General features: G+C 41.7%; 1 protein-coding gene and 2 pseudogenes across 6 annotated transcripts; 2 read left to right on the forward strand and 1 right to left on the reverse strand.

Moving 5' to 3' along the window:
• Window positions 1–6,364: 6,364 nt before the first annotated feature.
• On the forward strand, window positions 6,365–117,023 carry DCAF5 (DDB1 and CUL4 associated factor 5). 6 transcript variants are annotated; one of them, XM_030930203.1, is made up of 9 exons: window positions 6,365–6,797; window positions 40,607–40,750; window positions 43,669–43,705; window positions 44,926–45,065; window positions 46,707–46,836; window positions 71,755–71,968; window positions 88,188–88,254; window positions 104,349–104,476; window positions 112,303–117,023. In XM_030930203.1, exons 1-9 carry the CDS (start codon window positions 6,584–6,586, stop codon window positions 114,055–114,057), a joined length of 2,829 nt encoding a protein of 942 aa, XP_030786063.1. In that variant the 5' UTR covers window positions 6,365–6,583; the 3' UTR covers window positions 114,058–117,023. The 6 variants fall into 6 exon arrangements, with proteins under 6 accessions (XP_030786063.1, XP_030786064.1, XP_030786068.1 ...); XM_030930204.1 differs by having other exon boundaries at window positions 44,929–45,065; XM_030930206.1 differs by having other exon boundaries at window positions 6,519–6,618.
• Window positions 13,502–14,886, forward strand: LOC104659632 (annotated as a pseudogene).
• Window positions 78,248–80,282, reverse strand: LOC104659634 (annotated as a pseudogene).
• Window positions 117,024–144,179: the final 27,156 nt, after the last annotated feature.

The raw sequence follows: 144,179 nt of genomic DNA on the forward strand, positions 1-144,179 counted from the left end.
TAAAAAAATTGACCATGGATTAGGCATATGACACCACAAGCACAAGTGACAAAATAAAACAACAGATAACTGGAGCTTATCAAAATTAAAAACTTTTGTGCTTCAATGAATACAATCAACAAAGCGAAAAGACAACCCAAAGAATGGGAAAAAAGTATTTGCAAATCAATTATCTGATAAAGGACTTACATCTAGAATATGTAAAAAACTCTTACAACTCAGCAATAAAAAGACAATTCAATTTTTAACGTGGGCAAAAGGTCTAAAGAGACATTTCTCCAAAGAAGATACACAAATGGCAATAAGGCTGGGCTTGGTGGCTCACACCTGTAATCCAGCACTGTGGGAAGCCAAGGCAAGTGGATCACTTGAGCTTAAGAGTTCAAAACCAGCCTGGGCAACATAGTGAAACCCCATCTCTACTAAAAATATAAAAAATAGCCGAGTGTGGTGGGACACACCTATAATTCCAACTACTTGGGAGGCTGAGGCACAAGAATCGCTTGAACCCAGGAGATGGAGGTTGCAGCGAGCCAAGATCGCACCACTGCACTCTAGCCTGGGCGACAGAGCGAGACTCCGACTCAAACAAACAAACAAAAACAAATGGCCAATAAGCATAAGATAAGATGCTCAACATCAATAGACATCAGGGAATTGCAAATCAAAACAATAATAAGAAACTACTTCACCTACTAGTATGGTTAAAATTTAAAAAGTTGGACAATAACCATAATTGGCAACAATGTAAAAACACTGGAACCCTCGGCCAGGCATGGTAGCTCACGCCTATACTCCCAACACTTTGAGAGGCTGAAGCAGGGGGATCACAAGGTCAGGAGTTCAAGACCAGCCTGACCAACATGGTGAAACCCCATCTCTACTAAAAATACACAAATTAGCCGGACGTGGTGGCATGCGCCTGTAATCCCAGCCACTCAGGAGGCTGAGGCAGGAGGATAGCTTGAACCCAGGAGGCGGAGGTTGCAGTGAGCCGAGATTGCACCACTGCACTCTAGCCTGGGCAACAGGGTGAGACTCTGTCTCAAAAAAAAAAAAATTAGAACCCTCATACAGCCTGTGGAATGTAAAATGGTCAGCTGATACGCAAAATAGTTTGGCACTTCCTCACAAAGTTAAACATAAAGTTACCATATAACCCCAAAATTGTCCTACTACATAAAATACCCAAGAGAAATAAAAACATATGCCCACAAAAAAGTTGTACACACATGTTAATAGTTGTATTATTATTCATAATAGCCAAAAATTGGAAGCAGCCTAAAAGCCCATCAACTAATGAACAGATAAACAAAATGTGGTATATCCATATAGTGGAATATTATTTGGTATAAAAAAATAATGGAGTACCTTGAAAATATTATGCAGGCTGGGCACGGTGGCTCAAGCCTGTAATCCCAGCACTTTGGGAGGCTGAGACCGGCGGATCACGAGGTCAGGAGATCGAGACCATCCTGGCTAACATGGTGAAACCCTGTCTCTACTAAAAAATACAAAAAAAAAAAAAAAAAAACTAGCTGGGCGAGGTGGCAGGCGCCTGTAGTCTCAGCTACTCAGGAGGCTGAGGCAGGAGAATGGTGTAAACCCCGGAGGCGTAGCTTGCAGTGAGCTGAGATCCGGCCACTGCACTCCAGCCCAGGCGACAGAGCGAGACTCCGTCTCAAAAAAAAAAAAAAAAAAGAAAATATTATGCTAAGTGAAAGAAGCCAGATACAAAGACCACATATATTGTATGATTTCACTCCTATGAAATATGCAGAATATGCCAGGCGTGGTGGCCCATGCCTGTAATCCCAGCACTTTGGGAGGCTGAGGCAAGTAGATCACTTGAGGTCAGGAGTTTGAGACCACCCTAACTAATGTGGTGAAACCCCATTTCTACCAAAAATATAAAAAAATTAGCTGGGTGTCAGTGCACGCCTGTAATCCCAGCTACTGGGGAGGCTGAGGCAGAAGAATTGCTTGAACCTGGGAGGCGGAGGTTGCACTGAGCTGAGAGCATGCCACTGCACTCCAGCCTGGGCTACAGAGCCAGACTCTGTCTCAAAAAAAGAAAAAAAAAAAGAAAAAAAAAGAAAAGCAGAATAGGCAAATCCATCGAGATAGCAATTAGATTAGAGGTTGTCAGCAGCTGAGCGGGGGGAGGAATGGTGAGCGACTGCTAACGTATATGGGGTTTCTTTTTTGGAGCGGTGAAATGTTCTGGAATTAGATGGTGATGGTTATACCACTTTGTGCATATATTAACAACCACTGAATTGTACACTTTAAAAGGGTGAATTTTATGATATGTCAATTGTATCTCAATAAAGTTATTAAAAAATGAAAAGATATATGTCCTATGGATTTTGTTGGAAGAATACAAATGTAAGTAAATCAGTTTCTTTTCTCCCCAACATTAAAAGTGACCGTTGTCTATTTGAGATGATCAATAAATAATTTACCTTTTAAAATTTAAATGTTGGCAGGCTGAGGTGACTCATGCCTGTAGTCACAGCACTTTGGGAGGACAAGGAGGATAGCTTGAAGCCAGGAGTTCAAGATCAGCCTGGGCGACAAAATGGTAAAACATTTTTTAAAAAATTAGCCAGGCATGGTGGCATAAACGTGTAGTCCCAACTACTCAGGAGGCTGAGGTGGGAGGATCACTTGAGTCCAGGAGTTCCATGCTGCTGTGAGCTATGATTGCACCACTGTACTCCAGGCTGGGCAACAGAGAGACCGTGTCTTTAAAAAGTTAAAAATAAATGTTACAGTTAAATTATATGTATATTTGAGGCATTGATCTCTGCATGAATTAACATCTCGTATTATGAATAGTTATTTTAAAGTTGAAAATATTTTGAATAAAAAATTTCTGAGCATATTAGTGTCCATATGTAATACTTAATATGCTAAGATTTAATAAAAGTTTCAGAAGGGCTTAATATTTTCTCAGATAAAAAAAAAATAAACAAAAAAACAGCCAGGCTAGGTGGCTTATGCCTATAATCCCCATACTTTGGTAAGTGAAGGCTGGAGGATCATTTGAGCCCAGGAGTTTGAGAGTAGCGTGGGCAACATGGAGAAACCCCATCTACAAAAAATATAGAAATTAGCTGAGTATGGCGGTGTGAGCCTGTAGTTCCAGCTACTCAGGAGGCTGAGGTAGGAGAATCACTGGAGCCTGGGAGGTCAAGGCTGCAATGAGCAAAGATCACACCACTGCACTCCAGCCTGGGTGACAGAGCCAGACCCTGTTTCTAAATAAATATTAAAAACACAGTTTCTAATGTTTGAGCATTTCCTTAGCATTCAATCAGTTTTTAAATATTCCTTACTCTTTCTTCAGCAATATTGGAGTCAAACAAAATAGAAGTCAAACACATTTCTGGGAATTCTACATTTGACCAGTATTCAACCCATGGTGAAGCAATTAAGAGTTCTTGGGTTAAGCAATTTCCCTATCTTTGTTTTTCCAGAATGAATTTCCAAATCAGTGTTTCAAGGATTCCTGAGAATGAACGTTAATACACATAAGTTTCTGGGTTTAGGTAAGAAAAATATGAGTTTTTCACTCTTCTCCCTCTTCCTTCACACATTCTCTGCAGTGGTTCAATTTACTCAGAAGTAATTTCATTTGCTATTTTAAAGCTAAGTACACTGGCCTTTTCACAATAAATGCCTATATGAAAAAGACAAAGCTCATGTGGTCATCAAAGATGATTAAATGTTTGTGGTATTACAGTTTTGTTACAGGTGTGGTGGGAAAAAAAAGTTTGTGGTATGTAGTTATGTACAATATTATTAGTTTGCAATAAATGACACAAGGGACTATGTTAAATTCTTAATAAAAGCAAATTGATATCATGGAGTTTGATCTTTTGAAGTTGGTTATAAGTAGGTGGCCAGATTGAGCAAATAAAAAATTCAGGATGCCCAATTCAAGTTTCAAATAAACAATAATTAGTATATCTCAAATATTTCATGGGGTATAAACATTCATTGTTTATCTAAAATTCATACCAAATTGGGTATCCTCCATTTTATCCGACAACTCTAATTATAGGAACAGGAAGATATTTCATTCAGGCTTATAAAAAGCTGGCCAGACTAGCAGTAGGATATAAACAGACTAGGTGGTCCTACCTTTCTGTCACGGTTGGTCACCCAACAGTTAAGGAAGTTTCCAGCAAAGTCCTAGATTTGGGCTGGCATGTGACCAGACACTGGTCTATTTTTATGCTGAGGTAAATGGGACAATTTTTCCAGGAATTCAGTAAAAACTGTAGAGAAGGGGGTATGTGCTTAAGAGGGCAGAAGAGGGTACATATTATATACTGCCACAGTAAAGGCCACTTCAAACAAACCTCCCCCACTCCAGGCAAATAGTGTAGGTATAAATGATGGCCTATTAACTGGAAGAAGTCAGACAGGGTTTTGAATGTGTGGACTGAGGATGCTAAGCAAAGGAACAGTGAGCAGGGAAAGTGGCCTTGGAACGAGTGGATCCCATTGGAATGAAACAAGTCAAACTCAACATATCCAAACCCGAAAGCACGACCTTTCCCTCCAAACTCCTCCCCACTCCCTAAGTTCATTCATGAATTCAGCAAGTATTAAAGTGGCCACTAGTGCCAGCAAGTGCTGGCTCCAGGCATACACCCTTGAGCAGACGTGGTCCCTGCTCCCGGAGAACTTATAGCAGAGTGGGGGAGACTCGTATCGTCACAAAAATAAATGATTAATTACACATTTTGACATTTCTATGACAAAAGGATGTTTGGTGCTATACATCTTTAATAAAGCTGGTATACTGCTACTAATTTTCAGGTGGTTATAATGAATAAACACAAAGGATTATTAGAAGACATCCTACATAGTTTCCTGTTTAGGGGAACAATATTCCGTTAAAATTCACATTTTAGGAATTTGATTTTTCTTTAAAAAATGTATTTTTTTGCCCTTTTCCACAAATTCTGATGGAATTTGGTTTCTGTTTAGTAATATTTGCTAGAATATGTACTTTTATATGAAACACTTGCATATTTGTTATTAGTACGATTAATCTTATTGTCACTGAACAAAAAGTAGAAGTTAATTTTGCTTGACGGGTAAACCTCTTCCATGTTCAGCCGATCTTTTTTTTTTTTAAATTATTATCATCTTCCCCAGATCAGAGATGTACAGCCCATCGTTCAATGATGATTCTACTCAACAGCTCCTGTGCCACCTCTGGTCCAGAGGATATAATTCCTGCTAACTTGAAAGGGCAAAACTGACAAGTGCCTATTTCAGTAGCTTATTACCACTTAATGACAGAGGATAGCTTCCAGGAAAAGTACTATAATACATCGAAAAGGGGACTTTTAACTGTATCTGGTAGAATTCCAAAGCACTTAACACCCACTAGGGTCAACGCGGTGACTCCTATCCTACTGAAGTGCAGCCACTTCTGGCTTGGAGCGCAGCTGCTGGTTAACAGCTGTCCAACCTCAGCGCTCCCGACTGGAGACCTTTAAGAGGAGCTCACCGCACCCAATTAAATAACATATATCGTTAGTTTCAAATCACGCTTCTTGTGTCTTGCAAATTTATCTGGAACGGAGAGAAGTACCTCGTGCTTCTCGGGACTTCAACAACTCGGTTTTGGCAATTTTCTTCCTACTTCTTTATCCCTTTCTCCCTTTCTCTTTCCCCCCATGTACCACTCTATTTAATCTGCCAGACGGAACAATTTAGCCTTTTTCAACTCAAGGACCGGAGGAAGACAGAGAACTGGACTTGGGATGGAGCGGTGGTGTTAAACATTTACCGGGAGAGAGGAAGGGGCGGGTGCGCGAACAAAACCCCCAGGCAACCTTCCTCCAAGTGTGCGGCCCTAACTCCCGGTTCCCCCGCCTTGGGCAGGGCCGGACTGCCCAAGGCACAGGCCAGCAGAGGAAGGAGGACCGGAGCCCCCATTCGCACCTTCCCCCACTCCACTCCAGCCGCATTTTCCCCGAACTTGCACGGGCGCTGGCCTCCGGGCAGCAGCCGGCCCGCGGATCCCCGCGGGAGGAGGGCGAGCCGAAGCCCGGCGGCCACCCGGATTGTTACGCGCATTCAACTCCGCGGAGTGCGAGGCGCTGGGGTGCAGCGGTGTCTCTGCCCGACGCCACCCGGATCCCCGCGTGGGAAGCGGCTCAACGGCTACGGCAGCAGGCGCCCGTGGTCTCCCGGCCGGCGGCCAGCGTTCTTCCGGCCAGCCCCCCGCAAGGGGGAGGGGCGCCGACGCCGCGTTCTCGGGGCCCCGCGGCCGGCGGAAGGGCCGCGCATCGCGGAAGCGCGGCGGCAGCTGAAGATCAGCTGCTGGAGGAGGCGGAGAGGCAGAGGGAGGAGCCTCGGGGGGAAGGAGAGGGAGGGGACCGTCAGGAAGCCGCGAACGCCGCCGAGTGTCTGCACACCTCGCTCTGCCTGCCATGGCTGGTTAAAGAACCATCCGGATCGCAGCGCGGGGGGAGGGCCGGGTGGGGGGAGAGGCGGCCGCGCGTGAGGCCGAGGGAGGGGCGGCGGCGCGAGCGGCGGCGGCGGCGGTTCCAGCATGAAGAGGAGAACTGGCCTGGGGGGCAGCATGAGGTCAGTGGTGGGCTTCTTGTCCCAGCGGGGCTTGCATGGGGACCCCCTGCTCACTCAGGACTTTCAGAGGAGACGCCTGCGGGGCTGCAGAAACCTCTACAAGAAGGACCTCCTCGGCCACTTCGGCTGTGTCAATGCCATTGAATTCTCCAACAATGGAGGCCAGTGGCTGGTCTCAGGTAAATCAACCCCCTTCCCCTCCCCGCACCCTCCCAGCCTCCCCCTCTCGCTCTCCCCCGTCACCCTCCTCCTGCCCTCTGTCCCCACCCCCTCCCTTTCTCAACCCCCTTCTGCGGTAGGAAGGTTTGGTGTCAAATTAAAACCATTGCAGGGGGAGGGGAAGGAGAGGATGTCTTCTATAAAAAAGACCTAAAATGGTTGACAGCTCCTTAATTCGCTTTATCCCAAGTGCAAAGTGATCTCTCCTGATACCTGCCCTGAAAGTGTGGGTCGGTGAGGGGGGCGAGGTTACCGCTCGACAAAGTTTGACGGCAAACTCTTCCTCCGCGTACTTTAAAAGGTGCTGGGGGCATTTTGGGGATGTGGAGGGGGAGGAGGCCGAGGAGCGCCGGAGGCAAGGGGGAGCTGCAGCCCCTGTCGCCGGCGTCAAGGAAAAGGGGTCTTGGGGCTGGGAAGCGGGCGGTGACAGACCCGGACGCCGAGGGGCCGGGGGCTGCGACGCGGGGGCTGGCGGGGTCTGCAGAAGGGAGGTGACTGGCGGCGGTAGGGCCGCGGCGGGACGCCCCCCTTGGCGCTCTTAGGGGCCCAGCACCATCGCCTTTCGTTCGGTTGTGGCCTCTTCTGCGTCTTGTTTTTAATACGGTTTGGAGAGTGGCGAGGGCTGTGGAGGCTAAAGGGCACCAGCCTGAACTTAAATGCGCAACTTATGAGGCAGGGGGTAGGGTGGGGGACCCCCGGGAGACTTGTTGGCGGGAGTCCGGCGCCCCACACCCTGTTTCCCGCGGCTGCTGTTGCAAGTGGTCTCTGCTTCTCCTCCCTGTCGCCCAGACCGGCCTGGTTGCCCCCGGGCTCTCCCTCTGGTTTGGGGAAAGTGGCGAAATCGAGGCCGGGGCTCCGGCCGGGCGGTGTAGGCCTCGCTCTCCCGGGGCTCCTAGCGACAGGCAGCTGAATCGATAGCCTATTGCTCCCGGGGAGGCCCGGGCCCCGCGGGCCGCGGCGACAGCTGCCCCCGGGGAGGTGCGCCTGCTGCCGGTGGGGGCGCTCGCCGCCGTTGTCCCCTCCTCCCTGGGGTCGCGGGCCCAGGGCAGGAGCGGGTGGGAATGGGCCTACGTGAGGGCTAGGGGGCGGCTCCCCGAAACCTGGCTCAGGGGAGGGGGGTGAAGACGACTGACTGGGCGTTCCTGCTTGGCTGCTGCCCTCTTCTGTCCCTTTTCCTATATTGGGAGGGATGAAGGGGGAGCCCAGCCCTGGACGTGGCGCTTAGCTTCACCCAGGTCGGTCCCCGAGTGGCTTTCTAATTTATGTCAGCAGCTCGTCAGAAACTTCTGGGATCATGGCAAAGCATCCGTCTTCGCGAGTAACCGTCGGAAGTGACACGGGGCGTACAGTCCAATTTGGGGGTAGCAAAGAGAAAGATCTTCTGTGATCATTTTATGATAAACCTTCTGGGGTCTGTCCAGAACTGACTTGACTTTTGTACCCCAGATCGTTTTCTCTTTGACTAGGTAGATTTTGGCCCTAGATCATCCGCTGAAGAAATCTGATCTTTCAGACGAAAGCTTCCTTTCCCCAACCACCATATAAAATTTAATCAAATAAATTTCAAGAGCGTAAGTGAGGGAAGACCTCTTCTTTAAAGACCTGGCTCCCAGTATCCCCGCTACTGTTTTTTATGTATTCATAAAACTCCTGATGTATTCCAACAGAGAAGTTCCTAGACATAAGTAAACTTTACCTACTGAGTGAGGGAATTTGGGGGTACTCTTTTGGAGATAACTGAACTAATCATGTTAATGGAATTGTGAGTAGTCACACGTTGCCCAGCTTGACACGCCTTTATTTATGTATTTATTTGAGACAGGGCCTCACTCTGTTGCCCAGGCTGGAGTGCAGTAGGCTATCGCTGCTCACTGCAGCCTTGACCTCCCAGGCTCAAGCTAACCTCCCACCTCAGCCTCCCAAGTAGCTGGGACTACAGGCAGGTGCCATCATGCCCGGCTAATTTTTAAATTTTTTTTTTTGTAAAGGTGGAGTCTCCCTATGTTGCCCAGGCTAGTCTTGAACTCTTGGCCTCAAGTAATCCTCCTGTCTCACCCTATAAAGTGCTGAGATTATAAGCGTGAGCCACCATGCCTAGCTCAAACTTTTTAAAAAATAACAAATTTATTGAGATAATTTCCCTGCCATATAATTTATCTATTTGAAGTTACATTTTGAAAAGCACTAAAAAGTTCCCTCCATTTGCTACCAGTTATTATTCGTTTTATCCTTGGGCAGGACGCTCCCCTATATCTTAAATGAACTCTATTTTCTCTAGTCTTGGCCAGGTCATTTCCTTTATCTTAATTTTAGCTTGTAAAAGAGGAGAGTCCTTTCCACAAGGGAGGCTCTGGCAGACCTTTCGATTCTGGGTATTTATTTCCTTACTTTTCTAGGCTTGTGGTGCCCATCTCCATCAGTACTTCCTGGGTTCCAGCCTTCTTTGCCCCTTGCTCCTCCTCCTTCCCCCCATACTCCCTCTAGCTCAGTTCTTCCTGTTTCCTCTTTATCTACTCCTGTTCCTGTTCTTAATCCTATCAGCAGGCTATTCCACCGCTCCTCCAGCTTGGCTAAGATACACCCAGCTTTTCCTATTTGTTCCTTGAACATAGAGTTTTTGTTTAAAGCCTTTTTAGCTATTTACCTTCCATTATGAGTATACAGCTGTGTTAACAGAAAGTTCCTCCTGTTTGCTTCAGATAAGGAAGCCCCCTTTGGGAGTCCTAATATACCTTAACTTGTTAAAGCTAATCACATTTTGTTCTGGGAAGTCCTTCGATAATTTTTCCAAGTTTAAAACTAGTGTCATGTTTATATTTTTTTTCTTACCTATCTTTGTCTCTTATTAGCAGTCAACACCCGAGGGGGGGAGCACGGTATTCTGAGGCTAATGCTATGCATCCCCAATGTTGTAATGTGGTGGGATGCCAGACTCTGGGATGGTAATGAGATTACTTTTATGCATTTTGTTGTTCTTGTGTCTTGTCTGGATTGGAAAGCCCTTAGAGAGTTGTGATTAAAATGATAGATTGTTCATTGTTTTCATTTCATAATTGTTTGGGCAGGCTCACATTTCTGGTAACTGACACATACTACTTGATAGAATTAACTTAGACCCAGAGCAGAAATAATATTTGCATGATTCCTGTGGCTGGGTAAAGTACTATTAGTTAATAATACGTCACTTTTCTGTTCCAACAGCTATCCCCTTTTCCAGGGCACAGTGAGGCCAGCAGATATTGAGTAAACCAGAGAAAATCAGGAAGAAGAAAAGGTGCTGTGCTTGGAAGTGAAATTATGACAGCAACAAGTGGAGAAATGGTTATTTGACACGTTAAGATATTTTAACCTAAAAAGTACTTGATTTTTCTTGTTGATGACCAGAAAAAGGCATCGCTGTGATACTATGTTAGGCAGTGTGGTATAGCAGACGTGGCTAACATCATCGCTGTGTCGTTTGTTTATTCTGTGACCTTAGTCAAGTTTCTAAGCCTCTCTGAATGTGTTTTCTGAGGTATAGAGTTGGAATATCGGCACCTACCTGAGGGGCTTGTGAGAACTGTGTTAGTCAAGGTATAGGTTGGGTGCTGAACAGAGTGCCAGGCCTGTCAGAGAAAATACTGAGTTTGTTTTGTTTCTCTTTTGTATTCGTAACACTTGGGGTCATTAATAACAGACATTTGTTCTTACAGTATTGGTAATAGACCAGTGCAGATTAGGCAGACAGGATAGTTTTGTGACTTTTTGATGTGGAATGAGGAGGCGCAATGTGGTGTGGAAAGTGCTTGGGATTTGATGTCATGTGATTTGAGTTGGAGGCTCCACCAGTCACAAAGTGTTTGAATTTAGGTAAGTCCCTTCACTACTCATCTGTAAAATGAGGATAACTGGTAGATGAATGGAGGTAGTGAATGGTCAATGAAATGTTATATGTGAAGGTGCTTCATGAACTTGGTTTTGAGTGAACATTACTTTTTTTTTTTTCTTTTTGAGATGGAGTCTTGCTCTGTCGCCCAGGCTGGAGTGCAGTGGCACGATCTTGGCTCACTGCAACCTCCGCCTCCTGGGTTCAAGCAATTCTCCTGCCTCAGCCTCCCGAGTAGCTGGGATTATAGGTGTGTGCCACCACACCCGGCTAATTTTTGTATTTTTAGTAGAGACGGGGTTTCACCATGTTGACCAGGCTGGTCTCAAACTCCTGACCTCGTGATTCACCCACCTCGGCCTCCCAAAGTGCTGGGATTACAGGTGTGAGCCACCCCACCCGGCCCGTGAACATTACTTTTTATAAAGACTAGCTTATACTTGATGATTGTAGTCTCTTCTTAGAATATTTATGTGTGTTAGTCCTTTGAGGGATGGGGAACAACATTGTATGTTGAAGTGACACAAGAGATCCTAACAACATCAATGAGGTTACAGTAGTACACATATTTAGGGTATATCTCGGGTTTACCTTTTGGGTCTTTGGTTGCATCTAGTACTCTAAATTGCTCTCATTGCCTCCTCTTATGCTTTTCCTTTTTCCTAGAATGGGATCCTTTATATGTTTGTTTAAAGTTTTTTTTTTTTTTTTTTTTTTTTTTTTTTTTTTGCGCGAGAAAATGAACATCTTTTAGAGCTCTGATTGGATGACCAATCAGAATGTATCTCTATGTGCATTCGACTTGGATTGTTACTCCGCCTTTTTATATGTTGTAAAGGGTTTGTGCAGATCATCTTAGCAGTAAACAAAAACATTTGGCTCTTTGGAATGAGAGTGGCTATAATATTATTTCCCCTGAATCGAGATTTAAGGAATTGGAACTTGTAGAACTAGCAGAATAACCCGTAAGTATGAAGTTTTGAGTTATAGTGAGAGATTATTATCTTTTTTGTGTGCTTATGACTAAATATAGGAAAAGTGCCTTCAGAAGTTTTTCAAATAGCATGAGCAATTATGATGTTTCAAAGTATTAATTATGTAGGAGTTGTGAATGGGGAGAGGCATTTAGTTGCTTGGTCATAATACTTATAAATGGGGATAACTATTTAGCCTATTTCTAGTTCAAATGGGTCTCTGACCATATTGATCATTTTAAGGATCCATAATATATAGAGAGAGATTTTGGAGTATGAACCCTGAAGTCAGACTGCCTGGGGTGAATACCAACCCAACTACTTGGTCACTTATCCTCTCTTGTCTGTTTCCTCACCCATGTAATAAGGATAATAATACCCTACAGGGTTGTAGTAAGGATTGAATGAAATATAACATTTGTAAAGTTCTTAGCACAAGGGCCTAACCCATGCTGTTGCTGCTGCTGCTGCAACAACTGTTGTTTCCCTTGAATGTCAGGAAAGGCTTTTAGGAGATTGATACTTTCAACATCTAACATATACTGCACATGGCACAGTACACCATGAAAAATTGAGAAAGATCTCCATGAGGTGAACTGTTCAAAATACTTTGTCAATAAGCTTAACCAGTACTGTTATCAAAGAGTATTTTTAAGCATTGAATAATAGCTATGATTATACCTATATGCTTAATTTGAACCTGTTAATTAATGGTCATTTCCTGTTTCCCAATCACTAGTTTATATCATGTTTTATGAAATCAGTTTTTTGTAAATAAATTAGTCTAAAAGCACATTATCTGCAGGTAAGGTGTTTGGCTTTAGCCAGTTAAATAAAGCCTGACTTTATTAAAGCTGTTCATTTAATTAGAATGATTTTCTTGGTTCTGTGGTTACATATCAGGAGAAATATGGCCAGTGGTAGAGCAGGTTTCTGACTTTGAAAAGCTTTCGTAGTATAGACATTTTAACAAGGTAATTGAGGAATCAATTTTCAAATTTTCTTCTGGCCTTTTCTATTTACTGATAATTCATTGCTGTGAAGGTATTAAATTTTATTATTTGGTCTATTTATTAGTTCAACAAATAGTTTTTGAGTGCATACTATTTGTAAGACAGGAGCTATGAGAGCAGGAATGATGAATCAGATATAAATCAGGTTTTCCTTTTTTTTTTTTTTTTGAGATGGAGTCTCACTCTGTCAAGGTCAGGAGATCGAGACCATCCTGGCTAACACGGTGAAACCCCATCTCTACTAAAAAAAATATATATATATATATACAAAAAAAGCCGGGCGAGGTGGCGGGCGCCTGTAGTCCCAGCTACTCGGGAGGCTGAGGCAGGAGAACGTAAACCCGGAAGGCGGAGCTTGCAGTGAGCTGAGATCCAGCCACTGCACTCCAGTCTGGTTTTCAGAAAGCTGGTGTTTTAGGAGTGTTCAGTTCTCATTTGTAACCTTTCATGACCTTTTAAAATGTATCCCCTCTACCTTATTATACTTTAATAGATATTTGTTTTTTCTCTGATTTGCTATACTTAATACAGCAAAAATGCCCATGCCTGTGAGATTTGATGGGAAAGAAAGAAGGCCTGTAGAGATGGCCCTGAGGAACTTTGCTATGAAAAATTGTAAGGATCATGTCATAAGGATAAAGTAATGCGAATATTTATAGATATACATTATTTGTCCTACTTGTTCTTTAGTCAGCTAATTGATACCTATCAAAGGTTGGCAAATTTAGATTTATGCCTGGGTTTGTTACTTCTGCTTTAAAATAACCTAGTGAGGTTTAGCTGATGATCATTAGTCACATTAGACATTATTATTAACACATCAAAAAGTTGTCCTTGTGTTCAGTATTGTTCAAAGGATCATTTTTAATTTGATTTATACCAATGTGTTTTTGATTGCTAAACTTTCCTAAAGACTCAATGTTCAGCCTGCTTCCGGACGGGCGAGGAGACTGGTGGTCTGGTTCTTGGACTTCCCTAACAGCATGGCCCCTAAACGCCAGTCTCCACTCCTGCCTCAAAAGAAGAAACTAAGACCACCACGTGCTCTGGGACCGGAGGAGACATCGGCCTCTGCAGGCTTGCCGAAGAAGGGAGAAATAGAACAGCAAGAGCAATTGAACACATTGATGAAGTACAAAATGAAATAGACAGACTTAATGAACAAGCCAGTGAGATTTTGAAAGTAGAACAGAAATGTAACAAAGTCCGTCAACCATTTTTTCAGAAGAGGTCAGAATTGATCGCCAAAATCCTAAATTTTTGGGTAACATTTGTCAACCATCCACAAGTGTCTGCACTGCTTGGGGAGGAAGACGAAGAGGCACTGCATTATTTGACCACAGTTGAAGTGACAGAATTTGAAGATATTAAATAAGGTTACAGAACAGATTTTTATTTTGATGAAAATCCTTACTTTGAAAATAAAGTTCTCTCCAAAGAATTTCATCGGAATGAGAGTGGTGGTCCATCTTCATAGTCCACTGAAATCAAATGGAAATCTGGAAAGGATCTGATGAAAAGTTCAAGTCAAATGCAGAATAAAGCCAGCAGGAAGAGGCAGCATGAGGAACCAGAGAGCTTCTTTACTTGGTTTACTGACCATTCTGATGCAGGTGCTGATGAGTTAGGAGAGGTCTTCAAAGATGATATTTGGCCAAACCCATTACAATACTACTTGGTTCCTGATATGGATGATGAAGAAGGAGAAGAAGATGATGATGATGATGAAGAGGAGGAAGGATTAGAAGATATTGATGAAGAAGGGGATGAGGATGAAGGTGAAGAAGATGAAGATGATGATGAAGGGGAGGAAGGAGAGGAGGATGAAGGCGAAGATGACTAATAGAAAACTGATGGATTCCAACCGTCCTTTTTTTAAATTTTCTCCAGTCCCTGGGAGCAAGTTGCAGTCTTTTTTTTTTTTTTTTTCCTCTTGTGCTCAGTCGCCCTGTTCTTGAGGTCTCTTTTCTGTACTCCATGGTTCTCAACTTATTTGGGGGGAAATACCTTGAGCAGAATACAATGGGAAAAGAGTCTCTACCTCTTTCTGTTCAAAGTTCATTTTTATCCCTTCCTGTCTGAACAAAAACTGTACGGAATCAACACCACCGAGCTCTGTGGGAAAAAAGAAAACCCTGCTGCCTTCGTTCTGCTGGAAGCTGGAGGGTGCTAGGCCCCTGTGTAGTAGGGCATAGAATTCTAGCTTTTTGGCCGGGCGCGGTGGCTCACGCCTGTAATCCCAGCACTTTGGGAGGCCAAGGCAGGTGGATCACAAGGTCGGGAGATCGAGACCATCCTGGCAAACACGGTGAAACGCTGTTTCTACCAAAAATACAAAAAATTAGCCAGGCGCAGTGGCGGGCCCCTGTAGTCCCAGCTACTCAAGAGGCTGAGGCGGGAGAATGGTGTGAACCCGGTAGGCGGAGGTTGCAGCGAGCCGAGATCGCGCCACACTGCACTCCAGCCTGGGCGACAGAGCCAGACTGTCTCAAAACAAAAAAAAAAATTCTAGCTTTTTTCCTCCTTTCTCTGTATGTTGGGCTCAGAGAGTACACTGTGTCTCTATGTGAATGTGGACAGTTAGCATTTACCAACATGTATGTGTCTACTTTCTCTTGTTTAAAAAAAGAAAAAAAAAACTTTAAAAAATGGGGTTATAGAACGTCAGCAAAGGGTGGATTTGAGATGTTTGGGTGGGTCAAGTGGGCATTTTGACAACATGGCTTCTCCTTTGGCATGTTTAATTGTAATATTTGACAGACATCCTTGTAGTTTAAGATGACATTTTTAAAAATAAATTCTCTCCTTATGATGACTTGAGCCCTGCCACTCAGTGGGAGAATCAGCAGAACCTATAGGATCTTATTTGGAATTGACATTCTCTATTGTAATTTTGTTCCTGTTTATTTTTAAATTTTTGTTTCACTGGAAAGGAAAGATGATGCTCAGTTTTAAACCTTCAAAGTGTACAAGTTGCTTTGTTACAATAAAACTAAATGTGTACACACACACACACACACACACACACACACAGACAAAAAGATTTCCTAAAGAGAGCAGTAGTCCTCAGTTACATATTCTGGCCACAACATTGAAAGGACGTGTCAGCCCAGGTACAAGTATGTGCTTATTCACTGATTATTGATGGATTTGGTTGTAAAGTACAGTTGGAGTCATTTAGATCAGGGAAACTTTATTGACTAGTAAAACTTGTCACACAAATGCCTACTGCTTTCTGAATTCCAAGTTAAGAAGTAGGTACATTTATTTTCTCATGCATTGATCAAGGCAAAGAGAGCATAAGTTTATAAGAGCACTTCCATTGCTAATAAACGTGGCACTTAATTTTGATCTCTGTTTTCTTTTTATGGTCTTAAGAAAGAAGAAACTAATTGCTTTTCTTATTTTAATCTGAATTTAGATACTCAGGGGTGGAATGAAAGTCTTTTAAAGTTAAAGGAAATAAAATCCTAATTCAGATGAAGATTACCTAGGTTAAGAAGGAATCAGTTCTGTTTTCAATTTTTGTTGCCTCACATTATTTAAAAAATATTCTTACGTATAAAATAACTGAATATTAATTTGTTTGAATTAACCCTTACATTATTGTGGGAATATGAAATTTTATTTCTTTTCTACTCAATTCTCTGTCCTTTAAATTTTTTGATTTTCTTATGTTGCTATAGTATGGGAAATTAAAAATTTTTTTAATTTTCAGTTATAAAAATTAGGTTACCATTTGCCAAAGTTTGGGTATGTTAGATGAATTTAGGTAATCTTTGAGTGAATATTTAAAGTTTGGTAATTTATCTTTAGACACATTAGAAAAATTAACTAAAACCATAAAATATTTTTAACGGTTTTATTACTTAAAGTGAGGTTAAATTTTTAAGTAAATTAAGACCAGGTGCAGTAGCTCACACCTGTAATCCCAGCACTTTGGGAGGCAGAGGCAGGAGGATCACTTGAGCCCAGGACTTTGAGATCAGCCTGGTCAACATAGCGAGACCCTATCTCTACCAAAAATTTTAAAACTAGCTGGGTATGGTGGCGTGCGCCTTTAGTCCCAGCTATGCTGGAGGCTGAGGTGGGAGGATTGCTTGAGCCCGGAAGGTCAAGGCTGCAGTGAGCCATCATTATGCAAGTCAATTTAAAGAAAAACAATAAAGGTGTTATGTGGATATGGCAAAAATGAAAAGATGATCAAGATTGAAGTTTGTGAAATACTGCATTAGGTAACCCTTTTATATCTTCTCTTTTCTGCATGGAATCAGAGAAATGGAAGGGTTTTCATTTTACGGGAAAGGGAGCTGACATCTGGACAGGTGACTTGCCCAGAGCTGTCTGCATTGTCTCTGGCTCTCAGGACTCTTAAGTAGGACTCATTGCTCCCAGGCAGGTGCTGTTTCTCTCTTTTCCCTCTGTAGGCAGGGCACATTTTCTGGATCTGTCCTAAAGAATTGAAAGCTGAATGTTAGCAATTTCTGGAGCACATGTACAACTCTGGTTGCTTCTCTTAAATGATAAATTATATCTCTGTGTTTTGCTGTAAATAAGGTTAACTTGTTTTACTTATGTTTATTTACTCATTAAAATATTTATTGAGTACCCATTTTGTGCCCCTTTAATCTCTTTTTTTGTTTTTTGTTTTTGTTTGTTTGTTTGTTTTGAGACGGAGTCTCGCTCTGTCGCCCAGTCTGGATGAAGTGCAGTGGCGCCGTGAGATCTCGGCTCACTGCAAGCTCCACGTCCTGGGTTCACGCCATTCTTCTGCCTCAGCCTCCCAAGTAGCTGGGACTACAGGCACCCACCACCATGCCTGGCTAATTTTTTGTATTTTTAGTAGAGACGGGGTTTCACCGTGTTAGCCAGAATGGTCTCAATCTCCTGACGTCGTGATCTACCTGCCTCGGCCTCCCAAAGTGTTGGGATTACAGGCGTAAGCCACCGAGCCCGGCCTTGTGCCCCTGTAATCTTAATAACAATGAAAATCATTATTTAACTTTTAGGTTGTAACATATGCCAGGCCTTCTGCTAAGCACTTTACATGTCTCGTTTGCCACTTGGAAAATAGCCAGTGTTACCTGTAGTGTAGAAAGGCAGGGAGATTTGAAGGTTTTGTATTAATTGTCATAAGTGAGTGCTAAAGAATCAAGAAAGGACATTGATAAATTACTGCTGAGAGTTCTATAATCCAGAGAACAGGCAATGCATTAGTGGAAAAATAGATATTAGAATTCATTATTTGTGGTTAAAATGAAGTGAAATATGGCCAGTCCGAATGCAATGGTGCTTACAGCTAATTGATCACAACCAGTTACAGATTTCTTTGTTCCTTCTCCACTCCTATTCCTTCACTTGACTAGTCGTAAAAAAATGAAGTGAAATGTAATTCTAGGGGTGAAAAAATGATTTTTTTATTACCATGATCCATTACTTTATAGAAAATTTGGTTCCTGTAACTGCTTTTCAAGTTTTTGTTTTTCAGTTTTAGTTCTTATTAGTCGCCACTGCCATTATAATATAAGCTTCCCAAAATGTAACTAATTGTTTCACATCCCCTGCTGATCTGCAGCACTCCCCATTGCCTACCAAATTAAGGAATGCCTCGCCCAATGTTCAACTGAGACATTGCTGTTTGTAAAAAAAAAACAAACAAAAAAAATTTTTTAACAGATTTTCTAAATAGCTAATATTTGATGTCATTTATTTATCAAATGTTATTTGGGGGCATTTCATGTGCCAGGCATATGTAACACTTAAAAGAATCTTTCGTAAGTTAGGGTAGTATTATTATCCTTATATTAAATATGAGGGAACTGAGGCTTACAGAAGTTAGGTAACTTATGAAAGTTCCCCTTTATGGTGGAGCTAGATTTCCAGGCTGGGTCTGAATATTTTCTGAGACATGCTAACTGCTTTGAAATTTTTACAATGTTATATACATTTTTAAAGGATCTGATTTTTTTCTCCTTCATTCTCCTCTCTTGATGTTATCACTCTTATATTTTGCTCTCTGCAGTTTTTCGCTTGTATGTGTAAATGGAGGAAGATGGGTGGGATTGCGAAGATGGGAGTGGGCTTGGAGCCACTAAGCAGGATTCTCATCACAGCCACAGTACTTACTCCTCAAGCAGATCTCTCTTGGTGCTAGCACTCACCCCACCTATATTCTGATGTTTGCAGTCATCTAAAGTCTCCTTCTCCCTCACACTCTGTGTATTCCATACATAAACCATGTGAGTAACTCCCACTGGGTTTAACTCCCTACTTTAGTCTAATTAGGAGTAGGTATACTCTAGTTATCAAGTTGGTTTCTCTTGTCTGTTAGCCCAACTAAAAGTAAAAACAATATATATGTATTTACTGAGCCTGTAATTTGAGTTTAATATCTGTCCAAGACATGCTGAATGATTACATTTGCCTGAATTTCAGTCAACAAATAGGTGTCTTTTCTCATATAGTTATACATGGGGAAAAAATACCTGTCTGGGGCACAGATGAATACTGTGCTTCAGGAGAAAGTGCTTTTTGGAAGAAAGTGTAAACCTAATATGGACTGATTTGCCCAGAGAGCGCTAGTGTGGAAGCACTTTTTCACACACACAGTATCATAAAGGGAGGTGTAACTGCTAGACCAGATGATAAGCCTGTTTAATCCTTAATGAGCTTGAAGCATAGTGTTTTTGTAAGTAAAATATACTTCTGTCACCACAGCTTCACTCTGCTTTTGTGGAAAAGAAGGCATTTCACTTTCATGGTCATTCACTGAATGGGTGAAAAGGAAGGTTGCTGCATTGGTTCTGGTCTTGGACTCAGTTTGCTCTTCCTGTCAGTTTTCTTAAATCGGAGATTTAGGGAAAGACTGGACAATAGTCATTTGTCACTTTAGTTACCTGATCTTCCCATGCCTTCATGTTCACTTTCCCTGCCACTTTATTCATTCCTTGCAGTGTTGAATACCAGATATTTTTTCTTTTCTTTTCTTTTTCTTTTTCTTTTTTCTTTTTTTTTTTTTTTTGAGACAAGATCATGCTCTGTTGCTCAGACCAGAGTGCAATGGCAGTTATGGCTTACTGCAACTTCGACCTTCCATGCTTAAGTGATCTTCCCACCTCAGCCTCCCAAGTAGCTGGGACTGCTGGCATGCACCATCGAGCCCAGCTAATTTTTAAATTTTTCTGTAGAGACAGGGTCTCACTATGTTGCCCAGGCTGGTCTTGAATTACTGGGCCCAAGTGATCCTCCTGCCTTGGCCTTCCAAGGTGCTGGGATTACAGATGTGAGCCACCATGCCTGGCCAGAATACCAGAAATTCTATCATATACCTCTCGGGATGCAGAGTTGATAATTCATAGATCAAGTCCATGTGCTCTAGTACTGTTTTCCTATTAGGGCCAGTTTAAAAAATGAAAGTTATATTCCAGAGGGCTGGGATTATGTAGGAGTCATTGAGAAAATGGCATCTGAGGAAATTGACAGGTTTATAATGGATCCACGTAGCAAAGATAATGTTGGCAGGAGGACTGATTCCCATATTCCCTTCTGCCTCTGCTGGGGCTTCTGCCAGTTGATAAGATGAGGTAAGATTACCTTATAAGGTTCATTAGGTAACTCTACGTCCCCTGCCTGCCTTGTTGACTGTTGGGATCCTTCATAACCAAGCCGATCATATATCCTGATTTATTTGGGATCATCTGAAACTCCCCCATTGTCCCAGTGTAATTATTAGTGTTCCTTTCATTCTTAAAAAGGTCCTAGTTTAAAGGATAAGTTATATGGTCACCTACTTACAATCATTGAACTGTCTGGTGTGCAAGTAAAACCAAAGCCCCAGTCTCTTAGTTCCTCACTTTCACCATGGGATGCCTCTAGGAGAAAAGCCTTTAATCATCCATTCTCCCTACTTCATGTCTTTCAGCTTCCACTTTTTTTTTTTTTTTTTTAGGCGGAGTCTCGCTCTGTCGCCCAGACTGGAGTGCAGTGGCGCAATCTCGGCTCACTGCAAGCTCCACCTCCCGGGTTCACGCCATTCTCCTGCCTCAGCCTCCCGAGTAGCTGGGACTACAGGCGCCCGCCACCTCGCCCGGCTAGTTTTTTTTTTTTTTTTTTTTTTTTTTTTTTTGTATTTTTAGTAGAGATGGGGTTTCACCATGTTAGCCAGGATGGTCTCGATCTCCTGACCTCGTGATCCGCCCGTCTCGGCCTCCCAAAGTGCTGGGATTACAGGCTTGAGCCACCGCGCCCGGCCTTTTTTTTTTTTAATTTGAGATGGAATCTCGCTCTGTGGCCCAGGCTGGAGTGCAGTAGCGTGATCTCAGCTCACTGCAACCTTCACTTCCTGGGTTCAAGTGATTCTCCTGCCTCCACGCCTGGCTAATTTTTGTACTTTTAGTAAAGACAGGGTTTCCCCATGTTGGCCAGGCTGGTCTTTGACGGAGTTCAGTCCTTAGGCGGGGGTGATCCGCCCGCCTTGGCCTCTCAAAGTTCTGGGATTACAGGCGTGAACCACCGCTCCTGGCCTCAGTTGCCACTTTTAAGGTACCAGATAGAGGCTGAGAAGCAAAGTGGTTAGTCACTTGCCTTTTTATTAGAAAGGAGACAAAAAAGGTCAAAACCATTATGAACATGCCAGGTCCAGAGCCTTATGTTACTCCATCCTTTCTATATACATCATCTTATAGTTCTTATTATACTGTTTACTTGTACTTTTTTTTTTTTAACAGTCTTCCAATGGGTTGTTGTTCTTTGTAGAGTTGATTTTGAGAAAGGTATTTTGAGGAATGATTCTGCACTGAATTGAAGTTTTTTCTGAGGAGTGTTTAAAAGTAGTGTGATATTGATATTAAAACCATGTTACAATTATCTATAAAATATGAATGATAAAAAATAAGAACTAAGTAAGCAAGAGAAAAATGTTATAGTCTTAATTTTTTGGGATAGCTGTCCAGCACCAGAGTATATTTGGAGTAAAAGTTGGTGCCCTCAAGTGGCCTTGAGAAGAATTTTCAGGAATTGTAGTTTTTCAGGTATATGGCTGTGGAATGTCTTTCTCTGTCCTCTCTCTCTCTCTCTCTTTTTTTTTTTTTTTAAGACAGAGTCTCATTCTGTCACCCTTGCTGGAGTGCAGTGATGCTCTCTTGACTCACTGCAACCTCCGCCTCCCAAGTTCAAGCGATTCTGGTGCCTCAGCTTCCCAAGTAGCTGAGATTATAGGTGTCCACCACCATGCCCAGCTAATTTGTTGTAGTTTTAGTAGAGATGGGGTTTCTCTACATTGCCCAGGCTGGTCTCAAACCCCTGAGCTCGGCCTCCCAATGTGCTGGGATTACAGGCGTGAGCCACTGCACCCGGCCTCTCTGCCTGCCTGCCTGCCTGCCTGCCTGCCTGCCTGCCTTCCTTCCTTCCTTCCCTCCTTCCTTCCCTCCCTCCCTCCCTCCCTCCCTCCTTCCCTTTTTCGCCCTCCCTCCCTTCTTTCCTACCTTCTCTTTCTCCTTTGTTTCCCTTTCCCTCGCTCCCTCCTCCTTCCCTTCCTTCTTCTTTTCTCTTCTCTCTCTTTTTTTTTGAGACAGGGTCTTATTCACTCTGTCAGTGGTGCTGACAGGCTGTAGTGCAGTGGCGTGATCTCAGCTCACTGCAACCTCCACCTCCTGGGTTCAAGCCATTCTCCAGCTAATTTTTTAGTGTTTTTAGTAGAGACAGGGTTTCACCATTTTGGTCAGGCTGGTCTTGAACCCCTGGCCTCAAGTGATTCACCTGCCTCAGCCTCCCAGAGTACTGGGATTACAGACATGAGGCACTGTGCCCAAGCCGGCTTTTCTTTTTTTCTTTTCTTTCTTGTGAGACAGAGTCTTGCTTTGTTGTTCAGGATAAAGTGCAGTGGCATGATCATAGCTAACTGAAGCTTCGACCTCCTAGGCTTCATTGATTCTCCTGCCTCAGCCTCCCAAGTAGCTAGGACTATAGATGTGCATCACCACGTCCAGCTAATTTTAATCTCTATGTTGCCCAGGCTGGTCTTGAACTCCTGGCCTCAAGCGATCTTCCCACCCTGCCTCCCAAAGTGTTGGGATTACAAGTGTGAACCACTGCACCTGGACAGAACGTCTTTCTTGTTTTCTTCTTTCTCTCTCTCTCTATTTCTGTTTCTTTCCTTTTTTGAGACAGGATTATGCTCTGTTGCCCAGGCTGGGGTGCAGTGGTGTGATCACAGCTCACTGCAGCCTCCACCTCCTTGGCTCAAGTGATCCTCCCACCTCAACCTCTGGAGTAGCTGGGACTACAAGCATGTGCCACCACACCTGACTAATTTTTTAAGTTTATTTTTTCTAAAGATGGGGGTCTCACCACGTTGCACAGGCTGATTATTTTGAACTCTTGAACTCAAACAATCCACCCACCTCAGCCACCAGAGTGCTGGGATTACAGGCATGAACCACTGTGGCTGGCCCTAGAATGTCTTTCATGTTGTGAAATGTTTAAGTGATCTAGTTGGAATCCTGTTTTCACCACTCTTATTTGTGATCTTATGCTTCTGATGTCTCTGTAGAATCATAGAATTTTGTTGCTGGAAAGGACTAATAATCATCTAATAGAAGTCTTTAATTTGACATATAAGTAAACAAAGGAGCAAAGAGGTAAAGTGATTTGCTCAGTAGGTTACAGCTGGTGAGTAGTACAATCAGGATTAAACTCTGGGTCTTCTGACCTTTTCCCTCAAAAGGGAAAGTTACAAGGTTCTGCATTTATAAAGGACTTGCTCAAGTAAAGTGTTAAACTCCTAAGTGGCTTACTCTGCCAGTACATTCTATCTGCAGTTTCATTGCCTGTGAACATGGTTTTGATTAAATTGGTGATGCCCTATTATTTTACAGATGAGTAGGTAGAGATTTTTCAGGGTGGAGGCCAACTGTCACTCTGGTTGAGTCTCCAGTTTTAATTCTTAGCCTGCTGAGCTATAGTTCCTTACTTTGGAAAGTCTTTGTTTCCTTCCAAGAACATTACTCAGAAGGAGGAATTCTTTGCAAATCCAGATGCCTGTCAAAATCATGTTACACAACTTCCCCCATTCTGAATTTCCATTCAAGTCTTGTATCTAAATTCCAGTTGTATCTTGGTGTTACAAGTTAAAGCTAAGTGACTAATTGGAACCTTTGAGGATTGCTATGTTCCTTTTTTTTTTTTTAATAGGTGTCTTGACTATGTTGATGGCTTAGCACAGATACCTCATTTATATCACTTGCTGCCACAGATGACTCAAGTGTGTGCTTTGCCTTAGACGTACAGTAGTCCCTCCTCATCTGTGGGGGATGAGTTTCAAGCCCCACTATGGATGCCTGCAACTGCAGATGGTACTGAACCCTATGTATACTATGTTTTTTCTTATGTACACATACCTATGATAAAATTTAATTTGTAAATTAGGCACAGTAATACATTAACAACAATAGTAATAAAGTAGAACATTTACAATGTTATACTGTAATAAAAGTTATATGAATGTAGTGTCTCTCTCTCAAAATATCTTGACTGTAATATTTTCAGACCCTGGTTGACTTCCGGTAACTGAAACTAGAGAGTGAAATCATGGGCAAAGGGGGTTACTGTACTGGCGAGAAACAAGTGATGTTTGAGTGTTTGGCAGCTAGCCCCTGATTTAGTCTCAGAGTTGACTACTTTGTTTAAATCTGCTGGTGGGTGGCTGGGTGTAGTGTGCATTCCTAGAAGTGTTAGGGCCTTCGCTGATTTAGTCTTTTTGGAATTGCCAAAAAATAGACAAGAAAGCTTTATTATGTTGTTAATTTTGTGTATACAAGGAATTTTGCAAAAGTCCAGGCAGGAAGTGTTCTTATGTACAAAACTAAAAAAGGAATAATCAGAAATTGCTCATAGAATGGATGAAGAGTATTTGATATAATCAGGAGAGCGTAATGTCCAGGTTAGTCCTCTATGGCAGAAGAGATACGACTGGAGATGAAGACAATCTGTGATCTGGAAGTACCTGGCAATGCATTGTCCACTAACTTAATAACTTTCCTTCCTGGTGTTGAGGGCCTAAGAACCCGTTTTTAGTATCACCCAGCTCTATTTGAGGAACTTTTATTCTTGGACATGTCACTAGTTCCATCCTTTACTATGGAGAATTGCCTGTTGAAATCATACAAGTCATCAGCATATGGTACTTATAAGATAGGCCTCCCACCCATTCCTAATTTAAACAACCGTTATGTATTAACTATAGGAAATTTGGAAAATAGATATTTAAAGGAAAAAAGTAATTCCACTTAGGAAGACCATTGTTAATATTTGGAACATGTTATAGCCTTTTTGATACACATTTAGTATACATATATTAGACATATAATTGAAAGTAGGCCACCTCTGTTATTTTGTAATATTAAGATTAATATTTTAAGGCCGGGCGCGGTGGATCAAGCCTGTAATCCCAGCACTTTGGGAGGCCGAGACGGGTGGATCACGAGGTCAGGAGATCGAGACCATCCTGGTCTACACGGTGAAACCCCGTCTCTACTAAAAAATACAAAAAAAAAAAACTAGCTGGGCGAGATGGCGGGCGCCTGTAGTCCCAGCTACTCGGGAGGCTGAGGCAGGAGAATGGCGTAAACCCGGGAGGCGGAGCTTGCAGCGAGCTGAGATTGCGCCACTGCACTCCAGCCTGGGCGACAGAGCTAGACTCCGTCTCAAAAAAAAAAAAAGATTAATATTTTAAAACAATATTTTTTCATATATCGTTGCATATTCTTTTAAAGCAGGGTTTCTCAACATGAACATTACTGACATTTTGGGCTGGATAAGTCTTTGTTATGAGGAGCTGTCCTGTGCACTATATAGGATATTTAGTAACATTCCTGGCCTCTACCCAGTATATGCCATTAGCATCTTTCCAGTTGTGACAACCAAAAATGTCACATATTGTCAAGGATGATTTTCCCTGGGGGGAAAAATCACCTGGGTTGAAAACCAGTGTCCTAAAGTAACAGTTCCCAAACTGAAAAAATACTAGTTTTCATAAGTGAAAAAACATTAAATAGTAAAAACAGTATATTTTCCAAAATTTAAAAAATAGCGAGAGTGTCATTGTTACATTTTCCCAAATCTCTGTGTATCTGTCATAATAAAAGGCATTCACATTTAATCTGTTGCAAAATATTGCTTTAGCTGAAGTATATAAAGAAAATTATAGGCTGGGTGCTGTGCCTCATGCCTGTAATCCTAGCAGTTTGGGAGGCTGAGGCGGGAGGATTTCTCTAGTCCAGGAGTTCGAGACCAGCTTGAGCAACATAGCAAGACTATCTCTACAAAAAAGAAAAAAATTAGCCAGGCATGGTGATGTGTACCTGTAGTCTCTCAACTACTCTGGAGGCTGAGGTAGGAGGATCACTTAAGCCTGGGAGGTTGAGGCTGCAGTGAGCTATGATAGCCCCAGTGCACTCCAGCCTGGGTGACAGAGTGGGACCCTGTATCCAAAAAGAAAAAGCTTTATACATCAGTATTTATAAAAGGGAAGAGCATGTTAATGACTTAGATAGCTGTGTATTCTTCATTAATACCGTATCAAAACTCAACAAGTGGAAGTTTCTTAAAGATTAGTTGCAATGTAGAATATAAAACCGTATCAAATAATTTGTCATAGCCTGTTACATTGTTACATTAAAATCCATTAATCTGTCTTAAACTTTAGGTCTTTCCTCCCATGCATCGTTTTATAACATCATACATTGATCATTTTGGAAAATACTGGTTCACTGAGTTTTTCAGATTTTCCAAATCTTGACACATTTCATTGTATATTTTAAAAAGTCACATCTGTTGACATTACCACCAGTCTCATCAGAAAAGCCTCTATGTATTGGGAAGTAGTTATGTTCACCATGGTGAATACAATTTTTCCAAAATTTTTATTTTTACTTGAAAGCTTGAATTTTATCATTGGCCTCAAATACTGCCAATTATTTTTCTTGAAGTGACAGGCTCGTCTTACTCATTTTTGAGAAAATATTACCAGATACCCAAGTCTGAATAACCATAGTTTTTCAGTAATTTCAAGTAAAATGTTATTCGTGAAAAAAGCAGTCAGTTCAGCTCACAATGCAAACTATCTCATACATACTTTTTCACAGAATAGGTATTGTTTTTCAGTGTGCAGTAGAAGTGTTTTATGTGTACTTTCCATTTTGTCATACAAAATATTTAGATGTGTACTCTGGTTGAAATTTGATACAATTATTTTTACTGCTTCATCAAGGCACTCCTCAGTGAATGTGGCATTTGTGTCTTATTGTGAATGAGTGGCAGTTAAAGAATACACTGATGAATAGTACAATTTGCTGTCACTGCCCTAGTGCCAAGGCACCAGTGGTTTTACCCACCATTGCTTTTGCATTGTCAGTACAGTTTCAACACAGTGAAAAAGGCAGATAACATTGTAGTGTTATTGCAAAAAGAGTTTTGACTTTGCAGACCTTCTGGGGTCCATGGAACACACTTTGAGAACAACTGTTCTGAAGCATGATATTGTGACATCGTATCCTTTCAAGTGTCTATATCAGAATTTAACCAATTCTGTCTTGTTTCTTCTATTTATTTTTTAGCTTTTATCACAATCCTTGTAGCTAAATTCAAGAGCAAAAATATTTTCCCTTAGAATAATATCTTTAGAAGTGGAATTCTGAGTCAATGGGTATGAATATTTTTTATATTTTTAAGATACATTTGATATATATCACCCAATCACCCAATTGTCTTCCAAGATGGTTAAACCAACTTGTTTACACTTGTACCAATGTATTATGAGACTGCATCGTGGCTAGAGATGGGCATTATTTTATCTTAACCAATTCAGTCAGAATACTGGCATCATCTAAAAAGTGTATTATAACTTCTCATACAACTGGCCTTGATTACTAGTGAGTCTGAATATTTTAAAGTTTTGGCCATTTTGTAGTCTTCCTTTAGACTGATTACAGTGCAACTGCTTAGGTTGTAACTTTCTTTGTTAAAACAGTCACATTCTCCTAATTCCTTTTGAGATTATTCCCTAGTTAACCCTATTTGCATTTGGATGTATATCAAATTGCAGCCTCTGATTTAGAGTCCCTCTCTTAAGGAGGTCGTAAATGTGCCTTTCTCTAAATTTCAGAAGTTTGAGCCCCACGTTTTTGACTTTTGTTATATTTAAGGAGTATCACCTGTGCTATTAACATTTTTTTCTAAGTTGATTTTTCTTATAAACAGTATTTGAAAGGAAACTTGATATTACTATAAAGTCTACTAAGTCACGGGTTTTATGTGCTAGTTGTTTTTTTCTAGTACACCTTAAAATATGTAATTATTAAAATCATTTCTGTCTAAAATTATCCAGTGGCCTTTGTTTACCACACTTTAGGAAGAGCAGGGGCTTTGGACTCAAACATCTTGGATTTGAATCCCACTCTGCTTGTAACTAGTAGTGTGCTCTTGGATAGGTGAGTCTAACCTCTTTGTGCTTCAGTTTCCTCACTGGCAAAATGGGGATGTTCAAAGATGAACTCTTAGGTGCCTTACATCTCTACTCTGTGATTCTGGTATAAGAAGAAAGGGATATTTGAATATTTGTGGATTTCTTTCTCTGTTTCTGATCAGGAATTAGAGACATTGTCTAGGGTTAATATTTTAAAACCCTAACTTGATTAAATTCTACTGCTGTTAGTCATCTGATTTTGGAGAAACCATTTCATTTTATGGGGCTCTAACTGTCTAGTTAGGATATTACTGCTGCTTTAATACTTCCTATTTAATGTAAAGTACTTCTAGCTAGGAGCTAAGGCAAGCCAGGACCTCACTTTTAACATGTTTAAAATGGGGACAATGTTTCTGTTCTACTTACCTCATTAGAGACATGGAAAAATGAGATAATAGGTAGATAAGTGGACACAGCTTTTAGCAGAAGGGTACTAGGTAAAGACAGGGTGTCAGCAAAAGTAATGCCTGTAGATGTTATCCCTTCTATAGATACTTCTGTAGTGAAGAGCAACATACGTGTGACACCACCTCTCCTATCTCTCCAGACCTGCCTGTACCCCTCCCTCTTCCCTGCCTACTGGTTTCGATTTGGGAAGTGCCATTGAACAGCAGTTTTGTGACCTTGGGCAAATCACTCAACCTTAACTATCCGTGGGCCAAAAATTGGGAGATCTGACAACCTTGAGTCTGTATTTCTCTATGGCAACAACTGGCTAGAGCTGAATGGTGGCTTATCTTTTAAAAATACAGATGTATTCTTCAGTCTGTCACTTAATCTGGCAAGTCTGATTCATTTACTTTGCTGCCTGGCCTCTTTGCGAGGCTGGATTGTATCATGGTAAGGAGCATGGTTTCTGGAGCCACATTACCTAGATTCAGATCCCAACAATGACTCTTGGTAGCTGTGTACCCCTTCATATTATGTAGCTTTTCTGTAGTTTCATGTGAATTCCTACTTCATAGGGTTGTTTAAAGGATTGGAAGAGCCACTACATATAAGACCCTTAGGATAGTCCCTGACCCAGAGTAAACTTAACTGATGTTAGTTGTTGTTTGAGTTCAAATAGCATAATAATTAGCTGACATTTATCTAGCTCTTAATATGTATCAGGCACTGGTCCAAGTCTTTCACACAGATCTATCTCATTAATCCTAAAGGTAATACTGTGAAATAGGTAGTGTTGTTTTCTCAGTTTTACAGATGGAAGGACTATAATTTAGAGAAGTTAAGTAGCCTATCTAAAGGCACACAGCTAGTAGGTGCCGGCAACATTGAGAGTTGAACCTGTGTTTGTGTATCCTAATCCTGTGGGTTTTTTCTTATTATTCTTTCCTGTGTCTTACTACGTGGAGACTAAGCCTATGGGTTTGAATGCTGTGCTGTGCTATGCTGCCCCACATTATATCCACCTCTAAAATAGGTCTAATCACAGAAGTGGCTGACTTGAGTAAATAGAGCTTAGTGCTCTTAATGTTTTTGTAAGTGATTTGAGGAGAGAATGAATATAAAATTTCCAAAATTTATATATGATGTTAGTTCCTTCAGGCAGTGAAATGCAAAACAATAGGAGATAAATAAACTACAGAAAACTTTTTTGGGGTGGATGGGGTGAGTGAATAGAAAAATGGTAACTGAATTTCATGGTAGGTTCTCATGAAGAAAGATAAACTGTTTGTAGAATCATGTGCTCCGAGATATTTAGTAAGGACTTGAGAGTTATTTTAGGCTATTATTTGAAGGTTAAAAAGGCCAGCAAACATTTCACACCCATTAGGATGACTGTTATCCAAAAAAGCAAAGAATAAAAAGAGTTGGCAAGGATATGGAGAAATTGGAACTGTTGTACATTGTTGATGAGAATATAAAATGGGACAACCACTGTGGAAAACAGTATGGCAGTTCCTCAAAAAGTTAAAAACAGAATTACCATATGGATCCAGCAATTTCACTTCTGGTTATATACCCAAAAGAATTTAAAGTAGGGGCTCAAACAGATATTTGTACACTAATGTTCAGAGTGGCATTATTCACAATAACTGAAAGGTAGAAGCAACCCAAGGGTCCATCAGTGGATGAATAGATAAACGAAGTGTAGTCTATACATGCAATGAAATATTATTATTCAGCCTTACAAAGGAATGAAATTGACACACACTACAATGTGGATAAACCTTGAAGACATTGTGCTAAGTGAATGGTGTCTAGAGGGAGAATGGCAGTTGTCAGTGGGAAGGGGTAGTTCTGGAAATAAAGTGTGGTGATGGTTGCACAACAATGTGAAAATGTGAATGTAGTTAATGCCACAAAACTCTATACTTAAAAACAGGTAAAATCATTAAAATGAAAAAAAAAAAGACTGGAAAGTGCTTTTCTTCCTTGTGTAAAGCTCCAGAACGTTCCTTATTTGGAATGCTAGGTGCTGTTCTGTCCTCTGCATGTTGGTGGAATGGATACAACTTAGTTTTAGGCTCCAGGCCCAGCTCTTTGGATTATTAGCAAGTCATTTTATAATCTCTGATATGTGTCTAGAAAAAGGGCCCACATAATCCTTACCTCACAAGCAAGGATAAAATGGATATGTGTGTGATTGAATTTCTATACAAATGTCAATTATTTTCAACTTTGGAAAAATAACAAAACAGACTTATTTTCCATCCACTGACGTAGCTGGGCTGTGTGTCACACAGACTGTGCCTCTGTAATGCGCTGCAGCTTCTTGGAGCTTAGGAGAGGTATAGTTAACACAAAAGGAGGTTTGGTCTTACACAGTACACTCACTGAAGAGGAATAAATGGGCTGAGAAGAAAGCCAGGCTGAATGATTTTCCTTTGGTCTTTACAGTTAAAAAAAGAAAAAAAGAAAAAACTTCAGCAATATAAAAGGGTATTAAGTAAAATTGCTATCTGCAAGAGATGACCTCTGCTAACCATTTTGCATCTGTCTTTGTATGTATAAATTTGTGTATGTTTTTGTGTAATTGTATCATACTATTCATATTCTTAATGCTACCTAAAACAAGGTTTGAAAAATTAGGACAAATTCATGGGTGATACTTTAGGGACACAACGACATTTTGAGAGCTGTGTGCACCTAATGTATATCACACTAGGCTAAATGCTTTTACAGACATTATCTCACAATACACAACAAGCCTGGGAAATATTTGGTATTTTCTCCATTTTACAATAAAAAAAATTAGGGTAGAGGAGTAGAATAACCAGGACACATAAATGGTGAAACCAAGATTTGAATCAGGTACTTTTATTCCAGAGCTTGCACTTCCTGTATCCTTCTATAGCACCATCTTTGCTGCCTCTCAAAGATGAAACCCCAAGCTCTGTATCTAATCCCATTGTGTTACTTGTTAAAAGAATGTTTTGAACAATTAATACAGTCACTAATACTTTATATTTTAGAAATTGTTCCATGTGAGTATAAACAGAGCTGCCTCATGCTTTTATTTATTTATTTAGGCTGCATTGTACATATATAAATAGTAAACTTTCTTGCATTTTTTTATTGTGAAATATATACAACATAAAATTTACCATTTTAACCATTTTTAAGTGTACTTACTGTTCGGTGGTATTAATTACATTCATGTTGTGCAACCATCACCACATCCATCTTTAGAATTTTTCATTTTGCACAACAGAAACTACCCATTAAACTATTAACTCCCCATTCCTCTTTTCCCCCAGCCCCGGCCACTGCCGTTCTACTTTGTCTCTGATTTGAGTATTCCTTATATAAGTGGAATCATACAATATTTGTCCTTTTGTGTCTGGCTTATTTTATTAAACAATAATTTTAACCAGACTTCTATGGATGGACATTTAAATTATTATTCTTTTGCTCTTTGAACAATTACCAGTTCCAGGAGCATTCAATCCAGAATTTCAGACTGCTCTCTCAGTCCTATGCTTGGCGGGCTTTTGAGGAAACCCAAAGCAAGTCCTTACCTCAGCTTTTCTGAGCAATAAAATAAGAAGAATGTTAAATAATTACTTTTGTTATAGTGTGTTGTAAGGGCTTGCTTAGTTTCTGCTTATAGCTTGGGACCCTTTGGGAAAGGGTACTCTTTAAGAATAAAGGTTTTCTATAACTACAAAGCTGCTGCCACAATGTGATTATGGTACATTTTTTGATGAATTAGTGATTTTAGTGCAGAATGAAACCAACCCAAAAAACCAAAATCAGAGTATGTAGTTGTATTTTCTTGGGGTTCTCAGATGAGTCGAAGGTAAGCAATTGTTTATGAGAAAACCAGGCTTAGAAGGCCTGGCCTCTGCTTGTCTTTGCCTGGCACTGGCACTGAGAAGAAAGGGAAGGTCTAGCCTTCCCAAGAAGTCTCTGTGCTCCACCTCCGGTGCCCCAGAGAGGTTGGGGCTGGGCTCCCTCTCCTGAGGCTGACCCCATTCTCATCCAACTGCCAGGCCCATGGGGCTGGCTTAAATGGTCTGAAATGATCCTAAATATTCTTCACTTGGATTATTTGCATGTCAGTCTCTCTCTGTGGAACTAAACAATAAATCTCTGCCTTTCTGAACTGATTGGGTGATTAAGGGAGACAACTGTAGAGCTTCTTTTGCGTCTGAACTGACTTTCCCTTGCTTCACCAGCCCTCCTCTGCTTTGTTGAGTCAGAGGCTTGGGCACAACTGTTTGTTTAGCTCCCTCTGCTGGCTGAAAAGCAGCCTAATGGTTTCACATTATGCCTCAATTTGTACTGGTTGTTTTTCTGCCAGCGCATACTTGAAAAGTGCCGTCTTTGCATAGGGATCTTAATACCTTGCCTAAAGGAATGAGAAGTTGAGTGGGGTAAGGGGGTGTGTTTAGCTTACATCTTCTGATGCTAACCTTGAGGGCAAAGTCAAGAAGCAGGCCCCATCACAGCGATAATTTTTGCCTCAGTGATTCCAATCTCCCATGGACTTTGTCACATCATCGTGTTAGTTACTAAGGACACATCATTTAAAGGGATCCCAAGACATTTAACAAATAGCCATGAATTTTAAATTACTGAGTACTTGGCAAAATGAAATCATCCTATAAATGCCTAGAATGAACACAAAGATTATTGCTGTCTGGGTGATGGGGGGAGACCTTAGGCTGAGAATGGTTATGAGTTGGACACAAACATATAGATATTCTGGTTTCTTTTTTTTTTCTTTTAGTAGAGACAAGGTCTCACTATGTTGCCCAGGCTGATCTCCAACTCCTGAGCTCAGGTGATCCTCTCACCTCGACCTCCCAAAGTGCTGGCATGACCTCCCAAAGATCTGCTGGGATTACAGGTCCTCCTACCTCGACTTCCCAAAGTGCTGGCATGAGACACTGGGCCTAGCAGATATTCTGTTTTTGTTTTTGTTGTTGTTGTTTGTTTTGAGATCAAGTCTTGCTCTTTCACCCAGGCTGGAGTGCCGTGGCATGATCTCTGCTCACTGCAACCTCTGCCTCCAGGGTTCAAGCGATTCTCCTGCCTCATGCTCCCCAGTAACTGGGACTACAGGCACACAATATTCTGTTTTTACTTAAGCTGCTTCAATTTGGGAGAGACTGTGCTGTAGGTCTTAGTGAGCCATGAGTATCCCAGCCCATCCTGCAGAGTCTTGTTTTCTTTTTTCTTTTTCTATCATGAACATTAAACATAATCCAAAACTCTTTATTATGGAAACGTCCAGCTGGGCTCACGCCTGTAATCCCAGCACTTTGGGAGGCCAAGGCAGGCAGATCACTTGAAGTCAGGAGTTGGAGACCAGCCTGGGCAACATGGTGGATCCCTGTCTCTTGAAAAAAATACGAAAATTAGCTGGGTGTCGTGCTCACCTCTAGTCCCAGCTACTCAGGAGCCGAGGCAGGATAATCAGTTGAACCTGTGAGGGGGAGGCTGCAGTGAGCTGAGATCGTGCCACTGCACTCCAACCTGGGCGACAGAGTGAGAAAAAAAAAAAAAATTGTTCAAGCATACACAAAAGTAGAATAGTATAGTGTATGTATCTACAGCAGTTGTCCATATTTTATTAATAATCTATCCCTCTACTTTTTTTTTCTGGAATGTTTTAAAGGAAATTCCAGACATACTCCATTTCACCCACCTCAGTATGCATCTCTAATTGATGAGGATTTTTTTCTTTTTTAACATAACCATAGTAGCATTAATAATACCTAAGAGATGTAACAATACTTCCTTAATAACATGAAATACTTAAACAAAGTAGAGAGATACCAATCGGATTTTACAAAATGTTGATAATTTGTTAAATTTACTTCCAATCTATTATTATTACTGATAGAAGGATTTACTTATGATGTTTTGTTTTTAAGACTTTATTTATTTTAGAGAAGTTTCAGGTTCACAGTAAAATTAAGAGAAAGGTATGGAGGTTTTCCATGTACCCCTTATTCCCACACCTGCATAGCCTCCTCCATTGTCAACATCTTCCACCAGAGTGGTAAATTTGTTAAAATTGATAAACATATGCTGATACATCATAAACACCCAGAGTCCCAATGTTCAAAAAATGAAACTTAGGGTTCACTTTGGGTGTTGTATATTTTATGGGTTTGGACAAATGTAATGACATGCATCCATCATTACAATATCATACAGAGGATTTTTACTGCCCTAAAAATCTTCTCTGCTCCATATATTCAACCCCTGCCTCCAAGCCCTGGCAATTACTGATCTTTTTGTTGTCTCCATGATTTTGTCTTTTCCAGAATATCATAGAGTTGAAGTCATACAGTCTGTAGCCTTTTCAGTTTGGCTTTTTTCATTTTGTAATGTGTACTTAAGGTTTCTCCATGTCTTTTCACTACTTGATATTTCATTTCTTTTTATGACTGAATAAGTTTCTGTTGTCTGATTGCACCACAGTTGATTTATCCATTTACCTACTGAAGGATATCTTGGTTGCTTACAAGTTTTGGCAATTGTGAATAAAACTGTTGTAAAATAAATCCATGTACAGGTCTTTGTGTAGATATTAAGTTTCAACTCCTTTGGTTAAATACCAAGGAGCATGATTGCTGGATTGCATGATAAGGGTACATTTAGTTTTGTATGAAACTGCCAAACTATCTTCAAAGGTGGCTGTACCATTTTGCAATCCCACCAGCAATGAATGAGATTGCCTGTTCCACATTGTGACCCTCGTTTGGTGTCATCTAGGTTTTCTCCTACTATCTTCTAGGACTTTTATAGTTTTGTGTTGTACATTTAGATTTATGATCAATCTTGAGTTAATTTTTATGAAGGGTGTAAAGTCTGTCTAAATTCATTTTTATGCATGTGGATATTGAGATGTTTCAGCACCATTTGTTGAAAAGACCCTTTTTGCTCCATTGTTTTGTCTTTGCTCTGTGGTCAAAGATCAGTTGATTATACTCATGTGGGTCTATTTTTGGCCTCTGTTTTGTTCCACTGATCTATTTGTGTATTTGTTTGACAGTATTATACTGTCTTGATTACTGTATCTTTGCAGTAACCTGAAGTCAGGTAATGTCAGTCCTCCAACTTTGGTTTTCTTTTTTTTTTTTTTTGAGGCGGAGTCTCGCTCTGTCGCCCGGACTGGAGTGCAGTGGCCAGATCTCAGCTCACTGCAAGCTCTGCCTCCCGGGTTTACGCCATTCTCCTGCCTCAGCCTCCCGAGTAGCTGGGACTACAGGCGCCCGCCACCTCGCCCGGCTAGTTTTTGTATTTTTAGTAGAGACGGGGTTTCACCGTGTTAGCCAGGATGGTCTCGATCTCCTGACCTCGTGATCCGCCCGTCTCGGCCTCCCAAAGTGCTGGGATTACAGGCTTGAGCCACCGCGCCCGGCCTGGTTTTCAAAATTGTGTTGACTATTATGGGCCTTTTGCCTCCCCTATAAATGTTAGAATCATTTTGTTGATATGCATAAAATGATTTGCTGAGAATTTGAGTGGGATTGCATTGAATCCATAGATGAAGTTGGGAAGAACTGATATCTTGAAAATATTGAGTCTTGGCCGGGCACAGTGGCCCAAGCTTGTAATCCCAGCACTGTGGGAGGCCTAGGTGGGCAGATCATCTAAGGTCATGAGTTCGAGACCAGCCTGGCCAACATGGTGAAACCCCGTCTCTACTAAAAATACAAAATTAGCCGGGCGTGGTGGCATGCGCCTGTAATCCCGGCTACTCAGGAGGCTGAGGCAGGAGAATTGCTTGAACCCGGAAGGCAGAAGTTGCAGTGAGCTGAGATTGCACCATTGCACTCTAGCCTGGGCAAAAAAAAAAAAAAAGCAAAACTCCGTCTTTAAAAAAAAAAAGGAATAGCTGTCCATTTATTTAGTTCTTTGATTTTGTTCATCAGAGTTTTAAAATTTTTCTTATATATGGTAAAACTTTGTTAAATTTATACCTAAATATTTTATATTTCAAATTCCACTTATTCATTGCTGGTATATAGGAAAGTGATGAACTTTTGTATATTAACCTTATATCTCCCAATCTTGCTAAAATCACTTCTGTATTTTTTTAAAGAAACACTACAGATACATTTAAAAGCCTCTTTTACTATGTGTGTTTATCCATAAACAATATGAAGTATTGTTTTTGATATTTAAAAATACATGCTTAAATATTATCCCTTTCATATCCTTTTGAAACTTGCTTTTATTACCATTAGGTTTTTACTATTTATTCATGTTTGTATACATGTTTCTTGTTCATTTGAACTGCTGTATAATATTCCATTGTGTTTAGACTCCACCTATTTTATATTCCAGTGGAAGTTATCCATTCCTGAATTGTTAGGTATTTATGTTGTATATAGGTTTTCTTGATATTATGACCAGTGCTTCAGTGAACTTTCTTGTACATTCCCTTGTGCCACTTTGTGAGAATCTGTCTAAATTATAATGTACATTTCCCTGATAACATATAGAATTTGAGATCTTCTATAAAATATGTTTGGTATTTGGGTTTCCTTTTCTGAATGGTTATATTCTTTGCCTCTTTTCCTATTGGAGTTTTAAGAATTATTTGTAGAAATTCTTTGCATCTTCTAGATATTAAGCCATTACCAGTATCGTGCACTGCAAGAATTCTTACAAACTCAGGCAGTCCTGTCCTGGTCCTTCAGTTTACTCCACGGGCCAGTTTGCTGGAGTTAAGTCAGCTTCTGTTTTTACTCCTGGGGTTCCTTTATTCTTACTTAACATTTGAGTTATGCTACTAAGGCGGACAATCCCTTCAACTGTCCATCAGAATGAATTTACTTTGTCAGTTATGGTTCATTTTTTGTTCAATAAGGCAGTATAGAATAGTGGTTAAGAGTTGGGGCTACAGAGTCTTTACTGCTTGTGTTTGAATCTTAGCTCGATGAGTTTATTATGTGATGTTGGCAAATTACTCTTTTGTACTTGGCTTTATCATCTATAAAACCAATGAGGGTAGAACTATTATGATGACCATTTTATGTTTGGTGAAACTGAGGCTAAGGGAGATTAGGTCAGAAACATGAGCAAGTAGAAGAAACATGTGCGCCTCTCTTTTAACTTTTTGCTTTTGCTAGAGGCATGAGTATAGAGAAATATTTATTTAATTTAAAAAAATATAGTAGCAGAAGCAGTGATAAGTCCCTGACTCACAGCCTCAGTGTTGGGAGAAAACCATAGGAGTGGAGACTATAGAGAACTGAAGTGCCCATACCTAAGTCTGTTTGTAGTGTGGAAAACCATTTGTGTCATTTTTCATGAAAATAAAGTGACAGAAACCCAAACCATGATTTTCATGACCTTAGCTTGATGTTTTACAGAGTGGTAAATTTGTAAGAAATACATAATTTTGATACTGTCCTAGGCCAGAGAACTCATAGTTGAAATAGGCCTATCATAAAGAGAACACTGTGGGCCACACTTAGGGCATTGGTCTGGTGTACAACTTGATTTGGACTGACAATGGAAGGAAGAAGAGACTCAAGAAACAAAGGAATTTGGCCGGGAGCGGTGGCTCAAGCCTGTAATCCCAGCACTTTGGGAGGCCGAGATGGGTGGATCACGAGGTCAGGAGATCGAGACCATCCTGGCTAACATGGTGAAACCCCGTCTCTACTAAAAAAAAATACAAAAAACTAGCCGGGCGAGGTGGCGGGCGCCTGTAGTCCCAGCTACTCGGGAGGCTGAGGCAGGAGAATGGCGTGAACCCGAGAGGCGGAGCTTGCAGTGAGCTGAGATCCGGCCACTGCACTCCAGCCTGGGCGACAGAGCGAGACTCCGTCTCAAAAAAAAATAAAAAAAAGAAAGAAACAAAGGAATTCAAGTAGCAAAGACAATTTCTTTCTAGGAGCAGGAGAATAAGTAGAATAAGTATGATTTGGCTTCTGTATCTTCTTCTATTTTTTATTACAAAAAGAAATCTGCTGTGGCAAAAAGTGAAGCAGTATGGGAAGGTATAAAGTAAAAATTAAAACATAAAAGTTTTCCAATAGTATATACCCAAATTAAAAGGAGGGATTCAAAAAGTTATTTGTACACTCATGTTCATAGCAACATTATTCACAATAGCCAAAAGATGGAAATAACCCAAATGTTCATCGATGGATTAGTGGAGAAACAAAATATGTGTACAAATATATATACGATGGAATACTATTCAGCCTTAGAAAGCAAGGAAATTCTGATACATGCCACAACCTGGATGCACTTTGAAGACATTATGCTAAGGGAGTGAGCCAGACCTAGGAGGAGAAATATTGTGTGATTCAACTTATATGAGGTTCCTAGAGTAGACAAATCCTTAGAGGCAGAAAGTAGAATAGTGACTACTTGCCCGGGTGCAGTGGTTCACGCCTGTCATCCCAGCACTTTGGGAGGAACGAGGCAGGTGGATCACAAGGTCAGGAGTTTGAGAACAGCCTGGTCGGTCAACATAGTGAAACCCCTTCTCTATTAAAAATACAAAAAATTAGCTGGGCATGGTGGTGGGCACTTGTAATCCCAGCTACTCGGGAGACTGAGGCAGGAGAATCACTTGAACCCGGGAGGTGGAGGTTGCAGTGAGCCGAGATCGCGCCACTGCACGCCATACTCCAGCCTGGGCAACAGTGCGAGACTCCATCCCAAAAAAAAAAAAAAAAGAAAAGAACAGTGACTACTAGGCGCTGGGAGGAGTTATTGTTTATTGGGTATAGAGTTTCAGTTTGGGGTGATGAAAAAGTTCTGAAGGTGAATAATGGCAATGGCTGTACAACAGCACAAATGTACTTAAAGGCACTGAAGTGTACACTTGAAAATGGGTAAAATGGTAAGTTACATGTATATATATTTTACCACCATAAAAAGTCCCCCAACACCAACCTACCAGTTATAGTTGGCACTGTAAACAACAACTTTTATAGCCATCTAGATAGGGCTATGCAAATACAAGCATAGATATAAGAGTATAAGCATACTCTTAATGCTCATTCTTTGGAGCACTCATTTATGTGCCAGGTATTTCCCAGTGAACAAAACTGACAAGGTTCCTGCTGTCATGGAGCTTTTAAAAATTTTGTTTTATGCAAATGGATATTGATGTACATACTGTTTTACACCTCATTTTCCCCCTTAACGAGTATCTTTGGACATCTTTCTGCATTAGCTATTATATAGATCTAACAACTTAATGGCTTCATAGTATGCCCTTGTATGGATGTGCTATCATTTGTGGCTGCATTTTTCATTGAATGGAGGAGGGGAGGCGGAGGTATAGAGCTTGCTATGGTTTGCTGCTGCTGTAAATTAAATTTTTATTAGGAAAATAGTATAGCCTTCTTATAAAAAGTCAGTGCAAGAAAAGTAAAAGTAAAAAGTAAAAGTGAGAAAAAAACAACCACCACCACCAACCCAGACCCAAAGTTACACAGAGTTAAGAGCTGTGCTGAGCCGTATTCTGTCTAGATCCTATTACTGTAAGAGTCAGGTGATTTCTTAGTTACCATTTGTATGGTGTTCCACAGTCAATGAGATCACATTAAGGAGATTGCTTTGAAAACCATTATGCTAGAAATATTATGGAAGTCATCTCAGGTTTTATTAAACAAATAAAAAGGTCTTCCATGAAGGGGTTCTGGGTAGCAAATGAAGAAATATTTAAACAACTCTGGAAAGACAGGAGCAGGGTGGCTTTAGGAATCTCATTATCAGTGCTTATCCCTTTCATTTTCTGTGTCTGCTTAAGATGCAATTCCTGGGAGAGGATGAATGGCCTAGAGAACATGTGCCTATTGATGGTAAAGTAGGGAGAGTTCTGGGTTTTTGTGCTCCATGTGAATCTTATGGAGTTGGGGAGGTGCAGTTTTAGAAAGGATGGGATTCGAGGCTGGCAAAACCATCTGTCAGCCTTGCAATGTCAGCTGTTATAACCACAGATTCTTACTTCCTTCTTAAGGAGGAGATGACCGCCGGGTTCTGCTATGGCACATGGAACAAGCCATCCACTCCAGGGTCAAGCCCATACAGCTGAAAGGAGAGCACCATTCCAACATTTTTTGCCTGGCTTTCAACAGTGGGAACACTAAAGTGTTCTCTGGAGGTAAAAAGGAAGATTCTACCTTGGGAACGTCACTGTGGTTGGGATTTTAGAGAAAAGAGTGTGAAGATAACTCCTTATTTTTCTTCCTGTATTTCATTGAGCTGTGGAATTACTGATTTCTCATAGCTTGTCTTTTCTGCATTACAGCAGTATTATATATTAGGATAGTGTGTGTCTTTTCTCTCTCTCTCTTTTTTTTTTCTTTTCTTCACCTGTCTTTTTCTTTATTTCTCTCTGGCAGAAAACTTTTCACATTGCCATCTGGTACACAGAAACACACACACACACACACACACACATATTTGAAACAATACTTAACCTTTTCTATATGTGGCATACTCTGATTTTGTTTTTTATTCTATTCTATTTCATTTTTAGAGATTATGCTGGCCATAACTCAAATGGATGTCATAACCCACAGATGGCTTCTGTTTGAAAAGTGTTGTGTTAGGTACAATTGAAATGGCTGGTGCTCACACCAACCTCTTGGTGATGGCTTCCATCAGCCATACTCCTTCTCACCCCCACATTTCTAGTTCTGACCTCTTTTCTAAGCTGCAGATTTTCCCACTGGATATCTACCTGTGTTCCAAAAGCAACTTAAATACAATAGATGTAAAACCAAGATCATTAGTCCTCCCTTGAGGGAAAATTTCTTCTTGTCTGCTGGATTTTCTTTCTCAGTTATTACCATTCACCCAATTACATAAGCTATTAAGTTTAAGAAATTGCTGACAATTAACCATTTTCAACTTTAAAAAGTAGCAGTTTCACATGGTTCATTCTACTATGATCTTGGAGTCATCTTCAAACCTGCCTTTCTTACATTTCCACATCTAGTCTGTCACCAAGTCCTGTCAGGTCTATCTTGAAAGCCTCTCATATTCATCCTTTAGTTTGGCCTGGATTTTTGCAATGACTTTCTGTGATTTCTGTAACCACTGTCCATCCTCCTTTGAATTCATTTCATACACAAGTTTACTTTTAAAAATAAAGACTGGACCATGTGAACCATTGAGCCTACAGTGCCTGAAGAATAAAGTCTAAACCCCCATCTGTCTGGCCTGACCTCCCTTCTTTGAGTTATACACTCTAGCCCACCAAACTATTTGTCATTTGAAGAATGCACTGCATGGTACTATTTTGTTCTGTGCCTTTTGTTCATGGTGTTCTTCCACCTTAATTGTCCAGTCCCCACCAATTCCCCTAAGCCTTTCATTTGTAGGAGTTTTGAGTTATTTGAGTTTCAAATGTCTCCTTCTCCATGTACTTTCACCCTGCTTATGAAGGAAATAATTGACCCCATAGCTAGATCAGATTGCTACAAAGCAAACCCTCTTGTTGCTATTAATTGTTTGTCCAATTGGACTGTGAATTCTCAAGGACAGAGTAGAATCTTATTCTTTTTATATACCCAGGACCTAGCACTGTGCCTGATACCTAGAAGGCATTAGTATGGGTTTACTGATTTCATTGGTTTGCACCCACAATAGAGTTTACAGCCAGGCTTTTGTTTAAGATGCCCTGGGCCATATCTTTACTGCTACTTTTGCTTTCTATTTAAATGACTGTTGGTTGTGCATTTTAGCATAGAGTGGGACTTTTTTTTATGTTTTGTCTTTTTATATTCAGGTTTTAATTTTTTTGCTATACAAACCATTTGAAGGCAGGACTACACATATCATGAATGTAATTTATATCCTTTGATAGAATAAGGAGAAATATAAGATTAAAACTTTCACATCATTTGGAATCACGGTCATCAAGTTTTAATGCTGTGAAAGATGATGTGGCTGGGTATTGTGGCTCACACTTGTAATAATCCCAGCACTTCGAAAGGTCAAGGCAGGAGGACTGCTTGAATCCAGGAGTTTGAGACCAGCCTGGGCAACATAGTTAGACCCAAACATTTTAGATCTCTACAAAAAAAAATTTTTTTTTTTTTTTAATTAGCCAAGCATAGTGACACATGCCTGTAGTTCCAGCTACTAGGGAGACTGAGGTGGGAAGATTGCTTGAGCACAGGAGGTCAAGACTGCAGTGAACCATGATTGTACCACTGCACTCCAGCCTGGGCAACAGAGCAAGCTAGATCCTGTCTCAAAAGAAAGAAAAAATTTTTTAAAAGAGCATGAGGATAGAAATATTAGCAAACATTTATTGGGGGCTTATTAAGTGCTCAGCCCTATTCTGAATGCTTTTACAGTTGTACTCTTATGCTAACAATTACTCTGTGATGTTATTATCACTATTCTGTAGGTTACAAAGCTGGGTCATAGAAATGTTAAAGATTTTATTGTGGGTCTCATAATTAGTGAGTGTTCTGCTGAAAAAAAAAAAAAAACAAAGCCAGTGAATTAATTTGCCAATGTTCATTTAGTGTTTTCCTTGATGGCCACAGTTTTGTTTTGTGTTGTTTCCCCAACTTTTTTTTTTTTTTTTTTTTTTGAGACAGTCTCTCTCTCTTGCCCAGGCTGGAGTGCAATCATAGCTCACTGCAGCCTTGAACTCCTGGCCTCAAGCGATTTCCCCCACCTCAGCCTCCCTAGTAGCTGGGACTTCAAGGGTGTGCCACTACCTGGCTAATTTTTTTATTTTTATTTTCATAGCGATGGGGTCTAGCTATGTTGCCCAGGCTGTAGCCACAGTTGTTTTTTTACATCATCCACTGGATAATACATGTTGGGAACTGTTACTATGTTATACTTGGCTGCTATTATTTTTAAAAAATTCTCTGTAAGAGCATCCTATCCTTCTTAAATGATTTCTATAAATCTTTTTTCTAGCTAACACTTCTAATTTGTATTAGCATTGGCTTTGTTCATATTTTTTCCCTGAAAACTTAATAATACTAAATTGTAATCTGGACAGGGACCACCTTGCAGGAATGATCAAATGTCTGCTTTTTTCTTTTGCAGGAAATGATGAGCAAGTTATCCTCCATGATGTTGAAAGGTAAATAGATTGGTGGTATGTGAAGGTGATTGACTTTGTTTTTCATATATGAAGAGGCAAATATTTCTTTAGACTAAAATGGTTTTTGTTTTTTGAAGAAAACAGCGTGAAACCAGCTGTTCTTTTCTAAAAAATATTCCTACAATAGTTTGAAATAAAGTTTTGATTTAAAAAGGAAAAAGGGATTTGAAAGTTGGTATGAAAGTATACGTTTTAGATGAAAATTTAAAACAAGAGTTTAGAAGAGTAGGAACCATAATATTTAAGAACAGTAATAGCTAATATTGATTGAGTTCTTACTATGTGCCAGACACCATTGTAAATGCTTCATACATATTAATTTATTTAATCCTCACACTTATTTTCTAAGGAGATACTATTGTGATCTCCATTCTAGATGAGGAAACAGAGGCACAGACATGTTAGATAACAGAAGGTCAAGTGGTACGAGAACCTGAACTTGGGCCATCTGGCGTCAGAGCCATGCTCTTCATCACCATGCCAGATTGCTAGGAGACCCCTCTTCCACCCTGTTGGCATCAGACTTGGCTGCTCTAAAGCTTTCCCTTGCTCTTTGAAAATCAAGTACAGGCCGGCGCTATGGCTCACGCCTGTAATCCCAGCACTTTGGGAGGCTGAGGCAGGCGGATCACAAGATCAGGAGATCGAGACAATCCTGGCTAACATGGTGAAACCCCGTCTCTACTAAAAATACAAAAAAAAAAAAAAAATTAGCCGGGCCTGGTGGTGGGCGCCTATAGTCCCTGTTACTTGGGAGGCTGAGGCAGAGAATGGCATGAACCTGGGAGGCGGAGCTTGAGTAAGCTCAGATTGCGCCACTGCACTCCACGCTGGGTGACAGAGCAAGACTCCGTCTCAAAAAAAAAAAAAAAGGAAAATCAAGTACGACCTCCAAATCTGTACACAAGCAGAAGAATTCTGTAATAAATGAAAATACTAAACTCAGCTATTGAGTCACTTTTAAATATGCTTATTTAGCACAAAAATTATAAAATCTCTAAAAAGACTACTTAATAGTACCTTTTCTTAAACCTGAAAGTTGACTACCTACCTTTCAGGAAATATAATATTTTTTGGGTTTAGCTGGGTTGACTTTCTCCTAGAAATGGAGAAGATGGCACCCTCGGTACTGAAGTGCTGGGACTCTGCACTATGCTTGTGTGTATGTGTGTGCCTCTGTCTTGCTCTCTATCTCCCAGCAGTGAGACGTTGGACGTGTTTGCTCATGAAGATGCGGTATATGGCTTGTCTGTGAGCCCAGTGAATGACAACATTTTTGCCAGTTCCTCAGATGATGGCCGGGTTCTCATTTGGGACATCCGGGAATCTCCCCATGGAGGTAGGGTCACTGTGCAAAAGACTGTTGGACTGTGTTGAACAGTTTGGTGTCAGATTCATTGAAGATCCAATTTATGACCTCAGTATCTATGTGCAAGTGATGTCAAGGGAAAGGAAATGTGAAACACTCACATGGGGGCATAAGAGGTCTTTGGAGGCCTTATCCTCCACCTAAGTACTCAGGAGTGAGACACCTTTGCCAGTCCTTCTCTGCCCTCCTGTGGCTCTCCACAAACCCTTGTACCTTGCTGTTTAGTGCCTCGAGGAGCAGAAGTTGTGGTGCTGACATGTAACTATGCTTGATTATTTACAGAGAATGGGGGTATTACGTGCTTTCCTGCATCCTAGTTTCAGGCTTGTTATTTTGTTGAACCACAGAATCTCAAATTACCTGTGTATAGGATCTTAAAATGATGGCAGGTAAACTCTATTTAAAGGGGATTGTCTGTGTGAGTGCCTCCTCTGAATGTGCCCTTTGACTCTGATGTGTAAAATGAAGAAGTTGCTTTGTTGACTTTCTCTGAAGTTCTTCAGGAAATGCATCTTCTCAGCTCATTTCCTACAGAGAGATTTCTGTAATTCTACCTGTCTTCAAAAGACCCCTTCCTCTAGTACCAGCCTTGGTGCCACTGCCATACTCACCCTGTCCTTTAGTGCAGATTGTAATGATCACAGCTGTGTACCTAAATTCACTATCCTGCCTGCTTTGTCTGGCAGGATCTGGGTCTTTTAATTTTTTTATATTCTAAACATTTTACATTCTGGGCCGTGCTCATTACTTAGGTTCAGGCTATAAGAGAAGCTTGTTTTTAGGGTTAGGTAGGTAAGGTAGCAGGAAGTAGCAGCTGTGGTCAAGTCACTGTGGGCTTGGTAGGTGAAATTCTCCTTAGTCTGAACTGCCTGATGGCGGAGATGACTGAGTGCTTTACCTGCTCAAAGACCTGTGAAGTACTACATATGGAGGTCATAGACTGAGAAGTACTTTCTTTGTATTACTCTAACAGGTCCCATAGGAGTATATCCTGCTAGGTAACTAAGTGGTTTCTTCCTCACTTGGAACCTGCTAATTTTTGTAAAATGATGCAGGGTTTCTAGGTGAAGTTGATTACAGACTGGCTAGATGTTAGGGAGCATTGTGAAGCAGAAGAGAAAAACCACACCATTATTTCACCATGTCTTAATTTTGTCGTGTTTTGTTTTATCTTCATCAAATCTGTGTGCAGTTTAAAAACTTTTAATTTCTAAAACTAATACAATTGGATTAAAAGCATAAGAATCCTACCAGTAATTGGTTGTGAATTTTTTCAGCTCCTGCGGAATTCAGTTTTACTTACTGTAAAATGGTTTATTTTCCCATTTTTAGTGACCATTTCTGTTTTGTCTCAAGATCTGATAGCTACTATATATATTTCTGGGTGTTATAGCTTAAAATGTCGTTAAATGTGTTTACCTTGCTATGTATAGGACTCATGGGGACCTCGTGAGTAGGGGTGACTGGTGGGATTATGTGCTGTTTTGGGGCACCAGGCCATTGGAGTGGTTATTAAAGAGTGCTCCGACCTACATTCACATTTCTGCTTGTCTGCCTGCCAGTGGCCCAAAGGTACCTGGAATGAACTGATTGTAATTTTTCTTTCCACAGAGCCCTTCTGCCTGGCAAACTATCCATCAGCCTTTCATAGTGTCATGTTTAACCCTGTGGAGCCCAGGTTGTTGGCCACAGCCAATTCAAAGGAAGGAGTGGGACTCTGGGACATTCGAAAACCTCAGAGGTGAGTCCCCTTTATTCATAAGGTGTTAAAACTTTCCCCTGCCTCATTTCTCAGGTAATGTGACCAGCCAGTAAGTGTTGTAAGGACTTCTTTGGCAGTTATCTCTGCTGGGCGTTTCTTAAGATACATAGTGTGTCTCAAGCCAGGAGAGCCTGTTTCCAAGGAATAGACAGTGAAAAATCCATACTCCTTGCTGAGGAGGAATCATAAACAGTAATCTGGACTGTAGACAGGGTCAGTTTTAGGCAATTATCTGAAGTAGTCAGAGCATCCCTTTAATATTGCCTTCTCTCTTCAGGCCCAGTGTTCCCCAGATGCATAGGAGCTCTTGGTGTGGGGTGGGTGGAGGGGAGGAGGTGGAGGTGGAGATTTGCCAAACTTGTTGCTGCTGAGCCAGAGGTTCTTAAGCCTAGGTTGGAGGGGATCCCTAAGAGGGCTTAAAAAATACTGAACTGCCAAAATTATATGAAAAGTATATATTGTATTTTCAAATAAGTGCATTTTCTGCTTATCACAAGGACTAATGACCTTTATAGTGACAACAACAAAAGGTTAAGAGCCATTGCACTGTGGTGTTCACAACCTCATGTGTTTCTCCACATGGCGCTATGAAAAGAGCATACTTAAGACAATCCTGAGTGATGGCATGAATCACTAATAGGGGAATCTCAGGTATCATTAAAGGATGTGGGAATGGGAGTGAGTAGCAGGCTCTTTTATGTTCCTTAAGTCCCATGGGGGAGGGACTACTTTTTATGGCACCTGTACATAAAGCTAGCCATGCTTTATTTAAAAACTTCCATGCATTGCTAGCTAGCTCCTCTGGAAATTCTGCATAGATGTAATTTCCCACTTCGTAAAGCAGTGTTGCAAAAGAATATCATGGAAACTAAGTGATGTTATAATTTATTTCATGGGCCTCAGATGAAAGGAATAGTTAAGTACAGAAGATTATCTTCCTTGATGATTTTTACTCCTAGCTGATTCTCTCCATGGGGCAGTAAGAGATGGTTGGAACTATTGTAGCAGATACGTGTAGCCTGGAGGGTTGTCCCTGGCAATGAGCAGGGCTCCCTAAGCTTCCTGAGGGCAGCAGAGATTTCTCCTGCCCCCTCTGTTGCATAGGCACCTGGCTCTTGCTTTTACAGTCTATTGAAATGTGTGTAGTGGCAGGACCCCTAATGTGCTTTTGCACTGTGTACTTTAGGAGGCTTGCTGTCTGCCAAGAAGACAATTGCATTCAGCTGCAGTGTTCTCTACTACTTCAGGCTCTTTAGGAACAACTGTTGTACCTCATCCATATTACGAAAGGCAGGATTTGGACGAACTGCGCCAGCCTTCTCCCAACCTACTATCTCCCCTACTTAAAATTGCAGTGAATAGCTGGCAACTGGAGTAGGGCACTGAGCTATTCATCTCCAGTGGAAAGCTTGAGTAATTCATGGTGTCTGCAGTGTCTTGAGAGAGGAGGAGTGTGTGGATATTTTAATTCTCCCAATTCTCTTCCACCAGTTTCTTACTGTGCATTATATGGGCCCTCCTCCGCTTTCCACTTGTCTCCTCACTAATAAATATAGTTTCTTTCTTGTTAAAAGAATTGTAAGTGATGACGATTATTTTATTTTTACAGTGACATTTATTGGTTTTGGGTTTTTATGCAGAAAAAAATAAAAACAAAATCATCTCCAGATTATCCCTGATACTTGTATGTTTTTAAAATGTTTGTCTGTCAGTACAGTTCTACTCCTTTCTAGTGTCTGTAGTCACTCCAGAGGTAACTACAGTGAACAACAGTTTATCTTTCCAGAACTTAATATAATATGTATACTACTATGCATATGCATCCTTTAAAAAAATTGAGACAGAAGGAAGCATGTAGTAATACTGTTCTCGATTTCTCTTTTAAATTAACAATATGTTTTGGAGCCTTTTTTCATACCAATACTAACAGATCTAGCCCCTTCTTTTAATGCCTATATGGCATTCAGTTTATATGATGTACCCAACAACCAGGAGGACTTCTTGTTTCCAGTTTTTGGTCATTATAAACAATGTTACATTTGACCTGGTTGTATGTCTATCTTGGCCTACTTTTGCAAAAATATCTGTACAGACTTGCTACATCAAAGGATGCATGTTTTTAAATTTTTGGTAAAAACTGTCAAATTGTAGCCCCACCACCAAAGGCTGCACTGACTTACAAATCTACCAACTGTGTATGAGATTGCATGTGTCTCCAGACCTTCACCAACACTTGAACTATTGGTAGTATTATGGGGGGAAATGATACCTTGTTTTGAGTTCTTCAATTATGGGTAAGATTTTATAGTTTCTTTGATAACCTACAGTTTTCAGAGTCCATGTGGGAGAAAAGTTGCCTAGTAAGGCTAATTGGCAGTCGTGACTAATTTCTTTTTGGAATAAAAGAAGGAGCATAGTGCCATGGGGACTAGGATGTTATTGCATTTATTTCAACTCTTCTAAGGTTCTACAAGGTTTTATGGGTGTCAGGCAGAAAAGGGGCATGAAATATCTTTGGAACTCTTCTTAACTTTGCATCCACTGGAGTTTGGGGATGAAATTACAGATCTTTTCTGTTAGAATTCCTTCAGTACAAGTTGGTTTGGGGAAAGAGAGCGCCCTTTTTCTTTTCCATGTAGGATTAGTTATGCTGAGTTGCAATAGATGATTTGTCTCTTGAGCACCGCTGCCTAGAAACCCCAACCTAGATTTTGGGGCAACTCTATATCTGTTGGGAGGACAAGCCTGGAACACAATAGAACTTTTTCAGGGATACTTCAAGTGTAGGGAGAGATTTTAAGGAATTTGTGAATCTCTTACAACTGCAGGTAAAATTGTGTGGCTTATGTATCTGAGTGAACACACATCATATTTTCTCTAGGGATGGTAGAAAGCTTCTGCCAAGTTCTCATAGAGACCCTTGACTCCAAAAGGATAAGATTGCTTGGTGTTCTGATTACCCTAGATTTTAAACCTGTTGTGGTTCCTTATCAGGATTTTAAATGACTTCTAGCTTGTAATTACATGGGCATGTGGGTGAATCAGGGCCTGCTGTCCTAGAAACAGATAATCTCCTTAGAGCAGTGATGAGGGTCTCACCCTGAACACCTTCTCCTTCCTGGCTTAACCTATGTATTAGTCAACGCTTGAATGATTTCCCTGGCTTACCCCAAGCCTACACTATACCTCTCCAGTTGGTAGCCTGAAGGTATAGGAGCAGAGTCACTTTTGTCCCACTGCTGCCCTGAAATAAGCTGATTAGAGGGCTGGCTGGCAGAAAAAAAAAAAAAGTCAGCTCTGAAGAAGACTTTAATTATAATATGATCTGACTTCTTCATTGTACAGATTAAGAATAAGAAACTAGCCCAGTGAGGTAAGGGGAGGCAGAAGAGCTGCCTTTAGTATAGGAAGAATAGGCTCTGAAGCCATACTTCCTGGGTACAAATCCAGGTAGTACACCTTAATAGGCATGTGATCTTGAATAAGTTACTTTACCTCTCAGTGTCTCATAATAATAACTAATAACTAACATTTATTAAGCATTACTTGCCCTCTGGGTATTGACCATCATATGAATAATTACCTTATTTAATCCTTACGATAACCCTATGAGGTAGCTTCTATTATTTTATGATAAGAAAATCAAGGCACAGAGAGGTGAAATAACTTGTATGTTATATTTGTGTGTGTATGTGTGTGTGTGTGTGTACATATATATCATCCTTCCACTTTCCCCTGTTTTTCTTTTTCTTTTTTTAGTTTTTATTTTAAGAGACAGGATCTCACTGTGTTGCCCAGGCCTCAGCCTCCCGAGTAGCTGGGATTATAGGCATGAGCCACCACACCCAGTTCCCTGTCTTACTAAATCAGATAGGGTCCCTGTACATTCTAGTTTTCTTTCATCTATGCCTCCTTACAATAGAACTTTTTCAGAATTCCTCTCAAATTTTTCCAATACCAACCTGTCATATTCTGAAGTCTGAGTCCTTTAGACTTTCTGTCCCTGAAAGTTAAACCCTTTTTCACTGTCTCATGGCCCAGAACCTGTTCAAACTTCTTACCTTGTATAACCCTGGAAATCTGCATATACTAGTTATTTTGCTGCAACACTTTAGATCAGAGGTTGTAAACTAGCTGCCTGTAGGCCAAATTCAACCCACAGAGATATTTTGGTCTACCTGATATGCTCGAATTTGAAAAATTATAAAGTAAAATTGCAGTTTCTTACATCTCTTGAAAAAGACGAAAGATCTGCTCTCGTTGGGCCTTTATTCTCATACAGCAAGAGTCAGCCAAAGCCTCTATGATGTTCGTTCAGGGTCCCACCACTTCTTATTGTCTTAATACCGGTGTGTCCCTCATTTACATCACTTGCCTGGCCCTGTAGACATTGGAGTTGGAAAGTTCTGCTTTAGGGATTTTAGTGGTGATGAGTGGGCACTGGGGAGGAGAGGCTTGAATGTAAGTGACTGGATAAGAGAACATTTCACACTTGCAAGTATACATTGCATGTTCTGACAAGGTTTCATTTATTTCATTTAGATGATTTCTGCTGTTTTTTTCACAACCAACCTCCTTTCTTACTGCCAGTGTTGCAGTTATATCTATCTTGGGCTGTTGCAGTGCCTCTGAACAGTTTTCAGAACTGAGATCCTCTAATGTCTAGAGAATTCAGGAAAAGCAAAAGTTTCCCTTGCTCTCACTCTGTCATCCTTTTCATTGCCTGTTTTAGCTGTCTGCTTACTCACCACCTCTCTCCCTTCTAATCTCTTTAGTTTCTACCAGGAACTGTTAGTTCTATGATAGATAACAGTGTCTTGCTTTGACAAGGATAATAAAGAGAGTGTTTTTTTTTTTTTTTTCCCACTCAATAATAAACTGGAGCAAGCCAAGAATCCCTATAAAGACTTACCTTATAAGATGGTGTTTTCACTTGTGTAAATGACGCATCTGAATATGGGCAATGAGTGCAAGTTCCTACTATCAGAGGGGATTGCTCTTAGTTCCTCTCTGGGTTTGGGGACCTCTCAGTTAAACGTCTGTTTTTTGGGGCCTGTGCCAATCCTACTTCTATAGAGACCACATTAAATGAAACTCTGCCTTCTGAACAAGCCAGACAATCTCTGCCACATTGCATTTGAAGATTGCTCATACCATTATAGGAAAATAAAGCCCAGGGGCTTAATGTCAAAAGCTGGAAAAGGCACTCATGTGCTGATGTATGTTGAAACTTCAATGAATGAGACTGCCCTGAATTTAGCCTCCTTCCTTTCAGAATGCAAGGCAATCAGGGTAGACAAAGATTTCTTAAATTTCTTAAAACCTCTGAAGCACTATACATCAAAGAAAAAATTGACACATTGGATTTCATTAAAATTAAGAACTTTTGCTCAGCAGACACCACTTTTTTTTTTTTTTGAGACAGAGTCTTGGTCTGTTGCCTAGGTTGGAGTGCAGTGGCATGATCATGGCTACAGCAGCCTTGACCTCCAAGGTTCAAGCAGTCCTCCTGCTTCAGCCTCCCAAGTAGCTGAGACCACAGGCTCATGCTATCATGCCTGGCTAATTTTAAAATGTTTTTGGTAGAGACAGGGTCTCTTTGTGTTACCCAGGCTGGTCTCGATCTCCTGTGTGCAAGCAATCCTCCTGTCTCATCCTACCAAAGTGCTAGCATTACAGGTGTGAGCCACCACACCTGGCTAAAGACACCATTAAGTAAGTAAAAAGGGCTGGGCGCAGTGGCTCACGCCTGTAATCCCAGTACTTTGGGAGGCCAAGGCAGGTGGATCACGAGGTCGGGAGTTCGAGACCAGCATGGCCAACATGGTGAAACCCTGTCTCTACTAAAAAAATGTATACGAAAATTAGTGGGGTGTGGTGTCGTGCACCTGTAATCCCAGCTACTCGGGAGGCTGAGGCAGGAGAATAGCTTGAACCCAGAAGGTGGAGGTTGCAGTGAGCCAAGATCACACCGCTGCACTCCAGCCTGGTGACAGTCTGTCTCAAAAAAAAAAAAATAAATAAGTGAAAGCGTGAGTCAAGAACAGATCTGAAAAAAAAAAAAAAAAGCATAATACATATATTGAGTAAGAATATCCAGAATTTATGAAGAAGTACAAATCAGTAAATAAAAAACAAAAAAAAAATCAATTTAAAAAATGAGCAGAAATGTTGAACAGGTACTTTACCAAGAAAATATCCAAATACCCAATAAGCATTTGAAAAGTACTGAACTTTGTCACTCATGAGAGCAATGCAAATTAAAACTACAGTGAGTGTCAGTATACACCTAGAGTGTTTAAAATTAAAAAGACTTATAGTATCAGGTGTTAACAAGGGTATGGACCAACTGAAACACTCATACATTTTAGGTGAGTGTTCAGGAGAAAGCAAGCTTTTTATTAAGGAGTTCGGAGGACAGAACACTAGCATGAGTATTGTAAACCTACGTATGGTAAAGATGGGTGAGTAGAAGACAGAAAGAAGGGAGTAGCTTAATAACCAGAAGGCATGCCCCCGGGTAAAGCTAATCATTGTGACAAGCAAATCCCAGTGATCTCCAGCTTTTCTGTTGCAGTTTTCTATAATACCACCAAAATTTCTAGGTCCCCCTGACTCTTCTCTCCCTCTCTTTTGTCCCTTTAAGGCAGCTTTGTAAAGAGCCAGTGTACAACCATTAGGGAAACCTATTTGTCAGTATCTACTAAAACTAAACACCGTAACTCCATGACACGGCAATCTCACTCTTAAGTATATCTAAGAGAAATGAATACCTATTTCCACCAAAGACATGTGCAAGAACATTTACAGCTGCTTTATTTATAATAGCCAAAAGCTAGGAACAACCTAAATATCCATCAAAAGAAAATGGAAAGTGGGTAAATAAACTGTGGAATAGCCATACAATAGAATATTAAACAAACATAAATAACCAACAAACTATAAATATACACATTGACATGGATGAATCTCACAGTCATAGTGTTGAATAAAAGAGTTCAAATACAAAAGAATCTCTACTGTGTGATTCCATTTGCATGATGCTCAAGAACAGGCAAGTTATGGAAGGCAGAATAGTGGTTACCTTTGGGTAAGGTATTGACTAAGGAAGGCATGAAGGAAACTTCTGGGGTTCTATATCTTGATCTGGGTGGCAATTTCGTGGTTGTATACCTATATACATTTTTACTGAGCAATGCCCTTAGAATTAGTGCACGTTACTGTATTATGTTGTATCTTTTAATTTATTTCTTTTTTTTTTTTTTGAGACGGAGTCTCGCTCTGTCGCCCAGACTGGAGTGCAGTGGCGCAATCTCAACTCATTGCAAACTCCGCCTTCCGGGTTCACACCATTCTCCTGCCTCAGCCTCCCAAGTAGCTGGGACTACAGGCGCCCACCACCACACCTGGCTAGTTTTTATATTTTTAGTAGAGACAGGGTTTCACCGTGTTAGCCAGGATGGTCTCGATCTCCTGACCTCGTGATCCACCCGCCTTGGCCTCCCAAAGTGCTGGGATTACAGGCGTGAGCCACCACTCCTGGCCTGTATTATGTTGTATCTTAAAATTTAAAAAAAGAATCCAAGGCCACTATTGTCTTCAAATGGGTATTTATCTTCTTCCTTATGATTCCAGTGGCTGTGGCAATAACACTGGCTCTTTACAGAGCTGCCTTAAAGGGACAAAAGAGAGAGAGAGAAGGTCGGGGGACCTAGAAATTTTGGTGGTATTATAGAAAACTGCAACAGAAAAGCTGGAGATCACTGGGATTTGCTTGTCACAATGATTAGCTTTAGCCGGGGGGATGCCTTCTGGTTATTAAGCTACTCCCTTCTTTCTGTCTTCTACTCACCCATCTTTACCATACGTAGGTTTACAATACTCATGCTAGTGTTCCGTCCTCTGAACTCCTTAATAAAAAGCTTACTTTCTCCTGAGAACTGTATTCCTTTCTTAAACTTCTTTGTTTTTTATTAATGTCATCGTCTCTCTTATAATCATCCTGGCTGAAATCTCAAAGTCTATTTGCCTCTTCTGTCTCTCCCTCCCTCTGCCATAAACATCTTTGCTCTGTGTTAGTGCTTGGCCACTCCTTTCATTCCTTAAATCCCTACCCTACTTCAGACCCATTTCACTGTCTCCATAAGGTTCTGACTTCACTGGCTCCTTAGCTTGCATCTCTTCTCCGTTTGCACCACCCCCCAAAACACATACACATAGAGGATACTTTCTCCTTTTTTCTTGATTTTTCTTTACGTATTCATGTCATAGTTACCAAGATCAAATGGTGATCCATCAGGGAAAACTTCCTTGCTAGATCTCCCTGTTACATAATCTTAAAAATGATTTTACTCACCATGTCCCCCAGCACCTGGCACTATTTTGGCACAGAGTGTATGTTGAATGAATGTAGCTGTCTCTAACTTCTAGAGGAAAGGATCTCTCCATTCAGAATTTCTATAATGTTTATGGACCTGTTAATCCCTGAGTATAATGATATGAATCCAAATGTTGTATTTCAGGAATGAATCCTTAGAGGAGATTGTAAGATTTCTTGCTGGGCTTTGAATGTCACCATCAGTTATGTGGCAGAGAGCCAGGTAGTCTGGTGAAGTTGCTTTGTAGCTTTTAGGCCACAGGGTGGAGTTGTAGAATCAGTTTTGCCCACTGGAGGACACCAGGTCGCTGGTTTCCTAACCCAGTGATTCTCAAACTTTAAGGGGCATCAGAATCACCTGAGGAGCTTGTTGAAGCACTCCTTCCCAGACCCCATACCTACAGACTGAATTGTTGGTCCGGGGTGGGATCTTTGATTCTGCCATTATTTAACATATACCCAAGGTGATTTTGCAGTTTTGCTGATCTTACAAGATGGAAGCTGTGGTTAATCAGAGAGGTCCATGTTGAATTTCCTCAAGTTCACTCAGACCCCAGGTCTTTGGGGTTTAGGCCAGAGATTCCTTGTGTCCATTCCTTCTCACCAAACACAAATGTCTTTCATGACAAGAGACTTCACTTCAAACCAGAGCATCTGGGGGAATGCCTGATAAATGGAGGGGAGCTCTGCAAACACGTATCATTTCATATTCTTCCTTTCGTATTCCACAAGTCCAGTTATTCAGAAGTAGATGATATCAAAACCTAAATTAAATGGACTTTCTTATTTTATTTTTTATTATTTATTTATTTATTTTTTTTGAGACAAAGTCTTGCTTTGTTACCCAGGCTGGAATGCAGTGGTGTGATCTCGGCTCACTGCAGCTTCCACCTCTTGGGTTCAGGCAATTCCTCTGCCTCAGCCTCCCGAGTAGCTGGGACTGCAGGCATGTGCCGCCATGCCTGGCTAATTTTTTTGTACTTTTAGTAGAGATGGGGTTTCACCATGCTGGCCAGGTTGGTCTTGAACTCCTGACTTCAAGTGATCCACCCATCTCAGCCTCCCAATGTGCTGGGATTACAGGCATGAGCCACTGCGCCTGGCCAACTTTGTTATTTTAAAATCATATGTTGACTCTTTCTTCTTAAAAATTTTTATAGTAGGGCTTTTTTTCAAATATATGTAAAAGTAGGCTGAGTGTGGTGACTCACGCCTGTAATCCCAGCAATTTGGGAGCCCCAGGCAAGAGGATTGCTTGAGGCTAGGAGTTCAAGACAAGCCTGGGTAACATACACCCTATCTCTACAAAAATGTTTTTTTTTAATTAGTCAGGTGGGGTAGTGGCAGAACCTGCAGTCCTAGATACTGGGGAGGCTGAGGCAGGGGGATCGCTTGAGCCCAGGAGGTTGAGGCTGCAGTGAGCCATGACTGCACCAATGCGCTCCATCCTATGTGACAGAATGAGACCCTATCACTAAAAATTAAAAAAAAAATTTTTTTAAACAGATAGGGCTAGGCGCGATGGCTCACACCTGTAATCCCAGCACTTTGGGAGGCCAAGGCGGGTGGATCACCTGAGGTCAGGAGTTCGAGACCAGCCTGGCCAAAATGGTGAAACCCTGTCTCTACTAGAAATACAAAATTAGCCGGGCATGGTGGTGGGCGCCTGTAATTCCAGCTACTTGGGAGGCTGAGGCAGGAGAATCACTTGAACCTGGGAGGCAGAGGTTGCAGTGAGCTGAGATCATGCCATTGCACTCCATCCTGGGCAAAAAGAACGAAACTCCATCTCAAAAAAAGCAAAACAAAACAAAACAAGCAGGTAAAAGTAGAATAGTAAAAATAAGATTTACCTATTCTGGGTATTTCACACTATGTGTAATTATTCGGGGTTCTCCAGAGGAACAGAACCAATAGGATATCTGTATATATAAAAGGGAGTTCATTAGGGAGAATTGGCTCATACCGTTACAAAGGTAAATGATAGGCTGTCTGCAAGCTGAAGAATGGGAAAAGCCAGTAGAGTGGTCAGTTCAAGTGTGAAAGCCTCAAAAGCAGGGAAGCCGACAGTACAGGCTTCAGTCTGATACCAAAGGCCCAAAAGCCCCCAGGAGGCCACTGGTGCAAGTCTCAGAGTCCAAAGGCAGAAGAACTTGGAGTCTTATGTCCAAGGGCAGGAGGAGAGGAAGCAAAGCATCAGGCTTGGAAAGAGAACAAGGAATGTCAACAAGCTGAATATCCCCCTTTTTCTGCTAGCTTTCTTCTAGTCACACTGGAACAATGCCTGCCCACATTAAAGGCGGGTCATCTTCTCCCTGCCCACTAACTGACATCTCAGTCTGCTCTGGAAACAGCCTCATAGACACACACAGCAACAATGCTTCAGCAGCCATGTAGGCATGCCTGAATCCAGTCAAGTTGACACCTAATATTGACCATCACAATTTGTGACTTTCTGTCTGGCTTCTTTCACTTAGTATCATGTTTTTGAGATTCATCCACATGTATTACTGTCTCATTCCTTTTTATGGCTTAAATAATATTCTATTATGTATACATTACACAGATATGGATATACACGTTTTATTTCACCTAATGATGGCCATTTGGATTGTCCCATCTCCTGGCTATTGTGAATGATACTATCATTAACATTCATGAAAAAAATTTTTTTGAGAACCTGTTTTCAATTATTTTGGGTATATTACATCTAGGAGTAGAATTACTGGATCATATGGTGATCTATATTAAACTTTTTGAGAAACTACCAAACTGCTTTCCATAAAAAGATAATTAAAAAAGAAACATAACCACAATATTATTCTACCTAAAAAATAACAGTGATTCCTTAATACCATCTCATATCTAGTTGTTACAATGGTTTTTATGAAGCAGGACTCAAACTCGTTACAAAGCAGTTGGATGATTTGACTTATAAGTCTTTTTTTGTTTGTAGGTACCCCTGTCTTTCACTTCTTTCTTTCTTTTTTTTTTAAGACAGAGTTTCATTTTTATTACCCAGGCTGGAGTGCAATGGCGCAATCTTGGCTCTGCAACCTCCACCTCCTGGGTTCAAGCGATTCTCCTGCCTCAGCCTCCTGAGTAGCTGGGATTACAGGCGTCCGCCACTACACTCAGCTAATTTTTGGTATTTTTAGTAGAGATGGGGTTTCACCATGTTGGCCAGGCTGGTCTTGAACTGCTGGCCTCAGGTGATCCACCCACTTCGGCCTCCCAAAGTGCTGGGATTATAGGCATGAGCCACCCCACCCGGCCATCTCTCACTTCCTTTGCTTGCAACTTATGTGTTGAAGAAACTGGATTATTTGTCTTAGGAATTTCTTATATTCTAGCTTATGCTGATTGCATTCTTTTTTTTTTTTTTTTTTTTTGAGACGGAGTCTCACTCTGTCGCCCGGGCTGGAGTGCGGTCAGTGGCCGGATCTCAGCTCACTGCAAGCTCCGCCTTCCGGGTTTACGCCATTCTCCTGCCTCAGCCTCCCGAGTAGCTGGGACTACAGGCGCCGCCACGTCGCCCGGCTAGTTTTTTGTAGTTTTTAGTAGAGACGGGGTTTCACTGTGTTAGCCAGGATGGTCTCGATCTCCTGACCTCGTGATCCGCCCGTCTCGGCCTCCCAAAGTGCTGGGATTACAGGCTTGAGCCACCGCGCCCGGCCGATTGCATTCTTATACTGCAATTTCGCATGTTCCTCTGACTCTGGTTTTTCCCATAATTTGATATTAGATCTAGAAGCTTGAACAAATTCAGATTTGATTTTTTTTAAATGGGTACAAAAATATTTCATTGATGATGTGTATGTCCATAAAGAAGTTAAAAATACCTAGTTATCTCTCCTTTTGTTTTGAAATACTTTGACAGACTTCTTAGTTTAGCTTTTTAAAAATACAAGCAATGCCGGGCGTGGTGGCTCACGCTTGTAATCCCAGCACTTTGGGAGGCTGAGACGGGCGGATCATGAGGTCGGCAGATCGAGACCATCCTGGCTAACACGGTGAAACCTAGTCTCTACTAAAAATACTAAAAATTAGCCAGGCGCAGTGGTGGGCACCTATAGTACCAGCTACTCGGGAGGCTGAGGCAGTAGAACGGCGTGAACCCGAGAGGCAGAGTTTGCAGTGAGCCGAGATCGCGCCACCGCACTCTAGCCTGGGCGACAGAGCGAAACTCTGTCTCAAAAAAAAAAAAAAAAAAAAAAAGCTAAAATACAAGCAATGCTGGTGAAGATGTGGAGAAACTCAGTCACTCATATATTGCTGGTGGGAATATATGATGGTACATCCTCTCTGGAAAACAGTTTGTAGTTACTTTATAAATTAAAGATGAGCTTATAACCCAGCAATTTCATTCTTGGATCTGTATCTAGAAGAGATGAAATTTATTTCTACACAGAAACTTGTACATGAATGTTCATAGCAGCTTTACTCCTTATAACCAAAAGCTGGAAACTACCCACATATCCTTCATTAGGTGAATGTGGTACATTCGAACCACAGACTACTACTCAGTGATGAAAAGGAACTAACTGTGTTGATACAACTTGGATGAACTTTAAGGAAATTTTGTTGACTGAAAAAAGCCAATCTCAAAAGAATACATGCTGCGTAATTCCATTTATGTAATCCTCATTAATGATATAATTCTCAAGATAAGTACAGATTATTGATTGCCAGGAGTTAGGGATGAGAGTAGAAGACAATTGCATGAGGGAGTCTTATGATGGTACCGATAAATATCTTAATTGCAGTGATTGTTACATGAAGCTATGCATGATGTACATATACAAGCTATACAAGTGAGTTTCCATAGCATAGTGGTTATCACATTCACCTAATACAAATGAATGCATGTGTAACTGGTAAAATCTGAATAAAGTCTGTGGATTGTACCAGTGTAATTTTCCTGTTTGCGATACTGTACTATGGCTATGCAAGATGATGATAACATTGGAAGAGGCTAGGGTAAAGGATGCATAGGACATTCTTGTACATTTCTTGTGTCTTGCTCTGAATCTATAATTATTTCAAAAGGAAAAGAAAAAACCAGCAACAGGTAATAATGTTCTCCTTTTAAAACTGTCCACAGGCTAAAGCCCCCTCTGACTACCTCTTCTAGTCCTGGTCCTTCATGTTTTCTCCTGGGGGTAGTGAGTATTATGAGTTTATAACATATGCTTCCAGAACTTTTTCTTGGTTTTTATATGCTTATACATGTACCTGTAGAAAAATATATGGCATTATTTCCATATGCTTGTATGTTTTTCACACAAATAATATGCTGCTATATAATCATTCTACAACTGGACTTTTGCAGCTCATTGGTATGTGTTGAGAATTTATCCATATACTTGTGCGTTCTGCATAACGATTTTCAGTCAGTAATGGACCCACGTATATGACAGAAGTCCCATAAGATTATAATGGAGCTGAAAACTTCCTGTCGCCTGGTGATGTAGCTGTCATAACATTGTAGCACAACACATTATTCATGTGTTTGTGGTGATGCTGATGTAAACAAACATACTGTGCTGCCAGTCATATAAAAGTGCAGTACATACAATTTGATGTACAGTACATAACACTTGATAATAAACAGCTATGTTACTGGTTTACCTATTTACTGTGTTTCTTACAGTTATTTTAGTGTATATTCCTACTTATTTAAAAAAGTTAACTCTAAAGTAGCCTCAGGCAGGTCCTTCAGGAGGTATTCCAGAAGGAAGTATTATCATAAGAGATGACAGCTCCATGTGTATTATCAACCCTGAAGACATTAGTAGGACAGATGTGAAGGTAGAAGATAGCGATATTGATGATCCTGACCCTGTGTAGTTCTAGGCTAATTGTGTGTGTGTGTGTGTGTGTGTGTGTGTGTCTTAGTTTTTAACAAAAAAAAGTTTAAAAAGTAAAAAAAAAAAAAAAAAAAGGAAAAAGCTTATAGAATAAGGATATAAAGAAGGAAAATGTTTTTGTACAGCTGTACAATATGCCTGTTTTAAGCTGAGTATTATAACAAGAGTCAAAAAGTTAAAACAGTAAAAAAGTATTATAAAGTAGAAAAGTTATAGTAAACTAATGGCCGGGCGTGGTGGCTCACTCCCGTAATCCCAGCATTTTGGGAGGCTGAGGCAGGGATCACTTGAGGTCGAGAGTTTGAGACCAGCCTGGCCAACATGGTGAAACCCTGTCTCTACTAAAAATACAAAGATTAGCTGGGCATGGTGACATTGCCTGTAATCCCAGCTACTAAGGAGGCTGAAGCAGAAGAATCACTTGAACTCAGGAGGCAGAGGTTGCAGTGAGCTGAAATCACACCACTGTACTCCAGTCCGGGTGACAGAGTGAGACTTTGTCTCAAAAAAAAAAAAAAAAAAGTTATAGTAAACTAAGGTTAATTATTGCAGAAAGAAAAATATTTTAAAATAAATGTAGTGTAGCCTAAGTGTATAATATTCATATAGTCTGTGGTGGTAGTGTACAGTAATGTCCTAGGCCTTCACATTCACTCATCACTCACTCACAGACTCACCCAGAGCAACTTCCAGTCCTGTAAGCTCTATTCATGGTGGAAACCCTATACAGGTGTAGCATTTTTTTAAATCTTTTATACTGTATTTTTACTATGCCTTTTAAATGTTTAGATATGTTTAGATACACAAATACTTACCCATTGTGTTACAGTTGCCTATGGCATTCGGTGTTCTGTATAATAACATATATTAACATGCTGTACAGGTTTGTAGCCTAGGTTATATCACATAGCTGGGGTGTGTAGTAGGCTATACCATCTAGGTTTGTGTAAATACTCTCTATAATGTTTATACAACAAAATTGCCCAACAACACATTTCGTAGAACATATTCCTGTTATTAAGCTGATGCATGACTGTATTAACATATCCAGATTTATCTTCTTTTGGCAGTTAAGAATTTGAGTCAATCCTTTGACTCTCTGTTGCGTCAGCTCAGGTTTCTCTTCCAGGAAGTCTTTTGTGACTACTGCCACTCCTGTCTCCCCAGTAGAGGGCAGTTATTCTGCCTCTGTCCTCTCATGGCACATCTTCTCCTTATTACAGCAGTTCGTGGAAACTGTAACATCTTTGAATCCATGAGCCTGGCGCAGTGCCTAAGATAGTCAGCAGGCATTCAATAAATATTTAAATGAATGTATGCATGAATAAATGAATTACTGAATTGTAGGGAAGGGTGTAAGGTGAATGACTTAGATGAATCCCTCTGGCCCTCATGCATTGCAGTCTGATGCTGTTCTTTTTAATGGGTGGAATAATCCATCTCCACAGTGTATTCTGTGAAATCTTGTTGAACCAAGAAGCAGAAAAAACTTGCTTCTCCTATTTTGGCTGCTTGATTGTGTGGTCAGGGCCAAGTCATATAATTACTCAGGACCTTGGTCTCCTCCAGTGTAACATAGGTTGATGTTACCCACACTATTTTATAGGTTTATTTTAAGGATTAGATGATATGATATACATGAAAACATTTTGGAAATTAAATTTAATGAAGAACTTGTTGCTTCTTCAGGGGTATCTATCTTGATATAATCCCTTCAGTGAATTCTTTGTCGTTTGAACTTTCTATTTTGTGATTCCAGGTTTGACCTTACGTCTTATGTGTTGGGAGTCACATATTTTAGATAGGGACTTCTTAGTATACTCTCAATAATAATCTTGGCTTCTTTTACCCATGAATTTGCCCATATATAGAAGACTTTCCAAGAACACTGCTAATGTTTCTGGATTATGCATAAAATACTTGTTTGTTTTGAATCTGTTTTCTATTCTGATCACTTAACTTTGCCATTTATTTATGGATACTTTGGAAGTGGGATGGTGGATCGGTAGAAAGAAATAAAACAGTGTAGTTTCAGACCTGACTTGGTGACTATGTCCAATGCTAACCAAGGGAAGCTTGTTTAGTATCTAGAAACCTACCAAAGGAGGGATATTATTTGCCCTCATTGAGAAGGTGGTAAGGGACACTAAGATTTTCAGAATCCTTCGAAAATTTTCGTTTGATTTAATTAATATTTAATTAGTATTATATGGATTTAAAATAACGACTGAATTTCAAGTTTAGCATTTGTACCAGAATCCTATGGGTCAGTTTATTATGTGAAGTTTCCATTAAGAGGCTCTCTAAATTCCCTATTCTCATACTTTTCTCAAAGCTTTCTTCCATGGACCCTTTTTAAAAGAGGGAGTATATGTGAGAAGACATTTCCTTCCGATTATAGAAGAAGTTTATATTCATTGTAGAAAAACTTGGAAAATAAAATGAAAGCTATAAGGAAAATAAAAATGACCCAAGTTCTATAGTCTAGTTAATATATCTTCTTATTAATATCTGTATATCCATCAACATGTACAGTATATCACTACCTATTTTTGAACGTAATTGTGTAGGACATATATTTAATACCTGCTGAATTCACTGGTCACTTTCTGAAACATGAATCTACTTTCTTTTAACTTGTAATTGACTTCCTTTTAAAGCTTAATTATTAATTTTCTTTTTGAACTTCTTTTCTGCAAATATCAGAAACTTGATTTTGTTTTGTTTTTTTAATGTTATTTTATTCTTTGAGACAGTGTCTTATTCTGTTACTCAGGCTGCAGTGCAGTGGCTCAGTTGATCCTCCCACCTCAGCCTCCTGAGTAACTAGGACTACAGGCATGTGCCAGCATGCTCGGCTAATTTTTGTATGGTTTTTTTGTAGAGACATGGTTTCACTTTGTTGCCCAGGCTGGCCTCGAACCCCTGAGCTCAAGCAGTTATCTTGCTTGGGCCTCCAAAAGTGTTGGGATTACAGGCATGAGCCACCATGCCCAGCCAGGAACTTGCTTTAAAGTCTAAGATATAATTAATATACTTGTTTACCTGTTAAATTATCTTGTTGGATCCTTACATGATTAGCACATGGATGAATTTAACTCACTTAAAGGATGTATGGTGGCATCATGGCTTCATGTGAGATGTAGAGACCTGGATGGTCATTGACAAATCACTGTGGACCACAGATCTGCACCTATGCACCTATGTAGGAGGACTTACCTCAGATGCTCTCCAAGCCTCCTGCTATTTATCTGATTTTATGCTGCTCTGCTGCTTGCCTCTCAAGATCAGGTTTCATGGGTAGACAAATGTCAAAAGCCATGTGAACTCAATGGAGCCTGTTTTTACTTTGTGTGTGTGTGTGTGTGTGTGTGTGTGTGTGTGTGTGTGTGTGTTTTGAGACAGAATCTCACTCTGTCACCAGGCTGGAGTGCCATGGTGCAATCTCTACTCACTGCAACCTCCACCTCCCGGGTTCAACCGATTCTTCTGCCTCAGCCTCCTAAGTAGCTGATACTACAGGTGTGCACCACCACGCCCAGGTAATTTTTTAAATTTTTACTAGAAACTGGATTTCACCATGTTGGCCAGGATGATCTCTATCTCTTAACCTCATGATCTGCGCGCCTCGGCCTCCCAAAGTGCTGGGATTACAGGCATGAGCCACTGCACCAGGCCTGTTAGTTTCGTTTTAAAAATGTTTTAAGTCAGTGTTTTTCAAACTGCTGCTTATGATCTATTAGATTGTTCATTCAACAGCTGATTATCAAATGCCTATTGTCTGGCAGTGTTTAAGCATGAGATACACAAAGAAAAGATATAAAAGCTAATCATTTAGTGGGAAAAGACAAACAGGAAACAAAATAAATATGTAAAAATACATGGTATATAAGATGGTGATTGATGCAGTAGAGGAAAATGAAGTGGGCCAGGGAGGAAGCATTGGAGAAGTTGTATTTCTGCATAAGGTGTCAGGAAAGGCCTAACTGAGGATACTTGAATAAAGAGCTAGTTAATGAACCATGCTCAGACCTAGGGAGGAACATTCTAGGCTGCAGGGTCTGTAAGTACTATAGCTCTGCAGCAGAAGCATGCCTGGCATGTTCTAGGAGCAGTTAAGAGACACCATGTGGTTGAAGTTGAATAAGGTCCTAGGAGGTGGGGTCAGAGACATAAAGGATGAGGGTAGGGGGTATTGTCTAGGGCCTTGCTGGCATTGTAAGGAATTTGGTTTTTACTCTAGGTTGAAATGGGGAGCCACTGGAGGGTTTTCAGCAAAGGAATGATAGGATTAGATTCATGGTTCAGCATCTCCTCTGCCTGCTTTGTTAAGGATAAACTGAAGCATGGGCCAAAATGAAAGCAGAGACAAACTAGGAAGCTTTTTCAATAATCCAGTGGGTGGCCAGGCATGGTGGCTCATGCCTGAAATCCCAGCACTTTGGGAGGCTGAGGTGGGCAGATCACTTGAGGTCAGTAGAGTTCAAGACCAGCTTGGTCAACATGGCAAAATGCTGTCTTTACTAAAAATACAAAAATTAGCTAGGCATGGTGGTGCTGCCTGTAATCCCAGCTACTCGAGAGGCTGAGGCAGGAGAGTCGCTTGAACCCGGGAGACAGAACTTGCAGTGAGCCAAGATTGCACCATTGCACTCCAGCCTGGGCGACAAAGTGAGACCCTGTCTCAAAAAATAATAATGATAATAATCCAGTGGGTGATGAAATCAATTTAGATGGTCACAAGTACTTCTTCAATAAAAAGTACACAATGGAGGCCAGGCGTGGTGGCTCACACCTGTAATCCCAGCACTTTGGGAGACCGAGGCAGGCGGATCACGAGGTCAGGAGATCGAGACCATCCTGACTAACACGGTGAAACCCCCTCTCTAATAAAAATACAAAAAAATTAGCCGGGCCTGGTGGTGGGCACCTGTAGTCCCAGTTACTCGGGAGGTTGAGGCAGGAGAATGGCGTGAACCCAGGAGGTGGAGCTTGCAGTGAGCCGAGATCACACCACTGCACTCCAGCCTGGGCGACAGAGCAAGACTCTGTCTCAAAAAAAAAAGAAAGTGCATTGCATATAGTAGCTGCTAAGTATTGTTTAATGAATTTATGCTAAATTAATGTGGGTATAGGAGAATGCAGTATAAAATGTACTTATTATGAAAGGTTACTATAAAAAATTTTTAAAGCTATTGTTCTGAGGCATTCATATTATTGCCAACTAGAGGTGATTTTGGTTTTTGGACATGTTCTCAATGAGTGGCTCCTGTATGAAACAAGCTGTTTTCCTTTAATTGTGTCTCATCAGTCAGCAGGTGGAGGAAAGGATTCTTTCCTTGACCTTTCTCTCTTCTCTTGTTTTCAATTGTTTTTATAAGAGTTCTTTTTAGAAAGTACCAAATCATAATTTTTGTTTTCAGACCCTCTTCTGCTTAGGAATTTTTTCCACACTTTTCTTCTCTCCTCTTCAGCATTCCTGTAGCTTTGTGGCCTTGTCATCTAATACTCAGTGCACCCACCCCCAACTTCTTGTCTTGCCATCACAGACTGTCCGTTTACCTGCATATCTTCCCACTCCCTCCTTCTGCACTGTTACTGTTGTTGTAGCAACTGCCATCTCAGTGTCCCTCCTTCCCCTTGCTTTTCTCCTTCTTGCCAACCACTGTTCATTGAACTCTTCCCAGTTTTATGCACTGTGAGGTCAGGGCTGATGCTACGTTAGATGAAGATTAAATGGCTGTTTATGAAAATCGTTATTTCACCAGCTTTTGGGTAGAGAGGGGTTTTGAATAAACCAGGCCATCTGATAAATGACTAAAGGTTGAGTCCCTTATTTTGTGGAAAGTCATGATAATAAATCTGTTATTATACTGTTTCTTAATTCACTTTGAGATCTTGGTTGGTTCTGTGGGGCTTTTGGAACCTGTGGGCCAAAAAAGTTGAAGCGTTCTGGGCTCTAGAACGCTTCCTCTCTGGGCACGTTCCTGTTCTGGAAGATGATGGTTAGAAACACTGCAATGCCCGCCATCCTTATGTGCTTCATGAAAGGGCTGGATACGCCATTTGATTATATAAAGATTTCTTTATAGAAATTTAGTCAAGCTTTTCTGCCAACTTCAGTCAAATTTCTGGAGATTCAAAAAGTATACTGAATTCATCTATATATCAAGACAGAGAAGCCTAGCAGTGAATCACGTTCTGGGGAAAATAAATGTGTTTATTCACAGATCGCAATGTGTCTTTCTTAGGCTGGTTGTCTGACAGTTCTGGGTCTCTCTAGAGAAGTTTCAGTCTTGGGACTGAGGAGTGCATTAGGAAAACAAAAGAGAAAGCCCAGGTTTTTCATCCCCCTTCCAACTGACATAAAATAAATGGTTAAGGGATTATTGGGACTCTAAACATACTTGAATGCGACCAGTGTGGACTGTGACTCCCTGAACTTGCTCACTTTTTACCTAGTTCTAGTATCTTCTAGGATTTATCATATTCTATGGGTTGTGTTATAGGAAATACAAAACATCCCATATTCCTTATAGGTCATCCTGTCTTAAATCAGAAACTGTGGTGGGGAGAGACTTTCTCCCATAGAAAGGACCTTGCTTTTCCCTTTCTGCTTGTGGTATGACACCAGCTCTGATGTCTGTGAGTTAGGACAGTAGTGCCTTGACTCCAAGCATTCCACCGGTCTTATAAAACTTTTACATGCGAACAATGAAGAAATTCATGCCAGTGGCCTTTGGAAAATCTTGTTGGCATCACCAGGTGTACCATATGGATTAATCATGGATTTATAGTAATCTAGGTCCACAGAGCCTGATCTTGGAAGCTTTTTCAATTCCCTGTGTTGTGCTAGAAGTGATACTCTCAATCACTTTCCCTGGAAACAGCCTTGGCCTGTTTCTCTTGTGCTCCAAGTCTTGCCTTGGTCAAGTACTTTTTTAAATGTTCTTTTTACCCCACCAGAGCAATAAAGAAGTCCAATTGAGTGGACTTAAAAAAAAAAAAACCCCACAGGAGAGGGCTTGTGAGGAACGTTTTCCTGATGTTCTGAGGTGTTCTTGCTTTTTGCCCTGGGTCTTTTGGATCACCTTGGATCACCTTCTACCCTGTTCTTTTGTGTTTTATAGCAAATACTTGGATGAAGATAGGTTGGGATAGATGTATTTCATTAATTTTTCTTATAAAGATATTTTTATTTGAACTCATTGTTAACATGTTTTGCTAGTTCTTGCAGTATATTGCTCATCTCATTTGAATGTATTGGTAGCCACTTCTCTGAAGGAGTAGAGACAGTGGCGTTTTCATTATCAAGATAAGTGTCCAGAAAGCAAGTCAGGATTGAGGCATTCTTGTTTGTATAGAGGCATCCCTATTTCTTTAAGAGAAAAAGAGAAATTAATTCTTCAGGGAATGTGTTGAGGACAGGAATAGAACTCCGATCTGAAAAGGAATTGGAGATCATTCTGCAAACAGACATGAGACCGTAAAAAGTGCCTTATGGTATGGTTAGCTTTTCATTGACTTTGATAATTTATCTTTTGTCCACCTTGTTTTCTCTCCACCCCCAACCCCACAAATTCCAAAATGGAATCATGTTTCTCACAGTGTGGTTTGAAAGTCACCTGTATTACAATTAACTGGTGTTGCTGGTAAAATTCAGATACCTGGGCCCACTTTCCAGATTGAATTAGAATATTGTTGGGGGGCAGGGGTTGGGAATCCTGAGAATCTACGTTTTTTAAAGTCCTTGATGATTTTTCATGCATCTCACACTTGAAGCCAGAATCTTTGACATCATCTTTGTATCTTGACTATGAGGGCAAACTGCTTCCAAGCTCTGCCTTTGTAGCAAACCAGATCATCCTTATCATTCTCACCAGGAGTGGCCAGCTGCAGACCCCTGCTGATAAATTACAGCAGGTAATGTATGATAATATAATGATAATGTAACTTACTTTCTGGATTTCAGGTGTCATTCCATCCCTCTGGAAGGAATGGAATTTTGTGACAAAACATGAAGTTTTCAGTGTTGGTGGCTGCTGCTCTTTAAATAGCACCCCTGAACATTCTAGGAGCAAGATTCCTCTGTACTTTCTTTGTGTGAGAGGTTAGAGTTCCCTGCCCAGAAGCATAGGCAAGAGAAAAGTTAGTTACCATCCTGGAGCCCACAACCTAATTCCTGTAGTGTAATCAGACTGCAGATGGTGGGTCAGGGAGCTTGGGTGGGGTTGGGATGGTCCATATGCCATCCTGGGCAGACTCCTCTACAGGCCTGACTAGACTGGGCAGAGGAAGTTCCTGGTAACAGATGGAAAGTATGTTTGCCAGAGGCTCTAGCTTTCCTCTCAAGGATGCCTGTGCTGCTGCAAACCCCTGCTGCTATGGCTGGTGAGGCTGGCCAAGTCTCTTTCTGTTGACTCTTGTTTCCACCCCCTAGTCAGTCCTACAAATGCTGGTTTATTTGCACACTGCACGCTGATTTTGGATTGAAAGCCTCTCATTGTTTTTGAGTTCAGTGTTTAGATAACACCACATGCCTATCGCAGCCAGGGCACCCTGTAAAGGAAATGCCTGGTCTCTAACAGTCCTGTCATTCATTTTATGTATGCGAGTGAGTGTGGTCTGTGTTTCGGACCATTATAAGAGCATTTCTCTGCAGGGATTACTACTTGGGGCCTGCAGGGATACCAGGCCCCTCCTTGATGTCTGGAATTCTAGGGGTGGTTTTCTAAGTCTTCCCTCCTAAAAGGATTACAGGTTGTTTTGCCCAAGGCTCATTTCCACACATAGCTGCAGTACCAGAGCATTCCTTCCTTTGGTGAGAAGACTGCTTTGGGGGACACAGGACTGACTGGGGCTGGTGTTGGTACAGGATGTTTTTGTGACCAAGCTAGGTTGGCAGCTGCCTCTGTACTGTGGTTTCAGGGCTTCCCTTCCCATAGGATAGGATAGCTCTTTTCTTGTCCACTTAATTTTCCCCACCATTCTCTTGGCAAAAAAAGAAAATGTGTTATCTTCATTCAGTATTAACTTTCTTCTGGTAATATATAGCTCTTTTTTCATTTGGTACAATGCGATTAAAACTTCTTTAAAATGTTTCAAATAAATCTGTTAGGCTCTAATTTAGTTGTCTTGAGGCCCTTTTCAGGTCTGTGATTCTCTAGAATTTATAAACTTTTTTCTCTAAATCTACTGGGATCACTACCTATCCATGACAGTAATGTCTGCATGAGACAGAGTGAGTTCTAATGTGGCACTTGTTCTACAGTGTCCCCAACATATATACTTAACTTCACTTTCCTGCCAGTAATTCAGTGCTCCAAAAATTAACCCAAAATACAAAAGAAAACTTGGTTTTGACATGGACTATGAGCATTCATCCCTCTGTAATAAAATAGTGATCCTGACTGCCTGAAAGATCACACTTACCACTCCCCACAACCTTTAAAAGTTAGTACTGTATATACTTGTTAATATTCATGGCCATCCTGGTTAACTGTAATATTGAAAGTACGTTCAGAGTCATCAAAAGAAATTATTTAGAACCATACTGTGTGAAACTTTTTTAAAAATGTGAATCTTATGAAACTATGGAAGAATATTAGGTGAACCAGAACATAGTACTCTTTAGTGAAGCTAGATAAATGAAGTTCTATGTATTAACCAAAGTATGTTTTAACGCTACATATCAATTTGTGGGGAATTGTAAGGAAAACAAGTCATTTTCCTTTTCTAATTGTTGCACTCCTTGCTCTGCATTTAAATTTAAGAATTGTCTTTAATACTTATTCTCTAATCATGCTATATAGAATGTAAAAATTCTCCGTGAACAGATTAAAAATTCAAAATAAAGTAATAAGATGATTATGATTGAAAAATTATCCATTATAAACAATAAAGTTTCTATTGTTCATTTTTTTTAGACAGGGTCTTGTTCTCTCACCCAGGCTGGAGTGCAGTGGCGTGACCATGGCTCACTGCAGCTTCAACCCCCTAGGCTCAAGTGACACTCCCTCCTCAGCCTCCTGAGCAGCTGGGACTACAGGCACATGCCACCATGCCTGGCTAATTTTTTTATTTTTTTGTAGAGACAAAGTCTCATTATGTTGCCAGGGCTGGTCTCAAACTCTTGGGCTCAAGTGATCCTCCTGCCTCAGACTCCCAAAGTGCTGGGATTATAGGCACGAACCACTGCACCCAGCCTATTGTTTTTGCTGATGGTTCTTGTATCTCTAATATGAAGGATGAATATATTGCTTAAACACCGTCCATGACTACCCAGTTAGAGTGGATGCAACCCACTTCTCAGGGTCTTGACGAGTATGTTTTCAGTTGTGCAGTTAGCTTGGGTAAACAAAATCATTATTTTAATATGTCTCTTCTTTCAAGATGTTTTTGTTATCCTTTTCTTGTAAATTTACTGGTGATTCATCTTTTGGAGACTGAGAAAGAGAACTGACAATTGAAGTAAATTGTTTTAAAGTAACCAAGGAAGCGTTGCTACCCTCATTATTCTAGCCACTGCATAGAAATATCCTTTTGCTGAAATTCAGCTGTACAAGCTTGACAGGAGGTCCTAGGCAATGTGTTTTTCAGACTTTTGTCTGGTCTATCTCATGCCTGATTTCTGTGCCTTGTGCCTTCCAGTTCTCTCCTGCGCTATGGTGGAAACCTGTCCCTCCAAAGTGCCATGAGTGTACGATTCAACAGCAACGGGACCCAGCTCTTGGCCCTGAGGCGGCGCCTGCCCCCTGTGCTCTATGACATCCATTCCCGCCTGCCTGTGTTTCAGTTTGACAATCAGGGTTACTTCAATTCATGCACCATGAAAAGCTGCTGTTTTGCAGGAGATCGTGACCAGGTAAGTGCTGTCTGCCTCCTGCATCTCACACTCATGCTTTTCTCTCTGATTGTTCTTTCTATACTAGTCTTTATTTCTCATTAGCATTATGTCAGGTAGAAACAATTAAGGGGAAATAGTGAGTGCCTGGAGATGTTCTGACTTAATAATAGTGAGTTTCTTCATCAAGGCTGCTACTGGGTATATACAAGGCACACACCATAAACCAAGGCTGGCCACGATATGGTTCTGAGCCACCTAGCTCTGCCAAGTTTGTGAACAGATTTTAAGATTCTAAGAATGTGCCATTTCAGAAGAAAGGAGGGAATCCATGGAAAATTAGCCTGCTGGGGAGAGAGACATTAAAAAAAAGAAATCAATAAAACACAATGATGAATGAAACACCCTAAGTACCATCCGAAAGACATGTATCTTGAATGGCCTCTTGGGATGGCATCTTTTTCTTGGATGAAATGGGGTAAGCAGCTTTGTTTGAGAGGGAGCCAGATGCTGACTCTTTTTCTTTTTACTGCCAGCATCACAACTGGAAATGGAGAGCCCAAGCTGTGAGTTTCCAGCCTTTTCTCAGTCTCACTAGGAATGGAGATGCTGATGTTGACTTAAAGCTGGCAGTTTAAGAATACACTTGGCATTCTTGCACCTTTCTGTCTTGGCCATAGAAGTTCTGAATTGTCAGTGACCAGTTGGGCTGGTCTGGGTAACAAGCCAAGGAAAGACAAATGCGAAGAAGGACAAATCTAAGGAAAGGTTGATCAAATAAACAAACAGGATTTTTTATTCTCAAGCACAGCAAATCTTATTGCTACTTCACGTATAGATTGGGAAAAAGAAAAACCTTAGTCTCTTGCTAATGCTTAGTGTTCTTATCTTTGGGTCAATGAACTATGTCAAATTTTGAGTTAACAATTCTTATATGTTGTACCCCACCTCTTTAGAGCTATTTTTGGCATAAAATAAATATAAAAGAGGCATAAAAGAAAAATTTCTTTGAGGAACTGGCAAGACCTTGCTTTTTGAAGTAAAAGCTAGCATTTTTCTCCCTAGACAGGGGTTGCTGGAGACTTCCTAATGTCATAGTTTAAGGATTAGTAGATGGAGTAGGAACCGAATAAATGCCTGTTGAATTGTCTTGTGTGTAGATAGATGAGAATGTTCTTTTAAGTTTTCTGAACTAGAGATTTCCCCTCTTTATATAAATAGAGACCATATATCCAAATTAAGAATTTATACGCATGTTGGAGTCTTAGGGCCTACTTAGCTGAGATCCATACTGGAGACCACTAGGTGGCCTCAGTGATGTCTCCTTGGGGAGGCCACAGTACCTGAATGACTTAATTTGTATGTGTCTGTATGGCACTGCAGGGAATTTGTTTCTTGGGTGGGAAGAAACAGTTTCTAGAGACGATCAGACTCACGATAGAACAGATATGCAGAATGGTTGATTTAGCTTTGTCTGGCTGTGGAAATGACAATCACATCTCTCCCTCTTTTTCTTTTTTCCTTCCTTCTTCTTTGCTTTTGTTGATTTTCCATATTTTATCAACTTCTTATGCATGTAATTCTTGTTTTGTTTAATAATAGAGCATGCAATGAAGATGATATTCATAGTTTATTAGGCTTTATTTCCAGAAACCAGAGGCTGAGGGAAAGGTGATTTTCTTCAGGTTGTATTTAGCAGCCAAAGCCTGTCTTCATGGACCTTAGAAGAGCCAGAACAAAGACCTCTAGCCAACATGTAAGCACCTAGACCATGGTTTCCCATCTTTATCATTGTTAACATTTTGGCTAGATAGTTCTTTGTTGTGTGGGGCTGTCCTATGCATTATGAGATGGTTAGCAGTATCCCTAGCCTGTCTCTACTAGATGCCAGTAATATCATCCTAAGTTATCCTCCAGGCAACCAAAAATGTCTCCGGACATTGTCCCCTGGGGGGAAAATTGCCCCTGGTTGAGAACCTGTGATCTGGGTTATAATTACCCATTTTGCTCAGAGGCATTGGGGCAGGTATTGTCATAGGCAGAGCCACAGAAGGTATTTTGTGATAGTCCTAAGTATATACATCAAATATATCATTGTTTCTGCCTTTCAGTTTGTATATAATTATAAAAATATTGAATAGCTTTTGATTTTTCTCTATTTAGATTTGACTAATTTATTATTTGTGACTTATGTCCTGTGGGAAGAGTTTATGGGTATTTTATTCTCTCTGACAAACAAGACTTCTTTTTGTCTGGGGTAAGTGGTTTTTCTTGAAAGAAGATGCAAAGTCATTGAATCTAACTTTGGATCAGTTAACAGAGTTAGTCTTAAAAGTCTGTTCATATTCCTGAAATAGTTAGAGGTATATAAAATACAGAGATTTATGCTTGGCTTTTTTGTTGACTCCTTAGGGACTAAGAAATATGGCTAATTCATCATTGTCTTGTCTCCAAATCCTGGCACACAGTGAGAACACAATAAAAATTTGTTGAAGTAAATCTTGAATACTTTTGTCAATGTGTGGTATTTAGCTTTGTGGGCCTAAGTCTTCTCTAACTGTAAATCAGGATTGATAAGTATGATTTTTCCTGTTCAACTTCCAGGGGCCTGGAAGGATGGATGAATTAAATAATTCATCCAATTAGGAAGATGAATTAAATAATGGATTTATAGTGAAACTAATCTGCTGAACTTACAGTTTTTTCAAGTGTTGAACAAGAGGTCAGTCTTACTGTCCCAGTCCTAGAATATGTCTCAAAGGTGATTTTTAGACTCTGACTTTCCACACTCAGGGATAAGGCAGCAGTTGTCACAGTTACAGTATGACCTGCAGGACTGACATGTATATTGTTTGATGAGTCTAGACAGAATCTTGTTTTCTGCTTTCAATTTCCAAAGCCTGCCTTTTCCTTATATTGGGTTTTATATTTGACCTCATTCCTGTATGCTCTGAGAACACCCACAGCCTGAGGCTCTGTGTTCTGGAACTCTTCATTTAGTCATAGGCTGGGTAACCATCCCAGACAGGAATCTGAGAATTTCCATAATAGGAATGACTGTGGATAAGAAAAGCAGTAAGAGATCCTATTTATCTGAGACAGTCATCTGGCTTTTAATTATGAGATTATTCAGTCCATACAGATGGACCCAGATATTGTTCAGAGTACGTGTACTTCTTTTTAAACTATCATTAGTCTCAAAATAAAATTGTTTCAAGAAATTAGACTTGTGGAATAAAGTGTGAAATATCTGGTCCTCCTTTGTGTCTCCCTAATGCTCACTGCCACCCCTGTAGATGAATTCTAATTATAGAGCTATTAGAGATCATTTTATATAAACCTTTTCTTTTACAGATGAGTAAACTGAGTCTCAGAGAGGTCACAAGTCACAACACATGCAAGTTTGTAGGCAAACCAGGGCTAGAACCCAGATTTTTGGGCTCTCAGTAGAGACCCCTTTTCACTGTACAAATGATCACAACTTATTGCGGACAGGAGCAAGAGAGGCAGCAAAAAATAAGTGGATTGGGCTGGGAGTAAACATTAAAGAGTGGCGGGGACTATGGAGAGCCCACATCCCATCTAAATGGGTCAACTTCTATATAGCTTTAGCCCATTGTTGCCAGGGTCTCTGATTTTTTTCAAGAGAAGACAGAAATAAGGATTTTTATGTGAGGTCTCTTGGTTTTAAAATATTACAACAAATTCATACTTTATTGTATAGATGAAACAAATCTGTAATACCTATTCTGCTGTAGATCCACCAGTTTGAAACCTTTGTGCTTCATTCAGCAAGATGTTTTTTCTCATGTTTAGTGCCATGGACTGTCACTAACTCACCGAGACAAGTTCCTTTTTCCTGCTTCCTACCGAAGGCTTCCTAACTTCATGTCTTTTTTCTCGCTCCATCTTTTAAATTATGAGAGCATATATTTACTGAGCATTTACTGTGTGCCTGATGCTCTGATAGATACATTCACATAACATTGCCAGATGGTACCCTCTTTGAGATTTGCACTCAAAGCCCTGTATACAATCTGTCTTCCCCCCCTTTTGGCTATAAATACATAGTTTGTTTCTTTCTAGTGTATTATAATTATTCAAGTTTGATAACTTCTAGCATCAGATCAGGTGACCATAGTGACATCAGGTTGGCTGGGTATCAACAGAAGCAATTAGCCTTAACTAAAGGCTTACATTATTTTATTTTATTTTATTTTTTTAAAGCAAGCCTACCTTCTAGTCTTGCAATATAGTGGGGAATCTTGCAGTAAAACAACATTCCTTTCCTTGGAGGCTGCCTGAGCCCAAAGGTTCTTCTTGCTTTCACTTCCTACTTGGATTTTTGTTTTGTTTTCTCCTGAAAGCCTGACTGGGTACATTCTGTCTTCTAAGCTTCACACACTTCTCTACATGCTCAGTGAGCCAGTCTCTTAATAGGGTTAAAAAAGAATGCCAGTGTTCTACCTGCTGGCTTTTCTGGCATGCACGTATAAGACAGCACTTGGCTCCTGTTCCTTCTCTTTCACAATTCCTTAAATGGCTCTTGTCCTAGATTGTGAGTCCAGTAGAATGGCTGAGGCTTCTGGTAAGCAAGTCTTTCAGGCTAGCAGGCTTGTTTGCCTGGAAATGGACAGTTTGATCATTTAAAATATTTCTTGCTTTAGTCTCATATGATGCCTGGTCTAATAGTCCCTACATCTTGCTGAAAGTAGGATGTACACGAAAGGAGAAAGTATAGTAAGATTTTCTTGAAACGACTGAGCACTGGAGTACCTGAGCACTAGGATCTCTTATACTGGTCTTTTGAACTTGATGGATGGCAAGGCCCCAAAAATCGTGATCATGAAATCATCTTGTCCCATCCCCTGGAGGAAAGAGCTGACTTGTACCCTATGAGTCCAACAAAACGGCCTTGGATAAATGGCCTCCCTCAGACATTACATCACCACTCAACCTCTCTGTGTTGATATTATATGGGTATAGCCGAGGTGTGGAATGCACCAGTAAGTACTCTGTAGGCCAGAGAGGCCCTCTAAAGTTATAGCTTTGCCTTTTTTTTTGTTTTTTTTTAATAACTCCATGCACCCCTGATTAAGCCCATTTTTGGGCCTGGCATGCCATATGTTCTCCTTTATCTGAGATAAAGATATACTTTTAATGAGGGAAATTCAACCCTTGGTTTCTATCCTTTGATTTGTTGTGATTTTAGGCTACTCTTTTTTTTTTCCATCTCCTTGCTGTTTATATCTTACATATTTTTAGCTCTTTACCTTGTAAAGTATGTTCACATCCACTGTTACATTTTTTGTTGTTGTCGTTTGTTTGTTTTTAGACGGAATCTTGCTCTGTCACCCAGGCTGGAGTGCAGTGGCTCCATCTAGGCTCACCGCAACCTCCACTTCCCAGGTTCAAGCAATTCTCGTGCCTCAGCCTCCGGAGTAAATGGAATTACAGGCACGCGCCACCATGCCTGGCTAATTTTTTGTGTTTTTAGTAGAGACAGGGTTTCGCCATGTTGGCCAGGCTGGTCTCGAACTCCTGACCTCAAGTGATCCACCCGCCTCAGCCTCCCAAAGTGCTGGGACTACAGGCATGAACCACAACATGCGGCCCACTATTATATTTGAATGCTCCCAGCAACCTTTGGGTGCAATTGGACAGGTTTTATCCTCACATGAAACTGAGGCCGACAGTAGTGTGAAACGGCAAATCGAATTGTTAGCAAAACCAGGACTAGACTCAGTTTCTTGTTTTTGACTGTACCCTCTTGCTCACAGGCATGCTGCCCGCTGTGTTATAGAGATCAAGCAATGATATGATCTGGTGAGGAAGAACTGAACACAGAATGTGGCAGAAGAATTCCTTGTATGTCTTGTTTAGAGAGTGAATGTTTTAGGAAACTTTTTTTGAGGAAGAGGGCAGACTTTCTGTTTTGTAAAGAGAAGGTAGAGGGAATATAACTTTTTTTTTAAAGGTACAAAAATAATTAAAACAGTAACATACATTTGTGTGTATGAGGGAGGGATATTTAAAATTAAAATATTATATTGTCACAAGAAAGACCAGATATTCCTTACTCTGCCGTTGGGCAACCATGAAAATTAAAGCCTGTTTTATATACCAAAAATAAAAGAGAAACTTGATAGAAGTAACAGTGCTCAGTGCTTGCAACCAAAGTCAATTTATACTCTTGTTAGGTAAGTCCAAATTCTAAAGGCTACAAAAATCCTATTAAATCAAGGGGGAAAAAGAATCATTTTAGGACAAAGTTATTCAAGATGAAAGAAAGGCATGTCTTCAGTGAGAGAACTGCCTACTGTTGGATACTTTCCTGCTAATGTGTTTAAAGATTTTGGACTTCTCAACTTTCTTGGTTTTCTGGTAGCCAAATCCACCACTGCCTACTCGCTTTTTCTGCTCGCCTTCATTGCTGTTGACATTCAGATCAGCAAAGGGAGGCATCTTGAAACCAAATGATAGAGTAACTTGAGGCAAATTGAAGTTATTAACATTGAAGATCTGTTTCAGAGAATGGGAATCGTAGGCTTGTATGTATGATTTATATGTTTCCTGGGCTGACTTATGAAGAAAGTAGTTCTTTTCAAGCCAAGACTGAATGTCAGAAATTTTAGACCAGGAAAAGTCAAATTCACTTGACGGAACCTTGGATTGTTTCAAGTAGTGAAGAGAACCCAATTCTTCTGGTTGCAGAATGAGCAAGGCATGCCGTCTCCCATTTAGGCCTCTGGCTGTTCTGCCCACATGGTGAATATTATTCCTTAGGGTCATCCGGAGGGTCATACTGAACAATCCAGTCGACTTCAGTAATGTCCAGTCCTCTTGCTGCCACATCTGTACACAATAGTGTTCCCGAATCTGCATTGCAGAACTGGAAGAATGTGGTTGTATGCTTATTTTGCTTTTGCTTTCCATGAATGGCCAAGATGGGCAAATCATTGTAGTTCAGCAACTCATAGTGGTATTTCATGGACATACAAGATGAAAAGAAGGCCATCAGCTTATTTTTTTTTTTTTTTTTGGTTCTTCTTAAGGAATGTAAAGAGCAGAAGGAATCTCTTTTCAGAAGGACAAACAACATATCCCTGCTCAAGACCATCCACTGTTGCATTAGCTGTATTATCAACACCAACATACAATGGCTCCTTTTTCAGAGAAATCCTTGCCAGGCATTCAACTTTTTGAGTTTGGGTGGCAGAAAAGAGCATCGTCTGTCTACGTGTTGGCAAAAGTTTAATAATTTGCTTTAATTCCTCTTCAAACTCAACATCCAAGATACGATCAGTTTCATCGATGACCAGACACTTCAGATTTTTATACGTAAACCCTGGGATATTCTGCATATGGTCCAGCAGATGGCCTGGTGTGACCACAATGATGTTGATCCCATTAGCAAGTTTCTATGCTTCAGTAGGTCTGTTACTGCTACCCATTATCAACCCATAGGTATGCACATGGTAAGTCATTAGCTCCTTAAGAACACCAAAAGTTTGCATGACTAGTTCTCTAGTAGGTGAGAGAATAAGGACCTCCGTTCCATTCCTGGGCATGAACTTAAATTTAACAATGAGTTCAGCTGCAGGGATGAGAAAAGCCGGGGGTTTACCACTGACAGTTTTTGTAGCTGCAAGAAGATCCATGCCTTCCAGAAGTGGTCTGATACTTTTATGCTGAATTTCGTCATGTTTGTAAAACCCATTTCTTTTATTGCCTTCAGAGTATTTTCATTGACAAGATTACATAGAGAAGCAAATGAAGTGTCCTCAAAAGCTCCTGTCAGTCCCAGGGGCAGACTGGGCACCTCACTGTCATCTTCATCATTATCTGGCTTCTCCACATTATTTTCTGTTTCTTTAGGAGTCTTGGCACTTTCTTCTTCAGATTCCTCTTTGTTTTCAGTTTTTGCTTTTTTTGTATCAGGTCCAGCATCATTCACCATTTTTCTCTTTTTCTTTTTTGATTCTGAGTTAGGAGACTGCATTGTTGCTTCTCCATTGGTTAATACAGTGGATTTCAGGGGAGGTGTTTTAACTTTTATATTTTCCACTGCTTCTTGAGACACGTCTCCATTTTGAGTATCTGATAAGCCCACGTTCATAGAATGTTTTGATTTTTTAACCTTTCCACCTCCCATTGTTTCTTCAGACACATCTCTATTTTGAGTTTCTGACAGGGTCAGATTTGAGGCCCCCTGAAACTTTAGGTTCCGCTGCCGCAATTTGAATTTCTGCTTCTCGATCTTCTTTCGTAGGAGTTTCATTGGCAGGTGAGATATGCTGTCCAAGTAGTGTCTAGACCGTGGTGCTACACAGTACAGCTACTCAGTTCCAGAATACAACTTTATTAAATCAGCCATTTGTAACTCTTTTTGAATCCTGTACCTTTTTGAAACTCTAAAAACTATAAACAGTCATCTCAGAAAAATGTACACATCTACATTGTTTTCCATATAATAATAAAGTGTTTATGGAACTCTTGAAACCTAGAGGCTCAGGTATTATCAATCCTGGGTTAAGATTTTATCTTTGGGTTATGTTGTCTTTTAGTCCGTTTACTGATACAACTTTAGAACTTAGAAGCTTAAAAGGTTTTGGAGTATATGAGGCCTGCTAGGTATGGTCTGATTTATAATCGTTCAGGAACACAAGGTGACCTGGATTCTTCTTAGGAACAAGTGGAATTGATGTGATCTGGTGACAGGACATGGCAGTTCTTTAATGCATGGCTCCTGGCTAAGAGTCTGGGCCCCACTAGGAAATCCTTGGTAAATGTTAATGAAGAGGAACAGAGTATAACCTGTCTCATCCTCCTTAGAGATTTTACTTTTGGTAGAAGAGCTTTGCCTCTTTTTGAGGTATCTTCAAGCTTTGGAGAAAAAAGAAAATAATGTTACTTCCTCAGAATGCTGGGACACCTTTTCTTGAATGAAGAGTATAAATACTCATATATGGACTGAAGTGAGTGCTACCATCTCCTCACTCCCCAGTCCTCACATACAAAAACTGAAACCCATGGAAGGGGGCCAATGGTTAATGGCCCCTCATCTTGCTCAGGTTTCCAAAATGGTTGGCCAAATAAAGATTCATGTTTCTGGCCACTTTGTTATAACCACCTGTTGGTAATTTACAGCATTTTTTTCCTTTTCTGCTGATTATTTAACTGTTATTGGCTGCCTTTATGGAATATTCCTTTATTAATAGAATTTTTTCTATGCAGAACCCATAAAGGTTGGGTATTTTAATAAACTGAAAGATTTCAGAAGCCTAATGGAGCTGAAATGGCAAATGGCTCAAAGAAGCAAGAAGAATGTAACTTCACATGCAAAAATAGTGTTAATCTTATGGGTATGCATATTTGTATGCTTTTATTGGGAGGCAATGAAATTTCTCTTACCACAAATAAAATAAATCTATGGCTTTGCCCGTTTCCAAAGAAAATTTGCTCTGATTGCTTTGTATTTGTGGCAAGCACTGGTTATAAATGGTATGATCAAAGGTATATTATATGCCAGTTAGCAAACCTTTTTCTGGAAATAGTCATCTAGAGAGCATATCACAGAGTTTTCAATCACATTGTTTTTCCCCTTCTGACAGAAGGTCAGGGGAAAATAAGAACTATGTTTGATTTAAATTTAAATAGCAGTCTCTGTGATGTTACTGATCTAGGCTAGCAAGCCATCTGGTTTTTCTGTCCTAGTCAATACAGCTAATTAGACAGGCATGCCATTTACTGAAGAATAATTAATCAATTACTATGGAAGGAGCCTTTGGAGAGAACTGGGTAAATTGATCAGTACTCAATGAATAGTAACTGATTGATATGTTTCCTTCGTCATCAACAGATGTTGGAGAAGATCAAATCCTGTGTAAGCATGCACCACAAACACACACATACACACAAATACACACACACACACATTTTCTATAAAGGTCAATGGATTGACAGAGGACATTTGGGTCAGTGAGACAGTGACAGATACCAATCAGTAATATTTTTCAATGTTGTTCTTGGTGGTGGTCATGATGGTGGTTCCTTCCTGAAATCTATTGAGAGGGAATTGTTGATCTGTTCCTATGCTTGAGCAAGTTAGTATCTCCATACTGACAGTGGATTGGATGAAACCCCACCATGCACTGGCCTCAGGTTAACCCTACTTAAAATGTCTAGATCAGTAAACATTCAGATCAGTAAATAGCTTGCCCCCTTGGACCACAGAAGGAATGAAAAGTGAGGTGAATCAGAATGTGGCCAACTTTCAACCTTTGTGGCCAGCTGGGAAGGATTAGGGATAATGTGTGTCCACACAACAACTCACGTTCATTTTAGCATTGATATTTCCCGCCTTACCCACAAAACCAAACAAAAATTAAATATATCTTCCACTCTGATCTAATTGTAGTCTATGGATCTCCTACCTCCCCCTCAACTCAGAGTGTTTTGGGAAATGGAGACTTTATTGCCTAGATAGTGAAGTATCTAAAACATTCTTTCTTCCTCTTGGAGCCCCGCCCTGTTCTTCTCAATAGAATAGAAGATAAAAGGCTCTGTGAAGTGAGTTTCGTTTTTTTGTTTTTTCTTTTCTCTTATATTCTTTTAAATCTTATTATTTATTTTTTCCTCTTACATTTGTTATTGCCTTTTTTTTTTTTTTTTTTTTTTTTTTTTTTTTTTTTAGCACAGAAGCAGAACATGAAGTGAGTTTTTAATTTGTGGTTTCCCCCTCAATGTTTAGAATGATGTTAAAAAAATAGCTTAGAGAAGGTAATGAATTCTTCATATTCATGTCCCCATTTGGCCACAAACTTCTTATCACCTTATTTAGTTTCTGCCTTTCCAAAGTTGAATAGTAATTTTTAGTTTTTTTCACAGTAGTGTATGAAATATGAACGTTGGTTTTCAAGTCATAAAAAATATGAAACAGGAATTTGGAGCAACCAATTTTTCTATTAAGTTTCTATAGCTTGCCTATTTATATAGAAGTATCTGCTGCTGAGCCTTTCTGTTATCTAGGCCAGAAGCACTTTACTCCAGGTCAGCTTCAGACCCCAAACACCAGATTTCCTGGGTGAGAATGAGCAGGTACTGTTTGAAATTAGATCATCAAGATAAAGAAAAGACAGAGAGAAAAACCTATGCCTCCAATTTCACCTCTTGAGGTGAAGTCCAGTTTTCTGGTTAATTGAAATAATTACTGTGTTTCTTAAGTTTTAATATAATGAAGTACTTTGGGTTTGTTTCTTTTGGTAGTGACACAGTGCCATCGGCACTGTTTGATCTTTGTTTTCTTGCTTATATTTCCTTATATCCTTCAGCAAATATTTGTAAGATGGCCCACCTAGACCTGCAGTGTCCTGGTGGTCCTTTTAAGCACTAACCATCAGCAAGGCCCCACTCGGTGGCCCTAGCCAGCCTGAGTCCGGGAGGGGATGACCCTTTCAGCATAGCTTTAGAAGACAGGAATGTTTCTAGCTGCTCTTATGATAGTAAATGTATCTCTGTACTCAGCTCACTTGAAATAATCTTTATTTCCACAAAACTTAAAAAAAAAAAAAAGACAAAAGAGCTCTTAATGACTGCCTTATATTTTAAAATAGCCAGAACTCTGTCTGCTCTCCTGGAATACTCTTCTCCCAGATATCCACATAACTTGCTCCCTCATTTCCTTCAGGGCTCTATTCAAAATACCATTTTATCAAAGAGGCCTTCTGTGACCACCCTCTGTAAAACGGAAACTAACACGCCAACCCCCAGCACCCCCTATATGCGCTAACCTGCTGTTTAATTTTTCTCTAGAATACTTGTCACCACTGGACACATTATATATGTTTTTTTTTTGTTTAACTTTTTTTGCTCTCCCCATATTATATATGTCTATAATATTTTCCCCCTCCCATCAATAGAATGTAAGCTTCATGAGACAGGAACAGGGTCTCTTTTGATCAACTCTGCCTTCCCTTCCCTGGAACAATCCCTAACATGTATTAGACATTCAATAAATATTTGTTTAATGAATGAAGGAATGACCTCACTTTTATTTCTGTCCTTATAGTCAGCAGTACCCAGGCAGCCAATTTTTAATGCTAGGAGGCATCCAGCAGACAACCGTAAAATGCCATAATGAATTCCACAGGACAGTTTTGTGATTCCAGAGTGTGTGAACGCTCAAATGCCCTCACTAGATGGCAGTGAGGCAAGACGCGCCCCCTTAAAAATCATCCCGAGCTGTTCTCTTGTGGTGGATGGAAGAACAATTCCAAGAGGAAGAGAGGTCAGGAGTTGCCTTTATCCCTAAGAGGAAGCCTGTACATTTTATGCATTTTCTGCATATTTTAGGAGCTGTCATATTAAACCCAACAGGCCTTAACTCTGGGAGAGTTTTCTTCCTTCTAAGGCAGTCTTCTGAGTCAGCATTCTGTCTGGGAATCCAATTTTCCCTTCTCATGGCTTTGTCCTGGTGAATAGCTGAACAAATAGGAAAGCACTGATGCTTCACAATGAAATAGTAAAACCCCTGATAAGCCCACTGGGCTCAGTCTTTTTAAATATTATTTTTTGTTTGTTTAGTTTGCAGTGGTATGGGGGGCAGGGTAGCAGGAATTCCACGTGAAGTTCATAGCCTTTTTTAAACATGTAACAAGTAACAGGAAATGGTGGCGCCCGCCTGTAGTCCCAGCTGCTGGGGAGGCTGAGGCATGAGAATCGCTTGAATCCGGGAGGTGAAGGTTGCAGTGAGCCGAGGTTGCAGCACTGTACTCCAGCCTGGGCAGCAAAAACTCTGTCTCAAAAAAAAAAAAAAGTGTAATTAAATATATACATTTACATTGTTGTGTAACCATCACCACCATCCATCTCTAGAACTTCTTCATCTCAAACTGAAACTCTGTGCCCACTAGACATCAACTCCCCATTTCCCCTCCCACTAGGCCCTGGCAACCACCATTCTACTTTGTGTCTGAATTTTCATGACTACTGTAGTAGGATCATAGAGTATTTGTCTTTTTGTGACTGGCTTATTTCAGTTAGCATGATGTGATGTCCTCAGAGTTGATCCATGTTGTAGCATGTGTCAGAATTTCCTTCCTTGTTAAGGCTGAATGATGTTGATGGACACATAGGGGATGATTCCACCTCTTGGCCATTGTAAACAGTGCTGCTATGAACATAGGTTGCAAGTATCTCTAATCTTGTTTTCAGTACTTTTGGATGTGTACCCAGAATTGGAATTGCTGGATCATATGATAATTCTATCTTTAATTTTGGGGGGAACTATTTTGTGGGTCTTTGTTTTGTTTTTGATAGTAACCATTCTAATGGGTATGAGGTGGTATCTCATTGTTTTGATTTGCATTTCCCTAATGATCGGTGATGTTGAACATCTTTTCATGTGCTTATTGGCCATTTGTATATGGCCATGTTCTACTTCTTTGGAGAAATGTCTATTCAAGTCCTTGGCCCATTTTTTAAATCATGTTTTTTCATTGTTGTTGTTGTTTAGGAAACTTTTAAATTGAAGTTTAACAAGATTAGCCTTATGAGTTTCCTTGTCTTGAGCATGTTTGTGGAGTGACTTATCAAATCACTTGGGCTGGCAGCTTAGGGACTTTTTGGGTCTAATCCAGCTTCCAACATTCCTTCACAGAGTAATCATAGAATCTTAGAATTAAATGAGCCTCACAGAGCCACCAGTCCAGTTCTCTCATGTTGCAGATAAAGAAACTGAGCCTACTGCTTTTTCCACTGTGCCCTTATTACCTAATCCCTATAGACAGCATTTTCTTCATCTTTAGATCTACCTGTCTTTGCCTTTTTTCTCATGTTCCTACGAGTGTTTTGAAGGCTAGGAAATTGATTTTAAATGATTGCACAGTATTTAGTAATTTATGTTAGGCAGGAGGTTGTGTATATGTTGGACTTATACTTTTTGGGGATTGTTCGATGTCATTTTCAAGTATGACATTTTCTTTAGAAAACTGTAGACCTGGCCAGGCACTGTAGCCTATGCCTATAATCCCGACACATTGGGAGGCTGAGGCAGGAGGATCACTTGAGCCCAGAAGTTTGAGACCAGCCTGGGCAATGAAAGTGAGACCCCTGTCTCCACAAAATATTAGCTGGGTGTGGTGGTGCCTGCCTGTAGTCCCAGCTACTCAGGAGGCTAAGGCAGGACAATCATTTGAGCCTAGGAGTCAAGGCTGCAATGAGCAATGATTGTGCCACTGCACTCCAGCCTGGGTGACAGAGCGAGACCCTGTCTCATAAATAAATAAATGAATGAATAGGCTACGTGTCGTGGTGCGTGCCTGTTATCCATCTACTGCGGAGGCTGAGGCGGGAGGATCACTTGAGCCCAGGGAGTCGAGACTGCAGTGAGCCATGATCATGCCACTGCCCTCTAGCATGGGCAACACAGCAAGATGCTGTCACATACACACACACACAAAAGGAAAACAGTAGGCCTTTCTTTTTCAGGGAAATGAGCAGATGGGGGCAAAAGACAGGAAGAAGTAATGCTGACCTCAACTTAAAGTAAAACACTTATGTTAATCTTTGGAAATAAATGAACTCTCAGAATTACTCTCTAGTTTCTATTAGACAATGTTAGACAATGCTTTTATGAGTACACATTAGAGTTGATCTGGTACAGTGTCCTTTTTGAGATCAAGCACATAAAAGACCACTGCTTATGCCCAGGCACTAATTCATGGCTATGTTGGTGATGGCTTCCTGGTCAAAGGTATCAGCTGGCAGTAGAGAAGTTCAGGATACTTGGCCTTATGTAAAAGATCTCTGGGAAGCTCCTAGTTTTTACATTCTGCATTAAAATTTTTTTAAATTGTGGTAAAATATACATAACATGAGATTTACCATTGTAACCATTTAGAAATCCACAGTTCAGTGGCATTAAGTACAATCACATTGCTGTGCAGCCATCACCACTATCCACCTTCAGAACTTCTTCATCATCCCAGACTGAAACTCCCCAACAAACAATAACTCTTCATTCTCCCTCCTCCCAGCCCCTGGCAACCACTTGCTCTTTCTGTGAATTTTACTACTCCCAGTGCCTCATATAAGTGGAGTCATACAGTATCTGTCTTTTTGTTTCTGCCTTATTTCATTTAGTATAATGTCACGGTTTATCCCTGTTGTAGCATGTGTCAGAATTTCCTTCCTTTTAAAGGCTGAATAATATTCCATTGTATGTATTACCACATTTTGTTTATCCATTCGTCTGTCAGTAGACCCTTGGGTTGTTTCCACCTTTTGGCTATTATGAATAATGCTGCTATGAAAATGGGTATACAGATATCTCTTAGAGTCCCCGCTTTCAATTCTTGGATATATACCTAGGATTGTAATTGCTGCATCATATGGTAGTTCTATATTTAACTTGTTGAGGAATTGCCATATTGTTTTCCACAGTAGCTGCACTGTTACTCATTCCTACCAGCAATGCACAAGAGTTCCCACTTTCTCCACATCCTTGCCAATACTTGTCTTTTTTTTTTTTTTTTTTTTTTTTTTTGGTAATAGTCATCCTAATGGGTGTGAAATAGTATTTCATTGTGGTTTTGATTTGCATTTTTCTAATTATTAGTGATGTTGAGCATCTTTTCATATACTTACTAGCCATTTGTATATTTCTTTGGAGAACTATCTAATTTGCCCCTTTTTGAATTAGGTCATTTTTTTCTTGTTGCTGAGTTTAGCTAACACGCCTTTTGATTTGCAGGTATTTTTAAGAGGGTGTTTGCTGTGTGGTGCCTTATAAATATATGCCCATTTATGTTGTTTATTTAAAGGAAATCTCTGTACAGATAGATATATTAAAAATGAATATGTTTAGGCCAATTGTGGTGACTCACACCTGTAATCCCAGCACTTTGGGAGGCCAAGGTGGGCGGATCACCTGAGGTCAGGAGTTTGAGACCAGCCTGGCCAACATGGTGAAACCCCATCTTTACTGAAAAATACAAAAAATTAGCTGGGCGTGGTGGCACGCACCTGTAGTCCCAGCTACTCAGGAGGTTGAGGCAGGAGAATCACTTGAGCCCAGGAGCCGGATGTTGCAGTGAGCTGAGATCGCACCACTGCATTCCAGTCTGGACAACAGAGCAAGACTCCATCTCAAAAAAAATTAATATGTTTATTATTATATTATATATTGTATTCTATGTTATAATATATGATGTTATCTATATTTTTTTTGTTCCAACAGTATATCCTTTCAGGCTCTGATGACTTCAACCTGTACATGTGGAGAATTCCGGCAGATCCAGAAGCAGGTGAGTATATCCTTCACATGAACATACTGCTATTGCTGGCCCTGTTGACCTTTGGTATGCTGTGCCCTGAGGGGACAGATCTTTAGCAGTAGAGGATAATAATTCTCTTCTTACATAAGCTGTGACCAAAGGAAATTTAAAAATAAAAATTATAAACCAGATTAAACTATATCCCTCAAACATAGCTTTATCTGACATAAATGATGCTTATATTTTTTTCCTCCTAAGAACCTTTCTTCAGACTTCATAGAACTCCTTTATGTCCTTTATTTCCAATCTCCTCCTATTTCACACCTGGATTTTTTTTTTTTTTTTTTTTTTTTTTTTGAGATGGAGTTTCTCTCTTGTTGCTCAGGCCGGAGTGCATTGGTGGTATCTCGGCTCACTGCAACCTCTGCCTCCCAGGTTCAAGTGATTCTCCTGCCTCAGCCTCCTGAGCAGCTGGGATTACAGGCACACGCCACCACACCGGCTAATTTTTTGTATTTTTAGTAGAAACAGGGTTTCACCATGTTGGCCAGGCTGATCTCGAACTCCTGACCTCAGATGATCTCCCCTCCTCAGCCTCCCAAAGTGTTGGAATTACAGGCATGAGCCACCACGCCCAGCCCACACCTGGAATGTTTTTGTCTTGCTTTTACATGCTTTGCTTTTATTATCCATCTTCATATTCTTGCTTATTACTCTACAAACAGTTGGTAGGGCTCTTTCTTTCCTTTGTCCTCCCTGGTCATGTTAACTAAAGGGAGGCTTTCTCTGTTGATGGACAGGTATGTTCCCTGGGGCTTTGTTGACCCAGGATGTCAGAGAAATTAGGAAGAAATATTTCTGCATTTGCTGTAGTTGTATTCTGAAAAAAGCCTACAGCTTTCCGTAAATTTGTATTTAAGCAATCTGAGCTTTCAAAAGTGTGGATCATACCTCTTTGTTCTTTTTACTTGCTGTTTTTTGTTTGTTTGTTTGTTTTACCTTTTTTTTCTTAGGATGGTTTGTTTCTTAATCTTCATTCTTGATAATAGTGTCTTCGTGTGCTCAATGAGTGTTACCTAATGGTAGAAAAATGTCTGTTTTTAATACTCAAACAGCTCAATATAGCCATCTGTTCCAGGTGATATATGACATTAAGCTGAAAAATGGCCTTTAGGAAAATTAGAGTACTATGCCCAGTATATTACACAAAACATGTCTATAGTAGTGCTCAGAGTTTAGGGAAGTTCTTGGCTATTGCTGAATTAACAATATTCTTACCAAATATCTGCCTTTCAAAACCTGTTGAGGCCCACTTTTGGCATAACTCAACATTTGCTGTGGTCTAGTTACTAAACAAGTTACAAAAGGGCTTTTCCCTTTCTAGAATTTAGAAAGCATGAGTGAAACAGCTTACCTTTGAAGCACAAGCAAATGGAACAGCAGTAGTCTACCTGAACAAAAAGTGAAGTTCTAGCACTTGAGGTAGTTGTAGATACAAGTCTCTCACCCCTGTAAATCCTAGCTTGATTGGTTGAGAAGTAATCTTTGGGTTTAATTGTATCTTTTACCTGATCTTGGAAAGCTTTTAATTATTAAGTTAGTATGACTTTAAAAATAGAATGAGGATAATCCTTCTTCTCCCCAGGACTATTCTCTGGAATCTTTTTCAAGTTTGAATAGAGACAATAGGAAAGAATTAGCAATAGTATCATAGGTTTTCTTCTTCTCCCTGCTGCTTTCTTTCTTTCTTTTTTTTTTTTGTAAGAGATAGGGTCTCACTCTCGAGCCCAGGCTGGAGTGGAGTGGCATGACCTTGGTTCACTGTAGCCTCAAACTCTGGGCTTAAGTGATCGTCCCACCTTGGCCTCCCAAAGTGCTGGAAGTATATGGCATGAGCCACTGTGGCTGGCCCCCTGCTGCTTTCTTTACTGATTTAGGATATGGACCATCTAGTCTGCCAGAGCTGCAGTAACAAAGTATCACAGACTGGGTGGCTTAACAGAAATTTATTTTCTCACAGTTCTGCAGGCTAGAAGTCCACGATCAAGGTGCTGGCCAGTTTGATTTCTCTCAGTGTCTCTCTCCTTGGCCACCTTCTCACTATGTTCTCACTTTTCTCTGTGCACATGCATCCCTAGTGTCCCTTGCCCTTCTTATAAGGAAGTTCTCATGTCACCTTCTAGATGTTCTCCAGAGATAGTACCCCTAAGTTTAGTTAGTAGTTCCTTAAAAAATAATTATGTCAATTCCTCTGCTGTACTGATTTTCTCTCCTGAATTTGTTCTACCCCTGTTTATGGATTAACGGAATACATCTAGCAGATTTAGTCTGATCAGGCCAGATAAGAATCTTTGGCTGCTTTATTCTAAAGTGCACTATGCAGTGTTTCAGAAAGTACACCCAATGTCACATAAGCTTTTTTAAAGGCCACAGAACCCATGATCTATTAATACTTTCCACATAGGCTGTGGTTGGTTCTGCATCCCCATCCTTTACTTGGTACTTGGGCTTCTTTGTTCACAAGGACAAGACCTTATGACTATCCCTGTTGTTGGATTCACTAACTGTAATTGAGGGTTTGTTTTATCTGTATCGCTCTTCAGCTCACATCATCAGTCACAGCAAGTCTGTCCCTTTGATCATCATCTTGCTCTGTATGTGTCTAAAGTATCTTTTAAGATTATTTTTTGCATGTCTTGACTCATTTGGGGATTCAGCCCTTCTGCCACTATTCTGACAGATCCCACCCACATTTTTTTTTTTTCTCTTCTCTCTCTTTAAAAAAAAAAAAAAAAGTCAGGGTCTCGCTATGATGCCCAGGCTGGAGTGCAGTGGCTATTCACAGGCACAATCAGAGCATACTACATACAGCCTTGAGCTCCTGGGCTGAAGCAATCTTCCTGCCTAAGCCTCCCAAGTATCTGGGACTACAGGTGCGCGTCACTGTGCCTGGTCTCTTTTATTTTTTCATATTCGTAGAACTTCTCTTTTTCTTTCTATTCTTCCTTCTTGTTCTTTTTTATTACCTCCACTATTTTTGTAATTAAATACTTTTTTAATCAAAGTAATAGAGCTATATAATTTTTAAATCAAATAATATTATAAAGCTTATTTTTTAAAAGCACAGCAGTCCCTTTCTCTACCTTTGCCTATAACATGCTTATAATATTTTTGGATTTTCAATATTAGACATTCTGTGTTGACTTTCTACTATTGAAATCAATCAGTTTCCCAAGACAGGAATCTTCATTCTCCTACGTAGAGAGTATTTGCCTGGTAATTAAACTATGGCTCTAAGAGCCAAATAGGGAAATGAGGCTGTGGGTCTTACAGATCTATATGAAGATTTTTGTTGAATCCTACCCCCCAACTGTGCCTTGTATCCCCAGTCTAAAACCTCTTTGGGTCAGTGTCAGTTGGCAACCCCCAGACTTCTGCTTATGTGGGGAATGGATGGTTTCCTGGCCATGTGGACTCAAGGGAAGAGTTTTAACCATGCTTTATACATGGTTTTAACTCCTCCTGTTTTCAGCCCTACTCTTCAACCTGGCTTCAGGAATACTTGGTACCTCTCATTTTTATATGTAATACCTCAATTTTAAAATGTTGGCAATTAATGCATAGCTATAAAAAATATTTAGCAAAGTTCAGTAAGCCTAACAAGATATCTGTGGGCTGGATGCATCCCTTGAGTTCTAACTTTGAATGCTTAGATGAGGAAAATCTTGTCAGGAAACTCTTAATCCAATCTAATGTATTTTTGACTTAAATAATCATGGGCCAAGGATAAGTGTGTACACATTCATTCAATCATTCATTTTCTCTCTCTGTCTTTCCCTCTTTCTCTCACCTATTGGATATATGATTCTAAGGCAGGCTAGTAAGGGAAAGCTGACTTGCCATTTGTATACCTAATGACATAATCAGAACTAGACTCTAGATGACAAGCAGTCAGCATTTATTTGATGCCTGCTGTGTGTTTCATGTGCGTGCTGAGTGCTGAGAGAATGAGATGGAGAGCAGTCCTGAGTGTTAGCCAAAGTCAAGGCCATCTTTTTCTTCTGCATACTCCTGCTCAGGAAGACTGTTAATCAGTCTTTGTTTTTTTGCTATACAAACTCCAAAGAGATGAAATTTATTTGCGGTATAAACAGTACTATATAGGTCTTTCCAACAGGACTTCCTAGTGGGCTGAGGAGATCATTTCAATATATAAGACCTATATCTACTATAAAACTTGCTACCAGGGAAGATCAGGTCCAATTTTTTAGTTGATTTTAAATAACTCATTCTAAAAATCCCTTTAAAAATTAGAGGAAGGGGCCGGGCGCAGTGGCTCATGCCTGTAATCCTGGCACTTTGGGAGACTGAGGGAGGCGGATCACTTGAGGTCAGGAGTTTGAGACCAACCTGGCCGACATAGTGAAACACTGTCTTTACTAAAAATTCAAAAATTAGCCGGGCATAGTGGTGCACACCCATCATCCCAGCTACTTGGGAGGCTGTGGCAGGAGAATTGCTTGAACCCGGGAGGGAGAGGTTGCAATGAGCCGAGATCGCACCACTGCACTCCAGCTTGAGTGACAGAGGAGACTCCAGCTCAAAAAATAAAAACAAAAAAATAAAAATAAAAATAAGAATTAGAGGAAGGAATAGAACTAGAACTGGGAACTTTGCTGTGGCAAAGAAAAAGTCCATTGGAATATGTCTATGACCTCTAAAGTAGGTAGGAAGGGCATCTGTTTTTATGTGGCAATTCTGAAAATAAAATAAATAGACTAGCAGTTACATATAGAGCCAGAGTTACATGTTGAAAGGAGCATTAGACTTAAAATCATACCTGGATTCAAGTCCTCTAACTTGAACTTAACTACCACTAACTACATGACTGATTTTTAGCAAGTTACATAATAGTATTTGTCTGAGCCTCAGTTTCTTATATAAAATGTCTCCCTCCCCTGCCTTATATTGTGTGATGATTTAATAATCTTGGAAGCTTTCTGAAAACAATGCATATTCAAATATGAGACATTGTTACTGCTATATATAGTAAGATCAGTGTAGATCCATCATTTCCAAAGCATTTTTTCCCTAATAAGTTAGGTATGGAAGTAATGGATTTGGCAATGTGCGGGGAAGGTTGGTAGGTGTCTCTTGAAAATATTTATTTTGCCTTTCCCTTCTCTTTCCCTGAATTCTTGTTAGAAAGGGCTTTAGGGTTTTCACAGGTCAAGTTGCTTTTCTTGAGCTACCTCTTACTCTAAGACCTTCTTATTTATGGAAAGAAGCATAACGTGATAGAGTTGTTAGGACTGGCTTTAAATTCCTGATCCATTTATCTTCCAACTGGGGGCTTTGGAAAAATTTCCTAATCTTACCAAACTCCTGTGAAATAAGGATTTTAACACCACCACCAATAATAGTACTTTCTTAGGATTATTGTGAGAGTACTTAGTAGCTACTGAATGACTGTTATTCCTCACTAAGAAAACCTTCTCGGCTGGGCACAGTGGCACATGCCTGTAATCCCAGCACTTTGGGAGGCTGAGGTGGGAGGATCACTTGATGCCTCAGGAGTTTGAGACCATCCTGAGCAACATAGTGGAATCCTGTCTTCACAAAAAATTTTTTTAAACTAACTGCTACTGGGCACAATGGCTCGTACCTGTAATCCTGGCACTTTGGGAGGCTGAGGCAGGAAGATCAGTTGAGCCCATGAGTTTGAGACCAGCCTGAGCAACACAGCAAGACTGTGTCTCTAATAATAAAAAGAAAGAAAGAAAACTGGGCATGGTGGCATATGCCTGTAGTCCCAGTTGCTCAGGAGGCTGAGGCAGGAGTATTGCTTGAGCCCAGGAGTTTGAGACTGCACACTTCAACAACAGAATGAAAGAATGAGACTCCATGTCTACACTCTCACCTTTTAATAACTCCTTAGAGATCAAGACATTGTCCTTCCTTGCTACCCTCCTGGAATGGCTGATTGAGTTGTTCTTGCATGAAGGCTGCCCTTGACTCATCAGTAGTTCAAGAGAGTTCTCTTATGTGACAAATTTTTCCCTGAATGGAAGGGAAAAACATGTATTTTTACTGCCAAGTCACTGCAACCGCCCCCACTGGCAGTAGGCTGATGAAGTAGGCTGGAAACAGCTGTAAATGCGTTTTTATGGGCCTGCATATGTTTGTGTGCTCTGTCTTCTTTTTCTAGACATGTATTTACTCTCAGTGACTTAGGCCTAGGTATCTGCTTTTTCCTCCCATGTAATTGGAAAAAACAGCTGTTTTTAATTGGTTGCAAGTAGTTGGTTATAAACACATGTGAGGCACATATGATGAAAGAACTCAGCATAACTGACTTTTTTGTGCAACTAAGCATTGATGCCTGTGGAGGTCTTTGAGCTGTACTGACAGCATTGGCTATCCCCATCTGGCTTTTCTCATCTCTTAAGTGGTTATGTGGTCTCCAGGAGGCAGTCACTGCTCTGTCTGTATTGTCAGTATCCTTGATTGTCCTTCTCTTTATGGTTTGAGACTAGAAGACCCTGCAGCTGTTAACTTGGGCCTTTTTGAAATGCTAAGAGGCTTGGTTACCTTTTCTAGATGTACCAGGAAAAGAAGTAGTCTCTTGTCTTGCCGTAAACTTTTTTTTTTTTTTTTTTTTTGAGATGGAGTTTCGTTCTTGTTGCCCAGGCTGGAGTGCAATGGCACGATCTCGGCTCACTGGAACCTCTGCCTCCCGGGTTCAAGCGATTCTCCTGCCTTAGCCTCCTGAGTAGCTGGGTTTACAGGCATGTGCCACCACACCTAGCTAATTTTGTATTTTTAATAGAGACGGGGTTTCTCCATGTTGGTCAGGCTGATCTCGAACTCCCGACCTCAGGTGATCCGCCTGTCTTGGCCTCCCAAAGTGCTGGGATTACAGGCATGAGCTACCACGTCCGGCCCTTGCAGTAAACTCTTAATTCTACCAGTGGAGTCAAGAATGAAACAGATTGTCTTAAATCTGCTTACCAAACCTCATTTTAGCAGACAGCTTTAAGCTTCAAGCTTTATCCCAAAGAGGATGATGAGGGCTTTAATTTCAATTTGTTCACTTATTGAGTATCCTTAGATAAGACATCATGTAAAGCTCTATGGGCCACTGAAAAATGAACATTTTTTTGCCTTCAGAGAGCTTCCAGTATAACAGAGACAACAAAAAGGATGTGCGTGAGCACACACACAGACACATACACTCAATGTAAAAGTGGCTTCTGAGGCCTATAAAAAAGATAATGAAGGAGGTCTTGAAGAGACTTGGGGAGACTGGTAAAATTTTCATGCAGTTAGCATTTCAGAGGACCCTGAAGGATAGGTAGGATTTCAGCCCCTTTATTTCTTTGCTCCTACTTACTACATTATAGTAAAAATGCTGTAAAAGAATATCTAGGCCAGGCGCAGTGGCTCCATGCCTGTAATCCCAGCACTTTGGGAGGCCAAGGCGGGCAGATCCCGAGGTTGAGAGATTGAGACCATGCTGGCCAACATGGCGAAATCCCATCTCTACTAAAAATACAAAAATTAGCTGGGCATGGTGGTGCATGCCAGTAGTCCCAGCTACTTGGGAAGCTGAGGCAGGAGAATCACTTGAACCCCCAGTAGGCGGAGGTTGCAGTGAGATCACACCACTGCACTCCAGCCTGGTGAGATTCCATCTTAAAAAAAAAAAAAAAAAAGAATATCTGGGCTGGATTAGGTGGCTCACACCTGTAATCCCAGCACTTCGGAGGGCCAAGGCAGGAGGATTGTTTGAGCCCAAGAGTTTGAGACCAGCCTGAGCAACATGGCGAAACCCTATCTCTACAAAAAATACAAAAAATTAGCCAGGCGTGGCGCCATGTCCCTATAGTCCCAGCTACTAGGGAGGCTGAGGTAGGAAGATTGCTTGAGCCTGGGAGGTGGGATTACTGTGAGCCAAAATCATGCCACTGCACTCCAGCCTGGGGAACAGAATGAGACCCTGTCTCAAAAAAAAAAAAAAAAAAAAAAAAAAAGATATGAAATTGGCTGCAGGAAGATTGGAGAAAAAGAAACACTTATTGGGTGATGGAACACATATGTGGAGATTTTTTTTTCCTGCATGCTTGTGTTCCACCATCTAATACACTCACATCTTTTCATTTCATCATATATTTATTAAAAACCTTACTCTGTGCTAGGCACAGTTCTAGAGACTAGGGATACAGTGGAGATAGAAGCCCTGCTATCATGGAGCTTATGTTCTAGCAGGGGAAACAATGAACAATAAACATAGTAAAGTACGTAGTATGTTTAAAAGGTTAGAAGTGCTATAGAAAAAGTAGAACAGAGTAAGGAAGATAGAAAGTGGTATTGGGCGGCCTGGGGTGGTATTGGGGGCCTGGGGTGTTGCAGTTGTATACAGAATATTTAGTATAGGCCTTATTGAGAAGTTCATATCTGAGTAAAAGCCTCAAAGTGCTTAAGGAGCTGGCCATGCAGAAATTTGGTAGAAGAGCATTTCAGGGAGAGCCAGCATGAAGGTCCTGAAGTAAGAGTATACCTGGTGTATTTGATAAACAGCAAGGAAGTCAAGGTGTTAAGGCAGAGTAGGGGATGGGGATAATAGTGGGAGATGAAGTCAGTGATGAGTGAAGCAAGGCGGGTGTGCAATTCATGTAAGCTCTTACTGAGGAAATGGGGTGACATTAGAGGATTTCGAGCAGAGGAATGGCATGATCTGACTTGTTTTAAAAGGATCACTCTGGCTGCTGAGTTGAGGATTGATGGTAGGAATGGGGCTGCCAAGAATAGAAATGAGAACTAGTAGGGGTCTCATTTGATACAGGTGAATGGTGATGATGGCTTGAACCAGGGTAATAGAGGTTGGATTCTAGATACATTTTGAAGGTAAAACCATCAGGATTTCCTCAAAGATCGAGGAAGAGGGCAGTGCAGGTAGTTCAAGATGTTTCTTAAACATCCAGGTAGAAATGTTGAATGGTTTGAAGGTCTAGAGTTCAAGAGAAAGGTCTGGACTAGAAATAACAATTTTAAGTTTGGATAACATGTAGATAGTATAAAGCCATAAGACTGGGTGAGCTTACCAAATAAGTGTGTATATTTAGTCAGGATTGAGCCCTTAAGGTATTCCAATCTTTAGAAGTCAAGGGGAGGAAGCTGGGTATGGTGGCATGCACCTGTAGTCCAGCTACTTGAGAGACTGAGGTGGGAGGATCACTTGAACCTATTAGTTCAGGGTTGTAATGTGCTGTGATTCCAACTGTGAGTAGCCACTGCACTCCAGCCTGGGCAGCATAGCAAGAAAACAAAAAGGAATCAAGGAGAGTATCCAAAAAGGAGATCAAGAAGGAGTGACCAATTGAGGCAGAAGGAAAACCAAGAGAGGGTGATCCTAGGAAATCAAGTGAAGAAGCAACTAACTATGTTGAATGTTGCTGATAAATCAAATAAGAAGAGTTCAGATGAAGACTGAATTAACCATTGGATTTTTTGGTGAATAGCATATGCTGTCATATACTAAATTTTCCCAAGTCCAAATCATTCATATTGCTCAGGGAAGGACTAGGTAATTAACAGAGATTTGATGTCCATTTTATCATTTGAATAACTACTGTTATCTGGTTTTCAACTTCTCCCCTACAAAGTACTACTACCCTTTTAGGTATCTGTTCACAGTCTTGCCTTATCAGTACGTTGTTCGGGATGGTTTGATACCCCAGCCTAGAGCTGCCAGATAAGGTTCTTCATGAAGTACTGAAAGCATTTCCTATACCATAATCTGTCTTTTTAGCCTGATGATGGAGTTGTTGTTTGTTTGTTTGTTTGCTTTTTGAGACGGCGTCTCCGTCTGTTGCCAGGCTGGAGTGCAGTGACACAATCTCGGCTCACTGCAACCTCTGCCTCCCAGGTTCAAGTGATTCTTCTGCCTCAGCCTCCCACATAGCTGGAACTACAGGCATGCGCCACCACGCCCCACTAATTTTTGTATTGTTATTAACGTAGAGATGGGGTTTCACCATGTTGGCCAGGATGGTCTTGATCTCTTGACCTCATGATCCACCTGCCTTGGCCTCCCAAAGTATTGGGATTAGAGTCATGAGCCACTGGATGATAGAGTTTTTTAAATAGCACTCTTAACAGTGTTCTTCACTAATTTCCATTTAGCAATCATTTATCACGTCTCCTTCTTACATACCTTGCTCTATTCTTACTATCTTGTATATGTCAACATCTAAATCTCAGAAGACCAAGGTTCTTCTTCATGAAGGTCATTGCTCTATTGTTTACAAATGCAAGGTTTATCTCCTGCTGTCATAAGTTTTTGTCTTCTGTCAGCCCCTTCCAGTCTTTTGGCCCCTGTTCTAAGTTCCTCACTATTGCCTTCACACTTAATTTCTTCCCACTCTTACAAAGGTATTTGTTCCACCTATTATAGTCATGAGCCACTTAATAATGAGGATGCATTCTGAGAAATGTGTCATTAGGTGATTTGTTGTGCAAAATTCATAGGGTATATTTACACAAATCTAGATGATAAAGCATATACACACCTAGGCTGTGTGGTATAGCCTATTGCTTCTAGTCTACAAACCTGTATAGCATGTGACTATACTGAATACTGTAGGCAGTTGGACACAATGGTAAGTGTTTGTGTATCTAAACATAACTAAACATAGAAAAGACACAGTGAAGATACAGGATTGTTTTTTAGATTTTTGTTGTTGTTTCTGTGGTTGTGTGTGTGTGTGTGTGTGTGTGTGTGTGTGTTTGAGACAGTCTTGCCCTGTGTGTGTGTTTGAGACAGTCTTGCTCTGTCACCTAGGCTGGAGTACAGTGGTGTGATCTGAGCTCACTGCAACCTCCAACTTCCGGATTCAAGCAATTCTCATGCTTCAGCCTCCCGAGTAGCTGAGATTACAGATGTGCACCACCACAGCCGGCTAATTTTTGTATGTTTAATAAAGACAGGGTTTTGCCATGTTGACCAGGCTGGTCTCAAAACTCCTGGCCTCATGTGATACGCCCACTTTGGCCTCCGAAAGTGCTGGGATTACAGGCGTGAGCCACTGCTCCTGGCCAATATACAGTATTATAATCTTATGGGACCACTGTCATTGACTGAAACATCATTATGCAGCACATGACCATAATGGGGTTGCAAGGAAAGGGCAAAAAGTCCAAAGATTCTGGCAAGAAAATTAATCCTGGTGTTTTGTCCAGGTTGCATTTGGGATTGATTTCAGTACAGAGTACTTAAGTGGTCTCTTTTATAGCCCAAAGTGCCATGATTGCTAAGTTGCTATTAGACCAAGACATCAAGAAATCTTGACCACATTGCTTTCAGCATTTGAGTGAAAAACATACTCATTCTTGGAGGACTTCATGAAGCAAATGAACTTGACACTAAACAAAAGCAACTGAAATTGGCTAGAAATGGGAATAGTATTCTGACTCTTCAAAGGCCTGAGGCAGTAAACCCCTGGCTGAATGTGATGGAAGTGGGCCATAAGTAGAGAAGGGAGGGAAATTAGGACATACACATTTCCCTTGGTGTTCTCTAAGGAGACATTTGGCCTTGGCATTTAGAAAGATCTTTATCTGAATTTTGAGCAAGTTGTTTTCCCTTGGGATCCTGGGGTGTCCTAAGGTAGTAAGTGGATCACTGATACTGAAATTCTTTGAGATACCTTGTTCTAATTTTCTTTTCTGAAATCTTGCAATAGATATGGTTATAGTCTTTCCCACCCCCCTACCATCTCTTCTAAATCAAATAAAGATTAATATATGGAGACTTTGGCCTCAACTTAGGAACTAAACTTAAAAAGAGGGTATCAGCTGGTTGGGCGCGGTGGCTCATGCCTGTAATCCCAGCATTTTGGGAGGCCAAGGCAGACAGATTATGAGGTCAGGAGTTGGAGACCAGCCTGACCAACATAGTGAAACCGCATCTCTACCAAAAATACAAAAAAATTAGCTGAGTGTAGTGGCATGCGCCTGTAATCCTAGCTATTCAGGAGGCTGAGGCAGGAGAATTGCTTGAACCCAGGAGGTGGAGGTTGCAGAGAGCCAAGATTGTGCCACTGCACTCCAGCCTGGGCAACAGAGCAAGAGTCCATCTCAAAAAAAAAAAAAAAAAAAGTGTCAGCACATTTGGCTAAGCCTACCAAAGCAGATGGCCCAGGGAAATGACTGTTGGTTTATACAGAATTTTATAAACAAATGGCAGCTCAGGAATGAGTCAGATCCTTTTTCCTGGGTATGTGGTATTTTATTTATTGGTACCCATTATTAGCAATTCGGTCAGGACAGTTCAACAACCAAGGGGGTGAGGTTGATCCTTACCTGGGCCCTTACCCACAGTCTTAAGAGATGACCCTGAAGGGAGATTATGTGGGTTATATAGTTCTTGGATAAAAATATGCCCTTCCTAACTCCTTCCAATTTAATCCTACTATCGACCAGCACAGTCTGGTTAGATGACAGAGGAAAGGAGACCCTAGACTCTTTCTGATATTGGCATTTTGACTTTAGCTATTTCAGATTAAAGGAGAAGCTATCTGGCTTATACAGATACCTAGGATGAATCTCAAAAAAATATTGTATGTAAACTGTTCAGTAGCAGTTGTATTCAATCATCTCAAACCTGGGAACCAGGAAAGAAACTATGAAAAACCTCTCTGAAGTCATTTATTGCTATGATTGTACACAGTCTTGGTTACCTTAAACAAATGGCCACTATAATTCTGCCTGTACCTGTTTTCACCATCAGTCTCTGAGTTTATTGATTTCCTCTTCTTTTTCAGATTTCCTAGGTACCAGTGTGGGTGGAAAGAAGGAAAAAAAAGACCTCGTGTTAAAATTGCTACCAAGAAGAGAAATCAGGGCTGGGCGCGGTGGCTCACGCCTGTAATCCCAGCACTTTGGGAGGCCGAGGCGGGTGGATCACGAGGTCAGGAGTTCAAGGCCAGCCTGGCCAAGATGGTGAAACCCCGTCTCTACTGAAAATACAAAAATTAGCCAGGCGTGGTGGTGGGCGCCTGTAATCCCAGCTACTCAGGAGGCTGAGGCAGAGAATTGCTTGAACCTGGGAGGTGGAAGTTGCAGTGAGCCCTGATCGAGCCACTGCGCTCCAGCCCGGGCAACAGATCAAGACTCCATCTCAAAAAAAAAAAAAAAAAAAGAGAGATCATATTGCCTGAAAGTGCAATAGAAACAGTTTTTCCATGATCTGAATTTTCAGACATTGATACCCTTCGACTATTCTTTAGATCTGAAAGTTACTTTAATTGTGTTCCAAGTCAGAAAGATTGGTTTGGTTGATGCACTTTAGTTCTATGATAGCTGATTCTTTGTGAGACCTTCCATCTGTCCTCTTTTGACATACTTATTCTAAAATTGCTCTCTTTTCAAACACTATTCATTCAGCAAGTATTTATGCACCTGGTGGACTTTGGACATTGCACCCCAGGTTCTAGGTACGCAAGAGTAAGACAGATCCAGTTCTACTCTCATTGTATACTAGTGTCAGTGATGTGATGAAATGGCTTATGGTAATGCTATAGAGCTTGTGCTTGGGATACCATTGAATACAGTGCCCCTTCTTTTAATTTAGGACTTCAGAAGAAAACCACCTATCTAATAACTGCCAGAAAGATTTAGAAATCTAAATCTTCTGAATGTAAGCTTCTGACTCCATTCCTGTTCAAACTTTTCCATCTTCCAAAGGCAGCTGATATCGTGGAAAGCATATTAGGCACTGTAGCCAGACTTTGGTTGAAATCTTGGCTCTGCCATTTTCTAGCTTTGTGACTTGGGATAAGTCACTTAAATTCCCCTACATCCCCCCCCGCCCCGCCTTTTTTTTTTTTTTTTTTTTTTGAGATGGAGTCTCGCTCTGTCGCCCAGGCTGGAGTACAGTGGCTGGATCTCAGCTCACTGCAAGCTCTGCCTCCCGGGTTTACGCCATTCTCCTGCCTCAGCCTCCCGAGTAGCTGGGACTACAGGCACCCGCCACCTCGCCCAGCTAGTTTTTTTGTATTTTTTAGTAGAGATGGGGTTTCACCGTGTTAGCCAGGATGGTCTCGATCTCCTGACCTCGTGACCCGCCCGTCTCAGCCTCCCAAAGTGCTGGGATTACAGACGTGAGCCACCGTGCCCGGCCCATCCCCCCTTTTTATGAGGCAGTAGGATTAAACAAGAGACTGTTGCTAGATTTAAATCAAAGTTTCTTTGCTAACCACCCTACTGGGACAAGAGGTAGAAGTAGGATGTTAAAAAAGTAAAATTCAGAGGAGACCCATGAGCAGAAATGCTACTTGTCATAATTAACCTTATCTAGAAGAAATAGACCCAAAGGAACTTTTGGGGGATGGTAGGATCTCTCTGTCAAGACAACTATCTTGGGGTTCTTTAGATTCCTATTTATCCCTCTTCCCTAATTCTCTCTAGTTTATTTTCATTTTGACTAGGCCCAGCTTCCCTTTCATCCCACCTTAGGAACCCGGTGCACTCAGACCGCCTAGAGGTTCCCACAATGGCAGTGTACGTCAGTGCCTAACTTTTCCTCATCCTCTTTCTCCATGAAAAATACACTAATCCTGTGTCCTAGTCCCTTTCTTTTTTTATGGTTTATTAGCAAACTTGATGTTGGGCTGAGATATGAATATGATAAATATGTTTTCCATTCTGGACAATTCAAATATTATTAATGTCAAATATGGAGAAAAGTTTTGTCACCCACCAAATAGACTGAGCACCTAAAGCTGGCTGAGTGAGCAGATGGGTGCAGTCTGGAACCTTTTGCTGTCATAAAAAAGATATGTACATGGCAATAAGGAGGTATCTCTTCCATGAGACAAAGGAGAGTTGTGTTAGGGGACCAAAAGCAGAAGGTAGCCCTAGAGCCATACTATTTTGGGGGAAGGGACATTGTTGTAGTCTTTTTCTCTCTAAACACAGACATTGAGAAATATTTGGAATGAGTATTTGTACAAGGTGGAGTTGGGAGTGGAGGGAGGCACTTGGAGCACAGATTGTCTAATGATACTTTGCGGCCTGGTGGAGCCATGCTCCTGGTAGGGACTAAGAGGTGATTTCTTGAGTAGATAAATGAACACTCATTTGTTTGTGTCTGGATGCATCACATTTTGCCAGTTAGCCAAGGGCACATGTTTTTCTGTGTGTACTGAGTTGTCTCATTGCTCAGAAGGAACTTGATCAGAATTTATGTGCATGTGTTCTGGAAGGGTATGATATCATTACCAGTGCAGTGGAACCTTTGAATTTATCCCAAGTTCATAAATGATAACATGTTTATCTGTGTTATAAGTTCCAGGCCTCTGGCACTTTTCTCATTCACTGAAGAAGGAAGCCTACAGGATGGTCCTTAAAATGCAGCTTCTATCGATGTCCTCTTGACTTTAATCTATACATGGTATCTTTAAGTCCCACTCTCTAATTCTTATTTTCAGTACTTGGACCCTGCTTATTATGAAAGTAATCCAAATCTTCTTTCTTTCTGTATCCTTAGTTCTCCCTGCTATTGGGGGGAGGGGTGAGGAAGTATTCTCTCTATTATTTCCCCCAGTGGTTTTGGTTTTTATGGGGTTTTTTGTTTTGTTTTGTTTGCTGTCTTCATCATAGAAACTGAGGGCAAATGGATTAGCCATGTTTTTTGTACGTTTAAGTCATTATATGCTTCTGATTCTGCATGTCCCTGGTTCAGCTGCCTAACTATTCCCAAGCAGTTCAGTCTCATTTTGCTCATGATTGGCCTTTTCTAAGGTAGCACTTGGATTCTATCTTGGGGATCAAAAATTTGAGAAATTTTTAAGTGGCTTTGGTTTCATTGACAATGGAATTACAGTGGGTGGGTGTGGGCAATGCTTAAAGGCTAAATAAAGGCTCTTCATAAGAGCACATATGCTGAGAGGTGTTTCTTCTTCTCTCTTTCCATAGCAACTTATCTGTAAGATTAAGCATTCTGCTGGTGGTATAATCAAAAAATCTTAGCTCCCATTCAGAGCTGTTTATCTGCCGTTACTGGAACCTATTTACGTTCGTTCATTTCATCATCTGATTTTTGTTTCCTTCTGTTTTCCCAGGTGGCATTGGTAGGGTGGTCAACGGAGCCTTCATGGTGCTGAAAGGGCATCGATCTATTGTTAACCAAGTCCGATTTAATCCCCACACCTACATGATCTGTTCTTCTGGTGTAGAAAAGATTATCAAGGTGAGGCACCTTCCCCTTCTGTCCTTTTAGAGAAATTCTCGCAATTTATAATTAGAAGAAACTAGAACAATATATGTAGGACCTCATATCTAAACATACTAAAGGTCTATCAGAATTCTCAGATTTTGACATATTATAAAATATTAGAAAGCTGATATTAAAAAAGTGATGCCAGGCATACTGACAGTACCTGTAGTCCCAGCTACTTGGGAGGCTGAGGCAGGAGGATCACTTCGACCTAAGAGTTTGAGACCAGCCTGGGAAACATAGCAAGACACCATCTTAAAAAATAAAAAATAAAAAAAGAAGAGAGAAAGAAAGAAAGGTGATTTAAAATGCTCTTTTCAGAACCATTTAGTTTTTCATTTTAAAAAGTTTTTTTAGAGACAGGGTGTTGCTATGTTGCCCAGGCTGTACCTAAACTTCTGGGCTCAACCAGTCCTTCTGCCTGAGCCCCCCAAAGTAGCTGGAACTACAGGCATACACCACTGTACCTGGCTTGGAACCATTTTTTTTTTTAAACTAATCACTAGGCTTTGAAACAGACATTGTCTTCTAGACACTACCTTGTGTGCTGCAACATTTTCAAAGGCGTTTGGCCTTGAGTATAATGAATTCTGTTTTCCAGACCTCATCTGGAGGTTAGGAGAGCCACTATCCCCTCAGTTACTTTGTATGTACTTTGCATTAATTGCCGTCCTAATACGGCATGGATAAAACTAATGATTGCCAGAATCATAATTAAATTGTCTCAGAAGATATCAAAAAAACTACTGCATGTGGTTGTAATTGAGGCTACTTGGGTAGCTCTGAATACTGAATACTTGCATCATTTGCACATTGGCTGAATGAACTCACCTCTGCTAAGAAATGTTTTTATAGCTGCAAAAGTGGGTCCTAGCCTGGCCTGTGTCCACAGAAGGATGACCCACTGCCCATCACTTGTATTCAAGTTGCTAGTACCATTTTTTCCACATCTGAGAAAATGAGAATTCAGGGTAAATGATTAATTCTGGACGTCCCTGAGATAATGACTTTTAAGTAAGGATAGGTGATGTTCCTGCCAAAAGCTAAAATACTTTGATTTTGGCTGGGTGTAGTGCATCACACCTGTAATCCCAGTACTTTGGGAGGCTGAGGCAGGAGGATCACTTGAGCCCGGGAGTTTGAGACGAGCCTGGGCAATATAGTGGGACCCAGTCTCTAAAAAAAATTTAAAAATTAGTGTATACCTGTAGTCTTAGCTACTCGGGAGGCTGAGGCTAAGGGATTGCTTGAACCTAGGAGGTCGTGCTACAGTGAACCATATTCCCACCACTGCACTCCAGCCTAGGCAACAGAGTGACACCCTATTTCAAAAAAAAAAAAAAATTCCTCAATTTTTTAATTAAAATGACTTTGAAAACCTGAGAGTTTTCAGAGAAAAACATAAAAATTGACTTGTGATTATTTTATTTCATAATTTTCATTTTCTTTTGTTCTTAAAAAATAATAACTATCCAGAGCTAAATCAAGTTGTACTTGATGGCAGGGGGCAGCTGTCAGAAATAAAATATTGAGGCCAGGTGTGGTGGCTCATGCCTGTAATCCCAACACTTTAGGAGGCCGAGGCAGGTGGATCATCTGAGGCCAGGAGTTCGAGACCAGCCTGGCCCAAACAGTGAAACCCTGTCTCTACTAAAAATACAAAAATTAGTCGGGTGTGGTGGTGTGTGCCTGTAGTCTCAGGTACTCAGGAGGCTGAGGCAGGAGGATTGCTTGAACCCAGGAGGCGGAGGTTGTAGTGAGCCAAGAGTGTGACACTGCACTCCAGCCTGAGTGACAAAGCGAGACTCTATCTCCAAAAAAAAAAAAAATATATATATATATATATATATGTATATATAATATTGGCATGTAGGTCAGTATTTTTATTCGCCCTTAGTCCAACTTCCTTGATTTAGGCTTTGCTGGTCCTATGGATCAGAGCTGACTTTCATGGCAGCACACATTTCCCTGTGGGGCTAGAATGAGGAAATCATTTTTACTGACTTTTTCTTTTTACAGATGATGAGACTTAAATTATAAATTAACTGTCCAAGGTCACACAGCTAATTGGTGGCAAAGCTAGGATAGAGCCCCCTGCCCTTTGTTCTTCCCAGTATACCACCACATTTGCCATGCTGGTGGGAAGGCAGCAAGCAGCCCAATTCCCCTGCTGGATTCGATCTTTTCAACAGGGCAGTCATTGAAATGGTCCAGTTCCTTGCATTGCTTTCCCCTTTCCTTTGGCTGATGACTGATGGGTTGTAATGTGTCCTCTCCAGGCCTGTTGATGTGATTCTCTTTCTCAGAGAACTTTCTGCTTGGCCATCTCCTTTACCAGAGGAATTCCTGTTTGAGTGTGCACTCTGGGATGCTTCTATGATAAGTCTCCCTATTTATTGTTTAGTCAACTGAAGTCCTTACCCTAAATGTCGTATGTTGCAAACTAGCCAGGTTCTCAGAGGAAAAAGAAAAAAGTGTTTTCTCTGTGAGGTTATCCAGACTGAACTATGGAGCTCACCGCTCCCTGGTTTGCATGGGATCTGAACCCTGTTCCACCAGGAGGCACATTTAGCCCTTTGAAACATTAAGTATGTACAGATGATCATAGTGAGAAGGAAAGCAGAAAGCTCTGGAGTCCTCAGCTTTGCTGTCTCATAGGTGTCATCCCCATTCACAGTCTGGCTGGGAATGACATAGCACTAAGCATTGCAGGAAGGGAGGTGGTAAGGAGAAGGATGAGACCAACAGCCATGCTGGCCTCATCTCAATTGGAATTACTGCCTCACCCTGCACTTACATTATCCTGAAAGGCCACTGAGTCTCGACCCTTGGTTCTGTCTCCCATCTGGAAAATGAGGGTGCTGACAGTGACTTGCCACCCAGGAATGCCTTATGAATTACCTGTGCCTAACTCCTATTTTAATAAATGTCACTTTCCTGCCTGCTATTTCTGAGAGGATCAGTGGCTCACAGAGCATTAGCCAACACTTTCTGGTACAGCCTGAGACCTGCTTTTCTCTCTCTACTCACCCTTCTCTCTGTCCTTGTCCTTTACTGCCACCTTCCTGGCTAGGAGAAGAGTCCCATTGTCAGGAACGACACAGGGAAACCCCATCTCTACAAAAAATTTAAAACTTAGCCAGGTGTGGTGGTGCCTACTATGGTCCCAGTTACTCGGGAGGCTGAGGTGGGAGGATCACTTGGGCCCAGGATTGAAGCTGCAGTGAGCCGTGTTCATGCACTGCACTCCAGCGTGGGTGACATAGCGAGACCCTTTCCCAAAAATAAAAGTGTGTCGTGATCACTTGTGTAACTCAAACACTTGTCACTTAATTGTTTTCCGTGTTTATGATGTTTGAATAAGAATTGAACTGCATCCTTTTTCTCAGGAGCCCCTTAAGCTAAACTTCACTGTGCATGGAGAGGAAAATACTTGTTTCATCTCTCGTCTTGCCTCTTCACGTCTTTCTTTCTTTTCCTTCTTTTCTTTTCTTTTTTTTTTTTTTTAAATTGAGACAGGATCTTACTGTGTCACCCAGCAGGCTGGAGTACAGTGGCACAGTCATGGTTCACTGTAGCCTCAACCTCCCCAGGCTTAGGTGATCCTCCTACCTCAGGCTCCTGAGTAGCTGGGACTTCAGATGCACACCACCACTCCTGGCTAATTTTTGTATTCTTGTGTAGAGACGGGGTTTTGCCATGTTGTGCAGGTTGGTCTCAAATTCCTGGGCTCAAGCGATCCTCCTGCTTTGGCTTCCCAAAGTGCTGGGATTACAGGTGTGAGCCACCACGCCTGGCTCTTTTTTTTTTTTTTTTTGAGACGGAGTCTCTCTCTGTCGCCCAGGCTGGAGTGCAGTGGTGCGATCTCGGCTCACTGCAAGCTCCGCCGGGTTCACGTCATTCTCCTGCCTCAGCCTCTGGAGTAGCTGGGACTACAGGTGCCCACCACCACGCCCGGCTAATTTTTTGTATTTTTAGTAGAGGCGGGGTTTCACCAAGTTAGCCAGGATGGTCTCGATCTCCTGACCTTGTGATCCGTGTGCCTCGGCCTCCCAAAGTGCTGGGATTACAGGCGTGAGCCACTGCGCCTGGCCAACGTCTGGCTCTTTCTCATGAACTTTGCCCCATGATGAGACATGTCTAGCCATATATATATATATATATATATATATATATATATATATAAATATATATATATATATATATATATATAAATATATATATATATAAATATATATATAAATATATATATATATATAAATATATATATATATAAATATATAAATATATATATATATATATATATATTTTTTTTTTTTTTTAGACAGGGTTTTGCTCTTGTCGCCCAGGCTGGAGTACAGTGGCGCGATCTCGGCTCACTGCAACCTCCTCCTCCCGGGTTCAAGCAATTCTCCTGCCTCAGCCTCCTGTGTAGCTGGAACTACAGGCACCCGCCACCTTGCCCGGCTAGTTTTTTGTATTTTTTTAGTAGAGACGGGGTTTCACCGTGTTCGCCAGGATGGTCTCCATCTTCTGACCTCGTGATCCGCCCGTCTTGGCCTTCCAAAGTGCTGGGATTACAGGCTTGAGCCACCGCGCCCGGCCTACCAAGCCCATTTTTAAGTTCCAATGTATTACTACCCCAGTAGTAGTATTAATAGTGTATACCTGTAGTCTTAGCTAATTTTTGTGTTTTTGGTAGAAACAGGGTTTTACCATGTTGGCCAGGCTGGTCTTGAACTCCTGACCTCAAGTGATCCACCCACCTCAGCCTCCCAAAGTGCTGGGATTACAAGCTTGAGCCACTGCGTCTGACTGCCACATTTAACATGTAACGGGAAGTTGGTTTTTTCATTGATTCCCTTCTGAGTTGTTAACTTTCCAGTGTAAAGAAATTACCAATTTCACAAATGGTTGGAATTGATATATTAATATTAGGACCAAGAAAATAGGGACGGTCAGTACTTATAATGTTCAGAAGTCTCTCTGAGGGTGGGTTTTAACATTCTGGTTGAGGCATTCAATTGCCAAATGAAAGAGAAGACATCACATTTATTGGTGTTGGGTATAGGCTTTGGTATCATTCTCATTTACACATATGAGAAACAGGCTTTCAAGTGTGAGGTCATTTGCTCAGGGCCACAGGAAATGACAGGGCTGGGGTTCCTACCTGCTCCCCTTACTCCTGAAGTGCTGTAAGTCCCTTGAGGATTGAAGACTGGCAGTCTGGAGTGAAGGTTTTGTTTTGCTCTGAATCTTAGGATTGCATGAGACCCATCTAATCTACTGTTTAGAGGAAGGAGCTGAGTGTCACCCACTAACTAGGAGTGAGTGGGAATCCACACTCAAGACTCCTGCCTCTTAATCCTGCATTTCACTCCATTACTCCAGGCTTCAGGAATGAACAGTCTACCTCAGCTTAATACATTCCAGAGCCCAAACACAAACTAACTTTCGGTGTTACGACTTTCATTCCTGAAGGGAAAATGTGGAGCTGGGGTAGTAATACATTGGAACTTAAAAATGGGCTTGGTAGGCCGGGCGCGGTGGCTCAAGCCTGTAATCCCAGCACTTTGGAAGGCCAAGACGGGCGGATCACGAGGTCAGAAGATGGAGACCATCCTGGCGAACACGGTGAAACCCCGTCTCTACTAAAAAAATACAAAAAACTAGCCGGGCAAGGTGGCGGGTGCCTATAGTCCCAGCTATTCGGGAGGCTGAGGCAGGAGAATGGCATAAACCCGGGAGACAGAGTTTGCAGTGAGCCGAGATCGCGCCACTGCACTCCAGCCTGGGCGACAGAGCGAGACTCTGTCTCAAAAATAAATAAATAAATAAATAAATAAATAAATAAATAAAAATAAAAATGGGCTTGGTGAGGAGTTAAGCCAGCATCTCACTGTTGTTATTTTGTACTTTTGTTAAATTCTGAGTTTCTGTGAGGTACAAATAGATTTATCTTTATATTAGAGAACATGGTTAATGACATTTTACCACTTTTAAACTGGAGAGGTGAGAGATTTGGCTCAGAATTACGAATAAGATGCAAAAAAAAAAAAAAAAATCCTAAGAGCTTTCCCTTTTGGACCTCTCAGCTTCCTTTCTAAGCCACCAATCTCTTTTATTCCCTTAGACATCTGTTTGCAGAGATAGTAATAATAGCTTAAGCCACATGCTGGAGACCGTGTGTAAACCTTCAGATAAACCCTTTGTTTTATTCTACTTATTTTATGTTAACTGTAGTCTAGTGTTTCTCAAAAGTTGGTCTCCCTACTTATTCATCCCTTGAGTGGTTAAAAATGCATGGTCCTGATACCTGTTCATGACTTACTGAATCAGAACCTCTAAGAGTAGGACTCAGGAATCAACATTATAATTGCTCTTCTGGTGATTCTTGTGTACTCCAAAGTGAAAACCAATCCCTTAAAATTCTCTAGGGTGAGATTATGAAGCTGAAGAGGAGAGAACATCTGAGCAACATCTAGAGTTATGGGTAGGGAAAAAAGTTGAAGGAGGAATGAATCTGAGTTGGGAACTGGTGGAGAGATGCTAATCTAGAAGGTTTCTTCAGCCTCTTTGGAACTGGGGGGTCCTCTGCAGAGACACCATCTCTCAGGAATTGCCAAGTAAAGCATGGCAGAAATGGGACTCAGGAGAATTCCCACAGGGAGGTGCATTTGTCCTTAGATAGCAGTTGGGGAAACGAAGTCTTGGTCTAGATGAAGGATGGGGAATGAGGGGCCACTGTTTTTTGGGTTGGATGTCATCTAAAGATAGACACCAGCCTGTCAGGCAAGAAGATTGCCTAGGATTTCATCTGAGTTGCCATGACTACAGGCTGATGTAACTGGGCTGCTTTGTGCTGCTGTGAACCAGTCTGGCAGTCAGGTGGAGCTAATCGTTCTCATTTGCAGTGACAGCTTAATTACCTTGCACTTGAATTTTGCATAACAGTAAAGTTGAGCCTTTAAGTCAGGCAGACCTGAGTTTGAGTCCTAGCTCTGCTGCCTTTTATCTATGAGTCCATGTCCCTGACCATGGAGTAGAGGGGTATTATGAGTGGGGCTGCAGTTACCTGTCCTTGGGGCATGTGTCCTACCTACTCCTATAGCTAACAGACTTGTTGGGGAGCAAGCCAGCAGCTCCCTGGTTAAGAGAACCCAGTTTCCTGGGTAACTGGTGCCTGTATATCCAAGAGGGAACTGCAGTGTAGGCAGTTGGCTATTCTTATCAAGCTCCAGTGAGCAATTCCCATTAGTTAAAAATAGGAATGTTGCAGTTGGGCAGAAGTGGAGCCATAGGCTCAGATATTAACTACCATAGAGGGCTGAGTGCTGGGTCTGTTTACATTTCAGAAAAGTGGTAGCTCTGTGCACAGCTTCAGTCTTCTGAAAGCCTTTAACACCTTGGCCAGTCTTCAAGTCATTCTCTATCCTCCAGGATTATTATTATAATGTCCAACTACTAATAGATGAAACTAAAAGGGAGGAAGATTCTGGTGGAGAAAGTATGTGATTACCCTGGGCCTAGAGACAGGACTTAGGTAGGTCTTTTGACACTAGACTAATACTGTGTTCTAAACCATGCATTTCCCCACATCTGATTCTAAAAGCCTCAGTTTTCATACACAGCCCACATGATCCAGTCTAGTAAAGAACATATTTTTAAGTTGGTTAGCAAGTCCTAGCTAAATTACAGGGAGGGTCTGGGGAAGTTCTGCCTTGGTGTTCTTTATTACCACCAGTGAAAGAATACTTTCCAGTTACTCCTTGTTGCTTTGGTTTTCATTTTCTGTGCAGATCTGGAGCCCATACAAGCAGCCAGGATGTACTGGAGACCTCGACGGTCGGATTGAGGACGATTCCCGCTGCCTCTATACCCATGAAGAGTACATCAGCCTTGTGCTGAACAGTGGGAGTGGCCTGTCACATGACTACGCCAACCAGTCGGTCCAGGAAGACCCGCGGATGATGGCCTTCTTTGACTCCCTGGTACGCCGAGAGATCGAGGGCTGGAGCTCTGACTCAGACAGTGACCTCAGTGAGAGTACTATCCTGCAACTGCACGCAGGGGTCAGCGAGCGCTCAGGCTACACTGACTCAGAGTCTTCGGCCTCACTGCCTCACTCCCCGCCTCCCACAGTAGATGAGTCTGCTGACAACGCCTTCCACCTGGGGCCCCTGCGGGTCACCACCACAAACGCAGTAGCCTCAACTCCACCAACACCCACGTGTGAGGACGCAGCCTCTCGCCAGCAGCGTCTGTCTGCTCTGCGGCGCTACCAAGACAAACGCCTCCTGGCCCTTTCCAATGAGTCCGATTCTGAGGAGAATGTCTGTGAGGTAGAACTAGACACAGATCTCTTTCCCCGGCCACGGTCACCCAGCCCCGAAGATGAATCCAGCAGTTCCAGCAGCTCTAGCAGCTCCGAGGATGAGGAGGAGCTGAATGAACGCCGAGCCTCTACCTGGCAGCGGAATGCCATGCGGCGCCGACAGAAGACAACCCGAGAAGACAGGCCCAGTGCCCCAATAAAGCCCACCAACACTTACATTGGAGAAGACAACTATGATTACCCCCAGATCAAAGTGGATGACCTCTCCTCCTCCCCCACCTCATCTCCTGAGCGGAGCACTTCCACACTAGAGATTCAGCCAAGCCGGGCCTCACCGACTTCTGACATAGAATCAGTTGAGCGGAAAATTTATAAAGCTTACAAGTGGCTCCGCTACTCTTATATCTCCTACTCAAATAACAAAGATGGAGAGACCTCCTTGGTGACCGGGGAGGCAGATGAAGGGAGAGCAGGAACCAGCCACAAAGACAACCCAGCCCCTTCTTCCAGTAAGGAAGCCTGTCTAAACATAGCAATGGCCCAGAGGAAACAGGACCTGCCCCCTGAAGGCTGCAGCAAGGACGCTTTTAAAGAAGAGACTCCTAGAAATCCCAGCAATGGCCCAGGCCATGAGCACAGCAGCCATGCTTGGGCAGAGGTGCCAGAAGGTACCTCTCAGGACACTGGCAATAGCGGCTCTGTAGAGCACCCTTTTGAAACCAAGAAGCTCAATGGAAAGGCCCTGAGTAGTCGGGCTGAGGAGCCGCCTTCTTCTTCTGTCCCCAAGGCATCTGGCTCCACTCTCAACAGCGGGTCTGGCAACTGTCCCAGGACCCAGTCTGATGACAGTGAGGAGAGGAGCCTCGAAACCATCTGTGCCAACCACAACAATGGACGCTTACACCCTCGTCCCATTCACCCTCACAATAACGGGCAGAACTTGGGGGAGCTGGAGGCGGTAGCCTACTCTTCCCCAGGACACACAGACACTGACCGTGATAACTTGTCCCTGACAGGGACACTCCTACACAAAGATTGTTGTGGGTCTGAAATGGCCTGTGAGACCCCCAATGCTGGAACAAGAGAGGACCCCACTGACACCCCAGCCATAGATAGCAGCAGGGCTGTTCATGGCCACAGTGGCCTCAAAAGGCACCGAATTGAATTGGAAGATACAGATTCAGAGAATTCCTCCTCAGAGAAGAAATTAAAAACATGATAAATACAAAGGGAAAACAAAAAGCTACAAAAGTAGCCTTACCAAAAAAAAAAAAAAAAAAAAAAAAAAAAAAAAAATCTGTTTAGTGAATACAGAGGAAAGGAAACAAAGTATTAAAGGCACATGAAACCAGGGCCTGAAATTTTGTGTCTGATGCTGCTCCCTTCTATCCAACATTCAACAACGGGTCTGAATGTCTAGCTGGCCATTGGCTTGTGCTGTGTTAAGAAAGGGAAAAAAAAAAACAACCCAAGTGACTCCTTTCTAGTGAGGCGTGAGCGTAGTGTGCCGCGCAAGGCTCTGTGGAAGTAAATCTTTGTTGAGACGTTCGACTTGTTCTTGTGTACGCACACTGGCACGTGTGCGCTCATTGTCTCATAAGACCTTTCTTTCAGTTCTCCATCAGAAAGGACCTATGAATTTGTACTTTTTGCCATCTCACCTTGTTTACATGCCATAGGTGTTCTGGTCTGGATGATGGGTGCCTGTTAAATCAGGTTGTGCTGCCAGTGAGTTGTAGATTTATGCTGGAAGAATGGAGAATGGAAACAGGCCTTCAGCCCATTGGCTGCACTGGAGAGGAAAGCATGGTTCCTTTCTTAAAGAAATCTTCCATGTTTTCTCTAAGTAACACTTCTTTATTGAGCATTTAATGTGGACATACTATAAAAAAGGAGAAATTTTAATGCTAATGAGAGGTTTAGCACTTCAGATTCAAGAGAATATAGATTCCTGATAAATTTCACTGTTTGCAAATTGAGCAGTGCTGCAACATGTACTGTATGAAGGCCATAAAATAGAGCTAGTCATGGATAACAGACTTTAACCAGTTAGGTGCTAGATCCTAAGAGGCACTCACAAGGCCAGCAGGTGCTTCCTTGGCTCCTGTGATGGATCGAGGCATAGTGAAAGAAGGGCAAAGACAGCTTTCCAGAGCTTTGTGCTCAGACTACTAAAGTAGTTGTTATAGGTGTGTTAATGAAGACGCTTAGTGAGGAGCAGAATGTGGTACTATATTCATTTAACTCAACCCAGAACCATTGGTCAGACTTGATGGGACTGTCATCTTCCCTCAGACTTGCAGTTGATAGAGGCTGTGGTGTTCTCACTAGACTTTGCAGAGCAGTAGGCGTCTCAAGGTAACAGATTCTTATTGAGTAGGTCTATTAAGAGTCAGAGGGTAAGGGAGAGGAGTCTCCGGCTTATGACTGCTGGTTCCCATGAGTCTTAAGTCTTCTGGTTCCCATAAAAGACTCAGTTTTATTGAGGTAGATACAGGTTTAGAAGAGAAAAGAGCAACAGATTTTCAGCGTTGCAGTCACTTGGTTATCTGTGAAGGGTTGTGCAAAACAGGAAGGTCTAGGAATGACCACATATCTTGTTGGCATAAATGTTATGAAAAGGCAGAATACTGGCAAGAAATGAGGAAGAGAGAGAGAGAGAAACAGTATAACTTTCTTGAGTGCAAAGGTGCTAGACAACTAGGAGCCCAGCTGGGATTGGTGCAGGGAGGGCCGAACACTGACTAGTGTGGCCTCACTGCCCCAGCCTTCCTTTTAGAGGAAGGCCTGTCCTGCTGGAACTGGGGCCAAGGGGAGGCTGCCTATGAAGGCAGAAGACGTGGATGAATTCAGGCACTGGGGGGTGGGGGGGGTTATTTATAAACACAAGGTGGTTGATTTAAGCCAAAAGGAGATACCATCCTGATAAGCTCTGTGAAAGAGAAGATGTGCCTGGTGTGTGTGATGTGGCTGGGGTATGAAAACACTGAGAAGGAGATGAAGGAGTGTGCGTAGCATGGGGGTGTGTACAACTTAACACCTGGACTTTTACTGGGGGAGTGGGAAAGTGATTCTGTAACCAATATTAGAATTACTTTGGATTTGTAATCAAATTGGTTCTATGATTTGTCTTTGACTATTCACAGATAATTGTAAATGCTGGTTTTATAAGCCCAAGTCATTTTACATTTGCTTTTCCAAAATGTATTAAATTTGAATTTTTTAATCCTTTATATACAAAAAAAAAAAAAAAATATGATCACTCAGTGTGTGTTTCTCTTCCCCTTCTTAGTCAGCACACCCAGTCCTTCATTTTATTCTATTCTATTTTATTTTCATCAGCACATAGCCTCTTCTGACTTCTCAAAGGACAATCCACGAATCTTCCTGAAGAGAAGTAGTTAAAGTTCCCTTAGGAACTAGCTGCTTGGTAGTTACAATTCCCAAATGCAGAATATGGTCTTTTCATGTTAAAAGCCTTAATCTCATTTGGGTACTCAAAAGAGAAGTCAGAGTTTATTCTGGTTAACTTGAGAAGCCAAGAAAGATCATTTTTAGTAAGTATGCCTTCCATCCTTGGCAGAGGCTTCCCAGCATCCTAGGCTCAGCTCACCAGGTGATAGGCCCCATAAGACACACACATGAGCAGGGTGAGAAATGCTTGCTTTATAGCTGCTCCACCCTCATCTCCAGAGATTTTTGTGTCTGTGGTTGTGGGTCTGGATACCTGGCAGGAACCACTTTTAGAGTACCTTTGCCTAAACTCGTTTAGAATTGAGGCCCCAACTTTGACAGCGCATTTAATACCCAATTTCTTCCATAATAGATATTTTTAATAGCAGAACAGATGGCACTGATTAGATCAAGAACTATTTGGAAGTGCCTCTTAAGTTTTTTTCCTGCATCCTGTACATAAAGTTGTAAGTGGCAGGTCCAGATATGTAAAAATCATTTCTCTCTGTTTTCCAGCTGGTTGTGTTAGTGATTCTCTAGGACAGCAGGTAAATGAGTTAAATAAGTTGTTGGCTTGGGGCAAGTGAAGTTTGTGACTATGGTTGATTTAATAAGCTGAGAGTCTCTTGTTTGTCTGTCAAGGTGCCTTCCTCTGCTGAAGCCTTACCTCCTTCTCACCCAGCAACAGTTAACTCCTCTTGTGTATATGCAAATAAACCTATTATTCACTTCTCACGTCTTCCTCTTCTCTTCCAGGGAAGACTTGGTTGCTTAGACACCTCTCCTTTATTTCTTTTCTGTTTTAATTCTTATCTAGTTGGAAACTTGATTGAAAGCTATGCTGAAAACTAGAAGAAAAACTGCAGTGTTCCACATCCATGACAATGGTCATTGTCACTTTTAAGTGTTGGGACAAAGGTCACATCTGGACAACAAAATGCAGGGTAGGAGGAGGTATTTATTTGGTCTCCTTTACCGTGTTTAAAGGGATGTAAGATAGGGAGACCCTGGAACTGATAATTTTATTAGTTGGAACAGAGGGAACAATGCAGTGAAGTGACATTACAAACGGCTCCCAAAGAAATATTTTCTGGACCGGGCGCGGTGGCTCAAGCCTGTAATCCCAGCACTTTGGGAGGCCGAGACGGGCGGATCACGAGGTCAGGAGATCGAGACCATCCTGGCTAACACGGTGAAACCCCGTCTCTACTAAAAATACAAAAAAAAAAAAAAAAACTAGCCGGGCGAGGTGGCGGCGCCTGTAGTCCCAGCTACTCGGGAGGCTGAGGCAGGAGAATGGCGTGAACCCGGGAGGCAGAGCTTGCAGTGAGCTGAGGTCTGGCCACTGCACTCCAGCCTGGGTGACAGAGCGAGACTCCGTCTCAAAAAAAAAAAAAAGAAAAGAAATATTTTCTGATGTTTCCGAATACCAAATTGCATTTCCTGCCTTGCCCCAGGCATGCACTGCAAACTTTAAAAAAAAAAAAAAAAAAAAAAAAAAAAAGCGCGAAGCTCATATCTCCTGCCTGTAAAGCTGCCTGCTATAGTTTACTGAAAAATTCTTGTCAACCAAGGCTTGTCAGGAAAACAGATGCTTCCAAAGGAAGACTGTCCTTCCCCCATGACCTAAGCAAGACAGCATGCCACAATTGAAACACCAAGGTGAAGTAAGGCTCAGTGAGTCCCAGCCTTGCAGCAGCAGCAGGATAGTGGTTTTGAACCAATGGTTCTCAGGTGGGATATTCGGATCTGAGTGCTCATTTGTCCTTGAGCACTCATACTGGAATGAAATTACATGAATTCAAATAGTTAAAAGTAATTTTGAATTTCTTAATGATGCTTCTCACATGCAATAGTGCACGTGGATCGAAAACCTGTCTGAATCCTAACTGCATTCCGTTGTTAGAACAATGGTGGTAAGATGCTTCTCAGAATGGAGGCTTAGAGACAAAACTTAAACTTCCCTGTGCCCTACACTAACATGGCCCGGATAAGCAAGAGCAGTTACTCTGTTCAGTTCACAACAGGATTTACTCGAATGTGCAGAGGATCTAGCAGTGCTTATCTGCAAGACAGTTATGTTGTAAGGAAATAGGATATCTAATGTTTCAAAGTACTGAAGTTGGGAAATGACTCCTTTGGGCTTATGGAGTCTCTACTTAAATCCGATTCCTTCTGTTCCAGCTCCTCTGTGTGTCCCTCCTAGGGATCAGAAGGCTCTCTAGCTCTCACTCTGATAAGCTCCCATTTTTAAAACATCTCTGTAGTGCCCACCAGAACCAGTGAGCCAAGATCTTTGGCAAGTGTACAGCTGCTCAGAGCCTCAAGCTTTACCTCTGTAAAATGGGTTCAGCACACTGTCAAGAGATCAAATGAGCAGATATGTATATATATATATATACTATATGTTATATAATATACAAACTAATAGAATAATATACAATGATTAATTATATAATTATATAATATAAGCTATACATAGCTTGGAACAATGTCTGTTTAGAAAGCAATGAAATGTTTGCTATCATTAGTACATTCTCTCTTTTTTGCTTTCATTGCTTGTTGATACCAGTGTGCACACCATGTGGAAGACTTTTTTGGATGGAGTCTGGTGAGAAAGTAACCTCTCCTTCCGAGAAAGAATGTACTGTACCTCAGTAAGTCTTAACCTGAAAACACACAAAAAAGAGTAAACTATTCCCATTACAGTGGACCTGACTAAAGCAGAGTTTGGGGCCTTGGACACCACCTCCAACTTGGGAAGCCAACTGTCTAGAGGCTCCACCTGAAATCTGGGAGCTTAAAACAAAGCGAGGCCTGGCTGACAGAGACCTCTCAGCTCCTTGCTTATGACGACCCTTACCATGAGTGCCGGACCTCCTGACAGCCTCATTGATTCCTGGGATTTGGTGCCAGCTCTCCACTTTCTGCAAGTCTGCAGGGGTTGGGGTGAGTAGTGGCAGATTTTATTAAACTATAGTCTTAATATGGTGGTGCTGAAGATGACAGGCCTCAGGAAGTGGGACGGCAAACTTCTCTCCGGCCTTCAGAGCTGAAAGTTTCCTATCTGGCATTGGGCCAGCCCTAAGAGAATCGGGAAAGTGGCAAGCCATGGAAATGCTCTGCGTCTCTGCCAAAGAAAAGTTTTGACCAGAGTTTTCCATGCAGGATTGGTGTGTGGGTGTGCGTGCACACGTATGCATTCGGTAACATCTGATTCAAGAAGAAGCCAAACCATAAAAACAAAAGAGAAGTCTGACTAGTCCAAGGGGAAGGAGGGTCAGAGTGCAGTCCTGGCCCACTAAACCCTCAGGACAGATCTAGATGGAACCTGGATCCCAGGAGCACATGCGTGGCACTTGGAGAGGCAGTGGAGTGAGAGAGGAAGGTTTTGAATTGCTGGTGGAAAAGAGGCAATGGAATTATACTTAGGGAAAAAAGCTTTTCAAATAAGACACATCTGCCAGAAGAGAAACCAGAGCAAGGGTGGGGATATGGGGAGGGCGGAGAAGAGTCCAGGCCGAAATAAGCATTTCTGAGCTTATCCTGAAGGAAAGGGAGTGGTTAGCTGCATCACCCAGTTCAGCTCCCTCATTTTAGAGGTTGAGAGGCAAAGCCAGTGAGAGGCTGGGCTTGACTTTTGAGGCTATGCTCTCCACGCGTCTTGCTGCTTCCTTCACTAAGATGTGGGTCTTGGTTGGGGAAGTGCTTACCTTGACCTCCCCACCCTCACCCAGCACGACTCCAGTGGGGACTCTGATGACAACATGCAGCAGTAGCAAGGAACTGAATATGGTCTGTGAGGAGGCAGGGTGAGGATGGAGCCTTTGGCAAAAGGAAAACACAGGGTCAGCTGTGCTTGGATCACCCTCACCGCTAGAAAATCATCACTCAGACTAACGTGACTTGTCTCTGCACCTTGCTTAGCAACTCTAACCACTTCCAGGTTGCTGAATGCTGTCCTGGTGTTTCAGCCCCCTGGAGATGTAAATGAATCCTTTGGATGACTTTTAGAGAAGAGCAATAAACATGTTGGGGTACTGGAAGAAAAGCAAAAGGGACCAGAGGGTGGGAGCTGAATCATTAGGTTGTAGGTATGCAGAGGCTTTAGAATGGGGGAAGACCTTTCAGGTTGTAAGCACCCAAGGGCCAGAAGAGGAAAGGACAAGTTTTAAATGGAATATGCCCAGTTGCAGGCCCAAGAAGACTGCTCAAATTGCTGTTCTCTTCTTGCCTGTTGGGTCCTGGCATGGTCTTTTTCCTAAACTGGCTGTGATAAGCAGCTTATAGCTCATATCCTGTTATCTTTATCCTAGTTTTAAACATCCCTGCTCAAAGCAAACTCAAGCACTTTGTTTCTCAAGCAGCTGCCTAGGTTGGAATTCTATGGGCCGGAGCTGCCAAGTTTAGCCTCAGTGGGGAAGGCTGGTCAGCGCCAATAGGTGGAACAGCTGGCCATTCCACCCAGCTGTTCCACCCCACAGTCCCAGACTGTCTCATTCCAGGTCTTGCTGACTGTGGGGGCGAGAGTTGGCACAAAGATGAATTTTTCCTTCTGCTCAGGCTGGTGTCCAAATCCTGCAACTCCCCCAACTTGTCCTTTGGAGAGACCTGCAGAGATGTCCCAGGCTTGGGGCCCCGCTGAACCAGGGTGTGTGGCGTAACTTCTCATGAGGCTGGCTGAGTCAGCAGTTACAGTTGATCTACTGACCCTCCCTCTCCTCTCCTGACTTGGGATCCAGTAGGCAACCTCACTCCCTACTAAGACCAGCAGACATGCTTGAGGGATCACTGAGGGGTTGGAGTGTGGACCCTCTGTCTGTTACACACAACACTGTTTCTGCCGCTTCATCCCTTGGGTCAATATGGGTGGCTTGAATTCAGGAAAAGGTGAGTTCTTGGATTTCACTTGGAAGGAAAGAGTTGGGTGGACTGATTCTAACGCTGGTGCACTAGGGAGAAGGGGAGCCAGGAAGAAGGCTGGGGGCCCTGAAAAGGTGGAGGACCAAAGTCGAACGTGCCTCTAGGGTCTGCTTGGAAAAGAAGTAAAACTTACTGGATAAACTGGAATTGCCAGGACAGCAGGTCTAAGAGGCCAAGCTAGGTCTTCATTCAAGAGGATTAACTCATTTGTGTCAAATCAGATAATTTAGGCTCTCTATTCTAATTGGAATTGACTCTTGTGATTACTAATCCAGGAATGGATCAAGGACTCTGCACTTCAGCCGTGGGTGCCTACAGGGCCAGGGACAAGTCCTTGACAGGCAGAAGGAAGATCTGTTGGCCAGGCCCTTACCATGAGCACCTGGCCTCATGGCAGGTGACAGCCTCTTGGATTCCTGGAATTCCTGATGCCAGGTCTCCACTTTCCTCAAGCTCCAGGGTTCCCACCTTCAATGTTTAGAATAACAAGAAGCTCTAAGATAATCTATGGGTAACCAAGGGCAAAACTGCTCTGTGTGTGTCTGCAGTCCATAGAGGCCTGTTGCTGTCACACTGTGGCCCACAGGAATGGTGCCTCCTCACCTGTGTGCCACCATCCTGCAAGCTCCATCCAATGGAGCAGCCAGTCCAGGAAAGGGAGGTTCTTGAGTCCTGCAGTTCTGCTTCCCTTCATTCACTCCCTGCTGCCCATGCTGAGGACACTGCGGGCTCTCCTGGCAGGCTTGCATCCTCCCCTGCCCAGCCGCCCTCTTTCCCCTCTTCGCCTCAGGCCAGCTAGCCCCAAACAGCAGGTGCGGGAGCCCAGGTTGTTGCAAAGTTGGAGTGGAGGGAAAATCTGAGCCCAGCGCACATCCCTGGACCCTTGCCGAGCCCACAGTACAGGGTCTTTCTTCTTCTCAGCCCCCACTGTGACTTTAGGGGTCAAGAGGGGTTCAGCTGCCCAGTTTTCCAGACTGCTTCAAACTTACTCCCCTGAGGAAGCATTGCCGGGGTGAGGATGCCACACTCTCCCAGGGGCAGTGGGATCAGAGGGCAAGAATAAGAAGTGTCTTCCCATCATCCCTGCTTTCTCGTGACCTAATGAGCTTATTCTGGCTCTAAGCTGTCTCCCTGAGCCCTGAATTCTTTCCTGGTTTCTTTCCAAGAAACCTCCTCCCCTCATGCTCTGGGTCACAGCTCAGTTTTCTTAGAAGAGCAGAAGGAGGAAGTCAGGGAAATATGAGGGCCTCAGTGAGGTGGAAAGTGGGGGTCCCAGATAGCATGGTGTGGTAGGAAGAATGTGATGTTTAAAGCCAGAGACTTAGGATAAACTCTGCTTTGTGACATGGGCCAAGTCACTTTTCCTCTTCCGACCTTGAATTTCTTCATACACAAAGCTGCAACGAGGCTTACCTTGCAATGCTGTCCTGTGGATTAGTGAAAACATATACAAAGCACCTAGCACAACGCCCAGTAGGAACTGGGTAGAAAGAGCAGCTGTTATTGTCATCATAATCCTGTGTTTTTTCAGGTCCAATAACCTGTTGACTTTGGCTCCACTGCCATGATACTGCTCTTAAGCAAAATATTGGGAACAAATAGAGGTAGAAGGTACTGGTGACTTCTCCAAAAATGTCATCTCTTCCTCCCTCTCTGCATTTATGAGAACATAAATAGAAATGAAGCTCAGCGTTGTGAAATTCAGGGTTCCTTTTTTGCCCTAAATACTTCCGAGTAAAGCCAGCCACAGGAGCTGCTCCACAGAGCTGGGATTCGAAAACCAGAAGCTGGTGAGGGGAACGGAGTGGCAGCAGCTGGAGGGAGCCCGAGGCGCTCCCAGCCCTGCTTCCCCTCCCAGCCGCCAGCCAGGCGCTCACAGTGACCTGCCCAGACTGTCCCAGCACTGCCCAATTCACTCTCACCTCTAGCCTGTTGAGCACAAGCATGGCTTTCACTTTAAGAAAAGCCAATTATGAGAAATCCAAACTTAGGAAACCAAAATGAGGACAAAGGGATTCACATGACATACAAATGGGTTCTTTGCAAAAGACTTCTGCTGATGCCCATCTGTTGTGTAAAAAGAGGCACCCTTGGGTGTAGGGATCTAGGGTAAACTCTGAGTCCTTTAAAAAGAGACAACTTCTCTTCAGTAGACTCACAGTGATGTGATAACCCCAAGGTTTGCTGGAATGATTGACTGTTCCCAAATATAGGAAGTTTCCACAGGAAAGAAATGTCTCAGCCTTTTCTGCTCATGAGGATTTTATTTTCTCTGGGAAACAACCAGAAGTCAGAGGTAAAAATTCCTCACCAATCATTTGAATTCTCCTTTCCTTTCCTCTCCTTGGTGATCCTGGGTGCTGGGAAGGGTTTTAGGAACCAATTATTTCCCAGAATCTCCTCCCCAGTCGTAAAACACAGAAATGGTCATTCCAGGTCAAAGGATTTTGCACCCCAAGACAAAGGAAAGTTCTTGGGAAGTAGTTTCCCTTCATAATCTTTTTCCATAAGGGGTAAAGAACAACCTCAATGAATGAGACCAGAATGTTTAAAGGGAATCAGTGCTCTAGCAACAGCAAAGTGACGTGAGACAAATAAAAAGAGTCTACCTCTATCCTTCGGTAGGCACGGTGTACCTTGGCACTGATGTACTGAAGCTTTGCCAACCTGGATAGTGAGTGCATTTCAGCTATTGTTCCTGCTTGGTAAAATGCAGGAAAACAACAATTCCATCTCCTCCATGTGTCCCTAATCTTGTTGCCTGCTGGCAGGGGAAAGACTATTCATAATCCAGCACAACTCACAAAGTAAGCATGCACGTTTCTATGACCCAGCAATCCACTCCTGAACATAAATTCTAGACATTCTCCTCCAGGTCCTGAAGGGGACACATGTGGGTTTGTGTATGATGACAGGGAGCTGGGGGAAAGAAGGCATTCATCCCTGTGGGATTGGACGTGCACATGTGCTCTCAGCCCACCCCCCGGGGCCACGCAGCAGCTGAAAGTAGTGGATCAGGAAATACTCCTGGCAACATGGGTGGATCCTAAAAACACGGTGTTGAGTGAAGAGAGTAAGACAGAATAATAGCTAAAACACAATAACATGTATGTGAAATGTACAAATGCACGCAGGCAAAAGAGGAATACGCATTTTTCATAAAATGCCTTAAAATGAAGGATATCCACTACACACACTGGAACTGTGACCTATGTGGGGAGGAAAATGAGGGTGGGGAGTGGGGAGTTATTTATTATACATAAATAAATCAAGAGAAGAAGTGACCACCCACAACCCTGTACACTCTGTTCATAGCAGAATTATTCATAATACCCAGAAAGTGGAAAAAAACCAACTGTCCATCAACTGATGAAGGGATAAGCAAAAGGTGGTCTATCTATACAAGGAGATATTATTTTTTGCCATAAAAAGGAATGAAGTACTGATTGATGTTACAACGTGGATGAATGCTCACATGAGCATTTGAAAACATTATGCCAGCCAGGCACGGTGGTTCATGTCTGTAATCCTAGCACTTTGGGAGGCTGAGACACATGGATCACTTGAGGTCAGGAGTTTGAAACAACCTGGCCAACATGGTGAAACCCTGTCTCTACTACTAATACAAAAAAGTTAGCCAGGTATGGTGGTGGGCACCTGTAATCCTAGCTACTTGGGAGGCTGAGACAGGAGAATCGCTTGAACCTGGGAGGTGGAGGTTGCAGTGAGCGGAGATCATGCCACTGCACTCCAGCCTGGCGACAGAGCGAGACTCTGTCTCAAAAAAAAAAAAAAAAAAAACGGAAGAAAAAGAAAACTTTATGCCAAGGCAAAGAAGCCAGTCACAAAAGGACACATATTGTGATTCCATTCATATGAAATGTCCAGAATAGACAAATCTATAGAGAACAGAAAGTAGATTAGCTTTGCCAAGGGTAAGAGGAGGAGTTTAGGGGGAACTTGGGAGTGACTGCTAATACATGGGGTTCTCTTTTTGGGGTGATGAAAATGTTAACTTAGATTGTAGCATCATTGTAACAACTACCTAGTAAATAAATTAAAAACCATTGAATTGTACACTTTAGTAAATGTTATGGTATATAAATTATAAATTATATTTCAGTAAAGATGTTTAAGCTGGCTGCAGTGGTGTGTGCCTGTTACCCCAGTCACTCAGGAGGCTAAGGTGGGAGAATTGTGCCTCTTGGGCCTGAGTTTGAAACCAACCTGAGCAACAGAGTGAGATCCCTTCTCTATTTAAAAAAAATAAATTAAGATGTCTAAAAAGAAAAACCGAGAAGAATGAGATAGGATGCTCACATGAGTTGCCCTTGGCTAGTTCCTTTTTGTGCTTCTGGTTTCATATGGGAACTGGGTAAGTTTCACCTACCTTAACCCTGCCCATGGCCATTGCCCTCAAATGATGCACACTTGCCTCCGGCCCTTCAGGCTTGAACACTCAGCACTGGCCAAGGGCTCCCTGAAACGGAATCAAAGCTGACTCCAGGGGAGGACTGACTGGCTACCTCCATAGCTGCCAGCTAACAGACAACTTCCTCCTCTCCGTAAAGACACTCATGGGCAGACTGTGGTGGAGGCTTTTCTCACAATGGAAGTTGGAAGGGACATTCAGGGCTTTTGGTATTCTGTTAACTGAACATAAGTTTGTTATCAACAGCGTGAATGTAAGAAGGTATTTGTTTCCTTTCTGACTTTGCAGTACCAGCTGTGACTTTATTTTTGAGATAAGAGTCTTGCTATGTTGCCCAGGCTGGAGTGCAGTGGCTATTAACCGATGTGATCATGGCTCACTATGGCCTTGAACTCCTGGGCTAAAGTGATCCTCCTGCTCCAGCCTCCCAAGTTTCTGAGACTATAGGTATATACCACTGAACCTGGCTAGCTGTGTGACTTTAAAATTCCACCCAACTTCTCACAGCCTCAGTTCCTCTCTCTGGAAAGTGGGCATAAAATTAACTAGAGCAGAAAAAAAAAAAATTTAACTAGAGCAGTTTGGGATAGTAAATGAAGTAATACACATGAACGCACCTAGCAGTGTACCTAACTCATAGATGGCACCTGGTAGGTGTTTGCTGAAGCTACCTTTCCAAAACCTAATCTGCTCCTCCAAACAGACAACTAAAAATACCAATGTAATCTTGAGTTTTGGGAAATTGGTAGAAGGATCCAGATAATGGGAAGTAAAGTTTTCATCTTAACTGGAATTCTCCTATGTGCCAGTCAGTGTTGGGTGCTGGGGAAACGAAGATGAATACAATGATTTTCTGAGTCACCTATCTTGGGTACAAGTGACAGAAACCCAACGTAAACTGGCAGCAGCTGGAAAGGGAGTGTATGTCTCCCTGAGCTGAGTTGTTGGAACTAGATCTTCTCTTCTTCTTGTTTTTTTTTTTTTTTTTTTTTTTTTTTGAGGCAGAGTCTCACTCTGTCGCCGGGGCTGGAGTGCAGTGGCCGGATCTCAGCTCACTGCAAGCTCTGCCTCCCGGGTTTACGCCATTCTCCTGCCTCAGCCTCCCGAGTAGCTGGGACTACAGGCGCCCGCCACTTCGCCCAGCTAGTTTTTGTATTTTTAGTAGAGACGGGGTTTCACTGTGTTAGCCAGGATGGTCTCGATCTTCTGACCTCGTGATCCGCCCGTCTCGGCCTCCCAAAGTGCTGGGATTACAGGCTTGAGCCACCGTGCCCGGCCAGATCTTCTCTTCTTTTGCACCATTTTCTGTGGATAGGCTTCTGCTGTATAGCCTATTCCTACTCCTCTTAGCTTACAGACATAGGTGGGAAATGAGGGGACTCTTCAAACACATTCCTAGTCTCCCTTCCTGTGGAAACCCAGTGGGTGCATCCAGTGGTAAGTCACACAGGGTGGGACTGTAGTCACTGAGCAGAAATGACAAAGAAATCAATCTCTGATCAGGAATCCCAGCACTTTGAACCCTAAAAGAAGTCTCTGTCTATTAGAAGATGGGTGATGGCAAGTGTCAGAAAATGCAGCTCAAAATACATGGAAGAATGGTGATTTTTTGCTATAAACATAACTGAAACATTCCATGATAGAATGGCCTTAAAATGTATCAGGGTTCTGTCTCTTTCTCCGCAGTTCTCTTGGCTCTGCCCTCCATGTGTATCTGCCTTGTCTCAGACTGGCTTCCTCCGAGGAGTTAAGGCAGCCAACATTGTCAGCCAGGGCAACACACTGCCTCGTTCTCATCTGGAGACAGGGCAAGCAAATCTTCCTGCAGAAAGGAAAGTCTGAAGAGTGGCTGTGCCTGGACCACCACAGCCAGGGCAATGCTCAAACTCCTGAGGCCAAGAGGGCGAGAGGCATGGTGTGGGGATGACGGGTTTTAAAATCAGAACCCACCTGGAAGATCGCAGATTGCGTCGCAATGGGAAAGGGGTGGATGGATGCTGAGAACACAAGCACATGCCTACCATGGGATCATAAATCTCATTTACAGATGGGGAAGTGGGCTGAAGACCTCCCAAGGTTCAACATCTAGTTGATGACAGATCCAAGACCAGATAGTGGCAGTCTTGGCTTCAGTCCAGACAGTTGCTTTTGAATCAGTCATGAAAGAGAAGGTCTCGGTGGGTAACAAACACCCCTCACCAGGGAGGTTCAAGCCAGGGCTGATGATGTCATAGCCATGAAAAGAATGACCACCCTGATCTCCAAGGAAGGAGGAATTGAGCAAGGAGATTAGCTCACTAATCCCAGCATGGGGTCCCACAGCAAGGCAGGGATAGGCTTATCCTGTTCAGCTTCTTGGATTTGTAATTTCCTGAGGGAAGCTCTAGCTTCCCCTCTGCCCTCTCCTCTTCCCTGCCCTGTTCCCAGGCTGAGATGCACCGGCCTGGGCTGGTAATTGTGTTAGCTCAGTTTCCTCCCTGGCCCTGCCCTCTCCATAATCTGATTTCAGAGGGACGAGGGATGGCAGGGTCCAGGCTCAGGAAGAGTTCTGCTCCCTCGTGTCCATCGAGCCTGCTAATTTGATAGAGCCACTTGCTGAGCTTCCACAGAGCCCCCATTAGGAACCAATTTCATCTGGTTACCAAGCCCTGGCCCTAGAGAGCTCTCCTGGTCTCAGTCCAAAAGGAAATTCAGCTTCCAATTCAATTTCTGCATAAGGAAGTTAAGGCTTCATTATCATAACAGCAACCAGTGATTAAGCACCTACTATGTGTCAGTGTTGGGTGCTGTGGATCTGATGACTCATTAGGTATGATGTCACTCTTGGAAGTCCACAGGTGCTGCCAGTGAGGCCTGGGACTGTCAACCCTTGGCTACTCATCGCCTTTGTCATGCAACTCTCCCTCTATTGGAATGGACTTGCCCTTGCACAGGAGGACTTTGACTAGTTCTTGTGTGATCCTCAAGAGCAGCCTTGTTTCCAGGGGAAGATTCCTGCCGTGTGTGAAGTGTGAAGTGTGAGTGTGAAGTAGGATCTGACCCAAATCTCTCCCACCGAAGGACTCCTGATGTCTAACAGGGGCCAATAGCCACTCCAACCGCTGGAGCTCACCTCGACCATCCCGCCCCATTGCCATGACAACTGACTTCTGTAGACCCCATTCTAAAGTGCAGTCTGCCAGGCATCCTGGAGGGCGTGCACCAGGGCAGCGAGAAAGCTCTGCCCCCATTGGCTCTAGGACCTTGGGCGAGTTACCTAAACTCAGAGCTGGAGCTTCCTCATCTGGAAAGTGGGCATCATATAATCTACCCCATAGAACACGGAACTCCCATGCTCTCATGACACAGATTCAAACAGGCAACAAACAAAGGAGTAAATGTGTAAAGTGCCCCATAGTGACACATGCTCTGTCCCAGTAGCTGTAAGGGAGGCTGCTGGACCCCCGGCTAGGGTCAGGAAAGTGATGAGTGACTCCCATGCTCTATTCACTCAGATAGACAGCCCACACCCTCTCCCACTTCGGCCTATTTCTTTTTAATGAGTAGTTCTGGCTAATTATGGAAGAAGTATACTAAAACATCTCACTTTAATTTTTATAAACTTCTTGTATTTCTAATTGTTTTGCCATCTATAATTAGCAGCTATTTGTTTGGTGCACGCAGGTTTATAGCTATTCACAGGCTGGTATTTATTGAGCACTTAGGTTAAAAATGGGTCTAAAGAGAGACCCATTCTGCTCTCAGGCCTGCTGATGAAAAGTTCCTCATCCTATTTGCATCTAGAATGAGAACATCTCAGCCCAATTGGTGATGGTCTCAGAAAATTACCAGACCTTGAAAATGAGAGTGGAGAATGGAAATGCTATTTCAGCCCTCACTGAAAAGAATTAAATGCCAAAACCCTCCATCCGGATTCCATGGACTGACAACAATTAAACTATGTCAGAGGAAGCTAACTTCACCGGGAAAGGTTCCCCACAGCTTTCAGGATCCACAGAGCTCCCTCAAAAGGCATGGTTCTTGAGGCTTTGCGGCCCATGGGCCAAGGGTGAGGGCTAGAGACACATGTCCTGGAGGCTTCCAGACCCTTGGGGCTGTCACCCTCTTTCACATTTAAATTCTCAACTTCAGTGTTAGTTAAATTTCTTACTTCAGGGTTAAGGGATAAGGGAATGCTTTTTTTGGAAGGGTTGGTCTTTTTTTCTTTTTTTGGTAATAATGTTAATTTTTTTTTTTTTTCATTTTGAAAACTTTAAAAATGGAGTTATATTACATGGACATTGCATAATGAAAAAAACTGAGTCATAACTTATATACAAAATGCACTAATCTTCAGTGATGAATTCCAGTGAAAATGTCAATGAATTTTTACATATTCATACACCCATGTAACCATACCATACCCCAAATCAAGATGTGGGGCACTCCTGCCACCCCACTCCCTGTACCCTTTCCTGTCCTAACCACCATCCCCTTCACCCCTAGCCTGCCAGGAAACCACTCTTCTGACTCCTATCATCACAGATTTCTTTTGGCTACTCTTTAACTTTTCAATATGGATGTAACCTGCTGGGGGACTTGGCTCTGACTTTCCCTGGTCTCTACACTGGTTGACCCCAGGTAGACCAGTTGTGCAGCTGGCTTGATGAAGACACAACCCAGTGAGACCAGGGCCTGTCCCCACCCTTCCTGCTCTCAGTCAGGTGGTTGCTGACCACCAGGCACTCAGGAGAAGAGCAAGTGTGATGGGGCAGGACAAACTTACCTCTGCCAGGAAGGCTCAAAGTCATGTGGAACTGGAGTCCAACACCCTGGGTTTTAGTCCTTCTTCTTTAACTGTGTAACCGTCCCAGTTTCTTTGCCTGTAAAATGGATGTTGTAATGATACCTTCTTCACAAGATAATGGATATAAACTATCAAGTGCCAGGCTGGGCGCGGTGGCTCACACCTGTAATCCCAGCACTTTGGAAGGTTGAGGTGGTCTGATCACGAGGTCAAGTGATCAAGATCATTGTGGCCAACATGGTGAAATCCCATCTCTACTAAAAATACAAAAAAATTAGCTGGGCATGGTGGTGTGCACCTGTAGTCCCAGCTACTTGGGAGGCTGAAGCAGGAGAATCACTTGAACTCGGGAGGTGGAGGTTGCAGTAAGTTGAGATCATGCCACTGCGCTCCAGCCTGGCGACAGAGCGAGACTCCATCTCAAAATAGATAGATAGATAGATAGATAGATAAATAAATAAATAAATAAATAAATAAGGAAACCTTGCTGTTATGATAGCACATCCTCGATCCCAAAGGCACTGCTAACCTATGCAGGTTACGGATGTCCTTTCTGGGCACAGATCCTCTGGCATCCCAGGTCCCTCTTCAAGACGGGAACTTGAAGTCAGATAGGAACGTCTGGAAGGCTTTGGCCTATCCTCTCCAGCAGTTTAATTACAACTTTTTGTTGTTGTTTATTGTGCACTTAGTTCGGTGCTAGGAATTTTATGAACGTGCTCTCATTAATTTCTCTCAGCAAATCTTTGTGTAGATACTGACTTTGTTCAATTATACAGATGAAGAAACTGAGGCTCCAGGAGTTTAAGGGAAATACCAAAGTCATGTAGCCAATGAGAGAGCTGGAATTTGAAACAGAAATTATGATTCTAGAAACTGCTTTCTTACCTAACTTTCTCAGAGTGCCTTAACCTCTGCAATACTTACATTTCTTTCTTCCTTTGTTTTTTTTTTTTTGTTGTTGTTGGTTTGGTGGGTTTCTTTTTTTTGAGATGAAGTCTTACTCTGTCACCCAGGCTGGAGTGCAGTGGCACAATCTCAGCTCACTGCAACCTCTGCCTCCTGGATTCAAGCGATTCTCCTGCCTCAGCCTCCCAAGTAGCTGGGACTACAGGCGTGCGCCACCACACCCAACTAATTTTTGTATTTTTTTTTTTATTAGAGTCAGGGTTTCACCATATTGGCCAGGCTGGTCTCGAACGCCTGACCTCGTGATCCGCCTGCCTCAGCCTCCCAAAGTGCTGGGATTACAGGCGTGAGCTACCACGCCTGGCCAATACTTAAATTTCTTATCATGAAAGAAAAATAATACATGAGAAAGACTTGGCATATTCTGTGGTACATAATCAATAAATGTTAGTTTCCTTTCACATCATGTGTGCATTGGATCCATTCACAGGGGTCGATATTTACTAATATCTACAATGTCTTTCACGTACTGCTGATGATAATGAACCATATAGCATTATCAAAGATTTGCCAGGCTTCACATGGTGGCTCACACCTGTAATCTCATCACTTCGGGAGGGTGAGGCAGAAGGCTCACTTGAGCCCAGGAGTTCAAGACAAGCTTGGGCAACAAAGTGAGACCCCTGTCTCTACAAACTAATTAATTAATTAATTAATTAAAATTAGCTGAGTATGGTGGTGTGCACCTATAGTCTCAGCTCCTCAGAAGGCTGTGGCAGGAGTGCTTGAGCCCAGGAGGTCGAGGCTGCAGTGAGCCATGTTCCCACCACTGCACTCCAGCCTGGGTGATGGAGCAAGACTCTGTCTCAAATAATAATAATAATAAATAATAATAATAATAATAAATGCCAAGAGAAGTAAATGAAAGCATAGTGGTTGTAATTTAAATTTATACAGAATAATTTATAATACCCAATGCATTTGGGAGGTACTATAAGATGCTTTTATTTTTTTCTTTCTTCTACCTTTCTACAATGTCACATTCTGTATAATAATACTGTACTATATTTGGGGGGATTCAACAGAATTTTAATCAAATATATTATACCAGTTTTAAATGTATAATGAGTTTTTATACATTTATACACCTGTGTAATCACCAATGCAATCTAAATATAGAACATTTCCATACCCCCAAAATGTTCCCTTGTACCCCATCTCAGTTAATCTCCTTCTGTCCAAGCAACCACTGACCACTTTCCTTCCCTTTAGGTCAGATTTGTTTTTTTTTTTTTTTTTTTTGAGACGGAGTCTTGCTCTGTCACCCGGGCTGGAGTGCAGTGGCCAGATCTCAGCTCACTGCAAGCTCCGCCTCCTGGGTTCACGCCATTCTCCTGCCTCAGCCTCCCAAGTAGCTGGGACTACAGGCGCCCGCCACCTCGCCCGGCTAGTTTTTTGTATTTTTAGTAGAGACAGGGTTTCACCGGGTTAGCCAGGATCTCCTGACCTCGTGATCCGCCCGTCTCGGCCTCCCAAAGTGCTGGGATTACAGGCTTGAGCCACCGCGCCCGGCCCTCAGATTTGTTTTTTCCATGGTTTTAAATCATTGGAATCATGTAGTATGCATGCTCTTGTACCCGTGTTCTTTCTCTCAGCATGTTGTTCAGATTCATCCATACTGTTGTGTTCATTCCTTTTTATTGCTGAATAGTACTCCCTTATATGGATATACCAGATGTATTTATCAGTTCATCTGTTGATGGGCAGCTGAGTTGATGGGCTATTATGAATAAAGCTAAAAACTTGTGTACAGGTTTTTGTGTGGATATATGTTTTCATTTCTCTTAGGCAAATACCTGAGTGGAATTACTGAATCATATAAGTGTTTGTTTAACTTTGTAAGAAACCACCAAATTGTTTTCTAAAGGGGTTGTACCACTTAACATGCCTACCAGCTTCATATCCTTGACAACACTTAAGTATTGTATTTTTATTATATTATTATTTTTTCTTTCCAAACCCAGGACAGTCTCTGTAATTGTCAGTATTTTCAATTTTAGCCATTCTAGTGGGTGGACAGTGGTATCTCATTGTGGCTATAACTTCTGCCTTCCTAATGACCAATGATGCTGAACATCTTGTCATATGCTTCTTTGCTGTGCATCTTCTTGATGATGCCTGAAACCTTTACCTATTTAAAATAAGTAGTTTGCTTTCATGTTTTTGTGATACAAAAGTTCTTTATATATTCTGGATATAAATCCTTGCATTTTTTGTAGAGACGTGGTTTCACTGTGTTATCCAGGCTGATCTTGAATTCCTGGGCTCAAGGGATCCACCTGCTTCAGCCTCCCGAGTGCTGGGATTACAGGTGTGAGCCACCATGCCTGGCCTGAAATTTTCATAACAATTTTTTTTTTTAATTGAGATGGAGTCTCTGTCGCCCAGGCTAGAGTGCAGTGGCATGATCTCTGCTCACTGCAACCTCCCCGCCCCAGGTTCAAGTGATTCTCCCACCTCAGCCTCCCCAGGTAGCTGGGATTACACTAGCCCACCACCACGCCCGGCTAATTTTTGTATTTTTAGTAGAAACAGGGTTTCACATGTTGGCCAGGCTGGTCTGGAACTCCTGACCTCAAATGATCTGCCCACCTCAGCCTCCCAAAGTGCTGGGATTAAGGCATGAGCCACCGCGCCCAGCCCATATTGACTTTAATAAGGATAGTTCTCTTTCCAATCTGGATGCCTTTTATTCATATTACTTGTCTTACTGCACTGTCTAGGGCCTTCAGTAAAATGCTGAAAAGAAATGACAGATGTTTCTGCCCTTTTCCCTATCTTTGGGGTAAAGTATTCAGTCTCTCGCTACTAGGTATTATGTTAACTGAAGATTTTTCATAGGTATCCTTCACTAAGTTAAGAAAGTTTCCTTCTATTTCTAGTTTGCTGAAAGGCTTTTAAATTTTGCCAAATTTTTTTTTATATCTTTAATGAGATATTCATAATTTTTTAAAAAATTGTGTTAGTATGGTGAATTACATTGACTGATTTTCTAATGGTAAACAAACCTTTTACTCCTAGGATAAACCTGATTTGGTCATGCCTCATTTCCCTTTCTAGCTATTGCTAGATTTGATTTGCAAAAATTTTGTTAAGCATCTATGTGTCTACGCTCATTAAGGATTCATTTCTTTTCTTGTAATCTTATAATCAAATCTTTTTTCTGATTTGGGTGTCAGGGTAGTGCTGGCCTAAAAAAAGAGCTGAAAGGTGTCCCTTTTTCTCTCATCTTCTAAAGAATTGATCTTACTTCTTCTTAACTGTTAGGTAGAATCTACCATTGAAGCCATCAGGACCTGGTGTTTTCTCTATGGGAAGATTTTTTAATCTGATTAACTTAAAATATTATTTTTATTGAGATAAATTCAACATGAAACAAAAGTCACCATTTTAACGTGTACAATTCAGTGTGTGTGTGTGTGTGTGTTTTTTCCTGTACTCACAATATTGTGCAATCATCATCACTTATTCCAGAACCTTTTTTTTTTCTTTTTTGAGATGGAGTCTTGCTCTGTCACCCAGGCTGGAGTGCAGTGGTGTGATCTCTGCCTCCCGGGGTCAAGTGATTCTCCTGCCTCAGCCTCCCAAGTAGCTGGGACTACAGGCACTCACCACCATGCCTGGCTAATTTTTGTATTTTTTAGTAGAGATGGAGTTTCACCATGTTGGCCACGTTGGCCTTGAACTCCTGATCTCAGGTGATCCACCCGCCTCGGCCTCACAAAGTGTTGGGATTACAGACATGAGCCACCATGCCTGGCCCCAGAATATTTTTATCAGCCAAAAAAGAAATTTCATAACCCTCAATTTCCCTTTTCTCCCCTCCCCTGTTAACCACTGACGTACCTCTGTCTGTATAGATTAGCCTATTCTGGACATTTTCAAAGAAATGAAATAACACAAGATGTGGCCTTTGGGTTTCTTTCTTTCACTTGGCATAATATTTTCAGGGTTCATCCATGTGTGCCGTGGGTCAGTACTTCATTCCCTTTATTGCTGACTAATTTTCCTTGTGTGGATATACCACATGTTGTTTATTCGGTTCAGGTTGTTTCCATTTTTTGGCTATTATAAATAATATTGCTATGAACATTCATGTACAAGTTTCCATGTAAATATATATTTTCAGATCTCTTGAGTACATACCTAGGAGTGGAGTAGCTAGGTTATAATGTAATTCTATTTTAATATGTGAGAAACTGCCAAACTGTTTTCCAATGTGGCTGGACTATTTTACATTCCCATTAGCAATGAATGAAGGTTTCAATTTCTCCACAGCCTTGTCAACATTTATATTTTCGATTTTATTTATTTTATTTATTTTTGAGACAGGGTGTCACTCTGTCACCCAGGTTGGAGTATAGTGGTGCGATCTTGGCTCACTGCAACCTCTGCCTCCCAGGTTCAAGCGATTCTCCCACCTCAACCTCCTGAGTAGCTGGGACTACAGGTGTGCACCCACCATGCTCAGATAATTTTTGTATTTTTTGGTAGAGACGGGGTTTCACCATGTTGGCCAGACTGGTCCAAACTCCTGAACTCAAGTAATCTGCCCGCCTCAGCCTCTCAAAGTGCTAGGATTACAGGTGTGAGCTACCGTGCCCGGCCTTCAGTTTCATTTTTAAAAGGCATTTTCACTGACCATAGACTTTTTATATTGTCATTGTTTTTCCCTCAGCACTCTGAAAAATATTATTTCATTGTTTTCTGGCATGCATAATTTTTTAAATAGTTGTTCTAGATTTTAGAATATACAGCTTTGATTTACCACCATCTACCTTCAAGTAATTCTCTATCACTTCATATATAATATAAGAACTTTAAGATAGTATACTTCCATTTTCTCCTGATCCCCAGTCTACGAAGGACGTGAACTCCATGATATACTGCTACTGTTTTTTCTTTTAATGATCAATTTTCTTTTAAATAGATAGAAAAAAAGAAAAATGTAGGTTGCATTTACCCGTATTTTAAACATTGTACATGTTTTTATTCCTTTGTATAAATCCAAATATCCATCTGGTATCATTTTCCTTCTGCCTGAAGAATTTCCTTTAACAGTTTTTACAGTGCAGGTTTGCTGGCAATGAATTCCTTCAGTTTTTGTTTGTCCAAAAAGTCTTTATTTCACCTTCATTTTTAAAAGGTGTTTTCAATGAGCATAGACTTTTGAGTTGTCATTGTTTTTCAGCACACTGAAAAATAACATTCCATTGTCTTCTGGCTTGCCTAATTTGCATAAGAAATCTGCTTGATATGGTTTGGCTGTGTTCCCACCCAAATCTCATCTTGAACTGTAATTCACATAATCCCCACGTGTCATGGGAGGCACCTGGTGGGAAGTGATAGAATCATGGGGGTGGTTTACCCCATGCTGCTCTCGTGATAGTGAGTGAGATCTCACAAGATCTGATGGCTTTATAAGCATCTGGTCTTTCCCCTGCTTGCACTCATTCTCTCTCCTGCTGCTCTGTGAAGAGATACCTTCCACCATGATTGTAAGTTTCCTGAGGCCTCCCCAGCCATGTGAAACTGTGAGTCCTCTTTCTTTATAAATTACCCAGTCTCAGGTGTTCATATCTGCATGAGAACGTGCTAATATGCTGCTCTAATTCATATATTTTTTCTATTTAAAAAAAAAAAATCTCTGGCTACCTACTAACAGTGACTTTTTTTTTTTTTTTTTTTTTTTTTTTTTGAGATGGCGTTTTGAGGCTGCGGTGCAGTGGCATGATGTCGGCTCACTGCAACCTCCGCCTCCCGGGTTCAAGCGATTCTCCTGCCTCTGGGATTACAGGCGTGTGCCACCACGCCTGGCTAATTTTTTGTATTTAGTAGAGACGGGGTTTCACCATGGTAGTCAGGCTGGTCTTGAACTCCTGACCTCAGGTGATCCACCCGCCTCAGCCTCCCAAAGTGCTGCGATTACAGGCATGCGCTACGGCGCCTGGCCCTAACAGTGACTTTTAAGATTTTCTTTTTAACCGGCCGGGTGCGGTGGCTCACGCCTGTAATCCCAGCACTTTGCGAGGCCAAGGCGGGCGGATCACAAGGTCAGGAGATCCAGACCATGGTGAAACCACGTCTCTACTAAAAATACAAAAAATTAGCTGGGCGCGGTTGCGGGCGCCTGTAGTCCCAGCTACTCGGGAGGCTGAGGCAGGAGAATGGCCTGAACCCGGGAGGCGGAGCTTGTAGTGAGCCGAGTTCGCGCCACTGCCCTCCAGCCAGGGAGACAGAGCGAGACTCCGTCTCAAAAAAAAAAAAAAAAAAAAAAAGATTTTCTTTTTAACCAGGAGTGGTGTCTCATGTCTGTAATCCCAGTGCTTTGGGGGCCAAGGTGGGAGGATCATTTGAGGCCAGTAGTTTGAGAACAGCCTAGGCAACGGAGCGAAACCTTGTCTCTACAAAATAAAATTTTTAATTAGCTAGACACGGTGGTGTGCACCTGTAATTTTAGCTACTCGTGAGACTGAGGTGGGAGGATCACTTGAGCCCAGGAGTTCAAGGCTACAGTAAGCTATGACTGCACCACTGCACTCCAGCCTGGGTAACGGAGTGAGACCATGTCACTAAAAAATAGAAATAAAAAAGTTTGTTTTATTGTCACTAGTTTTTGGTTTTTCAGATATTTTTCTGTCTCCCTCTCCTCTGTCTGGGGCTCCAATTACATGCGTGCTAGACCTCTGGATATGACCCCCTAGGTCACTGAGCTTCCATCAATTTTTAGTCTTTTTTGTTCTTGCTGTACCTCATTTTGGATAGTTTATTGTTGCAACCTTTTCTACAGAGTCTAAATGGCTGTTAATCCCATCCAATGTAATGTTTATTTTCAATATTGTATTTTTATCTCTTGAAGCCTGATTTGTGTCTTTTGAAATATGCACTTTTCATTCCTCACTTCATGGAGTTCACGTTTTCCTTTATGTTCTTGAGCATATTGAGCATATTTATAAAAGCTGTTTGAATGTCTTTGCCTGACAATTCCATCATTTCTGTCATTTCTGGATATGTTTTTATAGCTTCTCCTAATTATGGGTCACTTTTGCTTGCTTCTAGGTATATATGTTAATTAATTAATTAATTCATTTTTTGAGACAGACTCTTGCTCTATCACCCAGACTAGAGTGCAGTGGTGTGATCTCAGCTGGCTGTAACCTTGAACTCATGAACTCACATGATCCTCATACCTCAGCCTCTGGAGTAGCTGGTACTACAGGTGCACACCACCATGCTCAGCTGAGTTTTAAATTTTCTGTGGAGATGGGGTTTCACTATGTTGCCCAGGCTGGTCTTGAACTTCTAGCCTCAAGCGATCCTCCCATCTTGGACTCCCAAAGGGTTGGGATTACAGGTGTGAGCCACTATGCCTGACCCCTATAGGTCAATATTTAAATTAGAATGCACATATTGTGAATTTTACATTGCTGAGTGCTGGATTTCATTTTATTCCTCTAAAGAGTGATTAACTCTTTCTGGCAAATAGTTGAGTTATATGCAGATTAGTTCAATCTTTTCAAGGCTTGATTCAAGCCGGGCATGGTGGATCACACCTGTAATCCCAGCACTTTGGGAGGCTGAGGTGGGCGTATCACTTGAGGTCAGGAGCTCGACACCAGCCTGGCAAAAGAGTGAAATCCTACTAAAAATACAAAAATTAGCTGGGCGTGGTGGTGGATGCCAGTAATCCCAGCTACTTGGGAGACTGAGGCAGGAGAATCACTTGAACCTTGGTGATGGAGTTTGCAGTGAGCCAAGATCATGCCAGTGTACTCCAGCCTGGATGACAGAGCAAGGGAAAATTATTCTCTTCTAGCTATTTTGAAATGTATGATAGATTATGTAAACTATAGCCACCCTACTGATCTATTAAACACTATGTTTTATTTCTTCCATCAAACCATATATTTATACCCATTAATCAACTTCTTCTCATCCCTCTCTCCCTGTACCATTCCCAGCTTCTGGTAACTGTCAGTCTGTTTTCTATCTTTATGAGATCTACTTTTTTAGCTCCCACATATGAGTGAGAACAAGTGATATTTGTCTTTCTGTGCTTGGCTTATTTCACTTAACATAATGACCTTCAGTTCCATTCATGTTGCTGCAAATGACAGGATTCCATTCTTTTTTATGACTGACTAGTATTCCATTGCATATATATACCATATTTTCTTTCTTTCTTTTTTCTTTTTCTCTCTCTCTTTTTTTTTTTTTTTTTTTTTTGTTTTTTGTTTTTTGTTTTTTGAGAAGGAGTCTTGCTCTGCTGCCCAGGCTGGAGTGCAGTGCTGCATTCTTGGCTCACTGCCAACTCTGCCTTCTGGGTTCACGCCATTCTCCTGCCTCAGCCTCCTGAGTAGCTGGGACTACAGATGCCCGCCACCACGCCTGGCTAATTTTTTTTGTATTTTTAGTAGAGATGGGATTTAGTAGAGATGTTAGCCAGGGTGGTCTCGATCTCCTGACGTTGTGATCCACCCGCCTTGGCCTCCCAAAATGCTGGGATTACAGGCATGAGCCACCGCGCCCGGCCACCATATTTTCTGTATACATCCATTTATCCATTGACGGGCACTTGGGTTGATTCCATGTTTTGTCTATTGTAAATAGTGCTGCAATAACCATGGGCATGTCAAAGCTTGTTTTAAATCCCAATACCTGGGAGACCAAGGCGGGAGGATTGCTTGAGGCCCAGAGTTTGAGACTAGCCTAGACAACAGCTTGTTTCTACACAAAACAAAAAAATATATTTTAAATTAGCTAGGTGTGATGGTTCATGCCTATAGTCCCAGCTACTCCAGAGACTGAGATGGGAGGATCTCTTGAGCCCAGGAGTTCAAGGCTGCAGTGAGCTAAGTTTACACTGCTGCACTCTAGCCTGGGTAACAGAACAAGACCCTGCCTCAAATAAATAAATAATAAATAAATAGAGCTCTTTTAGAGATGGACTAGGGTAGCCTTTATCCCAGGGCTAATTTAGCTCCACTTCAAAGACACAGCTCTTCTGGAGTCCCCACTGAATGCCTGTGTGTTTGACACAGCTTCTCCACTCTGGTTAGAGGGATGTTTAGCCATTCCAGGCTTTGTATAGGCTCTCAGAATTGTTCTATTCACAGCTACCCAGTAATAGTTTTTTTTCCCCCAGAATTTGCTTTTGCTCCACCTCATAGGCTTTGTCCTAAGTGTGTGCAGATTGGTGTTCACTCAAAGACTTTAGGGGACCTTGTTTGGGTCTGTGGGACTCTTCCTCTGTGTAGCTCCCTGTCTCTTGAACACTGCCCTGCAATTGTAGCTGCCTGAAGCTCTCCTTAACTCAGTAAGACTAAGCTTTCCCCAGACTCCCCCATCTGTGAGGCAGCCTGGAAACTGCCTCTAGGAAGCAGGCAGAGGCAATCACACAGCTCTCCTCCTCTGCTTCTCTGCTCCCAGGGATCACAGGCTGCCGGCTATTCAATGTCTGGAAATAGGCATTTCATATATTTTGTCCAGTTTATGGTTGAAGGGCAATTCCCATAACTGTTAATCCTTCATAGACAGAAGCAAAACTTCCTATTAATTTTACTACAGGAAAAAACCCAACTTTATTGTATTTAAGAATGTTCTATACTTACCTCACTTACTATTTTTGCCATGTAGATGTGCATTCATTCTATTTTTCCATGTATGTTAACTTCATACAACATAAGAGATACAATACAATAAAACACACCTCCATTAACTCTAAAAATTAATAGAAATGAAACTCTGGGAATGTTTTTTGCGGGAAAAAATGAACATATCTAGAGGGACTAACCAGCCCAAACCCAGGGAAGAAGGAAGTTCAAGATCTTATCTTCTGAGACACAGGATCAAAATACTTAAGGAACTGTGCTACCATCCTTGATCTTTGGCAATATCCCATTCTCCACACTATCATGGAGACAGCAGGGTACTAGTAAAGTGCATAGGCTCTGGGCTCAGAGAGACTAGGTGTGTAATCTCTAGGGGCAAGCTGGATTTGGCTAATTTGCAAAGACTGTAAGATGCTTGCAGGCAGGGCCCACATCCTGCTCATTTTTGTGGCTTCCCACAGCTCTTAGCTCATCCATATGGGAGAAGTAGAAAAAAGTTCCAATAGGAGGATTACATTTCATAAGCCTATACTTGCCAAGATGCGGATGACTGATGATATGTTGATGATGACGTGTCCAAGTAACACATTTGCGTTTGAGACATATTTTCACCCCTTCCTGAGGTGATCAGTAGGGAAGGGGTAAAACTGGTAAATCAAATTGTTTGGTCAAATTCAACCGTGACACAGACTTAATCGTGGGTTGTTGGAAGTGACAGGACCAATCTCTCCAGGTTGTCGTAAAGATGAAAGAGTTAGTGCATTCATGCAACACATACTTATTGATCATGCACTCTGTACTAGCCACTGTTCTAGGTACCTAGAGCACAACAAAGAACAAAACAGACAAAATATTCCAACTTCATAGAGTTTATATGCTAGTAGAGGAAGGCAAAGAATACATGATACCTAAGGGAAATATATGGTATATTACATGATGTTATGTGCTACATTAAAAAATATAATAAAGCAGGCCAGGCACTGTGGCTCACACCTGTATCCCAGCCCTTTGGGAGGCCAAGGCAGGTGGATCATTTAAGCCCCAGAGTTTAAGCCCAGGAGTTTGACCCCATGAGTTTGAGACCAGCAAGATGGCACAACCCTGTCTCTACAAAAAATACAAAAATTAGCCAGGTGTGGTGGTGCATGCCTGTAGTTCCAGCTACTTGGGAGGCTGAGGTGGGGGCATCACTTTAGCCCGGGAGGCGGAGGTTGCAGTGAGCCAAGATCACACTACTGTGTTCCACCCTGGGCAGCAGAGTGAGATGAGGCCCTGTTTAAAAATAAAATTAAATTAAAATTAAGAATAAAGCAAATAAGGAGACAGAATGTTGGGGGATGCTGTATACTGAATGTTTGTGTTCCCCTAAAATTTCTCTGTTGAAATCCTACCCCCCAAGGTAATAATATTAGGAGGTGGAGACTTCAAGACATGATTAGGTCATGAGAACAGAGCATCACGAACAGGATTAGCATCCTCAAAAAAGAGGCCCCAGAGAGCTTTCTTGCCCCTCCTACCATGCGAGGACATAGTCATAGTAAGGAGATGGCCACCTAGGAACCAGGAAGTGGGCCCTCCCCCGATGCCAAATCTGCCAGCACCTTGATCCTGGGCTTCCCAGCCCCTAGAATGGTGAGAAACAAGTGTCTGTTGTTAATAAGCCAACCAGTCTATGGTATTTTGTTGTAGCAGCCTAAACAGACTAAAACAGGGTTCAGTTTTCAAATAGTATATGAATAGAAGGCCTCAGTGAGAAGGCGATCCTTTAGTCAAGATGGAGGGAGGTGAGGGAGCGAGGCACACAGGTCTCTGGGATAAGAGAACAGCAAATGCAAAGGTCTTGAAGCAAGGGGGCAATCGATGTTGTTCAAGGAATAAAGAGGCCCACAGGGCTGTAGCTGAGGGAAAAAGAGTGGTGGGAGTTGAGATAAGAGGAGTCAAGACCTGAATTATTCAGGGTCTTGCAGGCTGTGGGAAGGACTTGGGGTTTTGCTCTGAGTGAGCTGGGGCCACAGGAGCACTTTGTGTAAAGGAATGACAGGTTCTGTCTGACATTTTAGCCGAATCCCCTGGCTGTTATGTGGAGAGTAAACAAGTGGGGAGCAAAGGTCTGGCATAGGGAGACCAGCTGGGGGCTGTTGCAGTCTTCCCAGCCACACAGAGATGCACATCCAGTGCAAGAGCAAGTGCACTGCCCAGAAGGTGCCTAATGCATGGATTCTGTCAGGGCTGGCTGCATTTCCAGAAGCAGAAAGCATGAACCCGGCCAGGCAGATTGGTTCACGCCTGTAATCCCAGCACTTTGGGAGGCCGAGGCAGGTGGATCACCTGAGGTCAGGAGTTCAAGACCAGCCTGGCCAACACGGCAAAACTCCGTCTCTGCTAAAAATACAAAAATTATCTGAGTGTGGTGCCACGCGCCTGTAATCCCAGCTACTCAGGAGGCTGAGATAGGAGAATGTCTTGAACTCAGGAGGCAGAGGTTGCAGTGAGCCCTGAGATTGTGCCACTGTACTCCAGCCTGGGCGACAGATCAAGACTCTGTCTCAAAACAAACAAACAAACAAACAAACAAACAAAAAAGTCGGGTCTAGGTGGTAGTTAATAGGACAGAAGGGAATTTGGATTTGGGACCTGGCAATTCAGTTGGTAAAACTCCCCTTCCATAGGTTTCAGCCGTCAATCATTTCTCACCTGCTGTCTCTGTGGGCTGGCTATATTTGCCTGAATCAAGCACGTCACACCTTTAAGTAACCAGAGTCAATCAGGGTGTCCTCATTTGTCCCAGTGTGGATGTGGTTGAGATGAAGCATGCTGATTTGTGGAGTTTCCCATGATTTCTGCAAAGTCAAAATCCTACCTGTCTCTCCAATTCCAGCATGGGTGTCACCTGTTCTGAGAGGCTCTCCCTGGTTCCTTTCCCTGTGCAGATCCCTCACCCCACCCCAGGCTGAAAAGAAGCTGGGGTAGAAAGGAGCTGCCCTCTCCAGTGTCCTGCAATGCTGTGCCCTCTGTTTTGGTCTGGCCTGATGTACCATCACTGATTAGATAAAAGCAGCTCCTACCAGGCCCAAATCATGGCCTCTTGAAAGGCCCTCTATCGGCCGGGCGCGGTGGCTCAAGCCTGTAATCCCAGCACTTTGGGAGGCCGAGACGGGCGGATCACA

The sequence above is a fragment of the Rhinopithecus roxellana genome, chromosome 5 (genome assembly GCF_007565055.1).
Source record: "Rhinopithecus roxellana isolate Shanxi Qingling chromosome 5, ASM756505v1, whole genome shotgun sequence".
In the NCBI taxonomy this organism is placed as follows: Eukaryota; Metazoa; Chordata; class Mammalia; order Primates; family Cercopithecidae; genus Rhinopithecus; species Rhinopithecus roxellana.

What these genes read in the sequence shown, in the direction of transcription:
- DCAF5 (XM_030930203.1), top strand. Translation starts at nt 6,584, where the DNA reads ATGAAGAGGAGAACTGGCCTGGGGGGCAGCATGAGGTCAGTGGTGGGC. An exon ending in CCGGGAATCTCCCCATGGAG is followed by an intron (nt 45,066 to 46,706) that starts GTAGGGTCACTG and finishes TTCTTTCCACAG; the next exon opens with AGCCCTTCTGCCTGGCAAAC. An exon ending in TTGCAGGAGATCGTGACCAG is followed by an intron (nt 71,969 to 88,187) that starts GTAAGTGCTGTC and finishes TTGTTCCAACAG; the next exon opens with TATATCCTTTCAGGCTCTGA.